Genomic DNA, 134,448 nt, shown 5'->3' with positions numbered 1-134,448 from the left:
TTACAGGAAAGATTCTGGCTGGGGAACGGGACAAGGCAGATTGCCTGACCGCCTGACCAGTGTTGTTGATTAACCTAGAAGCCAACTTCCTGCCTCAAGCCCTCCCTTCACTGTCTGCATGGCCACAGAGGGAGTTAGCAACAGAGGCTGTGCTAGGACCAACGGTGCTCTTGGGGCCTAGCCAGTGGTTAACAGGGAAGCGGGACCTCCTAGTTCCTGGAGGCCCAGGCTTCAGGAATCGATTGGTCCCTGTCTTAGAAATTCTGGGTTACCTCAGGCAATTTTGAAGTCCCAGCACACCCCACTATGCATATTCAAAGCAACAGCCTGGGGCAAGGTGTCCTTGGCATGCCCAGGCAGCCTGAGTACCCGGGCGGCTCCTGATGCTTCTGCTTCCAGGGCACCGAAGCTGGAATTCCCAATTTCTCTTAATGTGGAGTTTTCCTCAGGATACCAGTGCACATGTCACACATACCTTCCTCTGTTCTGAGGTTCATGTCCCTTCCCTAACAGCCAGAGAGCTGGTAACCAGGCCTCAACTCCTTCCAGGATGTCTAGGGTGGGGAGCCCAGTGAAGCAGTGCCTGAGAGGGGTGGGCTGGTTCCTTCAAGCTGCGCCTCTTTTTTTGTTTGTTTGTTTTTCAAGACAGGGTTTCTCTGTGTAGCCCTGGCTGTCCTGGAACTCACTTTTTAGACCAGGCTGGCCTCGAACTCAGAAATCTGCCTGCCTTTGCCTCCCAAGTGCTGGGATTTGCGCCACCACTGCCTGGTTCAACTTTGCCTCTTTTATGCCTTGGTCTCCAGCCTTCCCGGTAATGGCCCCTGCCACAGTGGAGCCCCAAGGAGAGAGCAAGATCAAGTGCACCCCTAGGCCCCAAGAAGTGAGGGCCACCTGGAGCGCTGGCCACTCAGGCAGAGGAGAAAGTACATCATACAACCTGCCCTTTCTGTTCTTGTCACTCAGCAGGGACAGTGGCTGCCCCTCCCAGGCCTTTAGGTTGCTGAAGCACTTTGCCCTCCCAAGCCTACCAACATAGGAGATTTGGGGTTTTCCTCCCTGCAGAGAGCTAGGGGTAGAAATTTCACCCAATTCTTCCTCCAGGGTCTGGGGAGTGGCTGAGTTTCAGTTCAGTACCAGGCTGGCATTTGAAGACAGGCTCTCTTTTGCCAGTAGCCAGGGCTTCCAGCTTGGAGAGAAAGTGGGACAATGCCAGGTCAGTCATGGACTGGGAGCCTAGAAGCTGTTGGCCAAATGAATCCCTGTCTAGAGGGAGCACCTTCTAGGTGAAGATTTGTGCTGTCCCCCACCCCCTAAAATACCCCAGGTATGTCTCCTTTGGGATAGGCTAGGTCAGACAGGCTCAGTAGACCTGAGACCTCTGCAATGAATCTGGGCCCTGCTACTTTCTCAGTTCCTGTTGCCACTACAGGAAGCCAACGCTCACCCCCCCCCCCCCACCCAAAACAAAACACAAAAAACAACAACCAGTTTAACCAACAGATTTCTTTTCACAATTGTGGAGGCCAGAAACGAAAACATGTCCGGCTGGGCTCTGGTGTAGCTGTCAGCAGAGCCAGTCCCTGCTGGAGGTTCCGAGGGACCCACCAGCTGTCCTCTGCTGGCTCCCAGCTTCTTTCTCACCATCTCACATCCACATGGTGCCAGTCCCCTCCTGCCTCCTCCCCCAGGGCTCCCTGGGGTGATACCCAGCTCACCTAGGTGATCCAGGGCCCTCTCAGCTCAATACCTCTAGTTATATACCTGTACAGACTCTGTCACAACACCCAAGGCCTAGAGGATCCTGGGAGAAGGACCTGAGCCCATGACCCACTATCCATCACTGAGAACAGGGCTGCAAAACGGACGCCCATTCGTAGTGTTTCAGTGACTGTGGGGGAAGGAGCTGCAGAGCTTTCTTTGGGCTAAACCGGGTCCTTCCTAATCTTGAGCAATGTCCCTCTTCTGCTCAGAGACAGTGCAGTGTTTCCTTGAAAGGAAGGAGCAGGGCTAAACTGAAGTGCTGGTGTAAGGGGCAAGCTTAGTGACCCAAAGCAGCCCGGGTGGCCTCAGAGTGCCGGCCCGATGACGGGAACAGAAGCCCATGGCTGGGAAGAACTAGAGGGCTCTGAGGTGTGCTGAGGGCACAGGGAGGCCACAGGAGGAGTCTGCTACAGACAGCATGTGTGGGCCTAGAATGTGGCTACAGAGGCTGGCATTATGCAGCAGGAGCAGGGGCTGTGGTCCCAACCCAGAGAGATGACGCAGACTGTCAGTTCTGCCCTTGGCATCTAAGGGCAAGGGCAAGGTGGAACTCCAGAGTTCCCCGGGCTTTCCCGGTAGCGAGCTCAGAGGGCAGCGGCAAAGCAAGGAGCAGCCTCCCTCGCTACCTCTTCTCCATACTCTGCATCTGCAGACTGAGGGAGGTGAAGCTGGCCAAGAGGTCTGTCACTTCATCCACCTGCAGGGAGATAGCCAGGCTGATCCAGGGATATCACACTGGGCAGGGAGCACGGCATTGCCCCTCTTCAGGGCATACAAGTGCTTCCCCTCATGATGTTCTGATGACCAGGGTGGGGGTTGGAGACTTTTGCGTTGTGCTCAGCAGAGTCCTTGACCAGTGAAGGCCCCGACACCAACCTTTCTCGCTATGGGTTCATCCTGGACATCACGTAGTCTGCTACTGCCCCTGAGAATAGGGACTTGAGCACCCACCACCCACTTCAGCTTCAAGGATGTAAGCAGAGGCTGGGAGGGTCACGGTGGTGGCAACACACTAGGTCCTGTCTTTTTTGATACATGGGTCTGGCTGCACTGGAGCAGGACTGGACTGCCTGGTCCGGTGGCTGCAGCTCACCTGTTCTTTGGTACTTGTCATCTGGAGGCGGGTGCAGAGGTCATCTAGCCGTTCTCGCTGCTCATGCCGCCCCAGGCGCTCCAGGTACTCCCGTAGCATGTGGATGATCTGGAAGGAGGTAGGGAGCCGCAGGCTAGTGGGCAGGCACAGGCAAGGCGCCACTGGTACTGCAACTGTATCGGTTCTAATGCTTTGTCTTATTTCAGCTCCCAAACGCTGTGCTTCCAGACCCCAGGGTCCCTGCCCCCAGCTACCTTTGATTAATAGTAAGGAATTGCCATACAGCCAATGGCAGGGCAGGAGGATGGGGCGGGTCCTTTAGATTGTGTGGGCAAGGGACTGAGAGAGAGGAAAGGAGGGGGAGAATTGCCATGACCTGGAGAAAGAAGGATTAGGTTTGAGAGCTGCAGATGAAAATTCATCCAGCACAAAGGTGGAAATGGAAAATAGTCCTATGGGGGTTGGGGGTGGGGCTGCCCAGAAAGTAACAGGGCAGCAAAGACAAAAACAGATTTTGGAGGTGTTAGGTGGGGAGGATTACAAATGCTCAGCCATTGAGCTAGTCAACGCATATCAAAATTAGCTGGCCTGTGTATAGTACGTGTGTGTGTGTGTTTGTGTGTGTGTGTGTGTGTGTGTGTCATTTGCAGATGCAGAGTTCTTGGGTGGGTGCATTGAGCGAGTGACACCCCCCACCCTGAGCCAAAATGTTTTAACTAATTCACCACGACACACAACGGAGGAGCAGGGCTGCTGGGGGTCAGTGGCTTAGACTGGGAGCCCTAGCAGAGACAGGCTGTCTGCTAAGCCTGGTACCCACCAGGAGGAATCACTCACCTGCTTCACCTCCAGGCGGACAGCCTCCAGACACTGGGAATGACCCTCCTGTAGGATGTTCAGCTTCGACTTGGCCAGGTGTAGGGGCGTGCGGCCAGCTCTGTCTAGGGCATCTACACGGGCCCCTGTGGGAACAGGCAGAGGAGGCATGCTGGCGATGAGATGGAGAAACAGGCGGGCAGGGGACGGGGAAGGCCACATACCTCCTCGAAGCAGTGTGGTGATGACAGGAACATGGTTGGTGCAGGCCGCTGTGAAAGGAGAGAGACTTAAGGACCACTTCAGGGATCAAGGGAAGAACAGCCGAGTCTCTGAGCGGGGCTGTGCCGTGTTACCTCCTGGGACCATGTCACCAGGGCAGGATGCCCTACTGAGTAGGACTCAGACCAAGTCCAGTTTTCCCCCTGGGCAGCTGGGGAAACTGAGGCATGGAGCTAGGACTCACTATAATTGATAGGGCAAGTCAGCAGCAAGGCTGGGGCAGCCAAAGGGCTCACAACCCACTGCCTAGCAGAGCTGTCTGCAGCCAGTCCAGGGTGCACAACAGCCCTGACAAGCACACACACAGCCTACTGGGAAAGGATGGTCCATGGGACAGAGGCTGTGGGGAGTGCAGACTTGTGGCGCAGGCCAGGCCAGGATGTTAGGAGATCCTGTGGGTGGCCTGTCGAGACCTAGGCTTCACATGTTAGAAGTCTTGCTTGTGGCGGCTTTGGAAGACTTACCCAGGTGCAATGGCGTGTTGCCCAGACCATCCTGTTGGTTGGGGTCAGCTCCATGGTCCAGGAGCAGCTGCACTGAAGATACAAAAATTCACAATATTCTGTTAGAGGTGCCCCCCAACTAACCTCACCCGAAGCCAGCGGAGATGTGCTCGGAATGTGGAGTAAAGTGGAAATTTCTGGCTTCTTCCCTGTCCTGTCACTAATGTCACCTTAGCTATACACGGCCTTGGATGTCCCCACTCCTCAGGGACAGACCTCATCTCATCCCATCACTCCCAACTACAGGGCCACCTGGAACACAGTACCAGGTTGAAGAGCTTCATGTCGCCTTTTCTCTGGGGGCTCAGAGTCGCTTTGTTGAGTTATTGGACCATACTTGGTCCAATAACTATAAATGTTCCTAAGTCTGAGGATGACATCAGTGTTCAGTGGTAACGTGGACATCAGGGCTCAGAGGTTAGGGACCACAAACCGAGCCAACAGTCTCACTGCTGACTGTGCCTTTCTGTCTTCAAAGAAACCAGCAATCTCCATTGCAGTGGAGTGCAGAGTCCAGACATGGCCCACGTGTTGTGGCATATAGGGTGCAGGATGCAGGGGTCAGGAACCAAGGACTCTAGGAGGGTCTCCTGAAGGCATTTCCTATTCCCCCTGCAGTGTCGAGCTGCCGTGAGAGCCAGGCAGAGATGATGCTGCACTCCAGGAACAAGCTCCTCTTTAGCAGCCCCAGGCTACCTCACGGTTCCACGGCTTGCCAATCACCAGCTAGAATCACCTTGGAATAAGGACATTGTACAGGGAGGCCAGGCTAAGGCTCGCAAAACAAAAGCTAATTCCAGAGGGACTGGTCATAGATGAAATGTAAACAGTAACACTGTCACCTTTCTAGAGGGAAAGAGATGGCTATCTTTGTGGGGTAGGCAAAAAGTAATAAAGAGTCACACATAGAAAAACCCACTAACAATAGGAAAGAGCAGCATGGAGCCGTAGCTGGGCCTAGTGGCTCAGGTCTGGGATTCTAGCTATTCAGGGGACTAAGGCTAGAGGGTTTCAAGCTCAAGGCCACCTGGACAACTTACTAAGATCCTTTCTTAAAATAAAAAGTAAAGCTGGGAGCTGGTGGCACACAGCATTAATCCCAGCACTCAGGAGGCAGAGGCAGGAGGATCTCTGATTTTAAGGCCAGTCTGATCTACAGAGAGAGTTCTAGGACAGCCAGGGCTACACAGAGAAACCCTGTCTTGAAAAACAAAACAAGGAGCTGGTGAGATGGCTCAGCAGTTAAGAGCACTGACTGCTTGCTCTTCTGAAGGTACTGAGTTCAAATCCCAGCAACCACATGGTGGCTCACAACCATTTGTAATGAGATGTGACAACCTCTTCTGGTGCATCTGAAATCAGCTACAGTGTATTATGTATAATTAATAAATAAATCTTGGGCTGGTGAGATGGCTCAGCAGTTAAGAGTGCCGACTGCTCTTCCAAAGGTCCTGAGTTCAAATCCCAGCAACCACATGGTGGTTTACAGCCATCCGTAACAAAATCTGATGCTCTCTTCTGGAGTGTCTGAAGACAGCTACAGTGTACTCACATATAATAAATAAATAAATAAATATTAAAAAAAATATATCTTTGGAGCTGGTGAAATGGCTCAGCGGGTAAGAGCACTGACTGCTCTTTCAAAGGTCCTGAGTTCAAATCCCAGCAACCACATGGTGGCTCACAAACACCCATAACGAGATCTGACACCTCCTGGTGTGTCTGAAGTCAGCTACAGTGTACTTATGTATAATAATCAATCAATCAATCTTTGGGCCAGAGAGACCAGGGACTGAGCCAGCAGAGTTGACCAGAGCAAGCAGGTTTGACCAGAGCTAGCAGAGGTTCTAAAAATTCAATTCCCAACAACCACATGAAGGCTCACAACAGCTACAGTGTACTCACATACATAAAATAATAAATAAACCTTTTGAAAAAAAAAAAAAAGAAAAAACAAAACCAAAAGAGGGCTAGTGTGGTGGTTTGAACATGCTTGGCCCAGGGAGTGGCACTATTAGGACCTGTGGCATTGTTGGAGTGGGTGTGGCCTTGTTGGAAAAAGTGTTTATGGGGATGAGCTTTGAGACCCTCCTCCCAGCTGCCCATGAGACAGTCTTCTATTTTCTTTTGGAACAGGATATAGAACTCAGTTTCTCCAGTACTTCCTCCCCCACTGCTTAGAAACTGTTACTGCCTGTGACCTGCTCCTGTTGCCTCCCAGGACTCACCAATCTGGTCATTGCCATTGCAGGAAGCAAAATGGAGGGCAGTTCTGCCTTTATCATCCGCTGCGCAGGGATCCGCCCCATCTTCCAGCAGCTGCTGCACTGACAACCAGGATGGGGGAGGGAGGAGAAGGGTGATAAAGCAGGCATGTTAGCTATGCTGCAGTCCTTAGGGATGGACGATGCTCAAGGGCCCCTCCAGATGAGCCATCCATAGTTCACACGAAGGTTGGTCCCTCCTGGATGCTGGCCCTTCTAGCCCTGTGAGGAACTCTCATATGGGAATGGCCGTGGACTCTGGTTTTCTGTTTTGTTTTGTTTTGTTTTTTCGAGACAGGGTTTATCTGTGTAGCCCTGGCTGTCCTCGAACTCAGAAATCCATCTGCCTCTGCCTCCCAAGGGCTGGGATTAAAGGCGTGCACCACCACTGCCCCAGCAGTCGCTGTGTTTAAGCTCTGTCTCTAGGCATCAGAAGGGGCTATCTCCATGGTAGGACATGAAGAGTCACAGTAATTCCGGGATAGACTGTGACTTCATCCCTTTGTCTCTGCTCAGATACATATGCATCCCATCTGGACACAGCTGCCCAAGCCACTGGCTGGGACTTGCTTGGTTGTCAAGAAGCAGCAGCACTTTGAAGGGGAAAGAGCACAAGCCCTGGGGACACACAGAATCCCAGGCTAAGGTAAGCAAGAAAGAACTGCACAGCCTACAGTGTGAGGTGGTAGGAGGGGCTGGGCTGGGAAGGCATGAAGGCCTGGACTTGCAGTCACCAGAAAATGGGCAGCAGAGTCTCTGCCCTGCCTATCTGTGGCACTGCCGTGATGGGATAATGGATGTGGTACTCCATCCCTAACAGCGAGAGGCCCTGGAAAGGGGAAGACATTACACACTAATGACCGTGTTCACACAAGTGGGGAAAATTGCTGCCAGTCATTTTGAGTCAGTGACATTATAGGCTCTTTTTGTCAGGGATCTGAGTCCCTGCAGCCAGAAGAACTGCTTCCTGTCCACATGTCTCTCCCGAGCTGAGTCAGCCCTTCTTTCTCTCCCACATCTCTCCCGTGTTCATCCTGATCCTGAACAGCAAGAGGCTGTGGTCCTCACTGTACAGTGTGTACTCAGTGTACTCAGAGTCCTGGCCAGGCACTAGCCTCACCGTGGCCCAGCGAGGTGTCACAGCCACATCACAGACCAGGACACTTTGCCCATCGAGACAGCGTAAGGCTCAGGGGCCACAGTGAACCAGGAGACATGAAACAGAGTCTCTCACTGCTATGGTTTGTGTTCAGTGTGGGTTTTGACCTGGTTGTTACTTTACAGTCTTCTTCCTCAGCTATTTCACAGGCAGAGAGCTTTGGTGCGAGGCATGGTGCCCTCCCTGTAAGTGCCTGCTCAGTTAGTGTTGATGACTGGCTGAGACAGAGGGAGGAGAGTCACAAGTTCAAGGCTAAACTGATATCCACTAGCCCGAACCCTATTCTCTTGCCACATACTAGAGACATTTAAAAAAGAAGGGGGGGGGGCACAGCTGGGTGGACAGGAAGGCTCAGTGGGTACTGATGAGCTGAGTTCAATCGCACGTGGTAGAAGGAGGGAGTAAGTCCCACAAGTTGTCCTCTGACATCCACAAGCCCACCATGACACTTGCTCCCCCAAATAAGAAACATTTCTAAGGTGATGTTCAAACATCCTAAACCATTAAACTTCATGGCCAACAGATCAAGCTGAGTAGTGGGGCAGCAGCCCCGACCCCAGGTCCTGGGCCTGCTGACAACTGCTGTGCCAAAGGTAAAGGGACCATCTGGAAGCAGGTTCCTGAGGTAGCCCCACGCCTGCTGGAAGCCGGCTCCCGTAACCACGGGCCTGCCATCAGTGGTGACAGCTTATATGTTCACGGTGTATGCATGCGGAGAGCAGAGGACGACATCAGGGATTATGAGCCACTTGCTTTTTTTTTTTTTTTTTGGTTTTTCGAGACAGGGTTTCTCTGTGTAGCCCTGGCTGTCCTGGCACTCACTTTGTAGATTTGTAGACCAGGCTGGCCTCTAACTCAGAAATCCACCTGCCTCTGCCTCCCGAGTGCTGGGATTAAAGGTGTGTGCCACCATGCCCAGCCCTTGCTATCTTTTTATAACTCAAGGTCTCTCTCCTTGAACCTGCAGCTTCCTCTCCCAGTTCATTTGCTGTCCTTCAAGCTCCTAGGAGCCACCTGTCTCCAGTCCCCCAAGGCTGGGGTTACAAGGACAGTGAGCCATAACTAAGTTTTTCACACAGGCCCTGGGGATTTGAACTCAAGTCCTATGGCTTTTACACTAAGTGTTCTTACCCACTGAGCCATTCCCCAGGCCAAACCTGTTATTTTTTTTTTTTTTTTTAAAGATTTATTTATTTATTTATTATATGTAAGTACACTGTAGCTGTCTTCAGACATTCCAGAAGAGGGCATCAGATTTCATTACGGATGGTTGTGAGCCACCATGTGGTTGCTGGGATTTGAACTCGGGACCTTCGGAAGAGCAGTCACTGCTCTTAACCACTGAGCCATCTCGCCAGCCCCCCAAACCTGTTATTTTTATCTCCCTCTCTATCCCAGGCCGACTTAGAGGTTATGTAGACTCGACTGGCTTTAATTTATGATCCAACTGTGTCTCCCTAGGGCTGGGACTGAGGGCGTACTCCACCATGGTGAGGTACGATTAGAGGAAAAAACCGTGAGGACTAAAAGACCTGAAATTATGAGCCAAGAAAGAGCTCTCACAGGCTAAATAGTCAGTGACAGAAGTCTGACAATACAGCAGCCACAGTAAACTAGCACCCCATTTCCCCTGACACATGGGAGGCATTGTCAGTAGCAGTAGCATTTGTCCTAGAAGTAGTCCTGGTACGTCTGATGCTGTACCTCAATTAGGGAATGCTTAGAAGCATCAATAGAAAGCCAGTCTCAGTGTCCTGAAGGGAGCCCCACCTATGATTCTCAGGTGCCCTGTTAATAACAGGTCTAAAACAGCACTCAGGAGGCAGGCAGATCTCTGAGTTCGAGGCCAGCCTGGTCTACAGAGTGAGTTCCAGGACAGCCAGGGCTACACAAATAGACCCTATCTTGGGAAAACAAAACAAAACAAAACAAAAACCAACAGGTCTAAGGACCAGCTACTGAGCAGCCAGGGTTGCCACTTGTCAGTCAAGGTGGCGGGTTCATTCCTGGGAGCCACAAGTTCCAAAATGGGCGCTTGCTCTTTGCTGAGGGCTATGCTGAGTCCCAGGGGGTTAAAAAAACAAAAAAACAAAACAGACAGGCAGACATGGTTGCTAGGATAAGGAAGCACACAGAGTGATAAACACTATGACACCAACCAGGAAAACTCCGAGTGATAGGGGAGCATGGTGAAGGCTAGTACCATGCTTCCATTTTGCACGGTGACTTCAGAGTCAAGGAGTAAGTGTAGTGAGCCTGCTCCAGGGGAGTGAGGGCGAGCTGGCTGACAGCCCAGGGACGTAGGGCTTGGCTTTTTCCTTCCCCATCCGCCCATAGGTCTGCCTGGGCACACTCACCTGTTTCTACGTCATTGGCATTGGCAGAGTCCCTCAGCCTCTTCAGAGCTATAGAGAGAGAAATGACAGTTTAAAAACCAAACCAAAACAAAACAAAAACCAGAACAAAACAGAAGGTGCATGGCTCCCTAGCCTCTCCTTAGCTCCACCTTCAGTCCCGGCAGTGCTGAAGCAAAGGTGTCCGGATAGAACATACTGGCCCAGCAACAAGGAGAAACTGGATCAGGGCCACGGAGAGGCCACTTTCTGTAGCAAATGTGACTTCTGGAGCCAGATCTAATTGCTGCCACTTGTGGTAGCTGTTGACCTTGAGCAAGCCAGTTACTTATCCTGGGTCTCAGTCTATTATCTATAATACAAGGCTGAACTGTCCTGTCAGCTCCAAGCTGTTATAACGAAATTTGAGATTAATTTTTTTTAAGACAGAAAGGACATGAGGGTTTATTTAGTACTTTCTGAGCTGATCACAGTCAACCTCTTATGATTTGACTTCAAAGCGGGTCACTCCTAAACAACTTACCAAACTTGATAATTCCTAAGCAGAAACCTTCCCCCTTTCAAAGACATTGCCTCTATTTGAGAACTAACAGGAAGCAATACCTTAGCTGTTAGAAAGTAACCCAAAAAGTTGCAAACTAGATATAACAATTGCATGTCCAATATACCAGTTTTGTTTTGTTTGAAATTCTCTTTTAATTTTTATAACACCAGTATACCAGGTCAAACGTTGTTAGGTGTAAAAAGAAACCTTAAAACTTTCCATTCTTGCCAGGCTGTGGTGGTGCACGCCTTTATTCCCAGCACTTGGGAGGCAGAGGCTGGCGAATTTCTGAGTTCGAGGCCAGCCTGGTCTACAGAGTGAGTTCCAGGACAGCCAGGGCTACACAGAGAAACCCTGTCTGGAAAGACCAATAAATAAATAAATAAATAAATAAATGTATCAAACAAGTGTTTGGCCCCTCGAAAGAGAAGAATATATGTTCAGAACCCTGCCTAATTTTTAACACCCTAGTAAGGCTGGTAGTGTACCATTCTACAATAGAAAACCGAGACCCTAAGTGACTATAGGTTGCTTACGAGCCAAGTGTGGGGCAGTCTGATTCAGATCTGTGCATTCACACAAGTTGGCTCTGGGCTCCCTCCTTTACTTATAAAAGTATTCTCCATTGTCCCACATTATTGTCTAATAACCACCCTCGGGAGTGTAAAGTTTTTATTCAGGGATGAACAAGTGGATGAAGCCACGGTCCTCCGCAGCTCAAACCACTGCGATCACTAAGATCACTCACAAGCAACCCCAGGGTTCCTGGCGGAGCTCACCGTGCACCTCCTTGCCCGTGGGCCCGAGCCGACGGTGGGGCCTGGCGGCACGCCTCAACCGCCCGGCGGGAATCTTGCAACGCAGTTCGTCGCGAGGCTCGACGTCCTGCTGCCACAGGACCTGGAGGTAGCGCAGCGAGGACTGGGCCCTGCCCACCGCCCGGCCCGGGAGGCCGGCGCCGCTGCCCAGCGAAACGCCGAAGTCCGCGAAAGACACCAGGCCTCCGGCTTCCGCCAAAGGCTCCGGCGCCACCGCGCACTCGCCGTCCGAGCTCGAGCGGCCTGATCGCGACTCGTCGTCCGCGCCCCCGCCGGTGGCTGCCATGGCAACGGCTAGGCGCGGGCCTGGCAGCGCCAGCCTCGCTCCGAACCGACCAACGGACCCACTTCCCTCCAGGAGAAGCCTCGCTGTCAGCGAACGGACGGGCGGGGCCTGCAACCACAGCAACAGACTGCGGGCGGGTCGGACCGCGCCAGAGCAACGGACCAATCAGAGTTCGCACAGCCTTCACAGCACAGGCAATCAGGTAAGGAAGGCAGACTACAAGGCGAACACTGGTTTTCGGTAGTATGACTGGCGGGCAAAAGAGCCAATCACAGATTAGGATTGCTTTTGCACGAAGCGGTGTTACTACCAGAGCCAATAAAATAGCTGCGTTCAGGACACTCCTTTCTTCCTTTTCTTCCTGTGATAACTCCGGAAAGATGAATGGCAAATGCTTTAGCCAATCAAGGTAAGAAGGTCTCCAGCCAATCGGAAAGGAAAGTGAAAAAACCCGAACTACTCTCGTGTAGGTGTGTTTTGAGTCAATGAACTCAAAAAAAAAAAAAAAAAAAAAAAAAAAAAAAAAAAAACCCAACACACTATGATTTGTAGATATCATCACGAAATAGGCGATAACATCTTCTAACGTAATAGATTTGCCTTTGTCGCGTTCTCTTGCCCTCCTCCGGAATCGCTGCTTTACCCAAAAAATTATATTCTATGTAATTGTACAAGAGTAACCCTGCAGTAGGCAGATTAACGAAGAGCAATTCCTCAGCCCTGAAAGTCCTACGGATCACTGGCCTGAACTTGACCCAAGGGAGGTGCAAGTACACACACACACACACACACACACCACACAAGTCATTTATACTCTATCAGCTGGTAAATAAAATAGAAAACACTTGAGAGAGCAAATAAATACCTGTAGCACTACCTTATGCTAATTAAAGGCCTTGGGTTATAGTCCTGTTCTGCCTACCCCAAGTTTGTGATTTGAGGGCACCTTCTTGGAGTTGGTCTTTCTGACCTCAAAGGGTTGGTTTCTCCGTGTAGCCCTGGCTGTACTGAAACTGATTGTGTAGTCCATTAGGTCCTCAGACTCAGGTTCACCTGCCTCTGCCTCCTGAGGGCAAGGATTACAGATGGATGGATGGATGGATAGATACTTCTTTACCTTTTTGTTTGTTTGGGGTTTTTGTTTTTTTTGGGGGGGGCTTTTTGGGGGGGGGCTTTTTTTTTGTTTTCTGAAACAGGGTTTCTTTTTTTTTTTTTTTTTTTTTTGGTTTTTCGAGACAGGGTTTCTCTGTGTAGCCCTGGCTGTCCTGGAACTCACTTTGTAGACCAGGCTGGCCTCGAACTCAGAAATCCGCCTGTCTCTGCCTCCCAAGTGCTGGGATTAAAGGCATGCGCCACCACCGCCCGGCTGAAACAGGGTTTCTAAGTGCAGCCTGGCTTAACCAGAATTTACTCTGTGGACCAGGCTAGCTTCCAATTTACAGAGATCCAACTGCTTCTGCTTCCTTAAAAAATTTTGTTTGTTTGTTTGTTTGTTTGTTTTGAGACAAGGTTTCTCTGCAGAGCCCTGGCTGTCCTGGAACTCACCCTGTAGACCAGGCTGGCCTCAAACTCAGAAATCTGCCTGCCTCTGCCTCCCAAGTGCCGGGATTAAAGGCGTGTGCCACCACGTCCAGCCTAAAAATATTTTTAATTGAAAAAAAAATTTCATACAATAGATTTTGATCATGCTTTTCTCTTCTCCAACTCCTCTAAGACCCTCCACACCTCCTTACCCATCTACCTTCATGCCCTTCCCTTATTAAAAACAAAACAGGCCGGGCGTGGTGGCGCACGCCTTTAATCCCAGCACTCGGGAGGCAGAGGCAGGCGGATTTCTGAGTTCGAGGCCAGCCTGCTCTACAAAGTGAGTGCCAGGACAGCCAGGGATACACAGAGAAACCCTGTCTCGAAAAACCAAAAAAAAAAAAAAAAAAAAAAACAAACAAAACAAAACAGACACACACACAACAATAACATATCCACAAAATGGCAAAGGACCAATGATACAAAAAATGCCCAAACAACACAATATAAAACAAAAGTTTGCAAAAACAAAGTTGAGTTCATTTTCTGTTTGTCAACCACTCCTGGGGATAGGGCCCACATGGAAGTATAGTTTATATATTCCTGAGACGTCATTGAAGAAACCTGTCTTTGCAATCTGGTACTGATTGCAAGATAGGAATTGATGGGTGGAGCCGGTGCCCACTTCCACCTCTCGTCACTGGGACCTTATCTGGTCCCCAGCCTTTGTGAGTTCATTTGTGTATCAGTCCTTGTTGGGTTTGGAGAACATTGTTTCCTTGGAGCTATCCACCTCCTCTGGTTCTTTCTGTTGCTTTTGCTTTTCTAGATAGAGTTTCCTTGTGTAGCCTTGACTGTCTTGGAACTCATTCTGTAGCCCAGGCTGGCCTTGACCTCAGAGATCTGCCTCCCTCTGCCCCTCTTAAGTGCTGGGATTGAGAGCATGTGCCACCACTATCCAGCTTCTATTGCATTTTTGGGGGCCAAGTGCTGTGAGGTTGCTGGGTTCCGGTGCAGGCACACTGTCTTGCCTGTGTTTGTCGGTGAGGTCTAAGCTTCTGGAGATGTACTTTGTGGTGTTTGTCTTGTCTTTCTTTTCTGCAGAGGGGTGCTGTGGTTTTTTTGGTTGTGGTTGTCCTCTCTGGATCCTAGGCAGGTTTGGTGGCTGTGGGGTCCCAAATTCTGCATGTCAGTGTGTGGTAGAAAGGAGGCTGCGAGGTGCTATGGAAAGAGCTAGATGTTGGCTCTTCACGCAACTCAAGCTGCATTCTTGCACTGGGCAGAAATTCACTTCCCAAACTTAAAAACCCTTAAGGCATGCGAGTGGCTGGGCTTCTGCTGGCCTGGCTTTGGCCTGATGGGCTCCAGCTGCTGAGGCCCGGCCCCTAGACTTCCCTAATGGCAGGATCGGCTGTTTTCTAAGGGCTGTAATGGGCTTCCCAGGCCCTCAAAGCAGGAGAGTGGCCAGGTCCTACCCTATAGGAAAACAAAATCCCATCAGCCCCTAAATTTGTCCCAAGATCAGGGCACACTGGAAAGCTCCATCCCTGCTCCTAAGACACCAACCATATAGAAACCCTGCTCTCTGCTGAGGCCTCTTCTGTTGCTCTCTGGAGCCCAGGCAGCCACCCTATTAGGGTTTTTCCCTCCTCTGCTAATTTGAATAGGAATGACCTCCACAGACTCTGGAGTTTAAATTCTTGGCTCATAGGGAGTGGCACTATTAGGGGGTGTGGCCTTGTTGGAGGAAGTGTGTCACTATGGGGCAAGCTTTGAGGTTTCTTATGCTTAAACTATGCCAGTATGGTACCCAGTCTCCTGGTGATCAAGATGTAGAACTCTGCCTGCATGCTACCATGCTTCCTACATTGATGATAATGGACTAAACCTCTGAAACCGTAAGCCCCTTCTAATTAAATGTTTTCTTTCTAAGAGTTGCCAATGGTCATGGTGTCTCTTCACAGCAATAAAACCCTAACTAAGACTCCTCCCAATAAATTTCTTGTGTTGTACAGTTTGACTCCGTTGTGTTGTATTCTTTGGCTCCTGACTGCCAGGGTACCGGTCTGAGCTGTAACATTTACACTAGGGGTAATTGATTCATTTATAAAAAGATAAGGAGAGGAGGGATATGTTTTGGTGGAGGTGTGGTGAGGTGTGGGGGAAAGGAGTGCCTTGGCAGGCCCATGCTGAGGCATCCCTTTCCCCTGAGGGACCAGCCAGGAGATAGTATAGTATGGAATAGAGTTTATTTAGGGCATGGGGAGGGGAGCTAGGAGGGTAGTAGAGGCAGAGAAAGGCGGAGAGAGTAGAGAAGTAGAGGCTGGCTATGAGCACATGGAGGGGGGGGGGAGTGGAATGGGGAGAGAAAGGGAAGGGGCAAGAGGACAGAGAGGAAGCAGGAAGGTAAGAGAGAAACAGAGAAAGAGGGAGAGGGAGAGAGGGAGAGAGGGAGAGAGGGAGAGGAGGGAACAAACAGCCCCTGTAGCCAGGCACACCTGGCTGTTGCCAGGTAACTGTGGGGCAGAGCTTAGACGAAATGCTAACAGTAATCAGATCATTCTGAGAGTAGGAAGGTCCCAGGGAATGGAAGTGTCGTGAGAGAAAGGGCTTCTGCAAGCAGGCTGAAGAAGGACAAGGTGTAAGTCTGGAGAGAGATGAAAGGGCTACTGGGAAAAATGGAGTCCCTAATGAATAGGTCTGGGGTGCGAGGAGAGGCTCCTGCAAGCAGGCTAAGAATAAACATATCTTAATGAGGGGCAGGTGTAAGCCCCTAGAGGCACATGAGAGACCAGCCCCTCCCCTGAGGACCTCTCTCTCAGTTTCATTGCTATGAAGAGACACCATGACAAGGCAACTCTTCTACAGGTAAACATTTAATTGGGCCTGGCTTATAGGTTCAGGGGTTCAGAGGTTTGCATCACATCCTGATGCAAATCATAGTGGTGTGCAAGCAGGCATGTTACCAGAGAAGGAGCTGAGAGTTCTAGATCTTGATCTGCAGGCAACAAGGAGGAAACTGTGTACCACACTGAGTGTAGCTTGAGCATAGGAGACCTCAAAGCCCGCCCACCACAGTGACATACTTCCTCCAACAAGGCCATGCCTCCTCATAATGTGGGTCAAGCATTTAAATAGGGGTCTCTCAACTTCCAACTGCCAGGTTCCACCCACAGAACCCTTCATCGGCTCTAATGGCTGGACCCAGCCCCAATCCTGCAGAGCAAAAAGCCTAAACTCAGGACATGAAACCCCACCCATCTGTGAGGTGACCTCAAGTTCTGGACTTGAAATCCCACCAATCCCCACCCTAGGTATCTCCACCCTGGAAGGCTCCACTCCCCTTGCTGCTCCTAAGAAATCTCTTGAGTGAGGCTTGTAGTGCAGTCTGACTTTGTAGTATCCCTTGGCTCTGGACTGCCAGGATACCTTTCCCCTTACAGCTGTTACATAACAGGAAGCGTAATGAGAATCTTTTTCCTGAGTCCCAGCCCAGTGTGGCTACTGGCAGGTCCTTGGTAGAAAATGTTTCTGGGTATCTGAGGTTAGCACAAAGGAATGGCGAGGGATTAAAAAGGGAAGGCTGAGAGAGGGTCAGTGGGTTTTGGGTCAGTTATGTGAATAGGTTTTTGTTTTAATCCAAGATGTGTGATACGGGACACAGCAGCAGATGATGATTTGCCTCATGCTCTGGCAGGGGCGTGACTTTGCCAGCCAGCTACAGATGGTTTCTGCTGCTGCTGCTGCTGTTGTCAGCTGGTTGTTGGTTTGCTGTTTGCTGGTTGGCAAACTCCTGATAATGAAGAACAAAGTTGCCTCCCTCGACGCCCCTAATCAGTAGGAAGTAGTCTAGTTAGTAATATTGACTCACCTTTTCCACTCTAGTCTGTCTCTCCTATCTACTGCTGGGGGTTGGAAGGGATAAAGTTGAAGTAGAAAAAGGTAACCTATAAAGTAGCTAAAACTTTGCCTACAGGAAGCTTCAAATCCATCCATCTGAAAAACCATGACAGGCTGGGATATGAGTTATAACCCAAAAGCAGAAAATTTCCTACCTCAAACCCCAGGCAACAGATCAAGAGAAGAAGGCAGCCCCTTAGCTACTAGATCCTCTATTGCAGGAGCTCGGGGCTGCTCGCTTCTTTTGCCTTTGAAGTCCTGCTCTCCCATTTGCGAAGGAGCCTTGCAAAATCAAACGCCCTGTGATGAAAGATTGCATGGTCCGTAAGGGCTTTCATCTGCTCACCAATGTAGCCTTGCTAAGCTGAGTATGTGCCGTCAATCAATGCACCTAGTCTCCACTCAAATGCAATTGTACAAAAATGGGCTTAAATGGAAGCCAGAGAGTGGAAGAAGCTATTACAGTATAGATGGGGGCTGGGACAAAAATGATGGAAACAAGGTGGCTAGATTCTAGCTTATAGGACTGTTTTTGGAAGTAGAGCCCGCAAGATTTTCAGATGCATTGAATATGGAAGATGAGAGAGGGAGAGAAGGGAAGGATGGTGACAGAGGTTTTGAGATGAGTGACTTTGGAGGGCACAGTGTCCTTGAGCTCACAGATAAGCACTGGTGAAACCAGGAGTGTTGAGCACACAGCCTTCTCTCTTCAGGGGGTGTGCATCCCTGTTTTCCACCCAGAAGGCTGGGGAGAGATAAGGTTAATAATCTAGTGAACTTTGCTCTCTGGAAGGCCAGGCTTCACTGGAATCCCCCAGACTCTCCCGCCCTAGACTTTTAGCTTTGTTTCTCTGTCAATAGAACCCATCCGTAGGGGAGATTTTACATGCACCCTATAGCCTGCTGACCTCTATACTACCATGGTCAGAGACCACACCACATCCTAGGCTTCTAAACTATGGACCCATCCTCATGGTAGAGGTCACGTGTACTTTGCAAAAGAGTTCTGGTCTAATCATGCTAAGCTTTATTAACAGGAAGATTCTTTTCCAAAATTATATTGTACTTAAATATGTCTATAATAAACTCCCCGGCATCAGACTCCCTTTAATCCTAGCACTTGGGAGGCAGAGACAGGCGGATTTCTGAATTCGAGGCCAGCCTGGTCTACAAAGTGAGTTCCAGAACAGCCAGGGCTACACAGAGAAACCCTGTCTCGGAAAAAAAAAAAAAAAAAAAAAAAAAAAAAGAAAAGAAAAAGAAAAAAAAAAAAAACCAAAAAACCAGAAGTTTGAACAAACACCAGCTCACTAAGTCGCGGTGAACCAGGTTTCCTTTCCTGACTTTCTCCTTCCACTTCCCTGCTGGCAGTAGCATTTGCCCAGGGACTCCACAAGCAATCAAAACACTAAAGTTCTCCTTAATTGAGAAGGGGAAACTGCAGTCGAAACTGGGTTGAATCTGAAAGTCACAGGTCAGTTTGGAATTGTTGTTGTTGTTGTTGTTTAGTCCTGCCTGTTCTGGAACTCACTCTGTAGACCAGGCTGGCCTGAACTCAGAGAGCCATCTCCTCTTCCTCTGGGTGTTCCTAGGATTGAAGGCATGAATCATTTTGATGGATGTTAGGGATAAAACCCACCGCCTTACATCTGCTATGAAGCCCTTTGCCACTAAGCTACAGCTCAAGCCCTGTGCATGCTAATTTTGAGGTGCCTTTTAGATACCCAACTACATAACCCATGATCCAGCCTCAATAGTGGGGTCTGGGATGGAGGCAGAAATGGAAAGTGTACAGCATATGGTCCCTATGCCTCCTGAGCTAGGTAAGCTACTGGGGAGTTAGGTGGACAGAGAGAGGGGAGTTAGCGATTAAGCCATGGAATCTGTGACTGGAGAGAAAAGAAGCAAGCCAGCACAAAGGGAAATGAGAAGGAGTACCCAGTGAGGAAGGACCTTTCGGGGCTTTTAGGATTCTCTTAGGTTCTGTACGCTCTTGGGTGCTAGAGAGATGGCTCAGTGGTTAAACATTGGCTTACAGACAATTCCACAAGGCTTCTCCCAGGAACCTAGGGACAGTGACCTAGCAACAGCTGACATTGCCTGCTGCCAAGTGTTAGCCAGGTGTGACAACTTATAAGACTGTTCACTACCCCACTCTCTCTTCTCTCTCTCTCTCTCTCTCTCTCTCTCTCTCTCTCTCTCTCTGTGTGTGTGTGTGTGTGTGTGTTTGTGTTTCCATGTCTACCCCTTTCCAGGTCCCTGCTCCCCTCCCTCCCTTCTCTCCATAATAAATAGGTCTGCCCCATGGTGTGATTCCTCAGGAGGATGCCTTGGCATGGGCCCACCAAGGTATTCCCTCCGCTGCCGTGTTGTGCCACAATTCTACCATGTTATAAAACATAACATTACCGGTACTTGGTCCTCTTGCAGTGAATGTTTGGTTTCGGGACCCTGGGACTGAGGTGCATATTTTATATGTCAAAGTGGATCTGGCTTCCAGGTTCTCCCAGCATCCCTCAGTCCCTACCTGGAATACTCTACCCCCAACCCTGAACTGCCCTTACCCCTGTATAATACAGACTCTGGAGGCTCGGCCCTATATAATCCAGACATTTCAGTCTTCTCTCTCTTGCTCTCACTCTTGCTCTCTCTGTGTTCCTCCTCCTCTCTCTCTCTCCCTCCCTCCCTCCCTCCCTCTCCTTCCTTCCTTCTCTCTCCCCATGGTAACTTCACTGGGCTTGTCCTTGGGGCCAGTGGACTTGTCCAATAGTAGCTTCCCTATAAACCTGCATTTAATATAATCTAATCTGTCTTGAATTGGCTCATTTCCTATAACTTAAAACAGTGGACATGAGTTAGTTCCTGGAGCCTGGGTAACTCACCACTGCCTGAAAGCCCAGCTCACTGACTAACATCCTCTTCCAGCTTCCATAAGCCTGCATATAATGTGGTGTGAATGAGCATGCGTGTAAACACACATGCCTATTCTTTTTTTTTTTTAAAGATTTATTTATTTATTATATGTAAGTACACTGTAGCTGTCTTCAGACACTCCAGAAGAGGGCGTCAGATCTCGCCACGGATGGTTGTGAGCCACCATGTGGTTGCTGGGATTTGAACTCCGGACCTTCGGAAGAGCAGTCAGGTGCTCTTACCCACTGAGCCATCTCACCAGCCCCCACATGCCTATTCTTTTTTTTTTTTTTTTTTTGGTTTTTCGAGACAGGGTTTCTCTGTGTAACCCTGGCTGTCCTGGAACTCACTTTGTAGACCAGGCTGGCCTCGAACTCAGAAATCCGCCTGCCTCTGCCTCCCGAGTGCTGGGATGAAAGGCGTGCGCCACCACGCCCGGCTCCCACATGCCTATTCTTAATTAAAAATAAAATAAATGTCCTTTTAAATTGTGTGTTCTAGTGTAAGGATCCATGATTTGCCAAAGAATGATACCCTGGACTCAAATAGTATAAAAACACAAAGAGTGTTTTACTCTGCAGAAGCCCATCATGCTGGGGTCTCCTATTAGCAGACTAGAGAGACAACCAAGTGAGCTCTCAGGCCTGATTTAAAGCACCTTAGAGGATTCTGGGGGTAGGCAACCTTTATCTTACTCCATCTCTAAGAACATTCCATTACCAGGGCATGGGGGCTGGAAACTGTTGCTGAGGAAGGAGCTGAAGGAGTCTGGAAATTGCTGCTGACCCCACTGTCCTTGCCTCCGGCCAGGTGGCAGGGCAGCTTCTGACTAGCTGCCCGAAACCTGTTTTTTTTTTCCAGTAACTGACTTGCCTGGATTTGCCCAGTTCTTAGTCCTTGTCTCTTGGACTGCCAATTTGAAGTCTGTCATGGAGTCAGCCTAGCCTTCTTCTAGAAGAGCTAAGAAGGGCTTCTTCTTTTTTTTTTTTTTTTTAAGATTTATTTATTTTTATTATATGTAAGTACACAGTAGCTGTGTTCAGACACTCCAGAAGAGGGAGTCAGATCTCATTACGGATGGTTGTGAGCCACCGTGTGGTTGCTGGGATTTGAACTTGGGACCTTCAGAAGAGCAGTTGGGTGCTCTTACCCACTGAGCCATCTCACCAGCCCCAAGAAGGGCTTCTTAATAAGTAACTGAAGTATATGCCTGCTAGTTATAAGCAGGGGATCCAAGTTTGTGATACAGAAGTTTGCATGAAGAATAAAAAATAAGCCAGGGCTGAAGAGATGGCTCAGAGGTTAGGAACACTGGCCAGCCACTCTTCCAAAGGTCCTGAGTTCAATTTTGAGCAACCACATGGTGGCTCATGACCATCCATAATGAGATCTGGTGCCCTCTTCTGGTCTGCAGGCATACATGCAGAGAGAACACTGGGGACTTGTGAAACTCTGACCACTGAAAGCTGGGAGCCAGTGAAACCTCATCTCAAAGAACAAGACAGAACAAAACAAAACTTTAAAGCTGGGTGTGTTGGTCCATAAGTCCATACATTGTGAGCACTCACTGCTAACCATGGCTACTGCCATGTCCTGTATGTGGAATGCCAGCAATAACTGAAATCCCTACTGAAGTCCACTGAATGCAGACATTCCCAGGTGGCTTTCCTTCTGCAGCATTCCAGATGCTACTAGACACAAGGGGAACTACGGCATAAAGGGAAGCCAAATGGAAAGCGCTTCCTTGAACAAGTGTAGCAAACTTGTTATTGTGCAAGTTTTATAAAACATGAAACTATCTGAGCACCTTACCTCATCCCCTCGGGGCACTCAGAAATGATCCCCGGAGAGTCTAGGGGCTCTAAAGTTAGTCATTAGTCTCAGGCTGGAGAGATGGCTCAGCGGCTAAGAGTACTGACTGCTCCTCCAGAGGTCCTGAGTTCAAATGCCAGCAGCCACAGGATGGCTCACAACCATCTGTAATGGGATCTGATGCCCTGTTCTGGTGTGTCTGGAGACAACTACAGTGTACTCATATATAAAAATAAATAAATACCATAGTCACCTCAGGTCCTACTCTAGAGGAGACAAGGAAAAGTGGCAAAGTTAACCCTCCCTTGAAGAACCACATTTATGTTCTTACCCAGATTTACTTACCCATGTACTTTCTATGACTAATTTGAGACACTCATTGCTCTGTTCTCAGGTGCATCTTACATTGTTCTGAGCACATCTATCCCCTAATGCTAGTGTTTAATCTATGGCAAAACATCTTGGGGTGGGGTGGGGTGAGGGGTGAGGGGTATGGGTGTGGTAGTATACACCTCTGATCCCAACACTCAGGAGGCAGAGGAAGGTGGATCTCTGAGTTTGAGGTCATCCTGGTCTACATAATAGACCCTAAGACACCCAGAATTACATAATATAAAGATCCTGTCTAAAACCAAATGAGCATGGAGGTAGCTATGCAAGCCTTTAATCCCAGTAAGCAGGGGGCAGAGGCAGGTGGATCTCTTGAGTTCAAGGGCAGTCAGGTCTACAGACTGAGTTCCAGGACAGCCAGGGCTACACAAAGTAACTCTTGTTTTGAAAAATCAGCTGTAACTCCAAAGGATTGATGCCCTGTGTGCATAATTCACTCACACAGAGGAATAAATAATCTTAAAAGTAAGATCTTTATTAAACCCTAATTCTTTCTTGCTTAAATAAACCAAAGCAACCAGACAAACAAACAAACAAAAGGAATGACTTTAGGGCTTAAGGAGTCAGGGGGAGAATGGCAGTTCTAAATAGGACGCTTTGAGTAGAGGGCATTGATTAGCAACACTTGTCCAGCAAACTCCTGTCTTCAATAGAGAGCCAGGCAGTGATACCGGGGTCATTTGTACTAAAGTCTGGTCAGAGGTAAGCATGAGTGCCGAAGCCCAGAGTTGTGTACCTGGCTGTGATAAGCAGAGAGTGTTGTGACCGGGAGACAAGAATGCAGGTGCCCAGAAGGTGAGGCAAATCAGCTGTTCAGGGATTGCTTCTCGACTTCCACCATGTGGGTCTCCCACATCGAACTCAGGTCGTTAGGCTTGGTGTCAAGGGCCTTCACCAGTTTGGTCATCCTGAGTGTTCTCAGGTTGAATTTTTTGAGGAGTGGGAGAAATTTCTCGCTGCAGGCAAAACCGTTAACACCTAAATCTAAGATCAGGCCTGCTACATCTTAGCAGGTCACTTGAAGCCGGCAGCTAGTCATCTTCTCTGTAACGTTTTCTTCTGATTTCTCTTTATTTTTGTTGTTGTTGTTTTGGAGACCTCGCTTTATAATCAGAATGGCCTGGAAATAACTAACTTTGGTTATCCTCGAATTTGCTGCAGTCTCCTGCCTCCGCCATCCTTCAGATGGCAGATGTGAGTCAACAGGGTCTAGGCTTCCTTCCCCTTATCGCTTGCCCGCCCCTACTTCGGAGAGTACACCATACTCCACAATAATATCCTTTGAAAAGCCCGTTTTGCAGGGAGGAAGGAACTCTGATAGTTTAGGAACTCCGACCTTCCAATCAGAGCTACTTCGCTTCCCCAGCGACCCCGGAAAGGCTTTGGGGCAGGTTGGGCTGGGCGGGACTTCCGGTCCGGCCTAGCAGGCGCGGAGTTCTTCTTCCGCTCTCTCCCACGGGCTTCTGAAGCGCCGTAGCCATGTCTTACCCCGCTGATGACTACGAGTCTGAGGTAATGAAGCGGTGAGCGCGTGGCGGGGTCCGCGGCGGGCACCCGGTTCGGTGGGATCTGTCCCCGAGGTGAGGCGGCGTCCAGATCGGGCCGGAACATGCGGACCTCGATCATTCCGGCCCTCCCGGCGCCCGGTCTCCTCCCCGGGTTCCTCCTCTGCCGGCCGTATGTCCCCGCGTGTAGTCGCAGTCGGAGGCGGGCTGAAGGGTGTTTGATGCTGAATTCTTGGCTCTCGTGGCGTCTGCTTCAGACGGGGCGATTACTGTGTTTTTCTTGTCTTGTTGCACCTGTAAGCGTGTTTTGTGCTTGCCCGGGGTCCCTTTTCTCTCACACATGTGAAGCCCTCCGAGGTAAGCGACTGTCAGTCTTACCTACGTAGTGTGTTTTGCCTCCCGCTTGACATGGAGGCCCGAGGACGAGCATTTTTGGAGTCCCCATTTGGCGTATCTTCCTAACTTCGTTTCTTTCCTTGCAGGCTGCTTATGATCCCTACGCCTACCCGGGCGACTATGATATGCACACAGGTGAGGCTCTCAGTTTGCCCGGCTGTCTTGGTGCCTTCCAAGGATTGGCACTTTTATCTTTGACCATCTCAGCGTTGACTCCCAACAGGGACCTGTTAAAAACTGCGTCCTGATGGCCCGAGTGGTGGAGTCTGCCATTAGGTCTAATTGGTAGGGTGGTGTAGAGTCTAATTAAACCAGGCCTTTTTTGTGGTCTACCTGCCCACGTCAGAAGAGGACCATCACTGACCCGGCTGGGTTTTTCTTACTTGAGGCAGATCTTATTTGTTATACTGGGGTGGAACCCAGAGCCCCATGCTTGTAGACGGTCTCTGAACCACAACCACAGCCCACCTCCCCAAGGTGAAAAAGCTTTGTGGCGTTGTTGTTTGGGTACTGGAGATGAGATTAAACCACACACTCCAGCCCCAAAGAAGGAAATCTTGGTGTGAAAATCTTCCTTGATTCAAACCAAGTCTAAGTGAAATATTTTGGGGAGGCTTTTTTGAAGTTTACCGAAATGTTCTAGTCACTTTGAGATTAAGTAAGTACCAAGTGGCTTGCGGTGCTCACAGTATGTATTTTATTGGCCCTTACAGTAGAGTAGTTTTACAAAGTAAACACGTTAATGTGTCTTTAAAGGTGAAAGAAAATAGTGTACTATGTATCATTTTGTTAGAAAGTGAGTTTCCTTTCCTGTTTTTTAAAGATGGGGTCTCATTATGTAGCTCTGGCTATCCCGGAACTCACTATATAGAGCATGCTAGCCTCACAGATTCAGCTGTCTGAGGGTTGGGATTAACCCACCTACCCAGCTGAGAAATAACTTTAATGGTAATTGTCCTGAGGGACAAGGACAGTGGGCTGGGATTGAGGATGACGGCTGACCTTAGATCCTTGCCCATGCTGGGCAAGCAGTCTGGGACTGAGTCTGAACTATATCCCCAGCCCCATGGGGTGGTCCTGCTCTGTGGTGTCATCAGAAGCCTGGGAGCACTCTGTCGTGTCTCTCTCCTAGGAGATCCGAAGCAGGACCTTGCCTATGAGCGACAGTATGAGCAGCAGACGTATCAGGTGATACCGGAAGTGATCAAAAACTTCATCCAGTACTTCCACAAGACCGTCTCCGATTTGATTGACCAGAAGGTGTACGAGCTTCAGGCCAGCCGCGTCTCGAGTGATGTCATTGACCAGAAGGTGTACGAGATCCAGGACATTTACGAGAACAGGTGTGGGACATTGTCTTTCCGAGTGGAGCTGGCCTGGCGACGGGGGCCTGCAAGATGATGCAGCTCCTTCCTGTGTGTGCAAACATGTGCGTGTGTGTGCTGTATGTGTGTATGTGTTTTGGAGATGGTTTCACTATGTCTATGACTCCTTTGGGCCAGAGCGCTGGTTTATCCTTCCTAATGCTGGCCCTTCTTCATATGGTTTCTCATGTTGTGATGCCCCCCAATCATAAAACCATTTTTTGGTTGCTACTTCATAACTCATTTTGTTATTGTTGTGAATTATAATGTAAATATTTTTTGGAGGTAAAGGCTTGTCAAGGAAGTTGTAACCCACAGCTTGCAAACCACTGGCCTGGAGCCATGTTAATGAACTGGACTTTGTATCACAGAGACAAACAAGATCTAAAATAACATCATTACTAATAATGACAGAAGTACCAATTTGCACATGTTACCATGTGGATGGCATGTGTGTTTATTGCTTTGCTCTTAACAGTAATCCCATGATGGGAGTTGTGTGATTTTTTTTTTTTCTTCTTTTCTTCTGTTGTAATAGAACTGAATTGCATAGCTAGCACTGCATATGCCGAGTTCTGAACCTGTGTACTCTTGACACCGGAGTCTAATTTTTGAACTATGTAACCATCCAATGCATACCAGTGTGAACCAAGCTCCGGAGTAGTATTGAGGGGATACCCTGAAGACAATGAATGCTAGCTATAGACAGGCCAGCTAGGGATGAGATAGGAGATATTTCAAGCAAGGATGGATGTGTGTGTGCAGATAACCAGCTGCCTATTGGATCAGTGGACCGACCTCTGTTCCCACATTGCTGAGGGTCAGGAGAGGAGAGCTGGGTTGAGGCAAGGCTTATGGAAGCCTTAGGCTCTGGTTTCTGTCTCTGTGCTGTTTCCCATGTCTCTGAATCGAGGGTTGGGTCTTGAGTCCTTCTTGTTCTGCAGTTGTGAATTGTTTACATTTGGCTTTCAGCTGGACCAAGCTAACTGAAAGGTTCTTCAAGAATACACCGTGGCCTGAGGCAGAAGCAATTGCACCCCAAGTTGGCAATGGTAGGTGTAACGCTGTGTCTCGTGTGCTGGGTAACAGATGTCAGGACTGGACTCATCAGAGAGGTGAAGAGGGCTTGCGAGGTTTTCTATCTTTGTTTTTTTTTTTTTTTTTTCTTCAAGATTGGGCTTCTCTGTGTACCTGGCTATCCTGGAACTTGCTCTATAGTCCAGGCTGGCCTCAAATTCAGATATCCTCCTGCCTCTGTCTCCTGAGAGGTAAAGATAAAGGCCTGTGCCACCACGCCTGGCTTGCCTTTGTTTCACTTAGCATTTTGTTTCCCCGGAGCTTAAGATGTAGGATGTTGGGGAAATTACCCAGTGAGAGAAAGCTGTATAATTTGAGCTTTCCCAGATCTAGGGTCTTGTCTTCTTCCTTTGTGGGTGGGGTAATCCTTGAGTCCCTTTGCCTTCAGCTTCTTTGCCTCTCACCAGAGCTCACTTTCATGTTCTGTGTGGATGAGGTCAGCAGATGTGGCTTCTCTTTGGCGTATGGTGTTGAGGATGTGACCAGGACCTTAGGCATGCAAGACAGGCTCCCGTTGAGCTGTGGTCTGTGTTTGCCAAGCACCAGTTTGCTTTTTAAGTTGTTTGTTTGTTTTGTTTTTCTAGACTAGCCCTAGAGCTATCTCTCACAGAGCTCTCCCTGCCTAAGTCTCTCAAGTACTTGGCTCACAGTCTTGAGTACGCCATGTGTTGGATACATAGCTTCTTGGGGCACAAGCTTAAGAATTTAAAAGTTTAACCTCTAAATCCCCTCTGTCTCTCCACCTGAAAGGCTGCAGCTGCAGAAGACAGCCAGTTGGTTTGTAGATTAACGAAGTACCCTTCAACCATGTCTTTCAGATGCCGTATTCCTAATTTTGTACAAAGAATTGTACTACAGGCATATTTACGCCAAAGTCAGTGTGAGTACTCTACACTAGTGTTGGTATTATCAGTAGCTTTGCCAGATGTCTACGTCAGTTCCATCTCTAGCCCAGTCTCTCGTCCATGTCTAAAGATGCTTTGTATGTTTTTTGTTGTTGTTTCTTTTTACTTCTTTATACGAGTATGAGTGATTGGCCTACATGTATGTCTGTGAGCCATGTGTGTGCCCCGTGCCCACAGAGGTCAGAAGAGGGCATCGGAACTGGGGTTCCAGACAGTTGTGGGCTGGCTGTGGATGTTGGGACTCTAACCCTGGCCCCTGCGAGAACAGTGCTCTTCACCATGAAGCATCTCGCCAGCCCCCCCCCCCATACCCCCATTGGTTTTTGTTTGTTTTAACTTTCTCTGAAGAAAAACAAAATGAATTGTTTGACCCAGAAAGTTGGTCTCTGTTGTGGACACTTGAGCACTCAAGCTTGTCTGTCCTTAATGTCTCCATCATCTCAGGGGTACATATATCCTTACAGCCCATCACCATTAGCACATCCCAAGGCAGATCCACAGCCCTGCTGGATGACATATTTGCTTTTTTTTTTTTTTTTTTTCCGAGACAGGGTTTGGACAGGACTTCTCTGTATAATACCCCTGGCGCTCACTCGGTACACCAGGCTGGCCTTGAATGCTGCACCTAGCTTTGATTGCTCATTCTCTGTTACTGGCCCGTTGTAAATATTAACCATCAGTGGAGATTTCTACCCGGTATTATGTTGTTCAATCCCAATAAGCCGTAGGCAGCACTAGAGCTAGGCAGATACCTACCCTCCACGCTATTCTCTCTACTTCCCCCGCTGATGACCCTTGAGATATGACTTGCCATGTGGTCCACCTGGGCCCCTCTTACTTCTGCTGACCAGGGCTTGTGGTCAATTCTCATGATCTCTTACCCCATGGCACCTTCTACCCCCTCTACCTTCCTTCTCTTCTATGGTCCTGCCTCAGACCTGAAGCCCAGGGACTGAAACTCCACCTACCTCTCTTTTACCTGCTATAGGCTGTATGCTTATTTATTCAATCAATAGTTTTGAATTAAGGAGCAAGGTTACATAGCAGCACTTGGTGTGTGTGAAGGTCTCCTCATCCCTGAGGGCAGCCAGTCCTGAAGGCCAGTATTTAGCATCACAATACAGAGCCAAGGACCAAACCTAAACAATTCCTCTTTTGTGTCTAAAAGGTTCTTTCTCTTAGACTAATAAATAAACAACATACATTAGGAACAATTACAAAATAATCATGAAAATTATTAGGTAAGAGTTACATTCAAAAAGTCCAGTTTGTATTTGTCAACTCAGAAGAAAGTATTTTATTATCTATCCTGTCTTGGTGAGTTCAGAATCTAAATCAATTTCTATCCTACCATTATTAACTTAAAAATATTTTCTTATACCTAAAACTTTTTCTTTTTTTTTTTTTTTTTTTTTTTTGAGACAGGGTTTCTCTGTGTAACCCTAGCTATCCTGGAACTCACTCTGTAGAGCAGGCTGGCCTCAAACTCAGAAATCCACCTGCCTCTGCCTCTCGAGTGCTGGGATTAAAGGCGTGCACTGACAGATCTTATGTGAAGCAGCAATTATGAAGGACTAGCTTACCATGTCTTGGCAGAGCTTGCCAGTGGACTATCCTGTGTCTATTTGTCCTTTCTGGACAGTGTTTTGTCTGCAAGTGAAGTTAGGACATTTTCTTTGCCCAGTGGCTAGCTTGCCACAGTTGGACCAACTTCATCTGGAAATGTTTGGTGCTCATTATCCTCTCCCAAGTAGAATGGGGTGTTGTCAGGAGTCGACATGTCTCAACGTCAAAAAAGGTCTTAAATTAATAGAATTATATCTAAAGATCAACGTTCTGTGAGTCTCTAAGGTTTTTGAAGACCATCCAAGGAGTTAAAGCGTGAGCTAAAATGCAGCTATGCCCCTTATACCAATTGCATGCCAGGCGGCAGAGCCCATGAGCATAACAGCAAGTATAAATGCTAGCCAGCCTAGGCTCTTCCTGGGCACCACGCTACACTTCCACTGAAGCACAGCTCTGGACGCTGGGGACAGATGTCAGCCTAGGTGCACAGGTACAGACCCAGGAGACAGAGACAGACAGATAGGCAGGTCTGAATCCTGGATCAGCCTGGTCTGCATAATAAAGTCAGGGTAGGACCTTTTGCTGATAGATACATCTGTCTGCTTGCACACAACAGTCTGGCACTGGAAACTTGTGGTAGCCCAGTGCTGGGTTGTCTCTTTTAACTCTGGCCTTCAGGTACCCCAGATGCTCCCTCCTCCCCTTTGTTAGGGCCATAGCTCCAGAAGCACCTTCCCTAGAACTGCATGCTTGTTGTGTGAGTGTTGGTTGTGATCTGTGGCCATAAAACTTGGCCTTGTCCTGATGTTCACTCACTGTGGTATCCCAGTCTTCCCCTTCTTACGTACTTGAAGAGGACAGGCCTCATTCTCAGCCATGGCGGTGCCCTAACATCCTGTTCTCTTTCCAGGGGGGGCCCTCCTTAGAACAGAGGTTCGAATCTTATTACAACTACTGCAATCTCTTCAACTACATCCTCAGTAAGTCTCAGATTTGGCCAAAGGAGTGTGTTTGAGCACCTAGCTTGCTCTTTTTTATCCAGATTTCAATGTGCAAGTAGGAAGAAGGGGGGTTGGTGGTTTAGTCTTTGATGAGGGAGACTGATGGTTGCTCTGCAGCCCTGCTCCAGCGGGCAGCTCCTGCCTGGACTCTGATCTTCTCCTTGTTCTCTCTGTAGATGCGGATGGACCTGCGCCCCTTGAACTCCCCAACCAGTGGCTCTGGGACATCATCGATGAGTTCATCTACCAGGTGTTTGTCCAGCCTCAGCCTTAACCACAAAGAAGTAATTCCCACAGGCAGTGGCCATGGCCGTGGCTGTGGCCAGTGTTCGTATGTCTCCAGCAGGGCCCTGGGGCACTGGGCTCTAAGTTAGAATGGTTTTCTGAAGAGAAGAGTGAAGCCTGGGAGGGAATTGCATTTGCCAGCAGGGAAGCGTTGGGCTTGAACTCTTCTCTTCTGCCTGGTACTTTTCTGACTTCAGGAGCGGGACTGGCAGCTGCAGATTTTAGGGTCAGGAAGAAATGGCTTCTAGACTAGAGGCTGCCTAGGGTCTAGTGAGGCGCCTAGGGTCTAGTAGCTGACATTGTTCAAGCCTTGCTAGTTTCTCTCATCCATCCAATAGAAACTTCTTGTATCTTTTTTGTTTCTCTTTGTAGTCCAGGCCTGCCTTGAACTCAGAGACCTGCCTGCCTCTGCCTCTTAAGTGCTGGGATCAAAAGGCTGGGAGCCACCACTGCCAGGCTGTAAAGATTTCTGTAGCTTGATCCTGTGTTTCCCTGGCATGTTATATCAGAATGTGGTAGCGCGTTGCTTATCTGGAAGGAAATGTCTCTTGCCTTGGAGTTCTCTTGTTGAAGCTACACTGAGAATGTGGCCAGGTGTAAAGGGTGGTGACAGCTATGTGGCCTGGAGGTAGAAGGTCGGTGACTGTTGACTGGCCCTGGATGTCGGGGGTGTGACCTCACTGCCCGCTGTAGTTGCTTCCCGATCTCCATCACACGGCTCGCTGGGGAGATTCCTGAGGTTCTGCGCACATAGTCACAGAACAGCTCCTGAGTGTCCCTTGTGTGGTCAGTATGGCATGCACCTTTTAGCTTTCTTCCAATCATCTTAGAAGCAGACCACACCACCGGCCATGGAAGCGGGAGGCAGGATCATACCATGTTCCAGGCCAGCTAGGTCTACATAATGAGATCCTGTCTTTGAAAAAGTTTAGAATTTAGAAAACTCCAGGGGAAGTCGGTGTCTTTGTTTTAATTTGCTTTGATACAGTGGCTTCTGTGGCTCTGGCTGTCTTCTAACCTCTAATCCTCCTGCCTCGGCTCCCGTGTCTTGGGGTCACTGGCATACAGCCAACAGAAAGGTTAGAAATCAGTAAGTAGTGAATGATGTTGTTTGAACGTAGTCACAAAGCGGGGAGCCTCAGTACAGAGTGTTGGTGAGTAGTGACGGCTGGAAGCACCTTCACCGTGCCCTAAAGGAGGCACCAGTACCTCTCATGGTGCAAATCTTAGGCCAGGGTCACCTTGCTGGGTCCCCCTGGCCCTGGCTTCTCAGATGTCAGCCTGTGGGCATGATGGGAGATTGCTGGCTGACCTGCTGACTCAGGAGAGAGGAGACTCCTCTGGCCAAGCTGCATCCCTCTTAAGATGAGCACAATTCCTCAGCTTAGCTGCTGCTCTTTAGTGAAGGGCTTTCTAATTCCATAGAGCCCAGGATCAGTGAGAGCCTGGGAGCCTTCAGGCCAGTACGCTAGACACAGTGGGAGTGGCTCCCTTCCTCAACACGCTCTTTTTTTTTTTTTTAAATTGAGATAGGGTTTTACTATGTGGAATTCACTTTGTGAACCAAGCTGGCCTTGAACCCACAGACATCTGCCTTCTACCGCTTAAGGCATTTGCCACCATTTCGGGGGAGTTAAGTGTTTTCAGTCCTCAGATAACATGAAAGTGCCTGTTTGTATCAGTTAATTCCAGGGGACATTGGTGCATAAGTGTTTACACGAATGTGCTCCTATAGCGAATGTGCTCCTATAGCGCTGTCACTTAATATCATGCTTTTTCTCAAATGTTTGTTTATTTAATGTACAAGTGCTTTGTCTGCATTTAGACCTTTGTGCCAGAAGAGGGCATGGGATCCCATTACAGATGGTTGTAACCACCATGTAGTTGCTGGGGATTGAACTCAGGACCCCTGGAAGAGCAGTCAGAGTTCTTAACTGCTGAGCCATCTCCAGCACTACAATATTGAAGCTTTATTTTACCATTTGCTGTGACTTGAAGACACACACTTTGTCTTCATCCCAGTGCTTTGAGAAAAGCAGGATGAATGAGAGTTTGAGGTCACCGGAGCCATAGCTTTGTCATTTCTACCTCTAAAAATTTAATAAAGCCTGTGTCACCTTATGCTCTGCATGTGACTGTCACTTGGATTTATGCCCCTGCAACATCTTTTCCTTCTTCAACAGTTCCAGTCATTCAGTCAGTACCGCTGCAAGACGGCCAAGAAGTCAGAGGAAGAGATAGACTTCCTTAGGTCCAACCCTAAAATCTGGAACGTGCACAGCGTCCTCAACGTGCTGCACTCTCTGGTAGACAAATCCAACATCAACCGGCAGCTGGAGGTCTACACCAGCGGAGGTGAGTGCGGTTGGGATCTCCGTGGCCAGCTGCTTCTGCTGTGGCTTCTTCTGTGGGGTCTCGGGACCTTTGCATTAATACCTCCCAGACCGTGTGAGTGTATATGTGCGCGTGCGTGATGCTGTGCTTGTGGACTTGGACAGAAGTTGATACCCTCTACCGTAAAATGGATTTTGGGATCGGAACTTAGGCCACTGGGCATACGTGGCCAGTGCCGAGCCCCTTCACCTGCTCTTCCGCATACTTATATTATTGACAACCACAATGTTCTAATTACTTCTATGTCGCCACTCTAGTTGTGGGTGTGAACCTGGGATAATGGAACCTAAAAGTGAGGCAGACTAAAGTCTTATACAGTAGCCAGCTTTGTTTGGAGCATCAGACAATTTATCTTTCAAGACAGGGTTTCTCCTTGTAGACCAGGCTGTCCTTGAACTCAGAGATTTATCTGCCTCTGCCTCCTGGGTGCTGAGGCACCACCGCCAGGCAGGAAACTTTTTTTTTTTTTTAAAGATTTATTTATTTATTTTATTTTTATTTTTTTTTAAGATTTATTTATTATATGTAAGTACACTGTAGCTGTCTTCAGACACTCCAGAAGAGGGCGCCAGATCTTGTTGCAGATGGTTGTGAGCCACCATGTGGTTGCTGGGATTTGAACTCTGGACCTTCGGAAGAGCAGTCGGGTGCTCTTACCCACTGAGCCATCTCACCAGCCCAGGAAACTTTTTAACAACAAAACGTTTAATAAAAGTAAGATACTGGGTTATCTGAAGTAAACCCACGCCTGTTCCCTATACCTGGGAGGAGCACAGAGGCTCATCTCAAGAACAAACCCAAGTTTAGAAGGAGCAGGTAGGTTAGGATAGAAACAGAAACAACAAATGAGCTGCCACTCTCAAAGCTGTTAGTCACCAGGAGGTGAGAACACGAGCGGTCCGGATGCTTGAGACTCCTGGGTAAGGGTAAAGTGTGTTCCGATAGCTGTGGCAGCAGGTAGGAGAGACTCTTACTGAGCAGCATTCAGTGGTCAGTCAGGCCAGGCCTGTTTATCGTCCCCTGTGGAAGCATCATAGCCCCCGTCCTTCACAGGTGACCCGGAAAGTGTAGCTGGGGAGTATGGACGACACTCCCTCTACAAGATGCTCGGCTACTTCAGCCTGGTGGGGCTTCTGCGCCTGCATTCTCTACTGGGGGATTACTACCAGGCTATCAAGGTGCTGGAGAATATCGAGCTGAACAAGAAAGTAAGTACACCCGCTGCTCTGCTCTGACTTCCAAGAACACCGATCTCCTGGGACCAGTGGCCAGGAAACAGACAGGGTCGAGCTTGAGGAGTCTGCACGGGATGGCTGACAATACTGAAGTGTGAACTCTCAGAGTCTCTGTCCTGTCTGCAGAACACAAGAGTGAGAGCTCTTTACTCGTGTAGAGTTAAAAGCTGGGCATGGGGGCTGGAGAGGTGGCTCAGCAGTTGAGAGCACTGAGTGTTCTTCCAGTGGTCCTGAATTCAATTCCCAGCAACCACATGGTGGCTCACCACCATCTGTAATGGGATCTGGCACCCTCCTCCGGTGTGTCTGAAGACAGCGACAGTGTACCCACATACATGAAATACATAGATTAAAAAAATCTGGGCATGGGTGATGCATGCACTGTGGGGAGACAAGGGCAGCAGAAAAACCACAAGTTCAAGGCCAGCCAGGCTTCTATATCATTAAGACCCTGTCTCCAGGGCTGGTGAGATGGCTCAGCAGGTAAGAGCACCCGACTGCTCTTCCAAAGGTCCTTAGTTCAAATCCCAGCAACCACATGGTGGCTCACAACCATCCGTAACAAGATCTGACTCCCTCTTCTGGAGTGTCTGAAGACAGCTACAGTGTACTTACATGTAATAAATAAATAAATCTTTAAAAAAAAAAAAAAAAAAAGACCCTGTCTCCAAAAGCAAAAACAATTCCTGAAAGATTTAGATTTTTTTTGTTTTTTGGTTTTTTTTTTTTTTTTTGGTTTTTCGAGACAGGGTTTCTCTGTGTAGCCCTGGCTGTCCTGGAACTCACTTTGTAGACCAGGCTGGCCTCGAACTCAGAAATCCGCCTGCCTCTGCCTCCCGAGTGCTGGGATTAAAGGCGTGCGCCACCACGCCCGGCTTTTAGATTTTTAATGTTTGTCTGTCTGTCTTTGGTTTTGTTTTTTGGAGACACGTCTCACTGTATAGCTTTGACCGTCCTGGAACTTGATCTAGACCAGCCTGTCTCAAACTCCCAGAAATGCACTTACCTCTGCTGCCACTGAGCCCTGATGACTTCATCTTGTGTGGGATGAGTGGGGACTCATGGCTACTGCTTTCACCTTCCTTTTCAGAGCATGTATTCCCGTGTGCCTGAGTGCCAGGTTACCACCTACTATTATGTTGGCTTTGCGTATTTAATGATGCGTCGATATCAGGATGCTATCCGGGTCTTTGCCAACATCCTCCTGTACATCCAGAGGACCAAGAGTATGTTCCAGAGGACCACATACAAATATGAAATGGTAAGAGAAGTTTACAGCCACTGTCTCAGCAGGCAGCCCACTCCTCATCACCTGTGCCAACAGTCCTGCATAAACACCATGCAGACTGTACTGCTCTTAAGACTACTTGACTTCAGTACAAGTTAAGTTGGGTATAGTTGTGGGATATGTGGTAATTAGATTTAATAAATAGAGAGGGGAATCAGAGCTAGGTTTGCTGACACATACTGTAATATCTATCTTAATCTTTGCACTTGGGAAGCAGAGACAGATGGATCTCTGAGTTCGAGGCCAGCCTGGTCTACAGAGTGAATTCCAGGACAGCCAGGGCAATGTAGAGAGACCCTGTCTCAAAAAGAAAATCAGAATATTTCTCATCATTAACTGTTTATCATTTGTTGTGCTGAAAACTTTCAAACTATCCTGCCAGTTCTTTGGTTTGGTTTTCAGTTTTTTGAGACAGATTTTTGTGTGTGTTGCCCTGGCTGTCCTAGAACTTGTTCTATAGACCAGGCTGGCTTGAACTCAGAGATCCGCCTGCCTGTCTCCCCAGTGCTGAGATTAAAGGCGTGCTCGACCACCACCCAGGTCTTGTCTTTCTTTGTAGATATAAATTGATATAAAGTAGTGCCCTGCCATGCTATAGATGGAGCTCATTAGTGCTTTTTCAACCTCTTACATGCTTGTTCTCTGAACTCTCTCTGTCTACCTTGCTCACTTGTAGGGGAATTATAGTGGCTGTTGTTTGGAACTTTATTGATGGCTATAGCCTGCTACTGTTTTCCTGTTCATAGCTGTCTTCCTGCTTTAGCAGTTTGGGTTCTGGGATTACAGGCAACACCACCCCTGCCTGTCCTGCATTTTTAAAACAGTATAATGTTTTTCCTAATTACTTGAGTTCATACATGCATGCAATGTATCTTTATCATATTCACTCCCTACTCCTCCCTCTAACTCCTCCCAGAGGCCCCAATCCTCTTCACTTGGTATGTTTTGTTTACTTAGTTTTATTTTTATTATTTATTCATATTTAATAACCCAGGGCGTAGTTATGCTGCCCGTATGCTCACGGGTGTGGAGTCATTGAACACTGACCCTCCCTCAGAAGCCGTCAGCTGCTGACAGCCCCGCAGCCAGGGCTGCGGGCTCTGGAGCTCCTCCCTGATCCGAGCTGGAATGTTGACTGGCAGCATGCCACGTTTGCTGTCAGTTCATGAGCACGGGGATCCCGCCTTGTCTGGAGGACACTGTGGTGCTCATGAGCGCGGGGATCCTTCCTTGTCTGGAGGACGCTGTGGTGCTCATGAGCATGGGGATCCTGCCTTGTCGAGAGGACACTGTGGTGCTCCAGAGCCCTCCTCCATCTCTGACTCACAGTCTTTCTGGCCCTCCATCTCCGTGGTCTTGGGTGCAGGGTGGGATGAAGATGCTGCGTGTGTGGCTGAGCAGTGCACCAACATTTCTCTAGACATGACTGCTTATGGGTTTCTTTGTTAACTTCCATCCATTCTACAATGGGACTTCTCTGATAAAGTTGGTTAGATACAGATTTAAAGGGCAGTTATGGTTTTTCAAGACAGGGTTTCTCTGTGTAGCCCTGGCTGTCCTGGAACTCACTCTGTAGACCAGGTTGGACTCGAACTAAATAAACTAAATAAGCTAAATTAGGCAAAGAACCCACAGTAGGGAAGCCATTAGGCCCCAGCAGTGAACAACTACTATTTTTTGCTAAGTGGAAACAGCATCAAAATGCCCTTTAAACCGGGCTGTGGTGGCGCATGCATTTAATCCCAGCACTTGGGAGGCAGAGGCAGGCGGATTTCTGAGTTCGAGGCCAGCCTGGTCTACAGAGTGAGTTCCAGGACAGCCAGGGCTACACAGAGAAACTCTGTCTCGAAAAACAAACAAACAAACAAAGCCTGTGTCATTAGATCACTTCTTTTCTACTCATCTATAAAATTTGTTTATTTAGTTTCTGCATGTGAGACCATGGTATTGCATTCAGTTGGATTTTTTTCCTTTTTGCATGGCACATGTCCTTCAGTGGGACTTTTTAGTACATGCTGGCTAAACATTTCCTATCATGACATTTACCTTAGATTACTAATAGTTTTATGATACGGGCCATTTAAAGGGGTTTGGGGCTTAGCTTGATGGTAGAGCCTTTGTCTGGCATTGGCATGATCAAAGTCTTGGATTTAGTCCTTAGCACTGAAAATAAACATCTGAAGCAGTGAGTTGGGGAGGATGGGCTCCAGACCTGTGGCATTGATGGAGGAGGGGGGTGTTCCTAGGCAGCGTGGGTGACGTAAGAACACCGGCCCGGTAGATCTGAAGACCAGTGTAGGCCGTGGGTGCTAACTTAAATCTTAGCAAGTGTTTAGGAATCGGCTTTCCAGTACTGTGAGGCCAACTGGGAAGGTCCTGGGGAGGGTTCTAGAGAAGAATCAAAGAATCCAAGAAGACTAAGCACTGGGTGGGAGCTTGGGGGTTGGTGTTGTAGACTGTCTAGGAGAATAAATACACTGACTAGTTGGTGTGTGCGAGGCAACACGAGACACACGTGTGGGACTCACAGAGTGTGTGTTTACCTTCTCCCAGATTAACAAGCAGAATGAGCAGATGCATGCTCTGCTGGCCATTGCTCTCACCATGTACCCGATGCGGATCGACGAGAGCATACACCTCCAGCTGCGGGAGAAATACGGGGACAAGATGCTGCGCATGCAGAAGGGGGATCCCCAGGTCTACGAGGAACTTTTCAGCTATGCCTGCCCCAAGTTCCTGTCGCCTGTGGTGCCAAACTACGACAATGTCCATCCTAACTACCACAAAGAGCCCTTCCTGCAGCAGCTGAAGGTGTTTTCGGATGAGGTGCAGCAGCAGGCTCAGCTCTCCACCATCCGCAGCTTCCTCAAGCTCTACACCACCATGCCTGTGGCCAAACTGGCCGGCTTCCTGGACCTCACCGAGCAGGAGTTCCGCATCCAGCTGCTCGTCTTCAAGCACAAGATGAAGAACCTGGTGTGGACCAGTGGCATTTCTGCCCTAGATGGCGAATTCCAGTCGGCCTCTGAGGTTGACTTCTATATTGATAAGGTATGGTATACCCAGGGCCAGTCACTCCGCTTATCCTCAAAGGTATGAACGATAGATGATCTCCTTGCATCAGTTGCGTAGTAGGTTAGAAGTGTGAGTAGTGGGAACAGGGGAAGGGTGGTAGAGACAAGCACACACCTCCAGTTGCAGGAGAGTTGGAGGATAAGATGCTGTGCATGCAGAAGGGGGACGTCCAGGTCTAAGAGGAACTTTTCAGCTATGCCTGCCCCATGTTCTTGTTGCTCGTGGTGGTTTCAAACTGCAACAGTGTACATCCTACTGGTTACAGGCATAGGATGGTACAACTCCATGTTTAGAAAGTGACCTGTAAGCTGAGACAGAGTTAGCTGTGAGAGAATGGTCAACACTCTCAGGGTGTATACTCAGTTCACCCATGTTGCCCTGGGGCCTGTGACACATCACCGCCCCTCGCCTCCTCCTGTTGCTGGGCTTGTGCCTGTGTTTGGATTGTTAAGTAAGGACACATGGGCTTTTTTGAGAGATGGATGGAGCTTTGAACTTAGGATCCTCCTGCCTCAGCTTCCCACCTGTTGGGATTATATGCACCTACCATCCATTGACTGCTTTACAGAAGGTTTGTTTTTTTTTTTTCCGAGACAGGGTTTCTCTGTATAGCCATGGCTGTCCTGGAACTCACTTTGTAGACCAGGCTGGCTTGGAACTCAGAAACCCGCCTGCCTCTGCCTCCCAAGTGCTGGGATTAAAGGTGTGCGCCACCACGCCTGGTTTACGGAAGGCTTTTGTAGGTTAGCTAGCAATAATCTGTATGTAATACATTTGCATGTATGTCTGGGTATATGCTGAGTTCTTTCTCAAGTATTAACCCGGCAGTGGCTTCCTTGGGATGAGAAGTAGGCTGAAGACTAGCGTTTTCTTCCTGTGCCCCTCTGTCGAAGCTGGAGGCTTTAGTGCCCTATTTAATGAGAACATGGAGTGACTTTGCTGTTGTTTTGCTGGTGCTGGCTGCTGAGCTGAGCCTATGCGTGTCAGGCAGGCACTCTGCACTCTGCCATCTCCCTGGCCCAGTTCTTCATTTCATTTTGTGAAGTTGCCCAGGCAGGCAATGGATGGATGGATGGATGGATGGGTGGATGGATGGGTGGATGGATGGATGGGGTTCTGAACTTTGATCCTCCTGCCGTGGCTTCCTAAGTAGTTGCAGTTACAGGTCTCTGCCACTGTAGCTATTGTTTTGGTTACTTTTCTATTGCTGTGACAATACCATCACATCACCAAGGCAGTTTATGAAAGACCTGGTGTTGAAGTATATGAGCCTATGCGGCCATTTTCCTTCAAACCACCACACCCAGCCATGCTTTTCATTCGCATTTTTCTCAGAAGCACATAACAGTGAACATTGTATATGTTGAGTATTGCAGTCTCTCCCCCAATTACTCACTTGATGTGCCCTTGGTGTGTTTTATTTATGTGTGAGGAGAGAGAGGCACATGCATGTGGGGGGCAGAGAACATTTCGTAGGAATCCGCTCTCATTCACTGTGGGAGCCCAGTCATCCATCAGACTTGCGCAGAATGTGCTAACACCCTCTGTCCCAGCTCTCTCTGACTCTTTTTTTTTTTGGTTTTTTCGAGACAGGGTTTCTCTGTATAGTCCTGGCTGTCCTGGAACTCACTTTGTAGACCAGGCTGGCCTCGAACTCAGAAATCTGCCTGCCTCTGCCTCCCGAGTGCTGGGATTAAAGGCGTGCGCCACCACGCCCGGCTCTCTCTCTGACTCTTAAAAAGAATGGTTTTAGGCTTGGAACACGTGCCTAATAGATCTCTCTTGGGTATGTGTGTAATTGTAGAATAAATGAATCTGCTTGGGTTATCTGTTTTTTAAATTATTATTATTATTATTATTATTATTATTTGTGTGTGTATGGATAAGCGCATATATATATATATATATATATATATGCACATACATATATATATGCCATATGGTGGGGAGAGGAGGTTGGAGTCATTGTCAGGCTTGTGTGGCATGTGTCTTTAATCACTGAGCCATCTTGCTGTCCAGTAATTTGGTTTTAAGACCTTACTTGGAGCTAAGTGTGATGGCACATGCCTTTAATCCCAGCACTTGGGGGGTGCATCTCTGAATTTGAGGTCAGTCTGGTCTACAGAGCAAGTTACAGGATAGCTAGGGCTACACAGAGAAACGCTGTCTTTTTTTAAAAAAAAAAAAAAAAAGAACAACTGGGATCAGTGCCTCGAGCCTCCTTGGCACCAGCACTCAGAAGTGCTCACCCACATGCAGATACACATCCATTCATCATTTAAAATCGTTTTTTAAAAGGAGGGGGTGAGGCAGAGAGTAATAAAGACATTCTCTGTCAGCCCCTGACCTCTGTGCGAAGTTGTACACATCCACTCAGACATGAACACACATGTGTGTGCGCATGCACGCACACACATGCTCTCGCACACCCCCTTCTGTACACTGTCTAGCCCACTCCTTGCCTTCCCTTCTGGGTTCACTCAGTGTGTGACATAGGTGCTCGGAGAGTATCATTGACTGCTCTGCCCACTCGGTCTTCTCTGGCGAGGCAGCAGCTAATCCCTTGGCATCAGTTTAATTAAACGCTTCTACCAATGTGGTCATTACAAGTTAGATGTTATTTTTATGTTTTGTTATTTGTGTGTGTGATCTGTGTGCTGGGTGCATGTGGAGGTCAGAGACAACGTTAGGGAGCTGGTTCTCACCTTCCGTGGGGATGAGACAGGGCCTGTCTGTGTCTGCTCTCCTGGACTCTTGTGTCTCCACCTCCCATCCCCCTAGGAATGCTGGATTACAGATGGTCCCCATCTTAAGCCACCTCCATAGCCCACAAGTCAGGTTTTGCTGGGGCGCTGTACTCAGATTAAATCAATGCTATGTTCATGGTTTACAGGCCCTATTCCTATCATGCCTGAGTGCTGGGGGAGTGCTGGGTCAGGGTGGCCCTCTCCCATCCGCCTGTCGAGTGTTAGGATTACATGTGTGTGTGTGTGTGTGTGTGTGTGTGTGTGTGTGTGTACTGTGTACGTGTGTACACAAGCGAGAGCGTGTGTGCCCACACCACGTACATGCTTTTGTTTTTCACTGACTGCTAATGCTCTACTTCCCCTAAACTTCCCTTTTGAAAGTTAGTGTAGGAGCTGAGTTTGATAGTCCAGGCTCTGCATCTAAAGTTGAAGGCTAGCCTGGGCAATTTAGACTCTCTCATAATGAAAAGTAAAGAGAGCTAGGGGTAAAGCTAAGTAGTAGAGCCCCTACCCTCTGCCCCAGTGCTGAGGGGAGTGCTGTAGATGTTAGTAACACTTGACACAATTGTGCTTTGCAGTTAAGTGGCTCCACACTAGGTGGCCCTCTCCTCCATCCCAGCCCTCGCATCCACCACTTCTAACTGCTTTCTCCCATAGGACATGATCCATATTGCAGACACCAAAGTTGCCAGACGCTATGGGGATTTCTTTATCCGACAGATCCACAAGTTTGAAGAGGTAAGACGTCTGAGAGTTGGCTAATAAGCCTGTAGATAGAGATGGTGTTTTAAATTTTTCCTCGTCTTTATTTTTAAGAAACTGGTGAATGGCCCTTTAACTTTCTAAGGTTGCCTGGCTGGCAGCTTGGGCCCAGGAACTGCTGTGTCAGCCCTTTCTAGGGGATCTCCTTCCAAGATCTTGGTCTGTGGGTGGCCCTTCAAGGGGTGCCGCTGTCCTTTCCCTTCCTGGTATTTCCTAATAAGGGTGGATTTGCTGCTGCACCCCTCCTTCTCCACTTGGGGTGTTCTCCCGCTCAGACAGGTCTGGCCAGTGTCTGGATGCTAGAGAACTGGAAGCTGTGTTTGACAGGCTTGGTGCTCTCGCATCTTGTCCTAGGTATTGCAAAGAACACAAAATCGTAAGGCTCTCTGTTGCCCACCTCTGAGCCACCTTGTCCTGGACTCCTCTGACAGAAGCCATGCTCCTTCAGGATTTTAACAGTTGGGCATTGTTTTTAACCCTCTAGCTGCTAGGCAGCAAAAAGAGGTTGAAACTCAACTAATCTAGCCACACTAGCCCTGTCCTGTCTATGAAATGGGCTAAGTGGTCTAGGATGTGGGTTTGCCAAGCAAGGACAAGGAAAAAGACCTATGACTGTTTTGGGGTCTAAGGCTTTCTGTGGCCCTCCAGGTCTCAGAGGGGTTGCTGGGCGGGCGTCTGGTTTCTTGATTGTGCACGCTGTTGGAATAGGTCCCAAAGATTCCACATCTAATTTAGCTTTACTTTACCATGTAGCTTAATCGAACCCTGAAGAAGATGGGACAGAGGCCCTGAAGATATTCATCCACGAGTCAAGAGCCTGTTTTGATATTATAGATGGGAGGCACTCTTGTCACCAAGAAGCCTAAGTCAGCCGTCAGCTGAACTGAAACCTGTTCAAATCAAGGACTGGATGTTTTTAGGCGCTCTCAGTAAAGGGTCTTTGTTGGAACTGGGTTTGTGGTCTCATTATTATGGGCAGATCTGTGGCTCTGGCAGCGATCCATTGTTTCCTCTATATCCTGCTTTCCTGGTGCATCAGACAGTATGAAAGCCGAATTCTTTTATCCCTGTGTTCATAACATACTGCATGCTTTATAGAACTGTTCACATGTCTTGTGTCTGTCCCGTGCCCATGAGAACTCCGTGAGATTTAAATGACCTGCCAGAATTTGCACAGTATGTTAGTGGTGGGTGCTGTGCCCTTGGAAGAAACTATGGGGAATCTCTTACTGTCAGGAATTGTACAGAAAGCGCTCGGACACGCGTAACCGTTAACAGCTCAGGATTTGTGCAGTTTCATATTTTTTTGTTTGAAAGTGTATCCTAAGCCGGGCGTGGTGGCGCACACCTTTAATCCCAGCACTCGGGAGGCAGAGGCAGGCGGATTTCTGAGTTCGAGGCCAGCCTGGTCTACAGAGTGAGGTCCAGGACAGCCAGGGCTACACAGAGAAACCCTGTCTAGAGAGAAAAAAAAAAAGTGTATCCTGAACTAATTTTATTAGTTCTTCTGCCCAGATTAGTGTCTGCTGGCAGATAGAGTTGGGCCTCCTCTGCAGATCTGTTGTACAATCCTCTGTATGTGGTGGAGGCGGTGTTTGAGACAGGGCTGTGTACCCCAGCATGACCTCACACATCACACATAATCCTGCTGCTGTTGCAGTTTTTCTACTAGGTTTAGAGATTTTTCATTGTGGATTTTTTTTTTTTTTTTTTTTTGCGGGAAGCTTTATTTTATGAGTATGGATGTTTGCATGTATGTCAGTGTACCATGTGTGCAGTGCCTGCAGAAGCCAGAAAGGGTCATCAGATCCCTCTGCACTGCTGAGCCATCTCTCCAGACCCTTTCTGGCTTTTTGAGACGGGGTGCTGATATGTGGCTTGGGCTGACCTAGCTAGCAAAGTAGCTCAGAATGGTCTGACTTGCAGTCATGCTTCTTAGTCCTGATGGTTGGCAGTGACTTTCCTTTCCTGGGTGTTGATGGTGTATGTGTTACCTTGGTGCCTTGCCCGTAATCCGGTGCCTGAGCTTGGTGCCTAGTGCAGAAGGTGATGAGGGACAACTTGTGCTCTCTGAGCCAAGGGTGGGAACCGGCGGGATGCTGTTTAAACCCATTGGTTGCCTGGTAACAGAGGATGCTCACTTGTTTATCCTCCCCCACATTTGGAACTCATAAGTGCCTCTCTCTCTCCCACCAATTTGCCTAATTCCTGCAAGCTATTAATGTAGCCTCATGTGGAAGGAGGTCTATGTGGACAGGGGTTAGAATCTTGGTTATCCAGTGACGGGGACCTTGCAAGAGGCACAGACATTGGAGTTCCCCAGCTGAGAGCTACAGAGGCTTTCTCTCCTGGAGAGCTGACCTCCATCTTGATTTCAGGGTTTTGGCTTTCTGAATAATGTGACTTCTGCTCTACAAGGGAACTGACTAGGTACCGCTAGGCAAGGAGGAGGTCCATGTATGGAGAAACCAGATCCTATCTGTGGAGCTTAAACTTTGACAGGGTGATAAATTATGCTTACCATGGACGATGATAAAAATCTATGGGGAATTACAGACAATGCCACAAGGATAGTTTTGACCCAGGTATGTCTGTAATCCACACTCTTGGGAGGCTCAAAGTGGCAGGTCAGTGACAGTTCGAGACTACCTTGCATTTGTGACAAGATGAGGGGACACAGTAATAGGGGTCACTTTGAGCAGACTACTGGAGGCAGGTATTATAGATAACCTGGGGAAGTGTTGACCTGCAGAGGAAACAGGCACTGAGGCCGGAGCACATAATTATAAGGGAACACAGAAGACAGCAAGTTGGTGAATATGTGGGAAGCCAGAGACTGTGGGGTCTGTCGGCGGTGGTAAGGGGGTGAAGCTTTAGTGAGGCTGGACGGATACCCTACCCCAGGGGTAACAGCTCTTTGCTAATTCCAGAGCTAAAGGGTGGAATTCAAAGATGAACCCAGGTCAGCCCAGTCTTAAAGACTCTCGTCCTGGGACTCAGCCCCACTTCCCAAAGGAAAAAGGCCAAGGGCATTCTCTGCCTTAACAGGGAAAGTATCCAAGGGCTTATAAAACCCTTGGGAATTCTTCAGCCTCTTCATCTGTGACCTCGTAGTAGTAGCAGCGTCAGGCTGGAGTGAGGATCTGCCAGGCTCCGGACTCCCCATCGTCCTGTCCAGTGCTAGTTTCTGGCTGGGGGAGGGGCTGTGCTCTGACTCCTTAGTATCTCCTGCTGTTCCTCCAGTAGCCCTGGCACTGGGCAAAGGTGACTCCCCTGGGCTAATCTTTTCCCCAACTGTTTTTAAAAATCAGTTTTTAGGGCTGGTCCTGGTGGCGGTATATCATTTGGGAGCTTCTCCCCACTCCTCAAATTTTTAAGAATGTTTCTAAAGTTGCCAGGCATTGGTGGCACACACCCTTAGTCCCAGCACTTGAGAGGCAGAGGCAGATGGATCTCTGAGTTTTAAGGTTAGTCTGGTTTACAGAGCAAGTTCCAAAACAGCCAGTACTATATAGGGAAAACTTATCTCAAATAAAAATTGTTTTAAATTCTGTCTGTTAGGGAAGCACCTGTGTAGGATGGTTTCTGGGAATCCTACCATATAGGTGCTGGGATTGAAGTTTTCAGGCAAGTGGCAAGTACTTTTCACACAGTCCCTTGGGTCAGCCTGACAGCTAGAAACCCTGTCTTGCAAGCAACAAAAATAAACACAGTCCCTGGGCTAACACTGGAGCTTTCCTTTCTCAAGCTGGATCAGGGACCTGGAGAGATGGCTCAGTGATTAAGAGAAAATACTGTCTTACAGAGAATCTAGGTTTATTTCCCAACACCCACATCTTGTGGCTCAAAACTCCCTCTAAGTCCAATTCCAGGGGACCCCTGGCTACCGGCAGGCACTAAAAACCAGCCTCTTACACATAAATAAAAATGATAACAGTTGAGGGTTTTTTCCAGATGAGCAGTAGGCTGACATGGCTTCCTGGCCCTCTGCTTGCCTTACCCAGGGTCACACACACACTGTGTGTGTGTGTGTGTGTGTGTGTGTGTGTGTGTGTGTGTGTGTCTGGCTCCAGGTCATCCCTCAGCCCAGTGGCCGTCTGCGCTTGGCAGCCAGCAGCCCTGGTGTGGGGCAGGCACAGCTGAACTCTGCCTGGCACAGTGAGGAATGCAAAGCTGAGCAGCTGCACCCAACATGCAGGGGCTTGGTTCTGCCTTGCCCGGAGCAGAGCAAGCTGGCTCAGAAGCCTTCCATACATGGCCAGAGCAAGCGCTTTGTTATCAGGGAATGAGAGTTCTGGGTGGAGCTGGTTACCAGCAGGTTCCAAATCAGTAAGAGAAGGCAGCCTAGCAGAGTGTGCTGGTGGCCAGGTTTAAGCCCTGCCTGTCGCTCACTAGTTGTGTGTTTACAACCCAAGTTACTGCTCACTGCTATAGTGTCTCGTCTATAAAGTGGGAACGGCACCACCTGCCTCACGATTGTGCTGATGAGCCAATCACATAAAGTTCTTAGAAGGGCCCTCACTGTGTAATTAGGGAATAAAAACCATTATTAGCATCTTGTGAACTTGACGGTGGTCATAGACTAGGTGGAAAGGTCATGTGTGCAACAGCCCGCCAATGTCATAGTAGAGCAAGGACCTGAGCCCTCCAAACACCACCTAAGGGCTTTTCCCAGTCTGTTTCTCTGAGGACCAAATGGAGGACCAGGGTGTGAGCATAACACATGGGGAGCCTCTGGGAGCCTCTGGGTTCCACTTCCTGCAGTCAAGCAACAGCCAGTGCAGAGGCCAGTTCACCAAGAGGCTGAGGCACTGGCTGGAGCAAGCCCAGCAACAGGCACTGAGAAATTCAGGGAATTCAGGTGGTACAGGGGACAGGATTTAACTCTAGGGACTGCAGGGTGGGAGAAGCCCAGTTTCCTGACTCACAGTGAGGCGACAAAGCAGGGATTGCCAGAGGGAAAGTGGGGGAAAGAGCCTGTGTGAGCCTAGCAAGGTGCTGAGAGTGTAACAAAATGGAAAGAAGAAGCCAATAGCTGGGGTTAGGGTCCGGAGCTCTAGACACACACATACACATACATACTCACACTAGAGACTCCTCAGCAACCTCTGAAGGCCTCCTCTCCATTTTTCTTTCCTCGCTCTTTGCCTCTTCCACGCTATACTGTGAACCTAAAATAGGAGTTAACTTATTTTTATCAGTCTGAGTGATGCTGTGTGTGCATAGATGGTGGTGCATAGAATGGAGAGCCATAGAGCGAGAGCCATAAAGCCCTGGATAGTGGGATGTACCCGGAAACCAAGCCTGCCTGCCTGATCGGTGTCAGCGACTGCTCATTTCCACCCAGCCTGCGCTGCAGACAGGTCAGAGCTGGCCTTCCGGGACTAGGAGAGGTTCCAGGAAGCAGCTGAGATGGGGACAGAAGATCTGCCAATGTCAAGACCCAAAGCCTGACCCGGCAATTTCCTGAGGTTTTGCAGAAGGAGGTGGGAATGGGAACCCAGTAGAGTCTCCCAGCAGGCTCTATATTCCTCTCAGCCTGTTGTGAGGCCGGCAGGGCTTTTGTTCATTTCTGGCTCCACCATACCCCTGGCCAGGCTCTTCCCTCCTGAATCCATCACCCAACCTCCACAACTGGAGGTGGTGAATTCTGAGAGGTGGCTTCCTCCTCTGATCAGAGCTGGGGACTCAGGGAACCTCCAGGGTCCCCATCCTGATACAGCCCCTTCAAGCGAGGAGACTTGTGCGTTGACTTTGCAGAGCCCCTGTCCTCTCTACCCAGGCAGTCAGTTGAGCCTCTTGCTCCCCAACCCTTGGCCTTTCTCTTAGCTCCTGCCACCGGGGAAGGTGACATAGCCCTGTGTCTCCTTCATAGCCTGCCAGTTAACTGGTGTCCTGGGTAACGTGGGGCTGAAACCCATTCCAATTCTTGGATCTCAGACAGAAAAGTGTCACTTTTTGTTTGTAACAGGAAGAGCTACTGGCTCCCTGGCCATTGGGAAGCATACAGACCCTTTCCTGTGTGTGACAGCCCTTTCCTTGTCACCTAGTCCTCAGAGAGGCCACCTTCCTGTGTCAGGAATGTTCAGGGACCATTTCCGTTCTGCCCAACTTTGACTTACAAAAGGGCCAGGTTGTACAGAGAGGGAGAGAGCTCCCCTGTCCAGCTGGAGCAGAATGAGGGAACTTGCAGTGCAGACAATGCTAAGTCAAGCCCTTCGGCTCATTCTCCTCCAGGTAAACGTCCTAATGTACTGCACACACAAGTCTGTCTCCTAGGGCCATACTGGCCTAAAGGGCAAATAGTGCCATTAGCAGATATTACAGCTGGAAGGGGGGAAGAGAAGCTACCAAAAGGCCTCGGTTGGAGGTTAGGGGATGCCTGTCCAGGCATGGCCTTTGACATCTCAAGACAGAGCCTTGGTGTAAATGGAGCATCCCAGGGTGGCTCTTGTTCAGCAGCCTCTGGAAGCTAAATCTGAATGGTGATCACCAGCTGTGCAGCTCTGCAGTAGGGACTTGGATACAATGTCTACTATGGCTTACCAGGAGTACCTTTTTTTTTTTTTTTTTTGAGACAGAGTTTCTCTGGGTATCCCTGGCTATCCTAAAACTCTCTCTGTAGACCAGGCTAGCCTCAAACTCACAGATCTTTTGTCTCTGCCTCCCAAGTGCTGGGGTTAAAGGCGCGTGTGCCACCACCACCCAGCTTCAGTGCATTTCATGATGATGTTATTATGGTTGTAAGTGAAGTGTTCTGATCATGTTCACCCTCATCACCCTGCCTTGTCCCTCATCCGACTCCTGGTCACCTTCCCAGCTCCCTCCTTGTTCCCTTCTCTTTTATGTATGTGTCTGTAACCCTGTGAGCTTGAGTAGGGTTATTTACACGAGTGATTGTACGGAGTTCCAACCCAGAACATGGGCCCCTCACCAATGACTACATCTCTGAAAACTTCCACTAACTCCCCAGGGGTGCATCTGATGACAGGTCTCTAACCCCGGAGTTATTATAAAGTGCAGTAATAATGCATGTTAGTGATAGACAGAAATAAGCACAATGTCTGGACTACACTATAAAGTTGATGCCCTATAAAGTTTAGCAGCTTGAATTATTTAGCATCTCTGTCCAATGGGCAAAAAAAAAACCCCAAAAACCAAAAAACCAAAACCAACCCAGTGTGGGTGACCACTGAAATGCACCTTTAGGTTTGACCCTTAGTCTCCTGCAGAAGTGAGAGGACCCTCAGGTTCTTCACCCATTTTCTCATCATATCCCACATCATCTTTGTGTGACAGTTGTCTGTGACTGCTTACAGATCTGTCTTCCATATCACGGGCTGTCAGTTCCTCCAGGGTAGGCATGTGGAAATTCCTGTCTGATCTCAGCATGAACATTCCCCTTTGGGGCCCTTCTCATTCCGAGGGTAAGTTCTGTGAGAAGACCTCAAGGCCTGGCTTTAGTCTGGACCTGTCAGAAAGAGCTTCAGGGAGAGGTGGCATCTGGGGCCAGATCTCAGAGACCAGACAGAGTTTGGGAGAACAGCAATAAGCATCTCAGAACAACCTGCAACCTCAACTGCAGTGTGCTGCATGGGAGAGGGGGTTGGGCTCCCGTCATGAGCACCCCTGTGCTTCTGAACAAATCTCTTCTCCCTTTGCTCTGTTCAGTATGTCAGGGGAGCTTGCTAAATTAGTGTGTTGGCCTGTTGGGTCTTTCAGTAGGTTCTTTGACTCAGGGACGTCCCAGAGAACAAAGCATGCTTAGTGACAGACAGCACAGGGTCCTCTCTTTTCCCTAGAGCTTAGTTCAAGGGTACCTCCGCTTGCCCAGCCCTGGGAAGAATTTCTAGAATGTGGTAGGTAGGGGCAGGATGGTCTGGGAGGCCAGACCTATCTGGCATTCCAGGCCTCAGGCTTCCTCAGGGCAGGCTAGCAAGTGTCCCAGCAAATCCTGGGCTGTAGCCCAGGAGGATGGAAAAGAGGGAGGAAGCTGCCATCCTACTCCCCGGGCATCCCCCATGCCTGCTACTGGCCCTAGCCCTGCCCTGCCCCAGGCTCTACAAGGCTCCCATTGTCTATTGCTTTGCCAGGCTGACTCCCAGGGAGTTTAGAGTCCAGGGGACAGCTTGGGTGGAAAAACTGAGGATCACACCAGAAGAAGCTATGGAACTTGGGGAATCCTAGGCTAAGACCTGGAATTTGAGGGTCAGGGCCCCTTAGAAAGTGCAGTACAGATTAGGCACAGGTGGTCTGGCTCCAGTCTGTCCAGCCCATAGGGATGGTTGTGTGCACACAGCCTGCTCTCTCCTCTCCTCTCCCTTTACCCTCCTCTCTCTTTCTTTCTCTGTCTCTGTGTTTCTCTGCCTCTCTCTGAATCTATCGGTCTCTCTGTCTATGTGTGGTTCTCTCTCTCTTTGAATCTCTCTGTCTCTCTGTGTGTCTCTGTCTCTCTGAATCTCTGTCTCTCTCTCTGTTTCTCTTTCTGAATCCTCCCTCCCTCATCTCTTTTGCTTATAAAGCTGTGTGTGCTCCTGAGTTTCCTGTCTTTCCAGTGATTTGCCTGAGGCCCTGGGTTGTTGAGTGGTGCTGAGTGGGGCTGGCTTTATTTTCCAATGAGAGCCCAGGCATTGGGAGTGTGTTTTAGTAGTGTTGTGCCTGAGTAGAGTGAGGTCCAGGGTGAACTTCAGCTCTGCAGGAATAGGAATAGTAACTATAATAAGCATGCCTGCTTCCCTCCCAGTCATGTTTAACTGAAAGCAGTGCTGTACTGATAGAAAAAAGTTAAAATGGCATTTCCGTGTGTGTGTGTGTGTGTGTGTGTGTGTGTGTGCGTGCTGAGTCCGTGTGGGTTTGTGTGTATTGGAGGGTGCTCATTCACATGGGTGCAAGGCCAGAGGTTGATACTGAATATCTTCCTTGGCCACTCTCTATGTTGTTTGTTGTTGTTGTTGTATTTATTCATTTATTTTGTGTGCAGAGTGGGTGTGCACGCTCCAGCACAGGTGTGGAAATCAGGACAACTCAAGAGAGTCACTTCTCACCTTCCACGGTGTGGGGCTCAAGGATTGAACTCGGGTCACCAGGCTTGGTAGCAAGTGCTTTTATTCACAGTCATCTCCCTGTCTCTATCGTCTCTGTCTGCCTGCCTGTCTGTCTATCTATCATTCTATGTCTGCCTGTCGGTTTACTATCTATCTATCTATCTATCTATCTATCTATCTATCTATCAATCATTCTATGTCTGTCTGTTTGTCTATCTATCTATCTATCTATCTATCTATCATTCTATGTCTGTCTGTTTGTCTATCTATCTATCTATCTATCTGAGATGCGGTATCTACGTAGTTCTGGCTGTTCTAGAAATTGTAGAGATCCTCCTACCCCTGCCTCCTGAGTGCTGGGATTAAAGGTATGTGCCATCACACACGCCCAGGTCTTATTTTACTCCCTGACTTTGGGTAAACTGGCTGACCTATGAGCTCTAGGGACTCTCCCTGTCTCTGCCCACATCAGTGTTGATGCTATGGGCACTGGCATTGGTTGTTACATTAGGAGATGTGAGCACAGGCCCTCGGGCTTCAGTACCCAGCACTTTACCTAGCCTGAGTTTCAGGATGCAGCTCAGGCTGACCGTGAATTTGCAGTCCTCCAATCCACACCTCCCACAGAGCTACAACTGTGCCCAGCTTCCCATGGCATCTTTAGAAGCCTCTGTGTGTTTTGTATCAGCCAGCTGGTCTGAAACGTCATCTGAACAACAATCAGCTCCTTTCCAGAGCTTTGCTTTATCGAGTAGTGACGATCAGTGTTCGCACTGGAGCGCCTGGGGGATCACATTTGGAAGTCGGTCCTAGAAGTCAGCCTGCTGTCTCACTGGTGGAGTGTCCTTCCCTTTTATACAAGCTGATGTCCAGCCTTACACAGGTGACATTTCATTCACGGTCTCCCAGGAAGTCATAGCCAAGAGAACAGTTGGTATATGGCTGTGCCAGACAGGTACCTATTCCTATACCTAGGAACACAACATACAAATCTACCTTTGGCTCTAAGATGGAAGAACCATGGGCCTCTGAGCGGCTGCATCATCATGTGACTAGGTTCAGAGACCAGAGGCACCTGGGTAGCAATAGTGTTTTTGTTTTTGTTTTTTTTGGTTTGTTTGTTAGGGTTTTAATTTTTAGACAAGGTCTCACCGTATAGCCACAGGTAGCCTGGAATTCACAGAGATCGGCCTGCCTCTCCTCCCAGGTGTTGAGACTAAAGACCACAATAGTATTCTTTGCCCCTAAGCCCTCTCTAAGATCTAACGTGTGCTTCCTTCTTGGAAGGATGCAGGGCCAGGATTGAGCCTAAGGCCTTCTGATGGCTAGGCAAGCGGTCCACCTTTGACTTACCATCTGCAGACCGTTCCTCTCCTTTTTATCTCTCTGAAACTTACCATAGTATGTGAAAATAAACGTGAGCCCTGGGAGCCAGGTCATTAGTTCACTCCTTCTCACCGGCGTGAATTAAATGCTCCCCTCTCCCATGCTCAGTGGGCTTTGGCTGTTGTTTCTGATGGTTGGTTTTCATTGCCAATACACAAATACCTGGTAGACATACATCTGGGCCCTTCTGTGAGTGGTAAGGAGAAGACATGCCTCAAATGCGGGTGATACCATATCTCTTAGTCATTCTACCACTGAAGAGACACCATGACCTAGGCAACTGACAGGAGAAAGCATTTAATTGGGGGTGGGGTGGGGTTGCCATTTCAGAGGATTTTTACATGATTATCACAGCACTAGAACAGTAAGCTAGGCGCTTACATCTGATCCACAAGTAGGAGACAGAGAAAATGAGTGTTTGGGCCTGGCATGGCCTCAAAGGCAACCCTTGATGACACACTTCCTCCAACAAGGCCACATCTCCACATCCTTCCTAAATAGTTCCTCTAACTAAGAACCAAACATTCCAATCTATGAGGGGCTATGGGAACCATTCTCATTAAAATCACCACGCCATCCCACACAGTCCAGGACTGCATGAAAAGGGAGAAGTGAGGCTGGGGAGATGGTTCCGTGGGTAAGAGCATTGCCTGTACAACATGAGGCCCTGGATCTGAATCACCAGCCGACTCACCATAACCATAGTGCTATGGGGACGTAGATGGAGACAGGAAGATGACTGGAGTTTTCTGGCTGCCAGCTTAGCTCCAGAATAAGGAAAAGACCTTGTCTGCAAAGATTACGGTGGAAAGGGATAGAGCAGAGCACCGACAGCCTCCCCTGGCCTCTGTGTGCATATGTGCACACACACCCATGCATTACATCACACAGACAAAAGAGAAAAGGCAGAAAACCAGCCAAGCACCCTGTCATCACTGTCAGCCTCCTGCTCAGGAGCATGCTCTCCTGCACCTCCTCATGCTCTGCAGCCATGCCTTCCCTGCAGTGATGGGCTGTCCCATCGCACTGGGAGCCAAGGGACCAACAAATGTCTGCCCTTCCTTCCTCATGCTGCTGAAGGAGAAAGTAACTAATACACTGTTGTAGCTATATATATTTTATATTATCTATCTATATATAATTATTTATTTTATGAATATAAGTACATTGTAGCCTTTTTAAAAACACCAGACAGAAGAGGACATGGTTGTGAGTCACCATGTGGTTGCTGGGAATTGAACTCAGGACCTTTGGAAGAACAGTCAGTGTTCCTAACCGCTGAGCCATCTCTCCAGCCCCTAAAGATAAATTAATTTTATGTATGTGAGTACACTGTTGCTGTCTGCAGACACATCCTCGTTCTCATCACCCTTCTCAGTCCTTCTGCCAAGCAGGTTGGCTGGCAGAGTGGCAAGTGGAAGGCACAGCCCCCCAGTTCCTGTCCAGGTCAGCCAGAAACCAGCTCGGGCCCTAGTAGCTCTACCTGCATGGCTCACTCTCTCTCTTAAAGGCCGCCCCGCCCCCTTTCTGAGTCTGGGAATGTAACTCAATGTCTTGCACATGCTGGGCAAACATGATAGGACTGAGCTGTATTCCCAGGCTCCGTGATTGACATGAAAAATAAGATGACGTAGCTCATCTGGTAGCGTGCTTGGATAGCAAAGACACAGGGCTCTGGATTCAGTTTCCAATATGGCAGAAATAGAATTAAACATGTGCATACATAAATATCAAAAGTGCTCGCTGGGTGTGGTGGCTCATGCTTTAAACCTGGTGCTCAGAGGGCAGAGGCAGTCAGAGCTCGGAGGCCAGCCTGGTTGATAGAGCAACTTCCAGGACAGCCCGGACCATTCAGAGAGACCCTGTCCAAACAAACAAACAAACAAAAAGCCCTAAAGACCCCAAGTCCTAATCCTGAAATAGTGGCTTCACCTTGACTTTGGCGGGGAGGCCAGCCCTGCCCATCTGTCTGTATGTGGCTCCTGAACCTCATCTGCAGACAGGGACTCAGCCTCTACCCACACGATGATTGACCGTCTACACTGCACTTTTACCACCGTTATCACACATGGTTACCCACAAACCTGGGATGCAGGCAGAGCAAAGATTACTGTCCTCACCTTATGGGGAGGAAATTGGGGCTCAATGGGTGAGGTATCTGGCCTGCAGTCACACAGCTCTGGTTGAGTTGGTCCATCCTTCATGACATAGCAAGCTGACTCAGGCAATGGGGTTTATGAAGCCCACAGATGGCTGTTGGGGGCCAAGGGCTGAGCAGTGTAAACTATCATTAAAGCAATGGAAAGATCGAGGTTGTGGGTGACCTAAAGGCAGCCCTTTAGGCCAGTGGTTCAACCATTTCTGGGATTTTTAAATACTTTGCATAGGGTTTTGCCACATAGCTCAGGCTGACCCCCAGAATCAAGGTCCTTTTGAGTTTTTAGGGAGAAACCTGGGTGATGTTTGAGGCTGAAGTTTCAAGATCCAATCCCAAGTCGTTGATTGAACGGAAGTGCCTGGGACCCTGATTCCACTGGGACCTGGCAGGAGGTGGCAGGGAAGGCCAAAGGTTGGCCTTTTAGCTACAGGCATACTCAGAGATGTGAAGCTGGCCCATGTGCCTTCAGACCCTGTATTGTGAAATTCGATTCTGTGGGCTTTGAGGAAGCAGAATTCAACCTCTTTCTTTTGTAATTGACCCCAGGAGCCTAAGTGACAAGTTAGGTATAAAAGTTTCAATTCCTCTCATAGAGTGCTAGTATCAATTATTTAACTCACGGGGCTCAAGCATACATACATTACTTTTTTAAAGATTAATTTTGTATGTGTGAGTGTTTTGCCTGTATGTATGTCTGCATACCACATGCAGACAGTGCTTGTAGAATCGGGGTGTCAGGTCCCCAGAACTGGAGTTACTGTGGTTAGCTAGGTCCAGACTAACAATGCAACCCAGCAGACAGAAGAGCAGCAGGTGCTCTCAACAGTTCCATACATTTATTCTTGAGTCCATTATGTGTGTTTATGGTTGTGGAAGCCTTGTGTGCCATGACACCTGCATGGAGGTCAGAGTTCAACTTCTGAAAGTTGGCTCTCTTTCCATCATGTGGGTGTAGACAATTGAATTCAGACCATCAAGTTTGGCCTTTACCTGATGAGCCATTTTACTGGCCTTATTTGGAGACAGGGTTTCTATAACTCTTGTTGTCCTGGAACTCTCTCTATATCCAGAGACCCACCTGACTCTTGATTGTTGGGATAAAGGTAGCCACCGTATCAGGCTCCAATTTATTTTTGAGACAGTTTTACATTGTAGCCTCAGGATTCCTTCAAGCCATGTATGAACACTTGAGTCATTCTGCCCAGTTTTTTTTTTGGGGGGGGGGTCGAGACAGGGTTTCTCTGTGTAGCCCTGGCTGTCCTGGAACTCACTCTGTAGACCAGGCTGGCCTCGAACTCAGAAATCCACCTGCCTCTGCCTCCGAGTGCTGGGATTACAGGCGTGCACCACCAACGCCCAGCTTCTGCCCAGTTTATAAGTTTTGGAACAAGTCTCTTGTAGCCCAGACTGGCAAGCACCTCTCGGGCATAAACTACAAGGCTCTATCTTCATTTTCAAGATATGAAACTATAATTCAAGGTGACACAAGATCACATGGCTGGGGAGGGAGGGAACCAGGATTTGAGCCTGGGTTAACAGAACTCCAAAATCCTGTTTCAGATGACTAAAACCCTGTCCATTCCCTCAGGAGGGAGCAGCAGACTCATTCCTACAAGCTACACATAGGTCAGAGTGATGTCACCATCTCTGTGGCTGATTCATCAGCCTGGGTTTATTTAGGAGAGGCCTCTGGGGGAGGGGTCTCCTGGTGGGGTCTTGAAGAAACTAGCAAACCAGGCGTTGGAAGCAGAGGTTTCCTCTGTGTCGGTTTCTAGGTCCTTTCAGCAAGAGCCCAGCCATTCTAAAAGTTGAAGAGACAGAGCCCCGGAAGGATCTATGGTCCCCTAGTTTACACGGAAAGAGGGAACCAGAAAGGACCAACTTGGTTGTGGGGTCCCCAGCCTGTCACACTACATAGCTCTCTGGCCTGGTGGTAGAAAAGGTGTTTGGATCCCCTAGGCAGGCCGTGGGGGGAGGGGCGGGCGTTCGAAGTGTTGTAGCGCGGTGGGGTATGGAAGAAAGCTGGTGGCCATCTGGAGGTCTGGGATCTGTGGGGAAAGTGCCTCGACTTTCAGAACAGTCGTGGGTGTGGTTCAGAGAAGTCAGTGAGGAGAATCTGAAGGTTCCTAAGGGTGAGCTTGAGGCAGGCTAGCAGCAAAGCCAGAGTGTCCCGCCTCTTGGGGTAGGAGGGCCTGGGGAGCCTGCGGGGTGGCGTTGGGGAGGGGCTAGCCAGCGAGGAGTTGTCCCTTCTTCCAGGAGGGGCTCCCCAAGGGAAGTGTTGACTCGATCTGGAGGAGAGGGGCTATGTGGGGCGTCCGCCCTTCCGGGGAAGGGGTTCGACGGCGGGGGCGGGGCCGCAGGGTGGAGCCCCATCCTCCTCGCGCTCCCCCGCGACGCGGGCGGGCAGGGGCGGGGACGGAGGCGGTGGGCGCCCGCGGCCGGCCCACAATGAGGACAGCGGGCCGCGGTGAGTAAGCGGCGGCCGCCCGGGCCGGGCCACGCGGGGCGGAGGCTGCGCGGGCAGGTCGGGGCAGGCTGGCCGGGCGGGGTCGGGAGCCGAGTCCGCAGCCCTAGCCGCGCCAGAGCGGAGCGAAGACACCGAGGCCCCGCCCCGGCCGCCGGAGGCGCCCCGACCTCCGAGCCGCGCCGCAGACACAGCCGGAAACTGGCCCTGCCGGAGCGCAAGCGGCAGCCCAGTGCCACCTGACCCCGAATCGGAGCCACACGAACCGGAGCCCAAGTCCGAGCCCCAGTCCGGGCCGTCCGAGCCCGGCCTGCCATGGCGGGGCCGAGGGGCGCGCTCCTGGCCTGGTGTCGCCGCCAGTGCGAGGGCTACCGCGGCGTGGACATCCGCGACCTGAGCAGCTCCTTCCGGGACGGCCTGGCTTTCTGCGCCATCCTGCACCGGCACCGGCCCGACCTGCTGTGAGTGCCCGGGGTGCGCGAGCGAGCACGCGGGGCTGGGGACCGCCGCCCCCCTCAGTGACGCGGTGGCACGCGCCGCCCTGAGAGGTCCGGGACCTCACACCCGCCGCTTCTGAACGCGGAGCAGGGCCACCCAAGACCCCAAGACCGTGCACCCCCTCCCCCACCTCGGGCCACTGGTGTCAGGCTCTGACCTCTAAGAGGGAACTCTGACCCGTCCTTCGGGACGTCGTTACTCTAGGCTCCAGCAGACATACTGAGCCTCGCTTCCTCCATTGGCGTCGAGCATAGTAACCCCAAACTTGACTGTAGGGGATGAGAATATGCCACTCCCCCAGTTAGGCTTCCTTTAAGTTCGAGCTGGTCCCCGGGTGCTCTGGGAGGCTGTCTTCTTTCCAATAGAAATTTACATCTTTGTAAGGGCACCTACCGGAAAGGGTCCTCAGAAAGAATGCGGCCCCAGATCACTTCCTACCTGGGAGAAGCTGCAGGGCTTCGGCTTTACTCACTTCCCCATCCTTACCTCCCCTAGAAGCCTAACCCCATTCCCTTCTATAGATAAGCGTCTATCATCCGACACAGCAAGTCCCATATTTTGTGGGACTCCCGTGGGAATGTAGGTCATTAGTTTTAATTCTCTCTTCAGCTAGTTTGCCAGTTACATTTAAGGCGCAAAGAACCTAGAGGGATGGAGGAGGAAGCTTTGGGCAGATACTCTGTAGGCACTAACCCCGTTTCTGGCACACGGTTCCTAGCTAAATGGCTGTCAGGTGACTTGCGGGTACACTACTTCCCCAAATCACCTCGATAGGAATCTGTCTAGGTGTATGGTCCCGCGGCTCTGCTGGTCACAGTGGGGAACAAAGATGGGGCAGAGATTAGGAGCCAGGCAGGGGAGGTCTCTAGTGCAGCTGACAAGCGCCAATCTGAAGCTTCCAGCTGGAATGTGGATCCCTCCTACCTGAGCTTCCTAGAAGGGTCTCCCCTCCCCGGAAAATTTATTCAGACTCACAGGACAACCGAGGCGGCCTTCTACTCAGCTTTCTTCCCTTAGCCCTGGGATCTCTTTCTTTCATTCGTTCATTTAATGTATTCATAAAGCCGAGAGTGGCAGTTCATCTGGTGCCCGTCTTTCTCCTGCTCCAGGTTTCAGTAGCCAATCTCATAACTAGAACAGTTGGTCTTGTTTTATTGACAGACTCCTGGGAGGGCTTCTCCAGCTTCCAGAACCTTCTCTCTCTCCCCTCTCAGACTTGTTTCCATAAGACAGGGTGTGGGAGGGCCCTGAAAGGATTGCCCAACTCTAACTTGCTTTGCTGTCTTCAGTGGTACAAGTGTCTTAGGGCCTTGGAAGATAGGGTTTTTAGGCCTGTGGATGCAGAAGGGAGCTGGGTTTTAGAGCTATGGGACCCTGTGCTAACAGACTAGGGTAGTAGTAGTGGGGCTTGGACCATGGACTTATAGGAATGGAGGAGGAGGATGCTGGACTTGACCCTGCCTTGGAGCTGAGGCTCTGCTGTCACCTGCTTTTGTTGGGGGCTGACCCTGGGGGGGGGTGTCAGGATGGGGCTCAAGGGAGGGGAGTTGGTGTCAGGCTACTAGGTGCTGAACCCCAGGCTCTAAGTGCTAGCTGCCTGGTGCTAATGGTTAAGCCCTGGAGAAAATCATGGCTTCTCTGGGCATCTGGAAGGTGGAGTTGATCAGAAGACCTACCTCACAGCCCTGTGGTGAGGATTTGAACTGGGATAATAAGCATGCAGTTACCTGTAACCGCGAGGAGAGGTGCTATTAGGCAGTGGGGGCTGGGCATGACTGTTTAGCCCCTCTAGCTAGTAAACAGGTATGTTTATAGAGTCACTGCTTCCACGAACTGGACTGGGCAGTGGAGATCTCAGCCAAGAAGGCACAAATCTACAATCTAGCAAGGTGCTGGTGCAGGCTTTAATCCTGGACCTTGTGGGGCAGAGGCAAGCAGAGCTCTGCGATCCAGTAGCCTGCCTGGTCTACAGAGAGAGTTCCAGGACAGCCAGGGTGACACAGAGAAACCCTGTCTTGAAAAAACAACAACAACAAAACACCAGCTTACTGTAACACAAGTGGGCCTAATTGGAGGCTTCCGGGGACACTTCCTGGAGAAAAGGCAAAAAAGAAGGCGCCAAGGCCCCACCTGAGGGCTTTCAAAGCCTGCAGGTATCCAAAGAGGCAGGTGTGAAGGGTGTTCCCTCCCAAGCAGACTTCTAGACTAAAATCCAGTTGTTCATTTGTTTAGGGAGGCTGGGGCCTGGACCACGCTAATTGCATGAGCGGCCAGGTCCCTCATGAAGCACCGAGAAGGATAGAGAATCATCTGTCCTCTGTTCATGTATTTATCTGTTAGAGACTGAACCCAAATCCATGTGCATGCTAGGCAAACTCTCAACCCCAGAATTATACCCTCAGCACTTAAGGGCAGATCTATGTAAGAGCAGCGGTTGGGTGACTGCCAAAGCCATTTGATAAAGTGGTTCAGGTCTCTGAGGCTGCCAGTGCTGGCCCAGACCACAGTGTGTGTGTGTGTGTGTGTGTGTGTGTGTGTGTGTGTGTGTGTGTTGGGGGGCCGGCCCATGTATGCCCTTCTCTGTCCTCCAAGCCGTTCTGAATCCCTGAGATCAGATCCAACATGGCACTCATTCCTGTCCTTTCCTTTCCTCCAGAGACAAATGGAACTTTCTTAGCCTCTGAAAGTTCTCCGAAAAGAAGGATCTGTGTTATCCAAACCCAGGTGATATTTAGGGACAGGGGTGGGGTGGAAGGAATTGAGGGAAAAGAAAGTGTAGTTATGTGTGTGTGCACCTGTGTGCGTGTGCATGTGCGTGTGTGTGTGTGTGTGTAGGCTAAAGATTAGCCCCAGATGATATCCTACCTTTGTTTTTTAATATTGAGACCAGGGCCTTGCTAACCTGGCTATGTTGACTGTCCACCCAGCCTCAGGCATCCAGATTATTAGCATGCACCTTTATGCCTGCTCCACTCCCCTTCCCTCCCCCCCCCCCCCCCATGCTGGGGTTTGAACTCAGGTCCTTGAACTTAGGCAAGCGCTTCACACACCTCACCAGTGAGCTGCCTTCCCAGTCCCAGTTACCGCAGTTTTACAGTTTTTACTTTGTTTTCTTTCAACAAGCATTGTACAAGATCACTTCCTAAATACCCAGAAGCAGTGGGGACAGGCTATGACCCTGCTTTCTAGGGACAGGACACTGCTGAGGAAACCAAATTGAGCTGTCCAGACAAGTTATCCTGATCTCATTGGGTTTGGAGTATCCCCCTCCCCCTCCTCCATGTTGGGCACCCGTGAATGGAGGTACAAGGAGGCTAAAGTAGCTAGCGAAAGGTCATCATTAAGCAGTGACAGAGCTTGTACACTCCGCTGTATCTAGGAGGCCTTTGCCACTCTCAGATCCTGCTGGCTTTCATGCCAACCGGGGTGACGCTCCCTTGAGTTTCCAGGGCAGCGGAGGCTGGTAGGGTTCCTGACCTGCCCTCAGTTAGACGCACGGCCTACCAGAAAGAGAAGACCCACAGGTGACCTACCTGTGCATGGTCCAGTCCACTGGTTTCCACAGATGGATGACGCCAGCAGGCACCCGTGTTTCCCACACCAGTCTGTAGATCTGTCTTGCCATCAGTCACCTGGCCCACTTCAGAAGCTGAGATCCCCCTTACTAGGGAAGTAAGGTGTCTACTCCAGGGAAGCTATCCCCAAGAGCAGCTCACTGAGCCCGGCATGGTGGCACACGCCTTTAATCCCAGCACTCTGGAGGCAGAGGCAGGCGGATTTCTGAGTTCCAGGTCAGCCTGGTCTACAAAGTGAGTGCCAGGACTACACTGAGAAACCCTGTCTCGGAAAAACAAAACAAAACAAAACAGCAGCTCACTACCAGCTCTGGACTATGTTCCTTTCCACACTGCTTCTAACTTCTCTTTGGGCCCCATTAAGAAACATGTGGACTTGGGGGTCGGTAGCGGTGCATGCCTTTAATCCCAGCACTCTGATGGTAGTTCGAGGCCAGCCTGGTCTGCAGAGTGAGTTCCAGGACAGTGGCTCAAAACAAACAAACAAACAAACCCCCCCACATGTAGGGGCTAAAGTGTTTGCTCAATTCTTAGTACCCATGTGTCTGTAACTCTAGTCCTAAGGACCCAATGCCCTCTTCTGGCCTTCTTGAACACCAGGCATGCACAGGGACACAGACATACGTGCTGGGAAAACTCATACATTAGGTAATAAACAAGAAGATACATCAGCACACATACACACAAAATAAGCAAATACTATAAGCTTAATGAAACAAGAAAACAGAGAAGGAAACATTCCTCTTGGAGTTAGGTGGGGTTTCAGATTCTGTGCGAGGTGTGGTATGTGTGTCTGTGACGCTCAATGGAAGTTCCCTCTTGAATCTCAGCACCTTCTGTAAAGTGGGGTGAGCATCTGCCAGATGGGCTGCTGTGACCTTCAGGCTCCCATACATGGGGATTCCCACATTGCAGGTCGGCATTCTTGGTTGGTCCTCTTAGCCACTGACTGAGAAGGCCTCCTGGGGAAGAAGTGGGAAGTCAGGCAGGGAAGCCGTCCATGACTCAGAAGCTTAGCCTGAGCCCACCCCTTCTCAGTGACTTCCCAGGCCTTGCTTGGGTGCCGCCAAGGGCTGTAGGCTCTCTCTCTGCTTCAGGTTGGCAGCCATAGTTCTCCAGGAACTTGTAGGCTCCCTCCCCAGATTTGCAGAGCTGGGGTCAATCTCACTCCTTCCTGACTCTGCCCCCATGTCTATCACATCGCTCTCTCGCTTTTTTTGAAAGATTTATTTATGTATGTGAGTACATTGTCGCTGTCTTCAGACACACCCTAAGAGGGCATCAGATCCCATTACAGATGGTTGTGAGCCACCATGTGGTTGCTGGGAATTGAACTCAGGACCCCTAGAAGAGTAGTCAGTGCTTTTAACCGCTGAGCCATCTCTCCATCCCCCATCACATCTCTTGACATGTCCTCCTGTCTCTTGCAGCGACTTCCAATCTCTCTCCAAGGAAAATGTCTTCGAGAATAACCGATTGGTGAGTGCTCACACAGATGGCAGCATCTGTGGTGTGGTGGGAGAGGGCAGGGGTCACATGGGGGCCACTGCGTTTGGGGAAGGGGCTGGTGCAGGTCTCAGAGGAGGCCTTGGTTCTCCTCCCTCCTCCACTCTTCCCATGGATGTCCTTCCCAGGAGGAGCAGAGCTCCTCCTTCAGCCCGCCATGTGGGGATGGTACTCTGACACCCTGTCCCCATTCTAATGAGCCAGGACCAGTCTGTGAAGTGTTCACTCACCCTGCCAATTCTGTCTTCTCTTCCGGGTGGCTGCTCCTGTTCCCGCCTTTGCATCTGCCTGCACCCCCTAGGCCTTTGAAGTGGCTGAAAAGGAACTGGGCATCCCTGCCCTCCTGGACCCCAATGACATGGTCTCCATGAGTGTCCCTGACTGTCTCAGCATCATGACCTATGTATCCCAGTACTACAACCACTTCACCAGTTCTGGCCAAGGTGAGAGGGGACCCAGCCCTTCAGGGAGGCTGCCTTGGGCTGTTTACTTCTTTGCTGAGCAGTTGAACAGCCAGGAAACAGCCTGTCATCCAGTCACTGACTGTGGAGTCCCTAGTTCAAACATTTATTGCGTTAAAGGATTAGTGGCTTAGGTAAGATGCTCACACCTGTAATCTCCACACGCAGGAGGCAGAGGCAGAAGGATTACTTCAAGTTTGGAGTCAGCCAGGGCCACAGAATCAGACCCTGTCTGCTTTTTGCCTTGGTAGGGAGGTGGCCACATGCCCAGGTGAGCTCACCAGTGAGTTCACCTCCCCTCACCCACTGCACTTCCTGGCTGCTGTTTCCTGTACTCACACTTCCCGGGGCTTTTTCTTCCTGCAGTGTCTCTTCTGGGCTGTTGTTGCGGGTTGTAGAGCCTGCCTCCTCAGCCTGAGAATAGAGACACTGGAGAAAGGTGTGTCCTGCAGAGGAAGGCTTCCTTTTTTTTTTTTTTTATTTATTTATTATATGTAAGTACACTGTAGCTGTCTTCAGACACTCCAGAAAAGGGCACCAGATCTCGTTACGGATGGTTGTTAGCCACCATGTGGTTGCTGGGATTTGAACTCTGGACCTTTGGAAGAGCAGTCGGGTGCTCTTACCCATTGAGCCATCTCACCAGCCCAAGGCTTCCTTTTTGTTCCCATCAGGTTGCTGAGTATCCCAGGACAGCCTGGGGCTCCCCACTGCATAGGGGAAGTGAGTCCAAAGAAGGGGCATCGAGGAGGTCGAGAACCCAGCACAAAAGCTGAGGGGTGGGGCTGGGGATCTGGGCGTCCTGCACTGGGCGGCGCTGCTGCTGGGCTCTCAGTAGCCTCACACGGGTCATGTTTTCTGCATCTGCTCCGTATGGGGAGAATCTAGTCTGCCTCTTTAAATAGGGTAGGATGGGGCTGCAGAGATGGCTCAGTGGTTAATAGCATTGTCTGCTTTCAGAGGACCCAGCACTCACGTGCATATGGAGGCCCACAACTCTCTGTGTGGATGCTCTCTTTTGACCTCTGCAAGCGTCAGGCATGAACAGACACACAGGCATACATAATAAAACCATAATAAACATTTTTTTTTAAAAGCCTGAGGATAGTGACACAAGCTTGTGTACCAGCTCCTAGGCGGCAATAACAGGCTGATCTCTGTGAGTTCAAGGCCAACTTGGTCTGCAAAAAGAGTTCTGGGCCAGCCAGGGCTGCACTGTGAGACCTTGTCTCAAAAAAAAAAAAAAAAAAAAAAAAAAATGAAAGAACTAAAAAACAAAAACAAAGGAAAAAACAAAGGAAAATGTTGTAGGGGCTGGGAATGTACCTTAGTTGTGGATGCTGGCTCCTGTGCATGAAGCTCTGGCTGGGTTCAGTCCGCAGTACCACAGAAAGTAGTGATGATGGCTCACACAGCAGAAACCCCGGCATTTGGAGATGGATGCAGGAAGCTCCAAATTTCAAAATCCTGTCAGCTACACAGCCTGGGAGACACAAGATCTTGCGTTTAAAAAAATAAATTTAAATCAGGTTTTTGAGATGGCAGTACTCCCAAGGCTGATGGCTGAGTTCAGGTCTGGAATCCACATGGTGGAAGGAAAGGACTGACTCCCAACTTTCCCTTCTGATCTTCACTTGTACGCCATAGTGCTTCCAAGTCCTGTGCACCCACCCACCCCAAGTCAATAAATATAAAAATATTAGTGGAGAAAATAAATTAGGGGCTGAAGAGATGTCTCAGCTGTTAACAAAGACTGGGTTCAGTTCCCAGCACCTAGGCCTGGCAGCTCACAAGTGCCTGTAACTCGCTCCAGAGGGGGTGTCCACTGCCATTGTACTCAGTGTGCACAGATCAACAGGTCGGCAGGCACACATACACATAAGCAAAACATAAGAGAGAACCTTAAAGTCTTAAATAATTAAGCATGAACCTGCACACGCCACGGACAACTGCGTTGGAGGTCATGGGTGGGAGGGAAGGAGTCTAACTTCGGTAGAGATAAGCTCATGGGCTCAAAATTTTCCCTTCACTTTTTCAGTCTGAGTTATGTGAGCCCATTCCTTAACCTGCCGCCTCAGTTTCCTCTTTGCGACAGGGTTGCACACAGAGCCCACCTCTCAAGGCTGCTCTGCGGCGTGAAAGGGGTTTGTGCAGAGCGTGTTTGCCCTTGTTGGTTTAGGACTCAGTGTACTTGTTATTGACTTGTCTCCAGCTCGGGCGGCACGGTTTCGTGACTGTGACTTTCACAGCCTAGGAGATGACAGCAGCATACTGCGAGTTGGTTTATAGAGACGAGCTTCAGTCTGGGGGTGTTTCAGCTGATGGTTGTGTTGGACAGAAGCCACTGTCATAGAGGAGCATCCTCTGGTGTCTGGACACACAGCTGCACGATAGTCAGGAGCCCAGAAAGGACTGTGACCCTGATCACAATTCTGTTTCCCAGGCTGCACTGCTCTGCTCTGCTTTATTGCCCCACCCCTTTCAGCTGGTCTCCTCATGTAGCCCAGGCTAGCCTGAAACTTCGTCTGCTTCTTTCTCAGTCTTCTGAAGCAGGGCTACAGATGTGTGTGGTCATGTTGCTCACTTTATTTGCCAATGGTCTTTGTGGACCATAATGGCTCTCTTGTACGCCCTTCCTTCCTGGAAGGCCCCTCCTAGACCTGCCTGCAAGGTGTGGGTGTGCGATGGGGTTTCATTGATAAAGGTAATGTTTGAATCTTTTATGTCAGTCAACCCCTAGACAATAGCCATTTTTATCCCATTTGCCTCTGCCATGGTGTTTTCCAGCCCTGGGGGCTGTTCCCTCCCCCAGATGATCCTGTGTTTTACTGTGTGTGTGTGTGTGTGTGTGTGTCTGTGTGTCTGTGTGGTGTATGGCCAGTTCTTTCCTGTCTGTACAGTAGCTGCTGCCATGTGTTCCAGTAGCCTCTTTCTCCCGGGGAACACACAGAATATACTATGTATGTACAACCCCCGGCCTTACATAATGTAAGCATGCACCCTAGTACTGAGTCCTTGTCGCAGCCGCCATCTTCCTCCTTTCCCTGCAGACCATCTCTGTCTGCACCACTGTTGATCCAGCACCTGGCCCTTTCTCATGCTTTAGCAAGTGCTTTTAGAGTCCTTGCTGTGTGCCAGGCACTGTGTTGACTTTTGGGAAGAGAAAGTTTCAGAGACTGTTGTATCATGCTGGAGGATGGGAAGGAAAGCATTTAACAGTACATTTCTCAGGAGCTGAGTGGAGGGCAGAGTGTACCGGGGAGAGCAAGGAGTGGCCACTCTCCTCTGGTCTGGGAGGGCCTCTGTGGTGGGATTTGAAGTGAGCAGCAGACAGCCTAGGCAGCTGTGAAGTTCTGGGCAGGCACATGGCAGACCCCTCTCCCAGAGAACCTTGGCAGGGAGTTGCCTAGGCTGCTAAGTTTCCAAACTCTGTCACATGACCCACAATAAGCCATGCATTTCAGCCAGGCATGGTGGACCAAGCCTTTAATCCCAGCCTGAAAGGGGCAGAGGCAGGCAGAACTCTGGGAGTTCAAGGCCAGGTTGGTCTACAGAGTGACGTCCAGGATGGCCAGAGTTATATAGTGAGACCGTATCTCAATAAAATGAAACAAAACAAAAAATAGATGCACTCTCCACAGTACTCCCAAGGTCACGCACACGTGTGTAAGTGACACACGCACACAGGTGTTAGGAGTGGCTGCTTCCCCATCTGACACGATGGCCTTTGCATTGAGCAGGTGATTCTCTCCTGTTCCTTTGCTCAGCTGAGTGTCACCTGCTTGTCCTCGAAGGGTGCCATTAAGGCCTGGGATTAGAGGTTTGCTGAATGGCTACTGCAGACCTCCATATGGAACTTGTATTCAGTTGAATTGTATTATCACCATTGTAAATATGTTTTGTATGTATATGTATGTGTTTACCTGAGTGTGTATATCTGTGCATCTATGTGTTTAGTAGCCTGCAGGAGACCAGAAGGGCATTGGATCCCTTAAAACGGGAGATACAGGTAGTTGTCAGCTGACATGTGGATGCAGAAAACTCAAGCCAGGTCTTCTATAAGAGCATCTTTTAACCACTGAGTCATCTCTCTAGCCGTTATCATCATTCTCATTATTATTATTATTTTTTTTTTTATTTTTTTATTTTTTTTGGTTTTTTGAGACAGGGTTTCTCTGTGTATCCCTGGCTGTCCTGGAACTCACTTGTAGACCAGGCTGGCCTCAAACTTAGAAATCCGCCTGCCTCTGCCTCCCGAGTGTTGGGATTAAAGGCGTGTGCCACCACCAATCGTTGGCTATTAAAATGACCACACGGGGACTATTCTGTGATACACAGTTCTCAAGAAATTAGAAGTTGGATTTTGTGTCACTCCTTGGGTGCAGGAGGTTCTCAACTGACACAGCTAATGGAGGAGGGAGATGGTTTGGGGGAAGCCCTGGTGTGTATGTGGGGGTTTCCACTGACTCCAGGCCATATCTCTCACGTGGAGACAGGCAGGTGACCTCTGGGAGTAGGCCACCTCCTTCAGGTCAGGCTTCATCCTTCTGCCTCAGTAGGAAGGAAGCTGGGACCTGGCCTGCTGCATCCGTGCCCTGAACAGTGTGACTCTCTGGCTCCGTTTTAGGGAGGCTTCACAGTGCAAGTGTCCCCTGCTCTGTGTCACATGGAGTCCCGTTGCAGCCAGTGCTCTGCCCAGAGGTGGTGTCTGTGGAGCTCCGGGTGGGTCGGCTTCTCCCGGGCTCTGCTTCTGTGCCTGCCTCAGGGTCTTCCCTGTCTTGTAGCTGCTGCCTCACCACCCAAACCAGGAAAGGACCCAGCACCCCCCTCCCCCACATCCACATCACCCGCTGTGCAGCCAGGAGAGGAGGCTCAGGTAGGCAGACTTCTTGGGTGGAAGAATAGGTGAGGGGCACAGGGTCCCGACAGCGACCATTGTGGGGGGAAGTTGGTTGGCTTTGCCGATATCCAGAGGGTGTTCTCTGTTCTTGTCCTGTTGGTTCTCAGGGCCAGGGTGCCAGCCCGCCAGCCCCATTTTGTAGCAGGGAGCCCAAATGTTTTCCCCAGCGTTTGAGTGAGTCAGGTCTATTATTGTGACTGAATGGACAAAGCTCATGCCGTCCTTGCCATCATGAGACTGTCAGGAGATTCATGCATAATGACACATAGTGATGTGAATATTCCCCTTACTCCGTGGAGTCCGCCGAGGTTTGAACCACTCAGGGTGATTTCACAGAGACCCTCTGCAGCAGCATCTCTTAGGCCCTGTTGTCCAGATAGGAAACATTGGCTCAGGGAGGTGTGGTCCTTTGTCCAAGGTCACTCAGTAAAATAGTAGGGTCACCTTGTTAGTCCCACCTCCAAAGGACGTCAGTTTCTCACAAGCTTTAGAGAGAATGCCCAGAGAGGGTATGTGGGCTGAGACTGATGGGCAAGCTGATAGAGAACCAAGGGCCAGAGACCACCCAGAGGGAAGGAGGGTTGGCCAGAGAAGCTACCAGAAGGAGCCGTACGTATGCTGAGAGTCGCCTTCCATAGGGCAGGGGCCCTTCCTTGGAGGCCCGGAAGTCTGGCCTTCACTGTTTCCATACTGGCTTGGGATGGTAAACAAGTCACCCTTCTCTGGGCGTTGGCTTCCTCCTGTGGGAGAAGGCCACAGTGTCTTGTCCTCCACTTCTCCTAGGACCCTGGTCTTCCTGGGTTAGCACTGTGGGGCTTGACATACATTTGAGGGACATGGCAGTGATGGGAGGGGAAGGGGGACAACCAGGAGCAACATGGCCGGTAACTGTACCCCGTTCCCTGCAGGGTGACGACCTCTCCCCAGACAGCCTGTCCGAGCAGGGCAAACAGCAGCCCCCGAGCAGCGCATGCGCAGCCTGTGGGCAGCGGGTGCACCTGGTGCAGCGGTACTTGGCGGAGGGCAGACTCTACCACCGGCACTGCTTCCGGTGAGTGCTTATGGGCAGGGGCAGGGCAGGGCGGATCTCCCCAGCTCCTGGGACCGAGCCCCCTTGGGGTCAGCACCCACTGGGCCCGAGCTTCTGGCTGAGAGATCAGCTTACCCTCCCTTTCTAGAGGAACAAACTATGTCTCAGAAGAAAAAGGCCTGCCCAGTCACAGGGTCTCCCTCCAGTTCTCATTTTTGAAGACTTACTTATTTTTATGTATGCGTATATGACTATGGGAGCCGGTGCCATGTGTGGGGATGCCCTTCGAGGCCAGCTGGAATTACAGGCAGTTGTGAGCTGCCCGATGTGGGTGCTCAGGACCAAACTGGTCCTCACTGCAAGAGCAACAGGTGCCCGCAAATGCTGAGTCTCCTCTCCAGCCTCAGCCTTTTCTTTTCTGAGGTCCTGAGGCTTGAACCCAGGCCCAGGGCTTGTGCTACAAGCTCCTGAACATAACTACCGGGTGCTCACAAAAGGAAACAAGACAGACTTTTCTTACAGTTAAGTGTGATTTAACTTCAACTGGGGATTTAACATCCTGGAGATGCCGGTTTGTTTGGTTTCATAGCGCTAGGACGTGAACCCAGTCTCTTGTCTCAAAAAACAAAACAAAACAAAAAGCAAAACAAAAAACAATGCCACCACCTAAAGTGTGCATCACCATACCGGACTTTTCAAGAATGCATTTGAGGGGCTGACGAGAGGGGCCGGAGGTTAAGATAGTGGCTGCTCTTTCGGTGGACCCAGGTTCCACCCCAGCATCCACAGGGCCACTCGCAACCTTCTATTATCTAGTTCCAGGGGATCTGATGCCTTCTTCTGGCCTCCTCAGGGACCAGGCATACATGTGGTGTGTAGACATACATGTAAGCAAAACAGTCCTACACATAAAATAAATAAATCTTGATGTTAACTCGATGTAAATACATGGCAGGAAACTTGTGTCAGTAGACACAGAGCCTGTACAAGAGTTTCCTGTAGCCAGTGATACCCAGTCACTCTGATACATTGTATTTGATTCTGTTATGTATGTATTCATTAAAAACATTCCAACCCAAGGCTGGGGAGTGACTTGATGGTAGAGTGCTTATCTAGTGTTTACAAGACACTGGGTTCCACCTCCCAACCAATAAACCTGAGCTGTGGCCCCAGGGTAGCACAAGGCTTTAGCAAGTTTTGAGGCCCTGGCCACAGTTCCCAGCCCTGAAAAACAAAATCAAGCAAAAACTTCAACAAAACAAATCTGGCAAGATGGGAAGCCAGGATGACTTCCTGGCTGGTGGCCCTTTCCCCTGGGCCACCATTGCCTCTTACCCTTGCAGCATGGGCGCGTTTCACAATTCCTGTTGCTAATTTGACATGGCTTATTGTTCCCCTCTGACTCCGACAGCTGCCATGTTCTTTATTTTCTGGGAAGTGCAGGGTATGGAGCCAGGATGGGCCTGGTAGGTGAAGGAGGGAGAAACTGGTCTCTGAAGGAGGGCTTACCCAGGGCCTAGCCAGCCTGCCCTGCTAAGGGAACACCTGCCTTGTCCTCTGCAGATGTCGGCAGTGTTCCAGCACGCTGGTCCCAGGCTCTTACAGTAGTGGGCCCGAAGAAGGCACCTTTGTGTGTGCAGAACGCTGCACCAGGCTGGGTCCGGGAAGTCGGTCAGGAACTAGGCCCCTTTCACAGCAAAGGCAGCAGCCAGCGGCGGCAGAAGCTAAAGATACAGAGGATAATGACCCGAGCCTGAGTGTGGCTGCAGTGGCTGAGACAGACAGGCTCCAGGCCAGCTCCGAGGTACAGTTCCACACCCCAACTAAGCCACCTCTTCCCAGCAAGCCCCAGGAACTGGCCAGTCCCCCTGTTGGCCGGCCCACACCTGCCCCCAGGAAGGCTTCCGAAAGTTCAGCCTTAACACCCCCAACGCCAAGGCCTCGGTCTAGCCTGCAGCAAGATGGCACGGTGGAGCAGAGTGTCAGCAGTGGCCTTGTGAACGGTGAGTGAGGGTCCAGCTGGACGGGGCATGCTGGTTGGGTGTGTCCTCTCTTGTTGGCATGTAAATAGCCAGGAACATTGTCAGCTCCTTACCCCTTTGTTAACGATTTATTTTAAACTCTGTGTGTGTGTGTGTGGGGGGGGGAGGTTGTTACTATGTGCTTGTGAGTGTAGGTGCCTACCAAGTCCAGAAGAGCGGTGCACATTGGGTCTCCTGAAGCTGGGGTTATGGGTTGTTGTAAGCCACCCGTTATGGGTGTTGGGAACCGAACTCCGGTCCTCTGAAAAAGCAGCAAGTGCTCTTAGCTGCTGAGGCATCTGCCAGCCCCGTGAACTGCTTTTTGAGCCAGTACCTGTATGTGCAGTGTAATGCTGTCATCTGTCAGCCACCTTGTGCCTTTTCATGCCACTTTCTCCAAACTGGCACAGCTCAAGCCACAGGCCGGCCCGCGCTGTCCATGTGCATGACATTTCTGTCTAGCAGATTGGAGTGTGGCAGTTGTACACACGTGTCCTGAGTGTCTCTGAGACTATGCATATTGATGTCAGTCGTATGTTTCCTGGCTTGTCCCCAGGCACGCTCCAGGCAACCTCACACCCACATCATGTATGCCTGGTGTCTGTCCAGGGCAGTGGTTTTCAACCTGTGGGTGTCAAACCAACCCTGTCATGGGAGGGTCGCTTAAGACCATCAGAAAACACAGAGAATTACACTATGATTTATAATAGTAGCAAAATTACAGTTATGAAATAGCAGCAAAAATAATTTTATACTTGGGGGGTCACCACAACCTGAGGAACTGTATTAGAGTTGCAGCATTAGGAAGGCTGAGATCCACTGGTCTAGCCAGCTAGGGGCCTGGGGTCAGGTGGTCTCCTGGGCTTACCTGGACTGCAGTGGAGACTCGTGGCTGGCCTTTGGCAGCATATTCTTCGATGACTTCCATGTATGGTGTGAGCTAGTGAGATCATACTCTGGAAACCCGAGATATGTTGAGCATTCCATATCAGTCAGGGAAGGCAATGCAGGCCCAAGGGGGAGAGAGCGCCTGGGGACTTGCACCAGAACATTCTGAGTGTTTGAATCCGCTCAGCACTTCTGGAGGCTGACTTAGGTTTGGGCACTGGGGACATAGATCGTATTTGGACTTTTTTATGTTTTCTTGGAGGAACCAGTGTCCGAGGGTGACAGGCACAGGAAGTCATACTGCTGGGGTGGATGAAAGTAGGAGTCAAGGGAGGCTTCCAGGAGAAGGTGGCACCTGGATAGATGCCCTAGAGCAAGTGACTGAGGGGATCTGGGTTGGGACTTACATGCAGTTGGGCCCCGCCAGAGGCCTGGCCAGCCTCTGACTGACCATTCTCCCATTCACCTTTCCATCTCATCCAATCTCCTTGAGAGCTGGGCAGGGAGGGGCTGTGGTCACCCTGGTCTGTGACCTGCCAGCTAGGTCATAGCACCCTAGCTGCCATGAGGGCCTGGCTCACTGTCCTTTCATGTCTAGGAAGACTACAGGAACCGCCTGTTCCCAAGCCAAGAGGGACACCCAAGCTGTCAGAGAGGTATGCTGGCCCCCTACAGGCCTCAGTGGGGGAGGGGGTATTTCTAGGGCCCACAAGGAGGCTCCTGTGTGGATGAGGAAGGACAGCCGCATCCCTGACGTGTGCTCAGGAGACGGCCTAGGGTTACTTCATCTCCACAAGCCTGTGCTTCCTGCATGACATGGGAGTCCAGGCCTCGTTGATAGAGTAGAGAAAGGTCTGGAAAAGCTTAGCTGTTGTGCCTGGCTCTCTGCTCCCCGACTCTGAGGAGGACATGCTTCTGACTGAACTGTCCTCGTCAGGATGGCTGCCCTGTGAGGGGCTACAGCATCCTGCCGGGGAACATTTGTGCTGTGCCTAGTGTGTGGCCATACTCGGGCAGGATGTAGAACTCTAATCGCGGCCCCATGAGACAGGGAATGTTAGTAACATCTCCATGGAGCTGATGAGCCCGAGGCATAGGGTGATGTCACACAGCCCCTTTTTGGGACTGGATTAACAGTGGCTGTGTGGTTGAAGGTTTTGTCTTCTCTGGACTTGAGGGTGCCCTATTGGGATGTGGGTGCACTAACCCATTTCAGCTTTGTGCTTGGCCTGACCCTGAGGCTGGGCTTGGGAAAATACACGGCTCAGTTTCCCCTCCTCCCCATTGGCATAGACCGAATCTTCCTAGAGGGAAGGCTGACCCCTTGCCTTGGCCTCCCTCTAGGATGGCAGCATCAAGGAAGGATCCCCCATGGATCACATTGGTGCAGACAGAGCCAAAGAAGAAGCCAGCCCCCCAGCCTCCCAGCAGTGGTCCTGGGCCACTGAGTCAGGCCTATAGGCAGGTGGAGGACGGAGGCCTGGAGGAGCGGACCCAGAAAAGCCCAGGAACTGAGCCAGAGCCCAAGCCCTACAACCCCTTTGAGGAAGAAGAAGAAGAAGAAGGAGAGCCAGCCCCAGCAGTACCGAGCCCATCTCCAGCCCCACCAGTACCCAGCCCATCTCCAGCCCCACCAGTACCCAGCCCTGCGCCTACCCCGTCAGAGGCCACCCCCAAGTCCCTGCACCCCTGGTACGGCATCACTCCCACCAGCAGCCCCAAGACAAAGAAGCGCCCTGCCCCGAGAGCACCCAGTGCTTCCCCACTTGGTAAGTGCAGGGAGCGGAGCTTCCTTACCTGTTTGTACACTGTGGGGTGCATGGTCTCCCATCTCTTCCCAGAGCAGGCTGGGAGTGGGCTGGCATTACTGAAGCTGAAGCACTGGAGGCAGAATTTGAACCCCAGCTTTTAACACTTCTTGTTAGGCTAATTCAGTTGGGGGGGGGCAGTCAGGGAGGTGCATGGCATGATCCTGCACTGGGCTTCTGAAAGGTACGAGGAGGCCGGGATTAACTTGAACCCCTGCCTCCCAGTGTCTCTGTCTCTCCAGCCAGTGAGCAGCATGGCTCCTACTTGGCTATTTAGTCTCCTCATTGTGGGGGTCAGCTCTGGGTGCTGTGCCTCTCCTGCCCAGTGGTCCCTTTGGCACAGCACACCATATATTTGGGCTTTACCTCAGATTTGTCTTAAACTCTTGGTCCCTTTCCCACCCCAAGGCTGTGGCTGCCTTTTAACACTCAGTGGGACCAAGTGCCTGTTAGGAACAATTGCAGGCAAATGCTTTCATGGTCTGAGTCCCCTCGCCAGGTGGGTTTGGGGTCATGAGCTCTGAAGTTGGACAAAGACAGGGTCAAAGATGACCCTAGCTAGGGAGAATTCTTTCCTGAGTCCGTGGCTTCATCCAGGAAGTATGACGACAGGCTGCGGAGGCGTGGTCCGTGTCATCTGCAGGAGCATAAAGCCGCACCTGGCAGTGCTTGGCCCAGCACTGGCTGCAGCAAGTGTTAGCGCTCCCTCTGCTGGTGCCTTCTTTCTAGTCTCTGTTCCAGAGGCCAAGGCCACCCTCCACTCTCCCTGCCGTCCTCGGTCTAGAGTCTCCTCCCGGCCCAGCAGCTTGTGGGTCAGGTTGGGAAGTGGAGGCAGCTGTCTAGCCAGATGAGAAGTTAGGTTAGGGCCAAGCATGGCAGCTGTGGTGCACGCCTTTAATCCCAGCACTGGGAGGTAGAGGCAGATGGGTCTCTGAGTTCAAGGCCAGCCTAGTTTACAGAGGGAGTTCCAGGACAGCCAGGGCTATACATAGATGTGCCACAAGGTGGCACACTAGAGCATCAGGATACAAAGTGGGTCTGAAGGTGGATTCATTTGTAACACGGGTCCTTGCAGGAGTTTGGTGTTCTCTGGCCTCTTGCCCATCCAGATGGGGAAGAACTTGGTGTCCCGGGATCCCCTCAGCTCTGGGAGCAGGGTGTGTTGGGTCAGGACAGAAGTCCTTTCCACCTCTTGATTTTGCTGGTTTACTCATTTGAACAGCTACCCACGCCTCCCGCCTGTCACACTCAGAACCTCCTTCAGCCACGCCATCACCAGCCCTCAGCATGGAGAGTCTGTCCTCCGAGAGCTCAAGTCACACTGCCAATGCAGAGCCTTTGGAGCCGCCTGCCGTACCCAAGAGCTCCTCGGATCCTGCTGTGCACGTGCCTGGTACCCCTGGCACCTCTGGGAACTCTGTCACCCCCTCAGCCAACTCCTCCCTGTCGTCTTCTGGGGAGCTAGGGCAGCCTAGTGGTGAGCAAATGCTGCAGGCCAGGACGAAGGGCAGCGCGGGCACCCATTCTACCAAGCCCTTCAGTGGTGCCACCCCCACCCCCTTCTTGTTGGCTGGAGACCGGAACCCTGCCTCTCCCGTGGGGAGCGCATCCCCACAGCTGCAGATCAAGGTGAGTGCTCCAGGGGTGCCAGAAGCTGCCTTCCTTCCAGCCGGTGGGTGCGCATCTTGTCACAGGGCACAGACGCCCGACTCCAGCTTGAGTGGCCATACCCATCATAACCTGTGGGACACAGAGCCATGCATCTCTACACCCTCTGCCCGTCACCTATACCTCATCTACCCCAGAACTCACTGGCTTCCTTGATACCATGCCTTGGGCATGTTGCATTAAGATGCTGTCCTTGCCGGGCGTGGTGGCGCACGCCTTTAATCCCAGCACTCGGGAGGCAGAGGCAGGCGGATTTCTGAGTTCGAGGCCAGCCTGGTCTGCAAAGTGAGTGCCAGGACAGCCAGGGCTACACAGAGAAACCCTGTCTCGAAAAAACCAAAAAAAAAAAAAAAAAAAAAAAAAAAGATGCTGTCCTTGCCCTCTCTGGGCGCTCAGTATACACGAGGAGACAAGCGTTTCATTGCCCTAGAGTGTAATCTCGAGTGAAGCTCAAATAAGAGCTTCATTGCTCTCCTTCAGGGGAGACTGCATGTACCCCTGGCTGACCAGCTCCTGTGTGCGTGTGACACTGGGGCTCCTGAGAACACACGGTCTCTGTTCTTGAGCAGCCCATTGTCTGGTTAGCAGGTTCCGAAATGACTCCCATTTGTAGCCATACTGCTTTGTAGGAGCCTGGGTTAGCACCCGTCAGGCTCAAGGGCCCAGGACCCACCTCCTGGGTTCCTCTTTTGTGGGCTGTGGGGTGGGGGGTGCTTATGGAGGAGGCCAGACCAGGCCCAAACCTCGACCTTCGCTGGTCTCTGTCTCTTCTCAGAGGTGAAGAGGACATGAGGAGGGGAGGGTCTCTCTGGACATCTGGCTTTCGACAGGTTCTATAGTTCTAGGCTCACTTGTTTCTCAGCCCCCGGGCTTGTCCAGTCTTACACATAGTGTGGCTCAACAACACATGTAAGGTGGCTGTCTTTGTAGCTGACGTTGTTGGCCCAGACTACCTACGTGCCTGGCCCTCTGTGGACCACATCCATCTACTTATGCAGGCTCTGTCACCTGCTGTGTGATGTTGAGAAGGCCTGCTTCTGATAATAAGCCACTAGGTACTGCCGAGTTTCCAGACTGTTCTGAAAAGCCTCTTGGGTGTCTTGGTGGTGGCCAGTGGAGTGCTATGGGGGCTTAAAGTTCCCTCCCACGACCATTATTCATACATTTCCTTGTTCATTTTAAATTCTGTGTGTCTGTGTGTGGGTTTGTGCATGAGAGTGCAATGCCTATTGTAGCCAGCAGAGGGCGGCATGTCAGATCTCCAAGAGCTAGAGTGACAGGTGTTTGGTAGCTGTCTGATGTGGGTGCTGGGACCCTGACTCTGGACTTCAGGAAGAGGAGTATCTGCTCTCACGCACTCTAGGCAGCCTGCCCAGCTCCATTTGTAATGCAAGCAAGGGTTGTGTGGGAGGCTGTCTTGAGGCTGTTCTGTGGTTTAACAAGTCTGAGAGGGCTCAGAGGCTTGGCTAGACTGGTGTTGGTATTATGGGAGGGAGGGCAGAACCCCAGGGGTCTTCCTAAGGAACCCAGTCCCACTACGGGGAGGAGGAGAGACTGTCAGAAGCACTTGGAGCTTTGTATTTATTACACTAGCGCTCCTTTTTAAAGGAAGACTTACTCTATGTCTATGAGTACACTGTAGCTGTCTTCAGACACATCAGAAGAGAGCACAGGATCCTATTGCAGATGGTTGGGAGCCACCATGTGGTTGCTGGGATTTGAACTCAGGACCTCTGGAAGAGCAGTTGGTGCTCTTAACTGCTGAGCCATCTCTCCAGCCCTCTTTTCTTCTGGTTTTTGTTGTTTTGTTTTGTTTTTGTTTGTTTGTTTAAACTATTTAATCAGGTGGTGGTGTTGTACACTTTTAATCTTAGCAGTCCAGAGGCAGAGGCAGGTGATCTCTGAGTTCGAGGCCAGCCTGGTCTACACAGTGAGTTCCAGGGCAGCCAGGGCTGCAAACAGAAACCCTGTCTCGAAAAACCAAAATAGAAAGAGCGAAGGAAGGAAGGAAGGAAGGAAGAAAGAAAGGAAGAGAGAAAGAGAAAACAAAACAAAACAAAGTCCTAAAAACCAACTTAAAAAACAACAACAATAAACTGCCTTTATTTAGCTTTGCTTTTTGGACAGTACCACAGACATATGAAGTGCATTCTGTTTATTTTAATTTCCTGCCCTCTGATCTCCTGCTCAGCCCTTCAGCCCCGGCTCCTACATTCAGAAGAAGGTTTCTTTCTTTCCACCATGTAGTCCAGGCTGGCCTTGAACTCACAGTGATCTGCCTGCCTCTCTCGCTCCCTCCCCAGCTGCCTGTGCACTCCCCCCACCCCCTTCTGCTCTGCACCACATCTGGTTCACACAGAGCCGTTTTCACCCAGCTGTAGCCTGAGTAGAAAGGCGTGCAAGGTGTGTAAGGCGTGTACTGTGTGAGAGCTGACTCTGGGAAGCAGTCTGGAAGTGTAACCATTTGCCGAATGAGTGTGGAGAGATGGAACTTGGGGGATTCTGTTCTTGCCTGGGCCCTCCTCTCCTCCTGCCACTTGGATCCTGGCCTGCTTTCCATAGTCCTATATGATCAGACTTCTCTGACTTAACTGTCATGTCTACCTTCAGTCTTCCTGCAAGGAGAATCCTTTCAACCGGAAACCATCTCCCTCCGCATCTCCAACTGTCAGGAAGGCCACCAAAGGAGCCAAGCCTGTGAGGCCACCTGCCCCCGGACACGGCTTTCCACTCATCAAACGCAAGGTGCCAGCAGAGAGACCCTGAAACTCAGCTGGCCTGGGCCCAGCACTCTCCCCTCAGCCTTCGGCTTTTGGGACCCGTGTATGGTCCTGTTGGAAGGTTGAACTTAGCCTAGGGATCCTACATATCCAGGAGCAGTGGGTGGGTGCTGGGGTCTAACAGTTCAAGTGCAGAGAGTGAGCGTGGAGACACTTGTGCTTCTCAGAAGGGAGCCCCCAGGGTTCTCTGTAACCTGTCCCACTAGCTCACTGCCCAACAGAGAACCCCTCCTGAGTGACAGGGCAGGGAGAGGTTTCTCTGTGGAGCAGGGACTTGGGCGTCTCTGGAGGAGTCTGTCAGATCTTGACATGAAGGGTTCCTGGCCATCCCCACTCTGGTCCCTTCCCTAAACCCACGGTGCTTTGTCAATTTCCTTGGGGGACAGGACCTGGGTTCCTAGAGTCTGCAGTGGCTAGGGGACCCTGTGAGTCAGAGGAGAGCTGGTGCAGGGGAGGGCCACCGCTCTCTAGGTGACCGGAATATTGCTGGGCAGGTCCAGGCTGACCAGTACATTCCTGAGGAGGACATCTACGGTGAGATGGACAATATTGAGCGCCAGCTGGATGCCCTGGAACACAGTGGGGTTCTGTTGGAGGAGAAGCTGCGTGGCGGAGCAAATGGTGAGGGGGCTGCAGAGAGGAGCTGGCTGAGGGTTGTGGGTTGTGGGGGGCCCCTCAACCTGGGAATGCGGAGCTGGGAGCGGGGTGAGCTCTGGCCTTAGTGGAGATCTGGCTTCCAGAGGGCAGCGAGGACGACATGCTGGTGGACTGGTTCAAACTCATCCATGAGAAGCACCTACTAGTGCGGCGAGAGTCGGAGCTCATCTATGTGTGAGTCCTGCCTGCCCTACCTGCTTCCCGCTGGGGTCTGAGGAGAACCGGGAATTTGTGCATGATGGCACTGCCTACAGCTGAGCACTTAGCAGAAGTACTCACTGCCTGCCCCCCCCAACCCCCCCTTCTTCAGCTTCAAGCAGCAGAACCTGGAGCAGCGCCAGGCTGATGTGGAGTTCGAGCTCCGGTGCCTTCTCAACAAGCCAGGTGAGCCTGGGACCCGGAGAGCTAGGAGCCTGGCCGACTCTGGCCAGCCCAGGCCATGGGAGCCTGTCATAAAAACAGAAAAACAACGGTAGGGAGGTTGCATAGTAAGGGCTCTGGAACTTGCCCTGTGGACCAGGCTGGCCTCAAACTGACAGAGATCCACCCGCCTTTGTTCCCGAGTGCTGGGATTAAAGACATGCGCCACCACTGGCCAGCCTCCAAGTCTGATTCTTAGAACCCACATATTTGTTGACTCCGGGCATGATGGGAACCTCAGGTGGGCTGAGGGCTGAGTTGGGGAATGAAGAAAGAGTGCTCAGCTTGACTTGTCCATAGTTGTGGCATGTACTGATCCATCTCTGCTGATAGAAAGAGACCACAGAACCATGGGAGGGTGCAGGGCTCTGACCTCTCTCCTATGTGCTGGCGTCATCACCCATCGCTGCCATTTTACAGCTGAGGTTATAGAAAACCAGGCCCAGAGGCTGGGGTTTCTTCCTTTGTGTAGGAGCTGCTAGCCCTGTCTCTGCCCCACGCCTGTCCTCAGACTGGTTCTTACCGTCTGTCTCTGTGACTGAAGTATTACCTCTTCATTCACCCGGGGAACTTGGAAGGCTGGAATGGCCCCAAGTCACAGAATGTCCTTGGCTCCTTTTGCCAACTGTGAGTCACTTTCACCTCAGCAGGAGGCTGGGGGTGTGGCCACCTCTGAGAAGCCCAGTGTGACTAGAGCGGTATGGCCGGCTTTCTCCTTTGGCAGAAAAGGACTGGACAGATGAGGATCGGGCCAGAGAGAAGGTGCTGATGCAGGAACTCATGACCCTCATCGAGCAGCGAGATGCCATCGTGAACTGCCTGGATGAGGACCGGCAGAGGTGCCCTGCCTAGGACCCCGTGGGGGGAGCAACTTCCCGGCGGAGCCTGCAAGAGGGCTTGCCTTCATGCTTGCCCTGTCCTGTGGGGCCTGGAGGTTGGGAGGGACCCACAGGTTACCTGGTTCCTCCCTGCTGTGGACACTCAGCTTCTCTTTTTTACCCAGGGAAGAGGAGGAAGACAAGATGTTGGAAACTATGATCAAGAAGAAAGGTGAGGTGCATCCCGAGGGGGGCAGCACCTACCTGGGGGCTCCAGCCTGGGTTTGCAGCCTGAAATGGAAGGTTGAGCAGCCCCAAGGGGTGCTTGGCTGTAATACAAACTCCCAGCCTCTGAAGGGAGGGAGGCCAGGGACTTCTCTGTGCCCACAGGAGGACTGTGGTCTACCAGGGGGCCTAGGCCCTGGATGGTTTTGCCCTCTGCTCTGCAAGCTGGCTTGGGGGTCTGGGGACCTAGAGCCTGCTCAGGATCAGAGCACCTGTAGTGGCTAAAGGATGCAGCCCTGAGGTGTGACCTCAGTTCCCCCTGTGGCTCACTGTGTGGCCATGTGGCCGAGGCTGGAGACAGACTGGCTTCTGGTCCCAGCTTGCGCACATGAGCTGAATACCTGGGCCAGTTTCTTCAGCCCTTACCTCACTCCTGTTTGTGATGGCGCCTCTTTCCGGTGTGGCTGAGGGTTACAGAACTGACTGTGTAAAGCACCAGCCTGAGGTTAGGCCCCTGGGGCAGCACAGTTAGTGTTGGTTCTTTTCAATGGGAAAGTTTGAGGTTGAGGCGTATGGTTTCTGAGGTGTCCTCTGGTCCTGACAGTTGGTGTTTCTATTGTGGCCTATAGAGCAATGCACCCCAGTACCGGTGACCTGAGCTATTAAGTAAAAAGTGGGCTACCCCTCAGAGGTCCCGGATTGTTCTCGCAGATGTGGATCTCAGGGGAAAAAGGAGACTGGGTATAGTGAGTGACCTGACTCCGTGCACGGATGGACTGGAGCTCTTGATGGTTGCACACCTGATCAGTGACCCTGACCACGGCCCCATCCTACCCAGGTGCTCCCTCCCTCCCTGGCTGAGTGTCTTTGTTCTTTGCTGCAGATTTCCAAAGAGAGGCCGAGTCTGACAGTAAGAAGAAAGGCAAGTTCAAGACCATAAAGGTGCTGAAGTTTCTGGGGAATAAACGAGAAGCCAAGAGCAAGGCCCCGGGGGACAAGAGCTGACAGCGAAGGAAGCCACCTTCCTTTCCTCTCCTGGAGCCTTGAGGCCACAGCAGCACTCTGCTGCCCGGGGACCTGCCAAGGGGGATAATGACCGTGGGAGGGAGTCTCTGGGTGACTTTTCCCTTCCTCCATGGTCTCCAGCTGGTCTGGGCTAAAGACTTTTCCTTCTTCCCTGTGTCCCAGCCAGTTGTGACTTAGCCCTGCCCACTTGGATTCTGTCCCCAGATGCTGTGGCTCTGCCTGGGGCAAGCAGGGATGGAGGCTCCAGGCAGAGGCCGTGGCTCTCCTTGTTCTCCCTGAACCAGGCCAGATGGGGTCCTCACCACCAGTCCTGCTCACAGCAGGCCCTGGTTAAGGGCTCAAGTACTTTGCAGCAGGCCAGCAGCAAGGTTGGCTGCCTAGCTTCTGCCTTCCCAGCTCTGACCCCTAGTCCCTGCCTTCCTGTCTAGCGCAGATGCCCTTGAAACTCATGTCACCTCACTCATGAGCTGTATTTATGAGGGTCGCAAGTCCAGCCCCTCAGAGTGCTCTGTGCTGTGTCAGAAGGGAATGGGCTGAAGACAGTTCCGTTTCCTCCCCCTCATCTCCCTTGCTCTGTGGGAACCCACGACTGCCACACAGGGAGCTGCTGGCTGTGCTGGGGCACTGACTCAGGTCAGCCTGGAAGGGCTTTGGGTGGGTGTTCTCTCAGTCAGGCTTTCTGCCTTCCCCATGTCCAGGGGGTGGGCCCATTCCTTTTTATGGTCTGTTCCCTCTAGGGTCTGCTGGCCACTCACCGCTGAGTGGCTCTGGGAGGAGTGATGGGATGGGTACCTCTTTTCACTGGGGACTGTGCCAGGCGGCTTATGGTCTAAGCACTGTTCTTACACTCGGGGACTTCAGAGTCCCTCCCTTTGTGCATCCTGGGAAGGAACTCACTGTACCTCAGTTGCCAGCGCCCCTTGGTAGTCTCTCCAGATTCACTTGCTGTCCTGGAACCACCACCTCAGAGGTCTTTCAGAGGAGCCCTATGACCCAGTTGCTGTAACCCAGGAGAGGGCTCTACCAGGCTGTCTCTGTGTCAAGGGAAGTTTGTATCTCAGTGAACAGGACAGCCTTTCTCATAGTTACCTGTGTCCTGTCAACATGGGTCCATCAGAAGACACCCAGAATCCAGTTCTCCTACAGGCACAAGTTGTAAATGCTGACATCAAAGTTGAGTTTGTCACAGTGGGCTACACTCGTCCTGGGTTTTCCACTGTGCTAGGCCTGCACATTAGAGGGCTTGCCCTACTGACTGAACCCCTATCTGCTGGCTGCTGCATGGTGGTCATGTTTATTCTATTATGACAAGAACACAGGTCATATGTTCTGTTAGAATTATGGGAAACTTCCAGCAGGTGCAGGAAATACTTATGGGGACAGGAAAATGAAAATACTGGTGAAGGTCAGGCTGCTTAGTGTCAACAGCCCAAAGAAAGGACACTGATGTGCAGTGTACCCGCTGGGGGGCAGGTGGGGTAAAATGGTGGGGTCCAAGTTAGATTCTCATCTGTGCTGGACAAGTTCTGATTCTGAACACATAAGTGTTGTCCCTGGGGAAACAAGGTGGCATATGTCAGGGGCAAGTGAAATGTGTTTTATTGGCCAGTTAATTGTGGTTAAACATTTGCCCAAGGCTACAAGAAGGCAAAGACTTAGATCCTAAGGGAAAGATCTAAGGGAGGAAAGAGTCATGTTCAGGTTTTGGTTCAGAAAGGCAAAACAGAGCACCTGAGGCCAGCTGGGACATCAGGAGAGCCACAGAGAGGGTGCCCTTAGGCACATGCCCAAGGTGGTGAGCCTGGGCATCGCCATGGTGTGCCTGGGGCTTTTCCCTAGAGAAAGAAACACAGTAGCTGTGACACTACTCTGCGGCCTCTGCATCCCCAGGCAGTGACTAGGACACTGTCTCATGCCACAGGACAAAGCCATGTCTCGATCTGGCGTGGCCTGGCCCCCGTGGGTGGGCAGGCCTGGGATGGGTGCTGTGTGGCGGAGTGAAGGGCACTGGTTCTGGCTGTTGTGCCAGGTTGGCAGTCTCACTGGGTGAGCCCGCCCTTGTCTTGGGTTAAGTGGTGGCGAGGGCTTTCCTCAGCTCCTTGCTCCTCCTGCGATCAATGTCCTCCATTTCCCGTAGTTTCTGCAGAGAGCCACCAGAAAGAGCTGCTGTCATGGCAGGCAGGACACCCTTGACGTCTAGCTAACTGTCCTGGTGCTGGCTGGGGCTCCTCCCCTTTGCTTCCATCCTCCCCTTGGGTGGGCTCTCCTACCTGGGAGATCTCAGCCAGGATGATGCCTCGGTACTGCCTGCCCTGCCCCAGAGCCTCCATGGCAGCCAAGAATTCTTTCCTGTCTTGGATTTCTTTCACCACTGCACAGAGGGGAGGGGCCGTCAATGCACAGGGTAGGAGTGCACAGAGCCCCAGCCATGCATGGTCTCTGAGGGACACTAGTGGGATATGTCTATCAAGCCATGTCGCTCTTGTTAGCCCCATCAGTTCTACACACTCACACACACATACACACACGGTGGCTCACGTTCATCAAACCGGTCCAGCTCAGGAGCTGGGTCTTCTTGCTGCACGTGGGGAACCTTTTTCCGTTCCTCCTTGTCCTTCCCAGTGGCAAAGATATTTTGGAGTCTTCGTTTCTCTTTCTCCAGATCTCCTGTGGGGCCCAGAAACGATTTTGCTAATGTGTAGAGCAAGGCCTGTTCCCATGTTTCCATCGGCTGTGTGTACTGCGGGTGTCTGGGCTATGAAGAGTGGGCCTCTGCAGATCCCACACTTCTTTGGCTGTTCCTGAGCAGAATGTGTTAGGCTAGCAGTGGAAACAACCGAGAACAAGCACCAGTGCAGAGCTAATGGGTAACCCAGAACCGCAGGCCACCCAAGTGGCCTGTGTGTAAGGAACTGGGGGGAGAGAAGGGTGTTAGTGGGTCTGGGCCAAAGGCAGTGTTAGAGGAGGAGGAGGGGCTCCCAGATGTGGACTCAGATGCAGAGAAGATGGACTTGAGGGAACAGGAGGATAAGCAGCTGACAGCCATGTGTCCCTCTGAGATTGGGAAAACTGGATTAATTTGAAAAAAGTTCTAGGAAGATAAAGAGGGCCACCTGACTGGTTTCCTGCCCGGGTTTGTTACCAGCTTGCTAGGATGATGCTGTCCCAGGCTGATGTGACCCCGAAAAGAGCCCTAAGCCCAGCACTTACTGGTGGCCTGAGGCTTGAATTGTTCACGACTGTACGCCCCATTGGCTTGGCACAAGCTGGCGGGCCTGAGGTGAGAGTGGGTGGCCAGAATGGGAGGCAGGTAGATGGCTGAGGCTGCCTTCTTGGAGGGAGAGCCCCTCTGGCTGGATGTAGGGTTGCACTGCAGGGGCAGAGGGGCTCCTCCTGGGAACACAAGGAGCAAGTGGGGCCACCTGTTGGGCTTGCTTTTCAGAGAAAATAAGGTAGCTGCTTAGTAGGTGGTTGCTCCTTGTTCTTGATGCTTCTAGAACATATCCAAGGATGTTTTCCTTTGGTCTGTGCACACTCGGTTCTTACACTGGATCATACCATATGGTCAATAACAGATCCTTCTCACTTACCCATTTATCAAGGCCAACCTCCTATAAGCACATTCATACGTAACTTATTTTTTGATAGCTATGTACTAGTGGTTAGAATGGTTACATTATTTATTCAGCTAGTCTACTTCTGGACAGTCTGATCGTCTCTGGGTATTTTGTTTCTTTTTTTGTTGCTGGATTTTTACTACTTCCGACAATGCTGCAATAAACAAACATTCTTATACACCGAATCTGCAGCGTGTGCCTTTGTTTTTTGTTTAAAAACTTTTTGTGTATGTAATAAATATAAATGTGGACACATTTGATACAGCATTCTTGCGGGGATCAGGGGACAACTTATGGGAATCAGTTCTCCAACCATGTTTGTCCCAGGGATCGGGATTGTTAAACTTGGCACCTTTCCCTGTTTAACGGTCTCATCAGCCCAGGGTCTTGAGTTTTTCCTTTTGTTTAAGGTGGGGTCTCTGTCCAGACGCCTAAGGCCTCCCAACGCCCTAAGGATGACCTTCCCGCCTCTGTCCATGGAGTACAGCTATGCGCCACCACACCATTATGTGGGACAAAATCTACTGCCTTGTGCCTGTGAGGCGAGGGCTCTACCAACTGAGACAGAACGGCAGCCTGGATGTCGGTGTTTATCAGAGAAGGCTCCTGTAGGAGGATAACAAACGGAGAAAAGAGTGAAGAGGTGCTGAGGCGGAGGGCGGGGGGGGGGTGGTCTGGGCAGCAGCTGAGAGGCTAATGGGGTAGAGGGTGGAGATCAGAACATAGGGAAGTTTCTGGAAAGATGATTTTATTCTGCAATGTAGGAATCCATTGTTGGAAGTTCTGGGGAAGGGTTGCCTCTTTTGCTTGCTGTTGAAAGTCTCATTCATGGCCAAGGAAAACAGCTATTCGAATGGGACACAGCATCGGTGGGGAGCTGGGCCCGGGTAGTAACAGATGAGAAGAGTGGTTACGGTCCCTTCACAGACCTGAGAGGATGCCCTTGTTCTCAGGATGATCCTAAGCTCTGGCTCTACCTCCTCTTCCCTGGGTGCATGCACAGTAACTAGGTATGGCCGCCGCTCTACCTCCTCTTCCCTGGGTGCATGCACAGTAACTAGGTATGGCCGCCGCTCTACCTCCTCTTCCCTGGGTGCATACACAGTAACTAGGTATGGCCGCCGCTCTACCTCCTCTTCCCTGGGTGCATGCACAGTAACTAGGTATGGCCGCCGCTCTACCTCCTCTTCCCTGGGTGCATACACAGTAACTAGGTATGGCCGCCGCGATGCTGGTGTTCAGGTGAAGGAGAGGGGTTTGTTGTTTGTACCAAGCACCAAAACAACTTAGGGTTTTTGTTTGTTTGGTTGGTTGGTTTAGTTTTGTTTTGTTTTGTTTTTGAGACTGGGTTTCTTTAACAACAGTAGATTTTAGTAAGACAAGCAGAGTGAATTCCCAGGGAAGCAGCCAAAGCCATGAAGCTTCAAGGAAGATTTGTCTTTTAATTTTTTTTTTTTATGTGTAGGAGAGCTTGCATATATGGATGTATACTGTGTGTGTGTGTCTGGTACCCATTGTTCTACAGAGCAAGTCTCAGGAGAGCCAGAGCTACACAGAGAAGCCCTGTCTCAAAACAAAAACTTATTTTCTTAGTTATGTGTGTATACATTATACACACACACACATATAAACACACACAGTGCCCAGTGAGGCTCTGGAACTGGAGTTTTAGGTGACGGTCACCCCACGTGGGAACTGAGAACTGAACTCAGGTCATCTACAAGAGCCACACCTGCTCTTAACCACTGAGCCTGAGCCAGCTCTCTAGCCTGCCTCACTCTCCCCTCTTTTCATTTGGTTGGTTTTTTTGTTTGTTTGTTTTTGAGACAAGTTTGAGACAAGCTTTTTTTTTTTTTTTCCCTTCGAGACAGGGTTTCTCTGTATAGCCCTGGCTGTCCTGAAACTCACTTTGTAGACCAGGCTGTCCTGGAACTCAGAAATCTGCCTGCCTGTGCCTCCCAAGTGCTGGATTTAAACCTGTGTACCACCACCACCCCAGGCATTTTTTTTTTAAATGTATATGAGTACACTGTAGTTGTCCTCAGACACACCAGAAGAGGGCATCAGATTCCATTACAGAGCATCAGATCCCATTACAGATGGTTGTGAGCCACCATGTGGTTGCTGGGAATTGAACTCAGGACCTCTGGAAGAGCAGTCAGTGCTCTTACCCGCTGAGCCATCTCTCCAGCCTTGTGTTTTGTTTTGTTTTGTTTTTTGAGACAGGGTTTCTCTTTGTAGCTCTGGCTGTCCTTGAACTCACTGTGTAGACCAGGCTGGCCTCAAACTCAGAAATCCACCTGCCTCTGCTTCCCAAGTGCTGGGATTAAAGGCATGCGCCACCACTGCCCGGCTTGCTGAACCCTTTTTAATGAGAGGAGATCTCACTGTATAGCCATGGCTGGCAAGAACTTGCGGTATGAACTCCCCATCCCTTTCATATAGAGCAACATTGAAAATGTATTTCTGAGCCAGGCATGGTGGCACACACTGTTAAAATTAACACTTGGAAGGCAGAGGCAGGCGGACTCCTAATAGATCTGTTCGAGGCCAGCCTGGTTTACAGAGTTCCAGGTCAGCCATGCCTACACAGAGAAACCCTGTCTCAAAAAAAAAAAAAAAAAAAAAAAAGTATCCCTGGTTCCTTCGCCCAGAAAGTCTCTTGCGTGAGAGTGACTGCCCTTACTTTTCATGGTGTCCATGATGTGGCGTTGCTGGAAGTTTGTCAGTTTGGACTCCTTCATCATTACTGCAAAATAAAGCCGGGGCTGACTTCTGGAGCTTCAGCAGACACGCCTCACCCCACCAGGTCCCGCCCTTGCCTGCCCCCTGCCCCGCCCCCGCCCTTGCCCCGCCCCCTGCAATGCCCCACTGTAGCAAGGTCTCCTTCATCCTGCACTGAGCTCCTCCACTTCTCTGCCTACTCCATCTTCTTTAGAGTGCCTGTCACTTAAGGTTCTTTTTCTTTTCTTGTATTTATTCATTAATTTATCTTTTTTATTTATCTTTTTATTTATTGGTTTATTTATAGAAACGGTCTCACTATGTAGCCTGGCTGTCCTGAAATTTGGTATGTACATTGGGCAGGCCTCTAACTCACAAAGACTCACCCACCTCTTTCTCCAGTGTGCTAGGATCAAAGACATGAGCCACTATATGCAGCTTTTCTCCCTTTAAGATTGTGTGTGGGCCATTGCATACACTAGCAAGATTTTGCTGAAAGGACCCTGATATAGCTGTCTCTTGTGAGACTATGCCGGGGCCTAGCAAACACATAAGTGGATGCTCACAGTCAGCTATTGGATGGATCACAGGGCCCCCAATGGAGGAGCTAGAGAAAATACCCAAGGAGCTAAAGGGATCTGCAACCCTATAGGTGGAACAACATTATGAACTAACCAGTACCCTGGAGCTCTTGACTCTAGCTGCATATGTATAAAAAGATGGCCTAGTCGGCCATCACTGGAAAGAGAGGCCCATTGGACTTGCAAACTTTATATGCCCCAGTACAGGGGAACGCCAGGGCCAAAAAGTGGGAGTGGGTGGGTAGGGGAGTGGGGGGAAGGGTATGGGGGACTTTTAGAATAGCATTGGAAATGTAAATGAGGAAAATACCTAATTAAAAGAATGAAAAAAAAAAAAGATTGTGTGTGGGCTGGAGAGATGACTCATATATCAAGAGCATATATGATGCTCTTCCAGAGGTCCTGAGTTCAATTCCCAGCAACCACTTGGAAGCTCACGACTATCTGTAATGGGATCTGGTGCCCTCGTCTGGCCTGCAGGCATACATGCAGGCCGAACACTGTATCCATAATAAATAAACAAACAAATCTTTAAAAAAACCAAAAAGGTCGTGTGTGTGTGTGTGTGTGTGTGTGTGTGTATCTATGCGTGTATGGCTGCCTGTGGAGGGCAGGAAAAGGCACTGACTCATAGGAAGCTAGAGTTACAGATTGTTTTGACTCCCCTGATATGGTTGTGGGGAATTGAACTTGGGTCCTTGAGAATAGCAAGTGCTCTTAATCTCTGAGCCATCTTTCCAGCCCTTATTTTATTTCAAGGATAGATTCTTACTATATTATCTAGGCTAGCTTTTCTTGGGCTCAGGCCATCCTCCCATTACATATGCCTAAGACACACACACACACACTTTTTTGGTGACTGGCTAATGTGGGTGCTGGGTAATGAGCTTTCAAAGAGCAGCAGTACACGCTCCTAACCACTGAGTCAGCTCTCCAACTGTAACACACACACTTTTTTGGTGTATGGTGTGCTGGAACTGAAACCCAGACTCCACATCTGCCTAGAATCTACTCTGTCACTGAGCGACCCCTTCAGCTCTCTAATTTTCTCCTGTTCATTCTTTTTGTTGCCCTCCTGTGCTATTGGTTCTCTGAGAGCAAGAGTTGTCCTTTGCAATCCTCTCAACACTCTATTCCTAGTACCTAGGACAATATCCAAATCACACGTTAGGTTTTTAGTCGTTGAATAATTAAGTGCATACATGCTCATTCATGTAGCAGAGGCTGGAGCTACAGTTGTGAGCAGAAGCAGGAACGTTTCTTTGCCTGGTGGTGTTCACCATTTAGAAGGTGATTAGCGGGACACTAAACACCTCTCAAACTATATATTGTCTAAGCCTGGTGAAGGGAATTGAATTTGGTACTGTGAAGGTCCTACTGCAGTGAGGAGATAGGCTTCATTGAAAGTGCATGTAAGGGCTGGTGAGGTGGCTCAGTGGGTAAGAGGACCCGACTGCTCTTCCAAAGGTCTGGAGTTCAAATCCCAGCAACCACATGGTGGCTCACAACCATCCGTAACAAGATCTGACTCCCTCTTCTGGAGTGTCTGAAGACAACTACAGTGTGCTTACATATAACCAATAAATAAATCTCTTTAAAAAAAAAAAAAGAAAGTGCATGTAAAAGATGAACTAACCATTCTAAAATTCTTCATCTCTGGTCTTTGATTCTTCCCCGAACCTTTCAGAATCAATCCCAAGCTCTTAAGGGAAAACCGCACCGCTTGGGTCGTTGATCCCCTAATGCACTGACCTCTGAGCAGTTCACAAGTCCCCGGCGTGTAAGCTGCTTGCTTACGGCAGCGGCGGAACCCGGTTCCTTTGGTCACTGAGTCCACCCTCTCCTGGGAAGCCATGGGAGGGCCCTAGGAGGGAGAGAAGCAATGACTCGCCCTCATCACGCTTCGCAATCTGGACCTCTCATCACGAGCAACCTGGGAGTCTGAGAAGCTGGTGCCCGACCCCTCGGCTCGGGACAGCGCAGTGACCAAAGTCCCTGTCGTGACGGTCCGGGGAGGAGCGCTCACCTTAGGCGATGACCTGGGCGTGGCAGAGCCCTCCGAACGGAGAAACTCCGAGGAGCCAGAGTGTCAGCGTCCTCACTAGGGGCTCCTTGTTACCATGGTAACTAGCGACACGCCTCCACGCACGCGCATTAGTGTCTGGCCGGCCGCTGCTTCCCGGAAGTAACTGCGCCTGGGTCACGGCGCAAGCGCAAACTACGCGTGGTACCGCGAGGGGCAAAGGCGCGCGTTTCTCTGCTCTGCGCCCGGGACCCGTCAGGGCGAAGGCATCATGTCAGACAACGAGGACAAGTGAGCACGGGCCACAGAGGGAGGTCGTGGTGCGAGTCGGGCTCTTGGAGCACAGGCTAGCCCAGCTGCTGGGTTGGTGGGGCGAAGTCTTCAGAACTTCCTACCTCGCGGTGCAATGGCGACAGTGGGCAGAGAGTTCGGTCCGTGTGGCCCCTGTCCTCTGAGCGCTCTCTTTCTGGAAGGGAATGCCAGAGGTGTGTAGCTTGTGTAGTCGTGGAAGTAGGTAGGAAAAAGCAACCCAGAGAATGGCCTGGAAGGCTGGGAGCAGACGCGGGCTTGGGCTAGGTGATAGTAGCAGAGGTGGCAGAAGTGGGGATAGACTCTAGAGAGCATGAAGTTTAGTGTTGTTTGAGGCAAGGTCTCACTCTGAAACCCAGGCTGCCGGGGAATTCACTATATAGCTAAGGCTGGCTTTGAATTCGACACAGTCCTCTGCTTCAGCTTCCCAAGTGTTGATATATCTGGCATGAGCCACCAGACCCAGCTGGATTATAGACATTTTTTTTTTTTTCCGAGACAGGGTTTCTCTGTATAGCCCTGGCTCTCCTGTAACTCACTTTTGTAGATCAGGCTGAACTCAGAAATTCACCCACCTCTGCCTCCCAAGTGCTGGGATTAAAGGTGTGTGCCACCACCACCCGGCTGGACATATTTTTATTTTATTTATTTGGAGACCAAATATAACCTTATATCAGGTGGTTTAAACGTAGAGATTCATCTACCTCTGCCTTCCAGGTGATTTTGTTCTTTTTTTTTTTTTTTTCTGAGACAGAGTCTTTCAGCATAGTCCTAGCTGTTCTACAAGTCACTGTGTAGATTTGGCTGTCCTCAAACTTACAGAGATCTGTCTGCTTTCACCTCCTGAGCACTGGATTACAGGCGCGAGCCACCATGCCTGGATCCTGATATATTTTAAAGATAAAACCTAAAGGATTTCCTGATACGCTGTATATGTTAGTCAAGAGAGAAGATGAACTATGGTAGTCCTGATAGATCAGTCAGAATTCAGAGTCTGGGTGTGGTGGTTCACACCTGTAATCCTAGCACTTGGGAGGCTACTGCAGGAGAATTGTCCTGAAGTAGATGTCAACATAGTGAGTCTCAGGCCAGCCTGAGTTACATACTGTGCAGTAAGATTGACATCAAAACAAGCATACAAAATACAGTAAAAAATGCAATGAAAGCAGAGATGACGGCGTTGACCAGGGCACCACGGGAGGTTGTTGAGATGGAGCAGGGGCTAAAGATGGTTTTGTTGTGCCCAAGCCTAACAACCTAGGTTTGATTCCTAGAACCCCTGGTAGAAGGAGAGAACAGAAAAAGGAGTCTTGGTGGTGTATGTGGGCCTGTACGCAAACACGCATCATAAATAAGCATGTTTTTAGAAGCCTGGTGACTGGAGGCTATGAAAACGGCAATGTCACCTTGGTCTTACGTGGTTTTGTTTGTTTGTTTGTTTGTTTGTTTTCTCCACCATAAGGGAATATGGAATTAAGCTGTAGCAGGAGGGGAAGGAATAATGGTGTGATGTTTGTTTGTTTGTTTGTTTGTTTGTTTTTAAGAGGGGAGGTGATGCTGGCAGTGTGCTGGTGCTGCGAGCGCCAGCGGCTTCATGCATGCTGTCTACACACCCTACTTTTGAGTTACAGCTCCAGCCCTGAAGTACACTTCACTTGTTTTTGTTCTTGAGACAGAATCTCACTATGTAGCCCAGGCTGGGCTCAAACCCCTAGTTCTCTCATTTCCCCTTTCCAAATGCTAGGAGTACAGGAGTGTGCTACCACCCTGGCACGTTTATATTTCTCTCCTTATGTCCTTATGAGAGGCTGAAACTGTCTTCATGACGAGGGGGATGGCACAGAGGTTAGCCACACTTGGCTGGTTTCCCAGGGAGTAAAACCTTAGTTCCCAGCACCAGGCAGACAACTCCCGCTTCAGGGGCTCCCACACCCTCTCCTGGCTTCCAGGGGCAAATTGTGTGTGTGTACATTTACTTACACAAACACACAGATAAAATAAACCTTAAACAAACAGTCCCCGGACCAGAAAAGTCCATGCTTACATGTAACTGGCGTGGTTCACAGAGAAGGAAACCACAGTGAAGGTGTCCTAGCAAACTGTGGGGACACGTGGCATATGATTGGAGGCACAGAGTGACCCTCCAGAGTTTGGTTCCCTTGTTGAGATTTGCCGGTCCCTCGTCCGACACTGCTGAGACTGTGGGCTGTATCTCTGGTTCTGGCCGGTGATGCTCTAACCACCAGTTTTTTCCGGCAGTTTCGACGGCGATGACTTTGATGACGTGGAGGAGGACGAAGGACTTGACGACTTGGAAAATGCTGAGGAGGTCAGTAGCCAGCCTCGGCCTCTGCCCTGCAGCCTGGACAAGGGACGGGCAGCGTTCACCAAGAGCTTTCCCTGTTCACTTTCCAGGAATGTGATTCCATGGATCTGCTCCGGGCCTTTGTCTGAGTGCCACCTCAACTAGGTCTTGGGATAATTAATTGTGTCGGTCTTATGTATGGTTTGGTGGCAGTGGTTCTTAGTATAGAGCCTGGAACTTGCTATTTAAGCCAGACTGGCTTGTAGCTCACGAGAAACCAGCCTTCCTCTGCCACCTGATGCTAGGATTAAAGGCACGGGTAGAAGTAACTTTGGTCCATTTTATTCACTACTATATTCTAAATATGGTTCAGCATATAGTATGCACTCAGCAAACAATTCCTCTTTTTTTTTAATGTATTTTTATGCATGTGCACATGTGCTGTGTGCAGGTGCACTTACCTGTGTAATGCATGTGGAGGTCAGAGGTCATCCTCCCTCCTTCTCCATCTTACCTTTCAAGACAGGGTCTCTCTAAACTTGAGGCTCAGTGCTTCAGCTAGGCTGTCAGCCAGCAAGCCCCAGAAACCCTCCTGACCCCACCACTAGTTCTGTGGCTATGCCTGTAGCACACTGTTACAGACCCAGACTTCTACATGGAGGCTAAGACCTAAATTTAGGTCCTCCAGTTTGGGTAGCAAGCAGGTTACTCTCTGAGGCAAACCCTAACCCTTAAGTCTTGGTTTTAGGATCATGTAAACAGATCATGGGCTGCGCAGCTCTCTGGCAGCCGCCATTGCTGGAAGCTTCTGTTTTCTCCTCTGCTGTCAGAAACTCTTTACTTTGTGTCAGATCATCATTATCCCTGTGTGTGTGCGTGCATGCGTGCTGCAGGGGATGAAACCCATGGTCTTGTGTTCTCTCTCTCTCTAGCCTGAATAGAGCAGAGGACAGCAGGTTGTTGTTTAGTATGTGTTTCACTCTCTTTTACCAGGACTGTCCTGGTCACCTGACCCAGTGACTCATTTGCCATATGAAAGAGCAGGCGTTTGTCCTGAGCTTCCGGTTCAGGGTGTGCTCACCACTGACAGGGCCAGCTATTTGGGCAAGGCAGCTGGCTCTAGAGTTCTGAACACCGTCATCTTTACTGCTAGCTTGGAGGTTTTGGTCAGGTTGGCTGACTCTTGAAGCCCCTGGAATGGGGACCACAATCCTTACCTTACAAGGGGTTAAGGATTGCGGGGTGTCAGTGAGTGGTTGCACGGTCCATGACATCCGGAAAGGGTTGAGGGTGGTGGCAAGTGTCTGTGTCATCATCTTCCTACCTGATCCAAAACTTGCCCGGAGATTCCCCCTCTTTGTTTGCTTGCTATCCAGGAGGGCCAGGAAAATGTCGAGATTCTCCCATCTGGTGAGCGACCGCAGGCCAACCAGAAGCGGATCACCACTCCTTACATGACCAAGTACGAGCGGGCCCGAGTGCTGGGCACCCGGGCTCTCCAGATCGCGTAAGTGCTGTCCTTTGGCCGTTGTCTCTGTCAGTTCAGCCACAGTGAGCCCAAGCTGCTGGTCCTGCCCAGCCCTGGTGTGTCAGGGCTTGTGCAGTGCTTTAGGGCGCCTGTGGGAAAATGTAAGAAGTAGACGTGAGAAGTGACAGTAAAAACCCTGGTCAGGCCAGGCAGCGGTGGCGCACGCCTTTAATCCCAGCACTTGGGAGGCAGAGGCAGGCAGATTTCTGAGTTCAAGGCCAGCCTGGTCTACAAAGTGAGTTCCAGGACAGCCAGGGCTATACAGAGAAACTCTGTCTTGAAAAACAAAAAACAACAACAACAAAGCAAACAAACAAAAAAGAAACAGGAGGATCATGGGTTCACGGGCCTACCTGGACTACCGAGTGAGTTCTAGGCTAGTCTGGGCAACTAGCAAGACGCTGCCCCAAGATAAAGAATGAAAAGAGGTCTGGGGTGGAGCCTAGCACATGTGATTACCTGAGTTCAGAGAATTCTTGTCAGTTGGTCAAACAAAATAAGAGTGAACTGCAACAGCTCCTTCTAGCTTATGCTGATGAGAGGGAGACTGGCCAGCCCAGCCCAGTAAGCAGGCCCTTTACTTGGGAAAGTCTGGAGCAGCGGTGGCTCTGGGTGCTAGGAAATTTAACAGCACGTTGTTTTTCTAAATTTGGATGGCCGGCCAGTGAGCTCAGCCCATCCAGAGGAGGCAGGGTGTTAGTGGAACTCTAGTGGGGGACCCAAGCCTAAGGGAAACTGCTGACTTCTCACGTGTTGGCGTGGGGCATGTGAGTGCTTCAGGATGGACTAGGGAGAAGGAAAAACACAGCATCAGCAGGACATTCTCCCAGGGGCCTGGGGAGGCCTGCACAGTGCTGCGAGCATCCCTACCACAGGTTCATACAGCCCTGGGTAAAGATGACTGCAGTGTCTACCTTGGTAAAGGGTCTTATGGACAGCCATCCTCAGCTATAGACCTTTCTTCAGCCTGGCTGCACTCTTGACTCCTTGAGTATCCTTCAGGGGGATCTGGGGTCCTAGTGGCCTAAGGATAGTCTCTGTTCAATGGCACTCATTGGCTCCATGTGGCCATTTAAATTAATTAATTAAATCGACCCTGTGAGGCAGTGCACACCTTTAACCCCAGCACTCAGGAAGCAGAGGTGTGTTGATCTCTGTGACTCCAAGGCCAACCTGGTCTACATAAGGAGTTCCAGGAGAGCCTTGACTACACAGTGAGGCTCCATCTCAAAAACAATAACAGTAAACCCCAAACAACCACCACCACAACAACACACACACACACACACACACACACACCCCAATACTAGAGATACCGCAGATGCTCAGGGGCCTGTCTGTGGTTCCCAGTTAGCACAGGGACATCATAGGTACAAGACATTTCCAGTTTGCTGAGTGTTCTGAGACACTTGTTCATTTAGCTAAGATTGCCCTGTAGCAGGAAGCCTTCATTGTGCAAATCCAGCAGTGCTCACCACTGCACCTGTCGAGGATGCAGAGGTGATAAAGACATCACCTCTAGTTCCCCAGGGAGCTTCTGATGTAAAGGCAGGTGCGGGCAGTGCCCTGCAAAGGATAGAGAAAGGCAGGTGGCTTGGCGGAGGGGCTAGATCTAGGAGGCAGATGCAGGGCAGTGGTTTTGCATGTGTCCCTGGTGCTGAAAGCTATGGGTGGGTACAGCCTAAAGGCAAGCTTGCAGCACAAAGAAGGCAAAACTGTTACTAATGGGGACCAGCAAGATGGCTGAGCTGGGCCAGATGCCTCATTTACAGGAACCCGCGTGGTGGAAGCAGAGAATTGATTTCTTCATGCTGTAGCATGCATGTGCTCACACACGTACAGAACTGAACACACAGAGTAGAGTCTGATGAAGTGGTTCATGGAGGGCTTGATGCTCTTTGGGGGCTCAGCACCCTCTTCTGGCCTCTGTGGGCATCCACACACATGTGGCAAAAGCTGCATAAACACAAATTCATATAAGTGAAAATAAAAACATTTTAAACTCTTCACACACTAAATAAATAATTTTTTTTTTTTTTAAAGTATGTCCTGATCTTGTAGGGCGACCGAGTCACGGCCACCTGTAACTTTGGCTCCAGAGGGATCTGACACTTATGGCCTCTGTAGGCGCCTTCACTCCTGCACAAACCCTAACACAGACACACGAATACAAATAATTTTTTTTAATATGATAAATAAAATAAATTTAGTAAAAGATGTCAGCAAACCTACAGGGACAGGTTCAAGTTGGCACGCATCTGATAAGCCAGCATGGGACACACAGGAAGGGAGGCGTCCTGACAACTGCAGTCTAAGCCAATGGAAGGGTCATATTCTGTGGGAGGAAGAGGGCTCCAGCTTAAGCCAGGCTCTAGTGGTCCTTCCCCTGAGGGGTCCTCTGCCCTCTGTCCAAGCACAGCCAGGCTGGATCCTGTACACTGAGGACTGGGCTGTGCCTTCACTTAGATGCTGAATGAAACTCCAGCTTGGATCTCTTTTGGTTGCGTCCAGTCTGGCTCGCTAGCACCACCTGCTGGCTGATGTCACTCACCTCTTCCTAACTGGGGGGGGTGACAGGTTTATTTGTAGTGACTGCAGCACAGGACAGCCACTTCAAAGCCTGCACTTGTATATCCATGGGGGCACTGATGGACGATGCCCTTCAGTTACTCCCATTATATGTAGAGCGCGGACACAGGCTGATCAGGGCAGTGGGTACTCGGGTACAGCCGTGTGGACGGCAGACTAAACCCAGGACTTTACTTGTTCTACTGCTGAGCTACACCTCAAGTTTTGGGGACATTTCATTCTTCAGGAAAGACATTTGGTTTCTGCCCTTGGGAAAATTTCAGGCCTTTAGGATTAGCGGAGCCCAGAATATTTAGTCATAAACTAATAAGTGTCAGTCTCAGGGTGGCTGGTCCCCAAAGTCACCCGGCACCTCTGAGTTACAGTTCTCAGACCCCTTCGTGAGATGAAGGATTCTGTCTCATGGCTCTGGATCAGCAATTAAGAGCACTCGGTGTGCTTGCCAGGTTTGGTTCCTGCCATGAACACGGTGGCTCACAGCCCCCTTCCCTCTGGTACCAGTGTATCCCGTGTCCTCCAAAGGCATGGACCTCCATGTAAGCAAAACACCCACACACGTAAGATAAAATATATTCAAACCCTCTCACAAAAATCTGTCCTGATGGTGTGGAGACGGCATCGGGCCTGGGTCTCAGATGTGTCCTGATGGTGTGGAGACGGCGTCGGGCCTGGGTCTCAGATGCTTGTTCGTCAGTCTGAATCTGTCAGTGTGAGCCCGCCCAGGGTTATTGGAGGCGTCTGTCTGTCTGTCTGTCTGTCTGTCTGCAGGAAATGAGCCTGGAGTGATGTGTCCTTGTTGCTGTTGGAGCTTTTGCTTGGAGCAAGCATTGGCTGGGGTCTGGACCCTCTTAGTGCACCATGTGTGGTCCTGGAGCACTGGACGCTCATGGGCTGCTGTGGATGGTGGTGCAGTCAGTGGCTTTGGTGCCCAGAAAGGCATATGTAACTCACCAGGGGCACAGAGTGATTCCCAAAGTGGTGACATCTGAGCCCCTCTCACGCTTGTAGCGACAGAGGGAGCACTGCGAGGACGGAGAGTAGAAGTGAAAGGACTCTGCTGAGCCTGCTGTCTGTGCCCTGACAGGTCCCGAGGCCAGGCTTCTTCTGGCTCAGTCCATCTGGCTCACAGTCCTGGAGCTTGGAAGGTTCTAGAGCATGGCACCTCACCTGTGGGTCCTCAAGCTGCATCATACCATGGCAGGGTGTCATTTGGTGGGACTGAGCCACCCCGCTGGCTTGGGTTTCTCTTCCTTTAATAAAGCCCCTTAGGGCATCATGGTGGTCACACCCTCATGGCTTTCCAAGGGCTCCTCCTACAGCGCCCTCATCATCTTCATTTGGGGACACTTAAGAACCATGATACGGCTGGTTAGTTATGGTGGCGCACACCAGTAGGATTTGCTGAAGGAGGCAGAGGCAGACGGATCACGAGTTCAGTGCCAGCCTGGGCTACACATTTGGGCTGGAGAGATGGCTCTGCACTGGCTGCTCTTCCAGGTCCTGAGTTCCATTCCCAGCAACCAGATGGTGGCTCACATCCATCTGTAATGGAGTCCAATGCCCTCTTCTGGTGTGTCTGAAGATAGCTACAGTGTGTTCATATACATAAAATAAATAATTTTTTTAAAATTATTATTATTTTTTGTTTGTTTGTTTGTTTTCGAGACAGGGTTTCTCTGTGTAGCCCTGGCTGTCCTAGAACTTGCTCTGTAGACCAGGCTGGCCTCGAACTCAGAAATCTGCCTGCCTCTGCCTCCCTAGTGCTGGGATTAAAGCCGTGTGCCACCATGCCCGCCTTTTTTTTTTTTTTTAAAGCCATAATACAGTGGAGGCATGGAAGTTTGTTGTGGCTGGAGTGAAGGCCAGGCTGGAAGAGTGTAGCCCTGCTGGGGATGTTGCTGTGAGTGCCTTTGCTGATGGAGCATTACACAGATGACTTCAGTATGTTACGTGGGACACATCCTAGCACAGTGGTTAGGGACAGATCTTGGCTCTGCCACTCTGCCTACGTGACCTTGGGCAGGACACTTAGCTCTCTGTACCTCAGGTTCCTCAGTAGTAAAATGGAAGTCAGAGTAGGCCTCCCTCGCTGCAGCGGAGGATCATGGCAGAGCGACTGCAGGGAGCAGCGAGGCAGGGGTCTCTTAGGCTAAGGATGTGGAGAGAATTCAGGGACTTGTGCTTGGAGGCACATTTTAAATCCAGTCTGCGAGCCTTCCCCCGCGGTGGTGGCTCCCTGAGCACCACTGCCGCCGTGCCTGCCTGTCCAGATGCCCCTGCGAGATGAGGAGCGGGACACCAGATCCACCTTCCATGGGCCTTGTCTGCTGACTGCAACCTCTCTGTGTCCCTGCAGGATGTGTGCCCCGGTGATGGTGGAGCTGGAGGGGGAGACCGACCCTTTGCTCATCGCCATGAAGGAACTCAAGTAAGGTCCTCCCCCTGAGCCCAGCAGGCCTCTCTCGGGCCTCTGCAGACCTCTGGCTCAATCATGGGCAGCCCCTGGGAGCTGAGGGAGGGTGTTGATGTGACCCGTGCTGCTGCCACCTGTCCTCTGCCGGGAGCCAGGGCACCAGCCCTCAACGTCGTGTGACTTCTCTCCACCACAGGGCACGGAAGATCCCCATCATCATTCGCCGGTACCTGCCAGACGGCAGCTATGAAGACTGGGGTGTGGACGAACTCATCATCAGCGACTGAGCCGGCGCTCTCGGCCTGCCGGGCACCAGACTCTGCCGGGCACCCTTTCTGTGCCTGTTTTATATGTGTAAATAATAAATCTCACCCTTCCCACCCCCTCTCCCTGTTACCTGCGTGCTGCCACCTGCCCTGCTACAGGACTGGGCATACATCAAGGTGGCCCTGTGACTGTTAGCTCTTTCTAAAGCACCAGGGCCCTTAGCCCCATGGGTACCCCTGCCCCCCATCCCTCCATCCATCGCCCATGCACCAGAGCAAAAGCTGCTGCAGGGGAGACACCTCAGCTGCCTTCTCAGCAGACAGATGCGTCTTTGTGCCCAGGGAGCTGGTTGCCACGGAAACCCCCAATTTCCTTTCCAGTGGGGACTGGCTGCAGGGGCTTCTCCCTTCTCAGGAGTATCACAGAGCAGGTTTCATCAAGCCAGCCATTGTTCCTAGGGACCTGCCTCGAGCTCTTATCAAGGACTCGGATCCCCTTTCAGGAGCGGTGCTTTAGCAGGAAGCGTGGGGGTGCAGTGGTCCCCCACTGTCCCCAGGCAGAGCCCCGTTGGGCAAGTCAGCAACGGGAGCAAGGACCAGGCCAGTGCCACACAGTGCCCCCATGGCCCACCTCTCTGGTCTGCCATCTTGTGCCATTTCCTCTCCTGCCTCCCACCCCAGGAAGCCCCTTTTATATCCTGAGGTAGAGAGCTGTGTAGAGCCAGGGATGGTAAGGCACGTCTATGTTTTCAGTACTGAGGAGGTGGAGGCAGGAGGTTTGCACAGTGAAGTGAGTTCAAGGTCAGCCTGGGCTACATGAGGCCTTGTCTAAGAAAAGAAGGCAGCCATGGGCACCAGCATAGTTGGAAGAATGGCTTTTGAGTGGCCCAGCCTGACCTGGCCCATGGCAACTCTCAGGAGACATGGCGTACCACATGGGATTGGGCACCCTGGTTAGGGTGGGAGGAAGAGTGGCCGCTGTGGTAGGAGGGGTGTTTACTGCTCTGGATAAGGGTTAATTCTGGGGGTCGGAGACTTCGCACCCCTGCCACCCTCCTCCAAGCCTTTGGAATCCTTTAATCAAGCTGGGTGCTGAAATTTCAGCCCTGAAATGCCGCCTTTGTGCTGGCATCCAGGCAGCCTCCCCAGAGTGCAGGGTCACTCTCTCGGCCCCATTTCTCTAAATGGTCTCTTTGTTCCCTGCTGGGCCGCTCAGTATCAGATGTGATTAAGGGGAGATGAGGCTTGGGTAGGAGGGGGAGTTAACCCTTAGGGGATGGGTGTAAGGAGATGGGAGAAGTGGGTGCTCTTCCTCTGGCCTTCCTCTGAATTCTGCTGTTCTTGGGCAGCCCCTCGTTGCTCTGGCAGGCCTGGGGTTGTCCCCTGTGGAATATGCTGTCACCTCCCATCTCCTTAGGCTTATGGTCATCTTGTCAGTCATTTAAAAACACCTGACAGACACCAGAGTGTCTGCTGTTCCGGAGCACATCCAAACCTGTGTTCCAGAGATGCACACAACCTGCTAACACTGGCTTCCGTTTTTGTCATCCCCCATGGCCATTTCCCTACAGCCTACACCAGTGGTGGTGACATGGGCATTCTAATGAGGTAGCAGGCCTCTCTTATGCCCCCCCCCCCCATCTTGCCTGCTATGTCTCCAGTTCCCCCTTGGAGCGGGAGATCCATAGACTGGAAATGGGCAGCTGTCCTGCTGTGAGAGGCTGCTGTGAGGCTGCTTTACCTCCCACAGTGCTGGCAGCAACCAGGAGCGGGTCTCAGGAGTTGCCATTGTCAAATCAAATGATTAAAAGACGGTTTTTATGGTATCTGGTCTGGCAGGTCAAGGGAATACCTCTACCTCTGCCCTTGGATTTACCAGGGAATTGCAGTCTCCTGACACCTGTGACGGGGAAGGACACAGTCCACGTGTGAGGAAGAGAGCTGATGTAGAGGGGCGCTCAGGGTAGTGGCTCCCCTTTTACTTATGAGTGACTTCAGTGAAGGTACTCAGATGGGTAGGTGGATCTACCTGGACCTAGCTCAGGGAAGGCTAGGCCCCAAGATTTAGCAGAGGTACAGCAGTGGGCAGATTCAACAGATAATCTATTCAAGGTCAATAAAACACAGAGGCAGCTTCTATATGGTCCGTGTGGTCTGATGCTCTTTCAGAGAAGAGCAAGGGCTTCGGATACCAACCTTCGAGGCAGCCAGCAGGTGGTCAGAAGGGCTTACCAGTTGCAGTTCCCATTGTAAAGCTGGGCTTGGCTCCTGGTACCCATCCTCCCATGGGCTGATGGGGGTGGAGGGATGGTGTGGCACCTGGAGCAGCTCAGGGGATGAGCTGTCAGAGCACCAGCTTCCCAGGGCTATTCTGTCAGAGGCTGAAAGGATGGATACCCCTGGCTAAGGGAACAAGGCAGGAGCACACTAGGAGCTTTGCTACTATGGGAATGCCCAGCTGTTGGCACTTCCTGTCAGAACAACTTGGTAGAGAGTTCCCCTGATCTTGGTGACATGAGCTTGGCAGTGGCATAGGTCATGGTCCCTACTGAGGACAAACTCTGAGGGAGCTCAATGGATGGGGTTTGATGGCTTAGACTGAAACAGTCTGCTTGCTCAGCTAGATGCTGGCATAGACAATCTCTCTCTCTCTCTCTCTCTCTGTGTGTGTGTGTGTGTGACACGTTTGTCTGTGTTGGGGAAGGTGATGGATGGAGGTGTGTAGCCACAGAAGGTCTATCCACACCCATAGGTTCTATGGACCCAGGCCTGACTGCTCACCCGGGAGACAAGGGGGACTAGTCCACTGTTCCTTTTTGAAAAGCCATCCCCTGAGTTCCTCACAGACTCCCCTCTGTCACACGACAGAGCAGAAGGTTGGAGCTAGAGCTGGACCTGAGAGAGGTGGGTAGCCCCTCATTGGGTGGCTTTCTTCTGAGGCTTAGACCCTGGACATAGGTCCACCCACCCATCAGGAGGCTGCCTGACTTACTCCACTGTCCACAAGTCATTAAGGGGAAAGCGCCTAAGGAATCTCTCACTTTTGCACTGTTCTGGCTGCTTGTGGGGAACCTTCGAGGAAGCACAGGTAAGGGGTAAGAGACCAAGAGACAAGCCAGGTCAGGCCACCAAGCAGGCAACCAGAAGCATTGATTTTATTACTTGGAGTGCTTAATGCAAGTTAACGGGGCTGGAGTAGCTAGAGGGATAGGAACATGGCGACTATGGAGATAAATAAAGGGGCAGCAATGTGTTACATGTGGACTGGGCTGCAGACAGGAGATGGGGAGACAGAGCTACGTACTTTATTAAGGTATCACTGGAGCAAAGGGTGCAAGGCAAAGGTAGACTGTACATGGCAGGGGTTTAGTGTCCAGCCTGCTGCCAGCAACCCAGGTACCCCAGTACTCTGGGGCTAGGGCCCGTGCCATGCTAACTCTGAGCCTGGGGACTTGAGGCTGACAGAAGGCGAGAAGAAGGCTGGATGGATTGCCTCTGACTCTTTCCTGGAGCCCCTGGCTCCTCACCTGGGGTGGGCCTTGAGGCATGGAGGTAGGGGTGGGATGGGAAGAACATGAGGACTCTCCTCAGTTAGGCAGGGGATGAGGTTATTGATAAGGAACTGGACCTGGGGACCTCGACCAGTTCCCACATTCAGGTGAGGAGGGGGCAGAGAAAGGATCAGAGTGTCCCACCCTGCTCTTTACAAAGCTGTTCAAAGCTGTCCTCAGTGCGTCCTTAGTGACAGGACAGAACCAGCTCCAGGCTTTGAGGCAGGTCCCTGGGCAGCCTAGCTCTTAGGCACAGTGACACAGTAGCACACGGGCCCCTTGCTCTCCAAGGAGATAACAGGAGCAGTGGGGCCTCCTACCCTAACCCTTCCAGCCTCCCTGAAGGACTGACCAGGACTCTCTCAGGTCCTGGGATAGAGGGTCATTTCTGGGGAAGGGTGGCCCCTCACCCTCAGTCTGGGAGAGGCACCAAACTCCTCCTTTGCCAGCTCAGTCAGGGCTTGGCCTCCAGAGCCGGGGTGGGTGGAGGTCATCAGGGCAGGAGCTGGCAGAAGCCTTCCTGCTGCTATCAGCCTCTGCAGCCTCCTCCACTGCCAAGCCTAAGGCTGATGAGGAGCAGGGCACACAGGCTGGGGGAAGGGGCCCCGGGGCCCTGTGGGCACTGGTGGTGACAGGGCCCCTCTAAGGTCGGGATAGAGTCGTATATACTGGCTGCTCCCAGTGTGTGGGACTGTGGGATTGGGGCCCTGAGGGGCTGGGGTCAGAGATGGCAGTGTAGAGGGGCCGCTGGGAGGGCCCCATGTAAGAAAAGGCTGAGTAGAGGCCAGAGGCCTGGCCTGCATGGCCATAATAGGGTCCTGAGGGCTGATGGTCAGAATAGTCGAACTGGGGTCGTGAGATGGAGGGGAAGGCGGAGCCGTAGTGGGGCAGACTGAGGGAGGTGTAGGCGATCTGGGAAGTGGACGGCTGGTCAGTGTAGTGTGGGGGTCCCTGGGGGCCTGTGGTCTCTGTCTTCACCTGGGCTTTGGCATCCACACCAGGGGGCGAGACCGTGGGCAGAGCCACACCTGGTGGCTTGGAGATCCAGGCAGAGTGTCCACTGGCCACAGCCAGGGCACTGCCCAGCCCGTAGCCAGCTGCCGAGTAGCTACCCACATGGCCTGGGTGCCCGTTGGGTGGCAGGTATTGGTCCAGCTCAGTCACATCAAAGGTTTCCATGTTGGACATTACCTCGTGGCTGATCTCCCCGATGTCCACGTTGCCGAAGTCGATGTGGGGCTTCCCGCCCTCCCCCAAGGAGCGCCCATCCCTTTTGGGGTCTGCCTTGCCGGACTGCAGCTCTGTCTTTGGGGTGGTTGGAGGGGTCGGGGGGCCATGGCTCTGGCCTGGGTAGGAGAGAGGGGGGAAAGAGTGAGCATGTTAGAGGCAAGTGGGCTCTAGAAGATGGTCTAGGCAATAGGATGCTGACCTCTGAGGCCGGTTTCCTGTCATACTACTTAACATGCTGAGCCATGGTCCTGTGTTCCGCCTGCTCTTCAGAATCCCCTTGACATCTTTTAGTGACTCTCCCTGCTTAGCCCCGCATGTCCTGTCCACTTTGGACTGTTAATCTCTTACCGTGTCCAAACAGCCCTGTGCTCTCCCTCTTCAGTGCAACCTCAAGCCTGCCGACTCCCTGCCCTGCCAGCCCTTGCTCAAGGGGGCACTTAGACTACTGCCCCCATTCCTTTGCCTGTTAACTTTCTCATCCACACAGCTCAGCAAATGCCCAGGGCACTGCTAAGTGCCAGGCAGTGTGCTAGATGCTGGGGATAACTGGAAATAAATTCGGATCCAGGCTCTAAAAGCCTTGCAGCCACGGAGAGACAAGAGGCTCATCAGGCTCTAGAGCAGAAAGTGCTACGTGGGGTAACATGCAAAGGACTGTAAACTAGAGACAGAAGCCACCCACTGTCCCATGAATTGGTGGTGGTGGTGGTGGTAGGGAGCCTCAATAGGTGCATCTGAATGTCGCAGGGCTGTGAAGAAGGGATTATGTGTGAGGAAGGTGGTTAGACCAAGCATCCATCACAGAGACCCAAATCCATGGCCCTGCGAGGCTAGCAGCTGCTGGAGACCTCTGCCACACCAAGGCAGTGTCCAGTCCTTCCCTACCAAGCACTCAGGAACCTTCCTGGGCCTGGATTTTGGCTCTGCCATTTACTGTGTGACCCTTAGGCAAACCCTCAACTTTCCTAAGCAATTTGTTGGTAAAAAAAAAAAAAAAAAAAAAAAAAAAAAAAAGCAGAGATTGGACCAGGGAGCCCACACACTGCATCCTGGGGAGCCCACACTCTGCATCTTGGGGAGCACACACTCTGCATCTTGGGGAGCACTCCTTGATTATAATCTGGAGTGGGATGTTTCCTTAAAGACACTTTTGGACAGTTAGAATTCTGCTGAGTCTCAACGAGGCTTCTCATATATGTTTCTTCCTATCTGCTCCTCCCTATAGGCAGTAGGCTCCTATCTGCTCCTCCATATAGACAGTAGACTCCTGAGCGAGGGACCATCTTCTCTCGGTGGACTCCTGGTGTCCACTCCAGTTAGTGCATGATGGAAAGTAGGACTTAGCTTGTCTTCTGATGGCAGAGCCCTCTGCTCGTGAGGAACACAAAGGAGGCACCCGACAAGCCAGCCACAAGTCCTGGGGTCCAACCCCCTGGCCACAGACCTCTGCTGTGGAGCAAACTCCTCTCTCTGTCTCCTCATCTGTAGGAGGATGGTGATGGTGATCAGACCTAAGCTGCTCAACACCCCTCCGCACCGTTTGGGGCTGATTAGTTGGTTGGTAGAAGGAAGGAATCGGTACACACAAGAAAACCGACCCATGCTCAATGTCAGCTCATGTCCTTGGTGAGAAGAAAACACCAGTGGGCCATGTTTTGGCCCCTCCATGGCATGTGCCAGCGTCATCTTAGGGCGGGAGCTGGGAAGAGGCAGATTCCTCTCCCACTTTTGATCCCTACCCCCTCTGTCCCTTTGTCTGTCTCTGTCCCTCTGCCTGTCTCTGTCCCTCTGTCTGTCTATCTGTTTTTTGTTTTTGTTTTGCTTGTTTGTCTTTTGTTTTCCCCTCTTCAAGACAGGGTTTCTCTGCATAGCCCTGGCTAGCTTCGAACTCACTCTGTAGAGCATGCTTGCCTCAAACTCAGAGATCTGCCCACCTCCTGCCTCTGTCCCCTGTGTGCTGGTGCTGGGATTAAAAGTGCGCACAAACACCTCCTGGCCTTCGCTTTGCGTTGTTTCTTTGGCTGTTGGTTTTTGCGTAGTTTCTTTGGCTGTTGATTTTGCTTTTGTTCTGCTTTGTTGTCGCCCATCTCTCAGAAGCACCCTCTCCCTGTAACTACTCCCGTTTCCCTGGAACTACTCTGGTCTCTTCTCATCTCACAGCTGGCCGCCATGGCTCTCTGAACTGGTTTTCTCTGCCCAGCACCACTGTCTCCCCCCACCCCCAATCACCATAAGCTACCAGAGTTCCCCCTCTGAGCTGTCTCTGGGTACCATATTTCAGTATTCCAGCTAGGGTAACTACACCCCTGGCCAACCTTTCCTAGGTCCCATCTCAGGCTAGACCACTCTCCACTGCCTGCCCCCCACCCCCCACTGTGGCAGCAGCACACTGGGCAGAACCCAGCACTCACCTGAGGGGTGCTCTGGGTTCCCATCTGACATGGGGGAGCCTTCTTCTGGGTGCCGGTGGTCCAGGTGGGCACTCTTGTAGTGAGCCTGAATAGCAGCAGCCCCTCCTTGCTCGGCTTCCCCGCCTGGGCATTCTGCCTCCCCCTGGGCTGCCTTCCCGTTCTTCCGCCTCCGAGGTTGGTACTTGTAGTCCGGATGGTCCTTTTTGTGCTGCATCCGGAGCCGCTCAGCCTCCTCAATGAAGGGGCGCTTGTCACTTTCGTTCAGCAACCTGGGAGTGGAGGACACCAGAGCCAGTATGAGTGCTGGAGCAACCAGGTGAGCTTCCCTCTGAGTTAGGTTCCTGGGATGGGGCTCCCAGAAGATGCCAGACCCAGGAGCCTCAGCCTAAGATGCTTATGATCTCTGTCCCTCACCCTCAATGGCGGCAGGGCACCAGGGGCCAGCCCCTAAGCATGCAGCCAAAATGGAGCTACAAGGGTCAGGTTTCAGTTCAAGGATAGGGAAATGTTCCTATCACTGAAGCCTTCTGTAAGGAGGACTGGCTGCCTCCTTGGAGGATGCTCTCCCTGGGCAGTGGAGGTATACAGAGAGGAGCAGACGGCTGGGGAGGGACCCCAGTCTCTGCTACTTAATAGCTGTGTGCCAGACTGCGCATGCTACCTAAGTCCCAGTTTCTTCACCTACAAAATAAGGATGATAACACGTACTTCCCTGGGTGTGGAGTCACCAGAAAAATACATATCTACGAAGTGCCTGGGCCTGGGGAGGGAGAAGCCCGGAAGGAGAAAGCAGGTACCACTCTAGTGGAGTTTGGAGGAGCTGCACACGAGAAAGCCCAGAGGTGGCTCCTCAACCCCAGACTAATGATTTGGTGACATTTTAGTATGATAGGAATGAGGGGTTTAGGTGTGAGTCCCCTTCACTATGGTGGGACCTGGGAGTGACAGGACAGAGGAAGCTTGAGTCTCTTCCTAGACTCTGGGACAGCCTGTGGCATGAAGAGGCCCTCATGCCCCTCACCCACCCAACTGCAGCTCCAGGTGAAAGTTGGAGGGTGGGTGGCCATGAGTCTGGCCTGCCCCAGGGTAAGAAAGACAGGATGGGGTGCCATAAAGAGGGGATAGCACAGAAACCATAGATTTTAGACACAGGGGCCACTAGTCCACTTCGGAGGTTCCTCTTTCTCCTGAAGTCCCTCCAGCACACCCAGTTGGTGCCCTCTTCTCCTAGGCAACGGAAGACCGAGCCCCCTCTCCGGGCTGGCTATGCCAGGCACTGTTTACTCAGTCGTAGCATTCCTTTGCAGCTTAGCCTCCTAGTGTGCCCTGCACCCACCTAGCATTCCCCAGAGGACCCTCTAGCTGAGCCAGACTCCTTAGGGGCAGTGCACTTTCAGGACAGACGGAGACCCCAAGGTTAGGATGGTGGGTTCTGCCAGCGAGGGCTCCCACACATATGCTCCAGACGTGGCCGGTGACACCGGACACTCTTCCCTATCGTTCTCAGTGTCCCCTGCCCAGCTGGCAACGGGAAATCACCAATAAAATGGTTAAGGAATTCGGGAGAGGACTACGCATACCAGAGCTGGAAGATCATGATGGTGAACCCCACTGTCACCTCCCAAGCTGCACTGTATCCAATTGGCCCTAACAGAAACTTTCTGGGGATGCTGGGGTGCCAGCTCCAGTCTTTGCCTCTCCATGCCAACTCTGCACAGGTCTCCTTATCCACCCCAGCCCATCCCCACAGCTATCCTCCACTCCTGTGTGAATCCTCACACTCAAGGCTCTCCTCCTCCGCTGCTGCCCCCCTCCCCCAGCTCAGTCCTCACTTGTTTTCACCTCTTGGTTTGGAATGGGTGAATGGAGAAGGGAGGCTGGTTTCCAGCCCCATGGGCAGCGCCTCGTGGAATGCTATTATAAGTGTCCTCTAGTCAGGTCAACAGCGTAAGATGACTGGGCAAGAGCCTGTGAGACTTGGGGCAGGCCAGGCTGGATTAGCCTCTAACAGGAGGGGCTCCAGCCTCAACCTCCTCCCAGTTTCTTGGCTCAAACTATGCTTCCTACACCAGTTAAACAGCATCGAACATCCTACGGCTCAGCGTCTAATGGTTCCTCTCCAGGTGACATCCAAGGTCAGTGTGCCAAGAGCTCACACAACCCCCAGGACCTGTGTTCAAGTACATTGCCCCCCCTCCAACCCCCCACCCCCAGCTCAGGAAGCAGGTCCCAGTCTGTTTTCCAGTTCTGTTGATCCAACCCTTGACACTCCTGATGTCCTTGGAGCCATGAGCTTGGGACAACTGTGTTTAGATCCCTGGCCAGCCCAGGTCACATTCAAGTGTCTCCAAGGACCCCCAGGCAGAGCCCAGGTAGCCATCACCTGTTAGCACAGCCTTGGCTCCTTGGCATTGTTTTGCCACCTCCCATCCCTGGGGCTGGATCCTCTGCTGCCTTCCCTGCCCCCTGCTGTCTGAGTGGTAGCTAGGAACAAGTCGGCCTGAAGGGGACTCAGGTAAGGGTTCTAAGTGAAAATGGGACAGGGGCAGTGGAAAGACTCCTTAAACTCTTGACAACAGGTGGTAGAGGGAGAGTGGTACACACCTAGAGGAACCTCAGGCAAAGGAGCTAGCTGCCATTGCTGTTCTGGAGCAGAGCCCGACTCTGGCCATCCAGCTACTGCGGGGGTAAGGGCTGGGGGAGGGGTGCCGGACCTTCAGCAAGCACATGGCCAGTGCAGACCAGGAGGCTGCTTACAGACCCCTCTGTTCTCAGGGAACCAATTGCTCCTTCTACCGCTTCAAGTCTGATACGGCCTTCATACAGAGCCAGCAATGTGGAAGGAGTCAGCCCCTTTCACAGACTCCCAAGTCTCCTCAAGTATAGAAGCCTCCACTCTCCCATCCTCTGCTCAGCCTCACCACTCCGGAGAGTCAAGTGTGACCCAATGCAGCCACTAGGGATAATGCGGGGATAACCTGAGAAGGTTGGTGACTGGTCTCTGGCCCTGGCTCTGTCGCTGACTGACCCAAGCCATGCCTCTCTCTTGGGCCTTTCTCCTGTACAGTCCAGTGGGAAATCAGGTGACCTGAGCAAGCCTAGCCTCTGCTGGAGCCCTTGCTCCTTTTGGGCTTGGCCCAGGGTGCCTGTGGTGGGTCAGGGCGCCCCACATATCTGTAACTGGGCCAGGAGAGCACAAGGGTCAAAATTAGTCCCTGGGAAAATGTTGCCATAGAGCCCCGAGGTCAGCCTAGGCAGCCAGGGGCTCTGAGGGACCCTGGCAGGAAGCAGGCTTCCTCCTGGCGAGGGTGCTCAGCCCCAGTTCTTGAGCATGGGGAAGAGGTTGCTCAACCATTGGGTGGAGCCCAGGGAGGGAAGATGGCGCTGGAGAAAGGAGTGAATAACTTAGTAGCTCAGGGCCACAGCTGGAGGGGAAGGCCTCTTTTTGTGTGCCCTCTCCTGGGGCTAAAGAAGCTTTCAGTCTAGACACTGGAGTCAGGAAAGTTCCCCAGGGCTGCTGGAACAGGGGAGAGACACTGTGGTAGTGGAGATGGAAGTTCTTCACTTTGTTTTCTCTGGGTTCCTTGTTTTCCTTGCAGAGCCCTCCTCACCCTGACCCAGGCTCTCCATCTGGTTGCTTCCGTTCCCCCGGCATCTACAGCTAGACCAGCTCTCTCCCAAAGTTTCCCCCAACACTCCCGTCCCCACAAACGGGTGGCAGCGGCACACTGTGAATGTGGAATCCAGTGGAGGTCTGGTGCGAAGCTTTCCCCCACCCCACCCCCCATGTTGCCTTCCCTGCCCACCACCCACAGAATTCCAACCACGAGGGGGCGCCTTCCCGCCCGCCGTCCCAGGATGGGGAGGCCCAGCCTAGGCCGCTGGGGTTCTGAGTTCCAGAGTGGGCAGCCAGAGGAGCCCCCCACAGAGGCACTTTGGGTAGATGGGTGGGCGAGATCTCCAAATCTGGTCTTCCAAGAGACCAAACTTCCATAGGTTGGTCTCCCCTGAGAGAGAAGCCTGGGCGATCCTGTTCTGGGGTTCCAGGCTAGCCCTAATGTGCGCGCGCGGGGAGGGGAGGGGTGTTGGGGCGGGGCAGCGCTCACCTCCAGAGCTTGCCCAGTGTCTTGCTGAGCTCAGCATTGTGGAGGTGCGGGTACTGGTCGGCTAGCTTTCTGCGTGCCGCCTGTGCCCACACCATGAAGGCGTTCATGGGCCGCTTGACGTGCGGCTTGCTCTTGCTGGCACCGTTGACGCGCACGGGCATGGGCACCAGCGTCCAGTCGTAGCCGCTGAGCACCTGGCTGACCGCCTCGCGGATGCACACGGGGAACTTGTCATCGTCCGCCTCGCCGTCCTGCTGTTCCTTCTTGACCTTGCCCAGTTCGCCGGGCCCCGGGCTGGCTCGCAAGCCTGAGCCACCGCCGCCGCCGTCGGGTCCCAGCGACGGCGCGCTGCCTGGGGACAGGCAGCGGGGTTCCTCCGAGCCCACGGGGCTCAGTTCCACCTCTGATAGGTCTTGCTCCTCGGCCATGTCGCTCCCGGTCGCCGCCGCTTCGGCCGCCTCCCCCGGGCCCGCCGCCGGGGTCCTCGTGAAAAGCCCAACGCCCACCTGGACGGGAAGGAGGGCGCGATGGAGAGGCGCTGGGCGCCACCCCGGGCACGCGGGTGCAGCCCCGAAGTGGCGGCTCTCCCTGCCTGCGCTAAACCCACTCGGGCCTGGGCGCGTGCACATGCCAGACCCTAGGTGGGTGCGTCCCGCCTCCACGTCTTCCCACCCCCTGATCCCAACCGTCTCTAGGTGTGGGTGTGTTTTTTTCGTTTTTTCCCCCTAAACCTCCTTTTGGGTGGAGGTTTGTTGATGGAAAGGAAGAAAAACGGACCCTTTATTCGGCTCTAATCCGGGCCCCTGGAATTTCCCACCTTTTCGCTCACCTCTCTTTCCCCTCGTCTGCCCTGACAGCCTAGGGGAGCAGAATGGGGGGACGCAGGCCTGCCTGCAGGGTGTCAGACTCTCCCATCGCAAAGCAGGGGTGACCCAGACCCCCGGTTGGCAGTCCGGGCCCAGGGGCGCAGTGCGCACTCACCTCCTCCGACCTCTCCTCCAGTCTGGGGCTCGTCCTGAGGAAGTGGAAAACCGTGTCCCAAGGTGTGCGGTCCAGCTCGGGGCTGGGGAGTGACTCTGATGGACTGGGAGGGAGGGGCTGAGGGGCCCTGAGCCTCAGGCCACTGCCTTGTCTGGACGGAGCCTGAATCCTCACCACCAAACACCCTGGCTGGACAGCCCGAGACTGACTGAGCGACTGAGCCGCTGCAGACGGCTGGGGAAGGAAGGAGGGGGAGGGGAGGGGGAAAGGAGGGAGGGAAGGGCAGAAGGTGGAGCCTCCAGCGCTGCCTTCATCCCCAACACCCAGGACGCCTCCACTCTGCCCAGCCCCCCCCCCCCCCCCAACCCCAGTCCTGCGGCCCGCACTGCTGCCTAGGCCCGTCTCCCTGGACTCAGCTTGGGTTTGGCGTCTGGTGTGAGAGTGGGGGTATTTTAGGTCTGGGAAGGGAGAGATACAGGTGGCCCAGTCAGAACCTGTTGCCTGGGACCCTAGACCATAGCCACAGGTGGTGGCATGGACAGTTGACAAAGGACTGGAGAGAGGTGTGAGGAAAGTGGATAACTTGAAAGGGTCGTGGCCTGTGTTGCTTCATTTGAGAAATCCCACTGAGTCCCACTGTGTGCTAGGCACCGCTGCCTGCTGTAGGTCTCAGACCCTCGCCCTCTCCTGTCCTCTCCAACACAGCTGACCCAAGCCCCCCATGACAAGGTGGATCGCAGCTGGATAACCTTTGCCCTGTACACATACAATCCCCAGATTCAATCCGTGATCCCTTCTCTCTAAGATCCTAGCATCCAGAAGGCTGGACTGGCCCAGGATATAGAGAGACACAGGAGGCTGAGGCAGGGTGGGAGTGCTCTACTCTTTAAGAAGGGTGAGGAGGGCTTTGGGGAAGGGGTGTCTCTCACTTACATGCAGGGCTCTTCCTCTCCTGGGAAAGGAGACCCAGCCCTGGATGTCTGGATGTGGAGTCCCTTACTCTCCCACACTGAGAAAAGACAGGAACTGCCCTGGCTCTGACAGCCCCCACCCCCTTTTCTGCCCCTCAAGCCAATTCTTTGTTCTTCCTCCCTCGTTGCCCCAGGGCTCCTATCCTTGGTCTCACCTCTACAGCCTAGTTAGTGTCCTTTTCTCTTCTCAGTGAAGGCACCCTTTCCTGGTTGAGTGGCTAGGCGGAACTGGGGTGCCCACGGAGGGACAAACAGAGGAACATGGGCCACCCCACTGACAGTGTGTGGCTTCTCTGTTCCACTTAGCTAGGCAAGGCCCCAGGCCCACACCAAACAGGTACCTTCTGGAGTCGGGCTGGAACTGGGGTCTGGAGAATCAAGGCCTCAATGATTGGGAGGGCCCCAGGGTGGATAGTGGGGACACAAAGAGATAGTCACACAGGGCAAAGGCATGTCGAGGGGGTGGCAGACATTGGTAACACACACTCACACATGCTTGCGCACACACAACCAGCCAGACAATTGGGCCAGTGTGTCTGGGGCTGCAGAGCCCAGTGAATTAGGAGTTTGATAAGGGTTTTCTCTTTCTCTCGCTCCCTGGCCTTGGACAATCTCCCCCCAGTTTTCCTCGACGCCACCCCCGGCGCTGCCAACCCTCCTCCCCCCCGCCTCCCTTCTCTTCCCTGTGCCCAGACTCTTGTTCGGGGCCTTGAAACAGTGAGCTGTCTTTGTTCGAAATACAGGTGAACGGCAATCATGTGATTAACACACACACACACACATAAAAAGCTTTTTAACAGCGCCCGCCCGGCCTCAGAACCGCCCGGAGAGAAGCCGCCTTGGATGGACAGAGGGACGGAGCAGCAAGCATCCGGCCTCCCCGGCTTCCCTGCAGCGGTCTCCAACTGCTGTCTGCCCGCTGCCCGCCTGCCTGGCATCTCTCTCCCGGTGGGTCCCTGTTCATCCCTCCACTCTTTGGTCCCTCCTCTTGGAGGGAAGGTCCTCCCTGCTCTCTGTGTGTCTGTGGCTGAGCCTGAGACCCCTTGAGGCATAGAGGAGTGCTGTGGGGGAGGGGGAGAGTGGGCTCAGGCTTAGAAAGTGGGCCAGGAGTGGTGGTCTCACAGCCGATCCCCTCTCTAGTCCCCTGCCAGTACCCTCTTGGGCTCAGCTGCCAGAAGGGGTGTGAGTGTGTGTGTGTGGGGTCTATAAAGGACCACACCTGGTTTGCGCTCTCTCCTTGTCTCTCCTCCACTCTGTACTGCACACAGGTTCTCTTGAATGCTTGGTTGGACCCTGCCTACCTACCTGCTGAGAGGTGGTGCTGAGGCAGGCAGGCAGGTCTCTGGAGGGTAGGGGAAAGATTGTGTGTTGGCTGAGGGATTCTCCCTGTGAACAAGATATCAATGAGCAGCAGGCTGGCAATCGGGATGCTTTCTGCCTTGTTTTAGGCCTTAGGGACCATTTTTTTGTTGTTTTTGTTTTGTTTTTGTTTTTGGTTTTTCCCAGAAGGGGACAGTAAACCCTCCCCGCCCCCATTTTTTCTACAGAGTAGAGAGATAGGAAAGTGTGTGCGTGTGTGTGTGTGTGTGTGTGTGTGTGTGTGTGAAGACATCAGGCCTTAGAGATGTCAGGGTGACCAGGAGGGCCAGAACTACCATCTGTTTCTCTCCCAGCTGGCAGCTAGAGGGGAGGGGCTAAACCTCCATTCCTGACTCTATCCCAGGGATGCTTGTGACCCCATGCCCCACACCCTATCAAAGCTGCCTGGAGAGGAGGACTCCTCCCCACCATGTGTGAGGGGTGGTACTGGTGTTCGCTCCCCAGCAGAGGGCCAAGAGTGTGGTGGAATCCAGGCTTCCTGCTACAGGCAGAGGCCTATCAGGAGCTTCCAGGGTCCAGCTCAGGGTCCTTCGAGATAGTCTCAAATGTCCTCAGAAGATGGCCCTTGGGAGGAAGAGGGGACCTGAAATCTTCCAGTCAGATTCGAAGCTCACTGGTGATAGGCAGAGTCACCTCAGGTCAATAATACCCTGGGGTGCTGTCCTGACTGGGAGCAGGTTCCACCTATGGTCCTCAGCCCTGAGCCCAGGCTCTCCATCTGTCACATGGCAGAGGAATGTCATTTCTCCTAGCTTTGGAGGATATATGGAGAGTGGGAAACCTGCTGCTTGGCAGAGCCAGGGGGCTGGAGAGAGGAGGGTTCCAGGAAAATTTGAGCCTTTGCCTGAGCCTCAGTTTTCTTATGTCTTCCGGATCTCCTCATTAGCACAGGGAAAGGACAAGATGAGGGGGCACAAGGAGGGCATTTACCACCTCCAATCACAGAGGTGTAGACCACATCTGGAATCCCTGTTCCCTCTCATTTATTGTCCCCCAGGTCTGTACCCACGCTGGGCTGGGTCCTGGGAGGTGGAGGGCAAGCTTGACGATTCTCAGTCGTGAGGGGCCTGAGGGTCTCTGCATTCCTGCCAGCTTTGTTTCCTGGCACCTGCTCAGGGCTGGTCTCAGGCGTGGAATCACTTACAGAGGGCTCACTATGCAGCCTCAGCTGGCCTTGAACTCTCCACTCCCCACCCTCCACCCCACCCCCCACCCTGGTCCCTGCCTTAGCCTCCCAAGTAGCTACTTGGAGGCAGGGTCCAACCAAGCATTCAAGAGAACCTGATTGCAGACAGGTGTGCACCGCCTCACCAGCAGTCTGGAGTTAAAACAAATGCTGGAAAGTCGGTTTCTGCACCAGACGGGTCCACTTAGAGTGAACTTCTGGAAGGGAGAGGCAGGCACACTTTGTTTTTAGCCTTCCAGTTCCATTGGAAGGCTTTGGTTTCCTTCGAGGGTCCCTGGAGCCGCAAGGCCAGGAGGGTCCCCTGCCAGATCCAGAATCTGTAAGAAGAGTAGACAGGTCTTGAACACTGGGCCAGAGAGTCAGTAACCAAACTTGTAGGTCACACTGAGATGTCCAGGGAGTTTGAGGGCATGGGGAGGGAAAGCAGAGGCTGAGAGCTAGAGGTCCTGACATCCAAGCATCCCTTGGAGACTTGGCTCGCTCTTGAGAATGCCTGGGGTGAGTGTGTGTGTACCCTTGAATAGTTTCTAGACCACCCCATCTTGGCAAGGCTGTGTCATCCTCCATTTGGGAATAGTGGTCAAAGATGTGGTGTCAGGGAGATTCTGCCATTCACATCCATGTGGCCCTGGGCAGATTACTCTAGGAATTCTGGGATTTGATTTTGTCTGTACAGTGTTTGGCAATTTCATACATTTACCATCTATAGCTGTAAACTATGTGTGTATAAGAGGGAGCAGATAACGCGTAGTCACACCTACTTGGTAATGGCAGTAAGTGTTCACTAGAGAAAATAATGTAGGCGCTGGGCTGATGCTGAGAGACATGGCAGCGTTTCTCTCTTCGTTCCCACTGCACAGGCACCGATCAGGCTGTAGACCACCTTCAGAAACTAGAGGCTCTGCTGGCATTCATAGTGTCAGGGAATGAGACGTGGAATCCAGGGCTGAGAGACTCCTACACACCAGGCAAGCACCCCTATCCAGCCTTCACCCTCCGGAACTTCTTAGATAACCTCTCAAATCCCAGCTTCAGACCTGTGAGGAGACCTCCACTCCGCACCTTTATAATAGATACTTCCAGAGTCTAACTATAGAGGAGAGGGTGAACCTGCCCGGCTCGGAGGGTTTCTGATACATGACTCCACTCTCTCAACAACCCCTCTGCCTGAATCTGGTATCCTTATTCTCCAGGGAAACTGAGGCACAGAGAATCTGAGGGAGGAGGGGCCTGTGCTTAACTGACTAGTTTTGAAAGACTCCTAATTGAGGCCTGGGGTTTAACTTCTCCAGTCCAGTTCCCCACCCCAATCCCCTCCCCCGGGTTGCACCTCCCATGGGCCTATCCTTTCTTCTCTCCTGCCAGGCTGGGCTCTTGACTGTGGCCACACAGCCCTTCCACTGGCCTCTTCTGCCATCTGCCTGCTCCAGGTCTAGTCCTTGTTTGCAGTCCAGCTGAGAGACCATCTTCTGGACACTGGTTTTCTGGAATTCTCTCCCTCCTTCCTCCCGTGGAGAAGTGTGTATATGTGTATGCCTGCGTCCTGTGTCTTCTCTTCTGGCCCAGCTTGGTGGTCAGGCCGCTATCGCTTCCTATTGTAGCCCTCTGAGGGCAGGGTTCACTGGTCTTGGTTACCCTACAGCCCAGCATGCCCTTCTGTGCTGCTCCTTGAGTTTAGTTGCTACTCAGGGAGGGAAAGAAAGGGAGGCTGGAGCAGGCAGGCAAGGCTTCCTGGAGGTGGAGGGCTAGCATTCTGAGGCAGGAGGCTCATGTTCCATGACCTGGCCCAACAGGGGCTCTGGCACCGCCCTGTTTCAGCTCTGAGCTGGAGGCCCAAATCTTCCTTCTTCCAACCCCACCCTCTCCGGGAACAAGGAAGTTGGGGCTGGTGCCCAGTGCTGCCTGGGGCAGCCTGGCCTCTGCCCCCTTCTTAGAAGCCCTCAGAGACGGAGACTGCCCGTTCCTGTCGTCAAACTCAGATGCCCAAAAGCCCTTCCTGCTTTCTGCCCTGAGCAGCTCAGTTGCTCAGTTGTGATTGCCTTCTGTGCAGGGCAGGGCATGGGGCCAGGGGCTGGGCCAGGAGGTGATGGGGCCAGTCCTGGCATTGACGTTCTGGGTCTGTTCAACCAGACCAGCCTAGAACCCCAGAACTGGGCATAGCCAAGCCCTCCATGAATGGTCTAGACTGGAAACATGCCCCTGGAGCCCACATGTTCCAACAGCTGCAGATGCCTGGGTTGCCCTGGCTATCTTCCTCCCTCCCTGGGCCTTAGTTCCCTGTTTGTAAAATGAGGGGTAGGTAAGATTTATCTTAGAGCCTTGATAGCCCATGTCCTGCTTCAAAACAGAAGGTCAGTGCCCAACCTAGTGCCTGTCCCTTGTGCTCCACATCCCTGGGTCTGCCCTGAGGGCCAGGGTCATGGGCAGACTTTATTCTCTCCTACAGTTATGGAAAAAGTTTCTTTCTTCCTTTCTTCCTCTCTCCCTCCCTCCCTCCCTCCCTCTCTTCTTTCTTTCTTTCTTTCTTTCTTTCTTTCTTTCTTTCTTTCTTTCTTTCTTTCTTTCTTTCTTTCTTTCTTTCTTTCTTTCTTTCTTTCTTCCTTCCTTCCTTCCTTCCTTCCTTCCTTCCTTCCTTCCTTCCTTCCTTCCTTCCTTCCTTCCTTCCTTTTTGTGGGTTTTCAAGACAGGGTTTCTCTGTGTAGCCCTGGCTGTCCTAGAACTCACTCTGTAGACCAGGTGGGTTTCAGACTCAGGGAATCACCTGCTTCTCCCTCCCCAAGTACTGGGATTAAAGATGTGTGCCACCACCACCTGGCACAGTAATGTGTTTCTACTGCTGTATCGAAAGCTTCTGGTTCCAGAGTTAAGAAATTGCCTAGTGCTTAAAACATGAACCCTTCATTTTGTTTTTGTTTTGGAGACAGGTTCTTATTATATAGTTCTGGCTGTCCTGGGACTCACTATGTGTAGACTAGGCTGGCCTCGAACTCACAGAGGAACCCTCAGTTTTTTATTAGTGTCCCTGTTCTTGCTCTGTAGCCCTGATTACTAGTCCAGGATTTGCTTGCTGTGTAGTCTAGGCTGGTCCTGAGTTCGCTGCCTCCTGCTTCAGCCTCTTGAGTGCTTAGACTATAGGCACATACCACCGTCTTTCTCTTTATTGACCACTGTTTTGGTGGGCGATAATCTCACCATTCCAGAGACGACAGATTGCCGAGGGTGGCCTTAGAGGCACCTCAGCACCTGAGCAAGATGTGGCTTTCCTCAGTTCTGCCTGGTTTGACGTTTGCTTGGTGGCTGCTGGGTGTCAGGTCTGTCCACAGGGCTTGGTGCCCTCCTGTCATCAGGGTCTTCACTTTTCCATTGCATCTGTTCTCCCTCAGGCTTCTTTCCTCCGACTCTACTCAGAACCCTCCCTGCTTCCTGTTCTCCCCCTGTCCATCCTCCACTCAAGAGTAGAGAGGGAGAAGGGCTGGCATCTCAGCTCTCCCATCCCCACACCGAGCTCCCAGCCCCCAGGCTTCAATTTACCCCTGCTCATCAATTTACAGCCAAGTCCACCCTCCCACCCCACAGGCCAGCCTGTCTCCCGAACCCTGCCCTGCTTACCCACTCACAGGGCCTTATCTCTTTTGGTTGTGACCTCATAGGTTCTGTTCGCCTCCCCTGAGGGGCTGCATGGTGGAGGTCCGCAGTGAAAGGGGGAGTCGACATGGTGGCTATTTGGGGGCCTGGGAAGGCCTGAGCTAGGACTCAAAGTGCACAGCCATGGGTGTGAATTCTGTACCCGGATTTATCTAAGCTTTCTCAGCAAGTAGCCTATGGACTCGGTCTTTTTAAACTACCTTCTAGGCAGAGGTTAGAACCGAAGCTGATCACATTGGTAGACATGTAGCACGGCCCCTGGATCATGGTAAGGCCTGTCACTGGCAGTCACTCGTGCTAGCTCCTGTTGATTATTTTGACTTTCACAGTGGTCACTACTGTTTGTCCTGTCAAAGTGCTTCCTCCGGGTGTCCCCATGTCCATTAATCTGAACAGAGCGAGGGTAGGTCACAACCCACTGAACCACACAGAAAGGACGGCAGGTGACAGAGGTCATGTGATTGTCGGGTTTGGGACTGGACATCAGAGTGAGACTTTTGCCTCCAGGGCTTCTGAGGACATATCCAAGGGCTCTGCTGTCTGTAGGGTAAGGGAAGAACTTACAGATTATTGGGAATGGTATTCACGAATTCACTCATTCATTCACTCATTCATTTATTCATTCACTCATTCACTCACTCTCATTCATTCACTTATTCATTTACTCACTCACTCATTCACTCATTCATTTATCCTTCACTCACTCGTTCACTCACTCATTCATTTATTCATTCACTCATTCATTCACTCACTCACTCTCACTCATTCACTCATTCATTTATCCATTCACTCATTCATTCATTCACTCACTCATTCACTCACTCATTCACTCATTCATTTATTCATTCACTCATTCATTTACAGATACTTTCTAGATAACAGGATACTGATGTGCATGGCAAAGGAACAGTGGAGAGAGAGGAGAGGCCTGGAGCAGAGGACTTGGCTGTGGACACCGGGCTGTTCAAACAGAGGAGGCTGAGTGTGGCCACTGTAGGTTTCAGTCTTTTTAGTGCTAGCTGTCAGCAGCCTGGGCAAGGGACTTGTTAAGGTGGAGAGCCGACAGCTCCCCACCTGAGATTCCTTGACTCTTTTCTCAGTCACCCAGGATCCTACCCAAGACAAGGCTGACTGTGAATAAGCCCAGGACGCTTGCTCGTTTTTTTTTTCCCCACATGGCTCACCTCTGTCCCCCAAAAGGGAAATTGGGGTGATCAGACAGAGTTTTTGGCATATGTTTTACTTTGATGATGTCACTCTGTAACCAGAAAGGGAGCTGAGTAGAAGTGTGGGCACCAGAGCCAGGGTGTCCAGAGTTCAAGCGTAGCCTTTGTCCCACTTCCCAGGTCAGGTCACCCAATCTCCCTGCCTGCGCCTTGATCTTCTCATCCGTAAAACAAGGATGGCAACACCTGCCTTAGGAGACTGTTGCAAAGGTTGGACAGGAAAGAGGGACGGCAAGTACTCTGCACCATATTGGGGCAAACCTGGACGGGGGATGTGTGTGTGTTGCTTTCTCTGGGTCACGTGGACTGTGGGTTAGTGTCCGGCATTCGCCAGGCACGGCAGCCGATGGGCTGTGGACCTGTTTCATCATTTCCCTTCTGGAGTGAAGACGCCCTAAGTCCAGAGGAGGGTCTTTGGGACAGGCCTAGGAGGTGTGCGTGCATACCACAAGGAGCTGTGCTTCCCTTGGAGTGACCAACCGAAGCTTATGCCTGCCCACCCCAGGCCTGTGTTCTGGTCTCTTGTCTCACATCCCCCACTTGAGTCAGAGTGTCAGTGTCCATTTGGGGCTTAGATCCAGAGTGGCTTCACGTCCTGGAGACTTTTTCTTGGCAGGGGGGCAGTGGGAGGAACTATGCCTGACTCTGCTAAGGTCCCAACTCCTGCTGTGTGAGCCTTAGAGAAGCATGCTGGCCTTTGTAGGTCCATCCCTTCCTTTGTGCAAGGAGAGGGGTGCCTTTTGCTGCCCCTAGGGGCTCTGTCACTTACAGGACTGGGAACCCTCATGTTCTACAGGGAAAGGTACACGTCTCTCACCCAGGCTGCTGTTTCAGGGCTCAGTGTGTAAGGCTACTACAGGCATTTGTGTTTGCTGAGCTTATTAACCATGGAGGTATCTCACTAAAAATCCTTCTCTCTCTCCGTCCGTCTCCTACAGGCCTGTTCCTCGTTCTGGGTCGTGCTAGTCCTTCCAACCCTCTGGGGTAGGACCCACACGTGCCCTCCCTGGTGAGTCCTTGCTTAGGGCTCAGCATGGATGGTCAGGTCTCCAGGCAGGACCCCTGATCCTCCAGGAGCAGCACTTTCCTCCGATGGCACATGCAACTTTTCCTTTGTAGCATATTTCAATTTACCATGGTTCCTGGTGGTGATGGTGTCTGGCAGTGCCCAGGGAATCAAATTAGTCATTAAATAAAGTCCCAGGGGGGAGAGGCATGGGGAGCCGGGGGAGGGGGGGAGACCTAGGCTTTCCTGGATCCCTTGTAAAGTGGTGGCAGCTAATCTTAAGCTCCCCTTTTCCTGGAGTTGGGGCCCTGGAATGGAGCATAGTTTACTGGGGAACCAGGCCCCTGGTATCTAAACATGGGGAGGAGGGGCTAGAGATGTGAGCTGCTCTCGCCCCCCCCCCCCCGCCCCCAAGGCAGTCAGGAAGGACAGGGCAGATCTGTCAGCCTCAGATGCCACCCCCCCCAGGGGACCCAGCCCTGAACCCAAGGAGTCAGGGCAAGGGGGGGACAGGAAGCCCCCTGTGTCTTCCCCTCCTCCCTCCTGTCCCGCCCTCCACCCCCGTTCTGGTGAGAGCTTGCAGCCCCAGGCCTTGGCACTCTGAGGACGTGGGTGGGGATGGGGGGGTGTGCATGACAGAAATCCTATTCCTACCCAAATTTTTCCTCTCTGGGTTTTTGGGTGGCTACTGCCCCAGCAGCCCCTGGAGTTGTGCCTGGACCTTGAAATAGAGGGATGCACAGTGGGCACCGCCCCCTGGAGCCCACCCTGCAGGAAGAAGAGAAGGCTGGAGCCTATTCAAGCGTCCCTGGGAGGCCAGGGCCTGTTGGGAATTGCTCTGTGATCTCAGATGGGCACAGCTCTTCTCTGGCCACCACTGCCAAGGTAGCCCAAAGTCTGGTGTCACAACAGCCTCTCTGGGGAACTTGTAAATGGAGATTCCCAGGTCCCACTTGGACTTGTAGATTTGGGTAGAACTCTATAATTTTAAAAGCTCAGCTCTGAAGATGTACCCCGGCAGGGATATTTTTGGAAGCATTGCTGTTTTCAAAGTCCCTCTCCCCAGCCTCAAAACTTCCATGATGGGGCCAGGTCCTTCCCCTAGGCTGTTTGGGACAGGACAAGGACTAGCTGTTGTACCACCGGAGCTGTAAGGTACATAGGCTGCATGGAGTGTGTGGCAGTCACCTGCCAGAGGGACACAGGATCCTGAGAGGTCCAGGCTCTGCCTAGAGCTATCTCTGTTTAACTTCCCCTCCTTAGACTCTCTTCCTCTTGACTCCTCCATTTCTTTCTGTTTTGATTCTTCTCTGTACTATTTCCTCTTTCTGCCTCAATAATTTGTTCTCTCTCTCTCTCTCTCTCTCTCTCTCTCTCTCTCTCTCTCTCTCTCCCTCTCCCTCTCCCTCTCCCTCTCCCTCTCCCTCTCCCTCCAGAGTCTTTCTATTATGTAACTGTTGGCTGTTCTGGAACACCTATATAGATCAGGCTGGGCTTGAACTCACAGAGATCCATCTTCCCCTGCCTCCTGATCAAAGGTGTGTGCTGCCGCTCCTCTTTTGTTTCCTTTAGTGGTCAGTTCTCTCGAGCCTAAGGTTATCTCTTTCCCTGCTTCTCTTTATCCAGTCTCATGGCCTTCAAGGTCTCTCTCTCTCTCTCTCTCTCTCTCTCTCTCTCTCTCTCTCTCTCTCTCTCTCTCTCTTTCTCCATTCCCCTCCCCTCCTGGGCATCTCCACCCTCCCTCAGACTCTTCTCTTTTCCCTTCACGTCTCCCTGTCTTTCTCTGGGGTGGAGGTGGGACTGCCTGGGGGTTAGAGAGCATGGGAAAAAACCCAACAACCACAACATGACAGGAGAGGTGACAGGCTGGACAGATCAAGCTTTCTGTGAAGGATGCCAGAGAGAGCAGGCCTCAAGGGTTGGGGCTGTTCTCCAAGCCCTCCCTCCCTGGCTCCAGGCTACCCGTGTGCCCTGGGCCACCAGCCCCTCCCTTGGCCTGAGCCCAGACCAAGCTGCCTTTTCTCATGTCCAGCTCCACTCCCCACCTTCAGCCCCATTGCTGGCTGTCCTGGACACCCCCCCCCCCCCATAGCACTATTGACTGCTGGTGGCAGGACACAGGCAGGGAGGAAGGCCCTGACTGCATGGATCTGAGGCTGGAAGGTTCAGGCCTATTTGTTAACAAGCAAAGGTCGGAGATACTGGCGGTGGGGCAGGTGCCCCCACTCTTCCTGAGTGAGCGCAGGCCAACTTGCTCAGGGGTCCTACAGCCAGGCCTACAGATCTGGGAGAGTCAAAGAGAGGTGAAGGGCCAGAGAGTGGGATAGGACGAAGGAGAAGCCTTGTCCCTGGGAACTGTGCTGGGTGGTTCACTTGCAAAGGGTAGGGGGCCGTGTTCTTCCCTCTCTGGGCTTCACTGTGGGAATTTTGGGTATAGAGCGAGGGGTCCAGCTCTCAGACGCTGGGCTGGGTCTCCTTTCTCACCCTGGGACGTGATTGCAGGAGCCATAGGCTGGGCTGGCAGTTCTTCCTGTCCTCCCTGTTCCCCGGTCTACTCTGGTCCCTGCTGGTCTTTGGTCTTTGAGAGACAGCAGAGGCGGTCAGGAGAAGGGTTAAGTCAGGAACTCTTGGGATGGCTCTGACCATTCCTCTGGGAGGGAACAAGGGCCCTATTCTCTGTGTGGGAATTAATAGCAAGGAGTCGACTGGGGTGTCATTCAAGCCCCGATCAGCTCCCAGAGGAATGTGAGGGAGAGAGAGAGAGAGAGAGAGAGAGAGAGAGAGAGAGAGAGAGAGAGAGAGAGAGAGATGGAGTCTTGAGGCACAGATATCAAGAGAAGCGCATGAGGGCCTGCTGGTCACAGTACCCCTGGTATGTGGCTATCACGCCTTAAGACAGATCTTGTCTCCAAGGATGCATCTATGTCCCCACACAGCAGGGAGACCTGGTCTGGCTATCCCTCACAAACCCCTAGGTTTGGGGTTTGTTTTTTATCATTCCTAGATGACTGGACTCTCCATAGGATTGGCTGCTGTTCCCACTTTCTGGGACCCTCTACCTGTCCCTATCTTTGCTTAGGGGGTCCTAGGTTCACCTGGACCCCCAGGCTGCTGTGCAAGGTTGGCCTGTGCTCCCGGGCTGTGCCCTTGGTCTTGGTCCCAGGAACTCCTCTGACCTAGCTCCATGGTCAGCTCAGGCATGTCCCACCAGGTGACTCCAGGATCCTTTAGTTGCCTGCATTCAAGGGGAGCGTCGGGGAGCTCCGCTCACACAGGGGACAAAGCTCATCTGCTGCTGAGACCAGCCTTCCAATGTCACCCACAGCCTGGCTTGTGGCAGAGGACCAGTGGCCCCCAGAGTCATCTGAAATGTCACAGCCCAGGACAGGCCTTGGAGGCGCTCCAGGCCACACTTTGGGTTTTGTGGGCACATATACGGAGGCCTGGAAGGGCACTAGCTTGCCTTGGGTTAGAGCTGAGCTTGGCGTTGACCCAGGTTGTCTGTCTCCAGATTAGTGGCTTGACACACACCCCCCTCCCGTGGAGTCTCACCCCCCCCTCCCCGCTCCCGTGGAGTCTCACCAAACACAGTGCGCATAGACTTAGTGCAGGACACCTGGCCGTCTGAATCAGACACCTCATCTCTGGTTTTGTGACTCAGCCTGGCTGTATCACCCTCAGCTGGCGGCTTCATTTTCGGGGAAATGAACCATAACAGACAGCCAGGCAGGGGTGGCGAATGTCTTTCTTTAATCCCAGCACTTGGGAGGCAGAGGCAGAGAGGCAGGCAGCCTGGACTACAGAGTGAGTTCCAGGACAGCCAGGGTTACACAGAGAAACCCTGTCTTGGAAAACCAAAAAAAAAAAAAAAAAGGAAAGAAAAGAAAAGAAACTTAATAGACACATAACCCTTGGATAGAGCCACTGTGTGTGTTTGTTTTGTTTTTATCTTTCTCTTTCTTTTTTGGGGTGGGGTGGGGTGGGGGTGGGGGCAGGGAGGTGGGGAAGGACAGGGTGACAGGGTCTCTCTCTCTATATATATATAGACCAGGTTGGTCTTGAACTCATAGTACCCCAGGTCCAGCTGTCTCTGCTTCCGTAGTGCTGGGATTAAAGGCATGTGCCACTGAGCCTGACTGGGCTGATGTGTGCCGAAACCCATGTTATTCGGATTGAAATGATATATTTAGTTGCTTCTTTGGTGCTAGGGGTCAAACCCAAGGCCTTTTGCCTTTGAGGTGAGTTCTCTATTCCCACCTAGGTCTAATCTAGATCACTCCTCAGAGCCATGCCCAGAGACTTCTCTCCTCATAATTCTAGCTGCTGCCAACCTGACGATAAATATCAGCCATCCAGAGCTGGGAGGCTGGACGCCTGCAGCCACACTCCCAGCTGCTGCCAGGAGTCGAATGGACCTGGGTGGTTCCTTAGTCCTAGCCAGGGCGGGAAGAGGATTGACAAAGATGGTCAGTGACGAATTGATCTTCTTTTCACCAATTCTGTGACGTGGTTCACAAAGATGGAAGAGTATAGAAGAGCCATTTTGGGGTTCTCCGTTAAATAACTGACCCAGTGGCCTTTAGAGGAATCTCCCAGTGGCAGCCTCAAAGGTGGTCAGCAAATGGACCTAGCCTCTTCTAAGCTCCTCCACTCCCAAACTCTGTGCAGGGGCAAGGCACCAACGAGAGATGCAGAGGGTTCAGGGCTGAAGAGTGTGTCTACTCCGTGCCTCCTGCTCAGCTTGGAGCTGTGGTGGGTGTTTGATCCTCAGGGAACACAGGCCACAGAACAATGGAAGGGAGGGCTACCAGGTCCCACCATCCCTCTTGAGTGGCTCTGAAGATTTTGGCCTTGGCTGATGTTGTTTTCCCAGCGGGAACTCTGAGAATGTGGGATTGATTGACACTCTTGAGCTAGCCCAGATGCTGGCAAGATGGAGTCTAGGGGTCAGTGAAGTCTGGGTCTCAGTGGGAGCCAAGAACAGGGAAGGAGTGAGGGATGCCCGGGTAGGGTTGCGGAGAAAGATGGGAAAAACTGGGATCACACAGTTCCATGTAATCTTCAGACTCACTGTGTAGTCTCTCTCTTCTTATCTATAAAGTAGGGGTGATGGAATTTATCTATAAGGCTCTAGAGGGGTGGCTTGTGGGCATATGGTGTTCTGGCCACTGTGCTCCGTGCCATGTTCAGAGAGCCTCAGAAAGAAGTGCTCTCTAGTTATCCTCTTGACTGAGAAGCACACAGGGGCTGCAATCAGATTGGTAGCTTGAGAAATCATGAACTTAAAATTCAACTGACCCAAGAGCCTGGCTCTGCTTTGCTCTAAGGTACACAGATACAAGGAAGAGATGGATGGTTAAGGACTACACAGCAGAGGTCAGCATAGCACAGAGGCAGAAGCAGTGTTAAGCACTCTTTTCTTCGTTTATTTGAGACAGGGTTTCTCTGTGTAGCCCTGGCTGCCCTGGAACTCTGTAGACGAGGCTGGCATTGAACTCAGAGATCTGCCTGCCTCTGCCTCCCGAGTGCTGGGACTAAAGGTGTGTGCCACTGCTTCCAGCTTGTGTTGGGCATCTTCTAATTTTTTTTTTTTTTTTTTTTTTTTTTTTTTTTTGGTTTTTTGAGACAGGGTTTCTCTGTATAGCCCTGGCTGTCCTGGAACTCACTTTGTAGACCAGGCTGGCCTCGAACTCAGAAATCCGCCTGCCTGTGCCTCCCGAGTGCTGGGATTAAAGGCGTGCGCCACCACGCCCGGCCATCTTCTAATTCTTGACACTCATAATTCTTGACACGGGAGCCTCACAGCCTAGGGCTTGTGAATTTCCTACTGGGCTATAAAATTTTTTGAGACTGGAAGAAGAAGAAAAAAGTCAGCCACAGGATACACAAAGAAGGGGCTGGGATGGTTCTGTGAAAAAGGTGCTCATCATACAACCACGAGGACATACCTGAGTTTAGATCCCCTGAACTCAATACAAAACTGAGCATAGAAGCAGGCACCTGTTATACCAGTGCTTCAGAGGCAGAGGCAGGAGGATCCCCAGGGCTTGCTGGCCTGCCAGTGAGCTTCAGGTTCAATGAGAGATCCTGTCTCAAAGCCTAAGGTGAGAGTGATGATAAAGATACCAAATAATGACCCTGACTGTGCCCCACCCAGGAACACATATGTACACATAAAATACACAGAGATAGAAAAATAGAAATTAATGAAAATTTCTATTGAAACTAGGCAGTGGTAGTGCATACCTTTAGTCCCAGCTTATAGGAGGACAAGGTAGGTGGATCTCTGCGTTTGAAGCAAGCCTGGTCTACCGAGCTAGTTCCAAGACAGCAAAGGCGACACAAAGAAAACCTGTCTCAACATCTTTTTTTCTACTGAAAACCTACAAAGGTATTTTCGTTTTTGTGTGCAGCAGGTTCTCGTGTAGCCCAGGCCGACCTTGAATGTTTGATCCTCCTGACCTCTGCCCCCCAACACTGTGATTCCATGTCCACCTTTTTGTTTTGATTTTTTAAAAGTCAGAATCTGCATTAGTCAGGCTGACCTGAAAGTCATTATGTAGCTCAACTCTGGTCCAATCCTTTTGGGTGATGTGTTTCACAAAGATGGAGCAGTAAAGAAGGCTGAGTTGAGGGTCCTCCTGAAGGGCTTGGCTCCATGGTCTAGAGAGAGATCCCCACAGGGAAGCTCAGGTGGACGGCAGGTGGGTCAGGGCTGTTCTCAGTTCCCCCACAAGCCCTGTGTAGGGATGGATGCTAAGTAGATAGCACAGAGCTGAGGGCTGATGCTCCACGGACATCTTTTAAAACTATGAACAGGGCTGGAAAGATGGCCGGGTGTTTAAGAGCACATCCAGCCCTGCAGAGAATCCAAGTTTGATTCCCAGCACCCCTGTCAGGCAGCTCGGAATTGCCCGGAACTCCAGCTCCCCGGAATTCCAGCTGCCCGGAATTCCAGCTTCAGGGGACTACGACACACATAGCCTCCGAGGGCACCTGTTTCATGCATCCATACCCTCCCATACATGTAATTTTTTGAAACTCTTTAAAAAAAAACCCTTTGAGACAGAGTCTCACTATTTAGACTTCCAAGAATGTGCTATGTAGACCAGGCTGGCCTTGAGCTCACATAGCTCTGAAAGCTTCTACCTCCCAGGTGCTGGCATTAAAGGTATGTGCCATCATGCCTGGCTAATTAAATTTTTTTTAAATTAAAAATAACCTTAACTATAAACAGATCATTCTGTTTATCTTGGGAGATGAGAAAATTCAGAGCTGTATGACACAGCACGAGGTGAGTGAGGGACTCCTGTTTGTCAGAGTCTGTGGGTGTTCAGCAAGTATAACTATGTCCAGGGTCAACCAAAGAGGACTTCCCAGGGGAGGTGGTACTTGTGTCAAACCATAATGGAGGAGAGAGGATTGAACAGAAGGAAACACAGTCCAGTGATGGTTAAAGGGAAGGAGAACACATGGAGAATGTAGGTAGACGTCTGTATATACGGCGACAGTCTTGGGTAGCAGGCTTGGGTTTTATTCTATGGGCAATCAGGAATCAAAGAGACACTGAAGAGTAGGAAAATGACATGGTCACTGTGTGTGCATGTGTGTACGTGTCTATGTGTACAAGCATGTGTGTGTGTGCATAAGTACATATCTGTGCACAGGAATGTGTGTGCACAAGTACATGTATACACGAGTACGTGTGTGTACACGAGTGTGTGTGTGTGTGTGTGTGTGTGTTTGATGCTGGGGATGGAACCCTGACTTCCTCATTTGCTACAGGGGTTCTATACTGAGCCACATCCTTTAGCCCCAACCTTTTCTGAACTTTACTCTTAGAGCATCATGGGAGTTTCTTTTTTTTTTTTCAAGTCAGGGTTTCTCTGTATAGCCCCACCTGTCCTGGAACTCACTCTGTAGACCAGGCTGGCCTCGAACTCAGAAATCTGCCTTCCTCTGCCTCCCAAGTGCTGGGATTAAAGGCATGTGCCATCACTGCCCGGCTCATGGGAGTTTCTTAGTTGGAGGAGTAGGGAGAGGTGCTGGCAGATCTTGAGGGGCAAAAAGCTGTTAAGAGACTTGAGTGCTAATTCCGCTGACAACGATGAGGCCAGGGTGGGCAAGAGCAGGAGGCGACATTTGAGATGTGGCCCTGGCTGGACTCTGGAAGCCGTGGTGATAACACTTGCCTTTCCTCAGTTGTTCAGTGTGGGCCTGGAACCTTCTATGTCCATAGCAAGCATGTTTCCCTACTGAACCCTCATAATTACCCAGTGAGAGAGTGGTGGGCGACAGGTCCCACTCAGAATTTATATCATCTGAACTTTCAGCTAGCCAGAATCCTGTGCCTTGCGCTTAAAAACTGTGTCTGCAGCACGTGCCATTCTCCATAAATAAATAAAGCAAGAGACAAAATCACACCCAGAGACTGTAACAGTTGGGTGTGAACTTCTCCAGACTTGTGTAGCCTGGATGTGTCTCTGTGACACATCTGGATGTGTCTCTTAGTGGTTCTGTGCCACACCTGGATGTGTCTCTGTGGGTCTCTGTGACACACCTGGATGTGTCTCTGTGCCACATCTGGATGTGTCTCTGTGTGGCTGCCTGATTGCAGATGGTCCAGTCTGTAAGTGAGTGTGAGTTGATGTGTGTGTCTACCTACACGTGTCTATCTGCATCTTCAGGTTTAGATCAACTTTGTTGCTGGCAAACTGCTCTAGCATCTCCTCTTGTTCGCTCCATCTGTCAGGGGCCAAGGAAATGGGACCACAGTTTCCCATTTGCAGCATAATTAATTTTCTTCTCCAACCTATGGTTTCTCTTTTTATGTTTTCTTGATTCTGTGCTACTTGGTGTGTACTTATTTGGTCTAAAAGTACTCATTTATTTATTCATTCATTTCTTCATTTGTTTGTTTGTGTATTTAATGTGTATGTATGTGTCCCTGCATGGGTACCTGGTATGTGCGGGTACCCATAGTGATTAGAGAGCATCAGATCCCCTGGAGCTGGAATTATAGGCAGTCATGAGCTGCCTGATGTGGATACTAGGAATTGAACCCAGACCCTCAGCAAGAGCGGTTCAGACTCTTAACCACTGAGCCATCTTCCCAGCCCTTACTTATGTCTACGTCTTTGTTAAGATTAGCTTATGACTTTTTAAAATTCTTGTTTCTTGCTCTTTGGCAAATAGATGTCTGAGGGAGAAGGGGGGATAAAATTAATCGTAGCCATGGGTTACTGCTTTGATGGACAGCATTGTCTAGTGTCCTAGGGACTGTCAGAGGCATTTGAGCAGTAGTGCATCCTGCTTCCATCTTGCCCATGTCTTCCTGTCTGCCTGGTGAACTGCCCACCCTGAGCTGTGGCCCCAGAACCAACCTTCTTGGTAGTGTGGCTTCTATTTTCCCGTTAATTGCTGTTGTTGGTGGTGGTGATGTGTGGTGTGTGTGTGTGTGTGTGTGTGTGTGTGGTGTGTGTGTGTGTTGGGTGTTATGTGCTCGTGTGGGGAATGGATGCATATGGAGGCCAGAGGTAAACTTCCACCTTATTTTAAGGTAGCATCTCTCATTGAATCTAGAGCTCACTGATTCGGCTAGACTGGCCAGCCAGCAAGCTCCAGGCATCCTGCCTACCTCCCCAGTGCTGGGGTTGCCACTGTGCCAGATTTTGACTTGGGCCCTGGGGACCTGAACTCAGGTCCTCATGTTTGCACTTAATGACTGACAGCTGACTCCCCAGCTCCAGGGTTCTGGACTTTTTGACATGGCATTTTCTGTGTCTCGTGCCTGGCTTCTCTTTTTCCCTTTGAGTGAAAACCAGGAAGGGCCATTCTCCCTGTTGTTTTTCCAGCTTGAGACTGAACCGGGCAAAGGCAGAGCTTCACCTCTGGCCACTAGCTACCTGCAGGAACCTGGCTGTAGATGCCAGGTTTGACTGATGACCCAAGCAGAGCCTTCTGGATGAGAGCCAGTGGCCAGGGCTGTACTTTAGTTGCCACAGCAGCAAGATGGAGAGGCAGCCTGGCTTCTAGGGTCACTGTGATGTATGGGAACATTTGGAATGTGGACCCTGGGACCCAGGAAACATCCCTTCCACCGATATGTCTTGGAACCTACGATGTGCCCTGCACTCTCCAGTCCTCAGGTGAAATAGAACAATTCAAATCGTACCCAATGGAAACAAACAAAAACCCAAATAATTTGCTTGGGGTAATTTCCTGGAGATGGAGCCTAAAGCCTGGTACGAGCTGTCCAAGCCCCTCCCCCCCCCCCTTTTCGTTGAGAAAACATCTTAGCAAATTGCCCAGGCTGGTCTTGAACTTGCAGTCCTCCTGCCTCATCCCCCAAGTAGTTGGAATCACGGGCCTGAACCATCACACAGGGCTATAAATTGATTGTCTTCATATTCTGCTTTGAGGAAATTGAGCAAGGAAGAGGAGGAGTCCAAAGTAGAAAGAATGGCAGCCAGAGTCATGAGTGGAGGGACTGAGGCAGGCCCCTCTGAAATCAACGCACTTGACAGAAGACCTGACACTTCTCAGGCAGCCAGACACAGGGCTGTCTTAGAAAGAACATTCTAGACAGAGGAACAATGGGTGCAGAAGTCCCAGAGGGACATGTGGCTGGGGGGACAGCAAGGGCCACTGTGGCTGGAGCTGAGGGAGAGAGAGAGCCTGCAGTGGTCATAGAGGTCTGAGCTCACCAGATAGACACTGCACAGATCCGGCTTTGCTCTGAGGACAGCGGGTGGTAGACAGTTGGAGCACAGCAGAGGTAGGATAGGACCTACATTGTCAAGGGTGTGGCTGGTCTACAATGGTGAGAAGCACCCAAGGGAGGCCTGGAAGAGGCCCCTGGGGATAACTCAGAAGGGTCAGTGGTAAGCTAAGAGGTGGTGCTCATCCCCTGTCCCAGCGCTCGGACAAAGGCAAGAAGATCACAGTTCATGGCTAGCCTGGACTACATGAAGTCAACCTGAGCTACATTTTGAGATCCTAATACCCTGATTGGGTGTGTGAATTAGTTTTTCTCATTTAAAAATTACTTCTTTAGCCAGGCAATAGTGGTGCATGCCTTTAATCCCAGCATTTGGGAGGCAGAGGCAGAGGGGCAGAGGGGCAGAGGGGCAGAGGGGCAGAGGGGCAGAGGGGCAGAGGGGCAGAGGGGCAGAGGGGCAGAGGGGCAGAGGGGCAGAGGCAGAGGGGCAGAGGCAGAGGCAGAGGCAGAGGCAGAGGCAGAGGCAGAGGCAGAGGCAGAGGCAGAGGCAGAGGCAGAGGCAGAGGCAGAGGCAGAGGCAGAGGCAGGGGCAGGCAGATTTCTGAGTTTGAGGCCAGCCTAGTCTACAGAGTGAGTTCCAGGAAAAAAGCAAAAAAGAAAAAAAATTACTTTTTTTTAATGTCATTTTTTTCCCTTTTTCTTGAAAATATATTTTTCAGACAATATATTCTGCTAAACTCTCCCCCACTCCTTCAAGACCCCTTCCTTTCCCTTTGGCAATGCTGTGCTCTACCACTGAGCCATACTCCACACTTTAAAAAAAATCACTCTTCTTCACAGCTCCACTAGAGAATCGTTGACACACAAGAATCTCAGGCTCATTGTCCACGGAGACAGGCTTTGACACATGCCAAACCCCAAACCTAAAACCAATGCCACAAACTTGACCCAATTTCCTTCTCAGCAATCTCTCCCTCCAACATCACACCATCCCCAGGGAGCCACTGATGGGGCCTGGTCCACTGTGGGTTAATCTGTACCTTTTAGAATCTTCTCACAGGACCCACAATATGTGCTTTCCAGGAGCAGAGCACCTGGCTTCTTTCGTCCAGCATAATTATTTTGAGCTCCGTCACTGCTGTTGTGTGTCTGAGCTCTTCCTTTTCATTGTGCAAGAGCAAACTGCTGTATGGATAGACCATAATTTGTTTATCCATCTGTCTGTTGAAGGATGTTTGGGCTGCTTCCAGATTTGGGCTTATTACAAACAAAACCGCTATGAGCGTTCATGTTCTCCTTGTGTAGACTTCTGTTTCTCTTCTCGTAGGTAAACACAGAGGAGTGTGGTGTCTGGGTCAGAGGGTATGTCTATATAACTTTGTAAGAACTTTTTTTTTTTCTTTTTTTGTTGTATTTTACAAAGTGGCCGCACCGCTTGATGTCCCCACTGGCAGAGTGTGCGAGTGTCCAGCTTCTCCCCACACTGGATGATACCTGTCGTGGTCATTTTACCCAAGGTTCCTTGACCTAACCAGGCAGTGGCTTTAGCATGGTTCTGATTGGCTTTTCCCCTAATGAATCATGTTCTGGGGTCTCTTGCGTTTATCTGACACATATCTTCTTTCTGGAATTATCTACAGATCCATTAAAAGAAATAGGATTGTGGAACCTGGGGGTGTGGCTTAGTTGGTAAAGCGCTTGCCCAGGGTGCATAAAGCCATTGCTCCATCTGCAGAAAAATGTAAAGGAGACGTGTTCCAGTGTGGTTGTAATCCCAGCACTTGGGAGGTGGAGGTGGAAAGGTCAAGAAACACAAGGTCATCCTCTGCTACATGAAGCAGATTAGCCTGGGCTACGTGAAACTACACCTCAAAATATAAACCAATAGAAGCTCGTAAAGATGCTTGCAGTCTGGGAAACCATGAAAAGAGACAGATGTGGCACACATCTGCAACCCCAGCACTCCCACAGTAAGGGAAATTTACAAGCATAATTGAGAAGAGATGGAGAGATGGTGGCTCAGTGGCTAAGAGCCCTTGCTGTTTTGGCAGAGGACCTGGGTTTAATTTCTAGCACCCACATGGTGGCTCACAACCATCCTTAACCCCAGTTCCAGGAGATCCAACTGGCACACACAGTACACACATGTGCATGAAGGCAAAATATTTACTTACATAAAGTAAAATAAATACATATAAAAAATTATAAAAATAAAAATAGGGATATTGGAGTTCTTGAGTTTTAACAATTCCTCATATCCTTTGATTACAGATCTTCATTACCTATGTAACTTACATTTATTTATTTCTCTGTCTTTGGATTGTCTTC

General features: G+C 51.2%; 6 protein-coding genes and 1 long non-coding RNA gene across 10 annotated transcripts; 3 read left to right on the top strand and 4 right to left on the bottom strand.

Moving 5' to 3' along the window:
* Nucleotides 1–1,484: 1,484 nt before the first annotated feature.
* Nucleotides 1,485–11,924, bottom strand: Ankrd54 (ankyrin repeat domain 54). Its single transcript, XM_021182729.3, has 8 exons — nt 11,556–11,924; nt 10,236–10,283; nt 6,684–6,782; nt 4,417–4,488; nt 3,895–3,942; nt 3,692–3,816; nt 2,855–2,962; nt 1,485–2,458 (listed from the first exon to the last, which is right to left on the bottom strand). The coding sequence occupies exons 1-8, from the start codon at nt 11,878–11,880 to the stop codon at nt 2,384–2,386; spliced, it is 900 nt and encodes a 299-aa protein (XP_021038388.1). The 5' UTR covers nt 11,881–11,924; the 3' UTR covers nt 1,485–2,383.
* Nucleotides 11,869–42,968, top strand: Eif3l (eukaryotic translation initiation factor 3 subunit L). Of its 2 annotated transcripts, none has more exons than XM_085831925.1 (13): nt 11,869–12,082; nt 24,407–24,455; nt 25,453–25,663; nt 26,657–26,736; nt 27,580–27,641; nt 30,143–30,212; nt 30,410–30,483; nt 32,702–32,873; nt 33,966–34,120; nt 35,238–35,408; nt 37,989–38,486; nt 41,915–41,995; nt 42,773–42,968. In XM_085831925.1, exons 1-13 carry the CDS (start codon nt 11,879–11,881, stop codon nt 42,809–42,811), a joined length of 1,866 nt encoding a protein of 621 aa, XP_085688051.1. In that variant the 5' UTR covers nt 11,869–11,878; the 3' UTR covers nt 42,812–42,968. The 2 variants fall into 2 exon arrangements, with proteins under 2 accessions (XP_085688051.1, XP_021038387.1); XM_021182728.3 differs by lacking the exon at nt 11,869–12,082 and adding an exon at nt 23,803–23,931.
* A 14,067-nt stretch (nt 42,969–57,035) lies between these two features.
* Micall1 (MICAL like 1) lies at nt 57,036–85,154 on the top strand. 2 transcript variants are annotated; one of them, XM_021183163.3, is made up of 16 exons: nt 57,036–57,532; nt 62,575–62,623; nt 62,952–63,093; nt 67,896–67,987; nt 68,920–69,062; nt 70,605–71,044; nt 72,549–72,606; nt 73,295–73,719; nt 74,981–75,387; nt 78,037–78,171; nt 78,701–78,827; nt 78,947–79,037; nt 79,174–79,247; nt 80,008–80,122; nt 80,287–80,333; nt 81,210–85,154. In XM_021183163.3, exons 1-16 carry the CDS (start codon nt 57,387–57,389, stop codon nt 81,329–81,331), a joined length of 2,613 nt encoding a protein of 870 aa, XP_021038822.1. In that variant the 5' UTR covers nt 57,036–57,386; the 3' UTR covers nt 81,332–85,154. The 2 variants fall into 2 exon arrangements, with proteins under 2 accessions (XP_021038822.1, XP_029325628.1); XM_029469768.2 differs by lacking the exon at nt 67,896–67,987 and having other exon boundaries at nt 57,419–57,532.
* On the bottom strand, nt 70,509–72,422 carry LOC110310325 (uncharacterized). The gene is made up of 3 exons (XR_002379832.3): nt 72,358–72,422; nt 71,931–72,018; nt 70,509–70,765 (listed from the first exon to the last, which is right to left on the bottom strand). It is a non-coding gene; the product is annotated as an uncharacterized LOC110310325 (long non-coding RNA).
* On the bottom strand, nt 82,936–90,409 carry CUNH22orf23 (chromosome unknown C22orf23 homolog). 2 transcript variants are annotated; one of them, XM_021183165.3, is made up of 7 exons: nt 90,301–90,409; nt 90,027–90,138; nt 87,656–87,718; nt 84,563–84,745; nt 83,891–84,019; nt 83,623–83,723; nt 82,939–83,492 (listed from the first exon to the last, which is right to left on the bottom strand). In XM_021183165.3, the coding sequence occupies exons 2-7, from the start codon at nt 90,127–90,129 to the stop codon at nt 83,421–83,423; spliced, it is 651 nt and encodes a 216-aa protein (XP_021038824.1). In that variant the 5' UTR covers nt 90,130–90,138; nt 90,301–90,409; the 3' UTR covers nt 82,939–83,420. The 2 variants fall into 2 exon arrangements, with proteins under 2 accessions (XP_021038825.1, XP_021038824.1); XM_021183166.3 differs by lacking the exon at nt 84,563–84,745 and having other exon boundaries at nt 82,936–83,492.
* A 47-nt stretch (nt 90,410–90,456) lies between these two features.
* Nucleotides 90,457–99,822, top strand: Polr2f (RNA polymerase II, I and III subunit F). Its single transcript, XM_021183029.3, has 5 exons — nt 90,457–90,588; nt 92,866–92,935; nt 94,288–94,418; nt 99,385–99,456; nt 99,638–99,822. Exons 1-5 carry the CDS (start codon nt 90,569–90,571, stop codon nt 99,726–99,728), a joined length of 384 nt encoding a protein of 127 aa, XP_021038688.1. The 5' UTR covers nt 90,457–90,568; the 3' UTR covers nt 99,729–99,822.
* A 3,018-nt stretch (nt 99,823–102,840) lies between these two features.
* Nucleotides 102,841–112,206, bottom strand: Sox10 (SRY-box transcription factor 10). Its single transcript, XM_029470086.2, has 4 exons — nt 111,987–112,206; nt 111,006–111,511; nt 106,900–107,168; nt 102,841–104,604 (listed from the first exon to the last, which is right to left on the bottom strand). The coding sequence occupies exons 2-4, from the start codon at nt 111,431–111,433 to the stop codon at nt 103,901–103,903; spliced, it is 1,401 nt and encodes a 466-aa protein (XP_029325946.1). The 5' UTR covers nt 111,434–111,511; nt 111,987–112,206; the 3' UTR covers nt 102,841–103,900.
* Between the last annotated feature and the right edge of the window lie 22,242 nt (nt 112,207–134,448).

Source organism: Mus caroli, unplaced genomic scaffold (genome assembly GCF_978045245.1).
Source record: "Mus caroli unplaced genomic scaffold, Mus_caroli_1 scaffold_16, whole genome shotgun sequence".
NCBI lineage: Eukaryota > Metazoa > Chordata > Mammalia > Rodentia > Muridae > Mus > Mus caroli.
This window is presented reverse-complemented; position numbering and strand designations above follow the sequence as displayed.

Bases quoted from the DNA above. Each gene is read 5' to 3' on its own strand.
- Eif3l (XM_085831925.1), top strand. From the start codon at position 11,879: ATGGCAACGGCTAGGCGCGGGCCTGGCAGCGCCAGCCTCGCTCCGAAC. The intron at 27,642-30,142 runs GTGAGTACTCTA...TTCTCTTTCCAG, and splicing joins ATATTTACGCCAAAGTCAGT to GGGGGGCCCTCCTTAGAACA. The intron at 32,874-33,965 runs GTGAGTGCGGTT...CGTCCTTCACAG, and splicing joins GGAGGTCTACACCAGCGGAG to GTGACCCGGAAAGTGTAGCT.
- Ankrd54 (XM_021182729.3), bottom strand. From the start codon at position 11,880: ATGGCAGCCACCGGCGGGGGCGCGGACGACGAGTCGCGATCAGGCCGC. The intron at 3,943-4,416 runs GTAAGTCTTCCA...CTCCTTTCACAG, and splicing joins CAACACGCCATTGCACCTGG to CGGCCTGCACCAACCATGTT. The intron at 3,817-3,894 runs GTATGTGGCCTT...CTGTTCCCACAG, and splicing joins CACCACACTGCTTCGAGGAG to GGGCCCGTGTAGATGCCCTA.
- Micall1 (XM_021183163.3), top strand. From the start codon at position 57,387: ATGGCGGGGCCGAGGGGCGCGCTCCTGGCCTGGTGTCGCCGCCAGTGC. The intron at 63,094-67,895 runs GTGAGAGGGGAC...CCTGTCTTGTAG, and splicing joins CTTCACCAGTTCTGGCCAAG to CTGCTGCCTCACCACCCAAA. The intron at 75,388-78,036 runs GTGAGTGCTCCA...GTCTACCTTCAG, and splicing joins CCCCACAGCTGCAGATCAAG to TCTTCCTGCAAGGAGAATCC.
- CUNH22orf23 (XM_021183165.3), bottom strand. From the start codon at position 90,129: ATGGCTTCCCAGGAGAGGGTGGACTCAGTGACCAAAGGAACCGGGTTC. The intron at 87,719-90,026 runs GTCAGTGCATTA...TTTATTTTGCAG, and splicing joins GACTTGTGAACTGCTCAGAG to TAATGATGAAGGAGTCCAAA. The intron at 83,724-83,890 runs GTGAGCCACCGT...CCCTCTGTGCAG, and splicing joins GCTGGACCGGTTTGATGAAC to TGGTGAAAGAAATCCAAGAC.
- Polr2f (XM_021183029.3), top strand. From the start codon at position 90,569: ATGTCAGACAACGAGGACAA. The intron at 90,589-92,865 runs GTGAGCACGGGC...TTTTTCCGGCAG, and splicing joins ATGTCAGACAACGAGGACAA to TTTCGACGGCGATGACTTTG. The intron at 99,457-99,637 runs GTAAGGTCCTCC...TCTCCACCACAG, and splicing joins ATCGCCATGAAGGAACTCAA to GGCACGGAAGATCCCCATCA.
- Sox10 (XM_029470086.2), bottom strand. From the start codon at position 111,433: ATGGCCGAGGAGCAAGACCTATCAGAGGTGGAACTGAGCCCCGTGGGC. The intron at 107,169-111,005 runs GTGAGCGCTGCC...CTCCACTCCCAG, and splicing joins ACACTGGGCAAGCTCTGGAG to GTTGCTGAACGAAAGTGACA. The intron at 104,605-106,899 runs GTGAGTGCTGGG...TCTCCTACCCAG, and splicing joins GAACCCAGAGCACCCCTCAG to GCCAGAGCCATGGCCCCCCG.